The sequence below is a fragment of the Xyrauchen texanus genome, chromosome 5, assembly GCF_025860055.1.
Source record: "Xyrauchen texanus isolate HMW12.3.18 chromosome 5, RBS_HiC_50CHRs, whole genome shotgun sequence".
Taxonomy (NCBI): Eukaryota; Metazoa; Chordata; class Actinopteri; order Cypriniformes; family Catostomidae; genus Xyrauchen; species Xyrauchen texanus.
This window is the reverse complement of record NC_068280.1, coordinates 2091756-2235934: the sequence shown is the minus strand read 5'-3', so window position 1 is coordinate 2235934 and position 144179 is coordinate 2091756. Positions and strand designations below refer to the sequence as shown.

Sequence of the window (144179 nt, the reverse complement as noted above, 5' to 3'; positions counted from 1 at the left end):
GATTCTGATGGCTTGAATGGGGCATTGGGGAAGGGTACGTGCAGTCTGATACAGTTGGTCGTCCTGCATGTAAGAATACCTGCTCGCTCCTGTATCAGCATTTCACGTACACGGCTCAGCGCATGGCACTTTTATAAGTGGACCCCTAGTGTCGCTTCTCTGACACAACGTGGAGAGAGCGACAGAAGGGGAACGTCTAGGTTACGTATGTAACCTCCGTTCCCTGATGGAGGGAACGAGATGTTGTGTCTTCCACGTCGCTGAGCCGAGCCACTGTTGTGGCCGGACCATTTCCGGCTCCTCATAAAAATCCTGAATGAACTCCCGTATTTGCGCTGCTTAAATACCCGTATGTCCGGGGGCGGGATATGCAAATACTGGCTGCCAACTTCTCATTGGCCTTTTTTCATAGATCAGAGGTGAATGTCGGCGCTCAAGAGAGACCCCTAGTGTCGCTTCTCTGACACAACGTCTCGTTCCCTCCATCAGGGAACGGAGGTTACATACGTAACCTAGACGTTTGTGCAGCATGTACAGTATGTACTGCATACTTGCTGATGTCTGGACTCTCTTCCTGTACTTGAGAACAGCGACCAATCCAACTGCAGATATGATCACCATGACGACCACACCACCAATAGTATACAGTGATGTGTTCACAGGCACTGGGGAATAAGAATAAAAAGAGACTTTCAGTGGTGGACTAAATTAATCCTGAGTGATGATATTTATAAAAGAAGCCGATGACGTTGATACCTGTCATATTCAAACTGATGTCATCAGAGTTTGAATATAAAGAGGTTCTGATAGCCGTGGTAGATGGAGATGTTGACTGTGCTGTTGGTGTAGGTGGCGGCAGAGTTGTGTGCACTTTGGTGGATGTTTGTGTGGGGGTGGCGTGAGATAAAAGGTACAAACATTTTTATAATAATGGACAAATATGGAAATAAAAAAAGACTTTCAGTGGTGGACTAAATGAATCATGAGTGATGAGGGGATATTTATAAAAGAAGCCGATGACGTTGTTACCTGTCACTGACGTTGAGAGTGTGATGTTATCAGAGGTTGAATATAAAGAGGTTCTGATAGCCGTGGTAGATGGAGATGTTGACTGTGCTGTTGGTGAAGGTGGCGGCAGAGTTGTGCGTTTGTGTGGTGGTGGTGGCACTTTGGTGGATGTTTGTTTGGGGGTGGCTTGAGATAAAAGGTATAAAAAAAATTAAAACAATGGACAATATGGAAATAAAAAGAGACAATATTTAAATATAGACGATAAAGCATCACTGTACACCATTCTTACCTTTAGATATTTTCAGATTCACTTCATTATATGTGTCTTTAAAAAATCTTTCCACTGCACACCAGTAAAGTCCAGAGTCTGACTCCCGTAGTGCCCAGATGGTCACCTTGAAGTCGCCATTTTCAAAATCCTTCAAACTGAATCTCCCATTTGGTGATTGATTAGATTTAACTACAACATCTTGGTCATTACATGGATCTCTGCAGAAATACTTTACATTGGTTGAAGCCCAGCCATGAGAACAATGAATAGTGACAGATCCGCCTGTATATCCATGTACATTAATCCCATCAGTAGCTGAAGTTCCAAATCCTGTAGGATGAAATAAATTTAAGTTTTCTGTCTTTCACAAATGTCCTTCAAAAGATTGTGTATTCCTTTAAAAGACTTGTTTTACACAGGAGATAGGATCTCCTCGTCGTCTGAGCAGTCTTAGTCTTTGTGTCTCATAAACACAGAGGCTCATAACCACTTCCTCTGTCTTTCACACGTGTTTATGGTATTCGTTACCCTTCTACTGAGAAATGTGAGCAGTTCTATGGTTACTGTTACTATTGTAAAGTTCAAGACTTGTGCTGGAAAACCTGCGCCAAGATCAGTCTTTAATTGCAGCTCAGATGCTGGAACATTTCTGTTGGTATCGGCCTGTCTAGAGTACAGATGAGTGCTGTATTCAAGGTCAAAATCAACATTGCAACTGGAATCCCCACCGAGAGCGAGAACCACATTATAGCGACCACGAGGAGGTTACCCCAACGTGACTGTACCCTCCCTAGCAACCGGGCCAACTGGTTGCTTAGGAAGCCTGACTGAAGTCACTCAGCATGCCCTGGATTCAAACTCAAGACTCCAGGGGTGGTAGTCAGCGTCTTTACTTCAATGCCACTTTTGGTTGATGTGTCGACTCTGGTTCTTTACATCTCATATGCAACGGCCATTTAACACCCTGTCTACACCGGGTGCTCGGAATGGGTCTCGAACCGAAGACTCCGGCGCGGGAGGCGGATGTGCTAACAAGGAGGCTAATAGCTACAGCCTCTGATGTCAGTCTAGAGAACACAACAGAGTAAACTTTGGTTCCCACCAAACATTAGTTCTGAAGACAAAGTGGAGGAGGAACGGATTATTGCCGTGGCGGGTTTTTCTGTAATATTTGATCTGTCCCCGTTTGCTTACAAGGATATAAATAAAATAAAAAAACAATGAGTGGACAAAGGTGTCTGAAATTGTTGGTGTGCCAGGTGAGTTGATGAAGGGGATATTATGGTTTATATAATATTATATAATAATATATTAAAATATTTCATGAGGATATACGCTACTTGTGATATGGCGGCAATAAAGATACCGGTCGACATGTCTGGATGTTTTGTCGCCCCTTTAAATATAGTTCACAAAACCAGCATTCTCAACGAATGTTGCCGCCTATTTCAAATACGTCAGAGCGTCCACGAATTTTCTATAGCGTTGTTGGCAGGGCAGCTAGAGCGAATTTTGACACTCTTGCCGCCTCTGGTCTGAACGCATGGTAAGTCCTCGTGGTGGCGTCATCTCAAATGCAACGGCCATTTAACACCCTGTCTACACCGGGTGCATCCGTTGACGCTATGCAGCGGTTTGAGGCGGTCTCCTCCAGATATGTCGACACGAGTGCTCTAAACCTTTTATTTTTGACCGTAGTAGCGCCAGTGCATCCAGTGAAAAATGTAATGAGACACCATTTTACTGTCGGCACGATGCACCGCAACGGATGCTTCCGGTGTAGACCGCATCATTAATGATAATGTGTTCTGTTGCTTTTGATGCAACGAGCTACTCGCGTCCAGTGTAGACAGGGTGTAAGACTTTCAAGACTTCATTTTGAAAGGGTTAGTTCAACCAAAAATGTTAATTATTCCATAATTTAATCCTTGGTGTATATGTGACTTTCTTCTTTCAGCCAAACACATTCAGAGTTACATTAAAAAATATCCGGCTCTTCCAAGCTTTATAATGAGAGTGAATGGTACCTTAGTTTTTGAAGCCCAAAAAGTGCATCCATCCATCCATCATAAAAGTAATCCGTACGGCTCCAGGGGGTTTATAAAGGCCTTCTGAAGCGATGCATTTTTGTAAGAAAAATATCCATATTTATAACTTTATAAACTATAATCACAGGCTTCCAATAACGGCCGTCCGCGCGTTCACAAGATAGTCGAGATCTGGCCTATGACGTAGGTGTAGCGTAAGCTCTGTGAGAAGTGATGAACGTGGAAGCGCAGAGGATAGAGCAAAACAAAATACTGGTCATGAATTAGAAGACAACAACAAGGATTTTTAAAGAAAAATGTTGGAGGATTTCTATATAAGTGAAGAGGAGATTGAGCCCTTTTTGTTTGAACCGGAGTACACTGTCCAGGAACTCCGGGAGATTGAGGAAGCTGCAGCTGCGGCACAAACAAACGAATCTGGTAGACGGAGAGTTCGGGAGACGTGGTGGTGCTCATGCAGGAAATGCGAGGTAATGCCAACAGATGCTGAGAGTGTTTGCTGCCATGAATGGACGATTGGAATGACTGGATAGATGCACGAACGCACCATTTTAAGAATAATATAAATCTACAGTATAGCTAAAACAAATCACTTCTTTTCACCATTTTCCTTTGCTGTAAACAACGTGTGCTTCTGCGTTCGTCACTTCTCACCGGAGCTTACATTACGCCTACGTCATTCGCTGGAACTCGACTTGACTTTTTGATGGATGGATGCACTTTTTTTTGGCAATCTAAGGTACCATTCACTCCCATTATTAATTTTGGAAGAGCAGGACATTTTTTAATATAACTCCGATTGTGTTTGGCTGAAAGAAGATCATATACACCTAGGATGGCTTGAGGGTGAACTAACGCTTTAAGAAGACAACACTTTCGATTGATGTTTTCATTGCATTGAAATAGCTTTAAGTGTGATTTTTTTCTTTATGTGTCTTTAGCAGCAACAAATGGAATTCCCAAACACTCCTCTTGTCTACTATTGATCAGACAAACACAAAGTCCCACTATCAGTAGTTGACACGTTGGACATGTTAAACAATGCTAGTTAAATACTTGGGCTGTTAAAAAGATTAATGTAATTAACCATGTCTCCAGACTGTAATAAGGAATATTCCTGCCATATAGGCAATTCAAGCATGGAGTACCAGCGTTTTTTTCCTGGAGCAGTGCTCAAATCCACATATAGTCAGAGGAAAAAGCACAAGCTGCATTAGAAAGTAAAGCAACAGTGACAAACACATTGAGAACTGACCTGTCAGAAAGATCGAGATCCACAGGACATGGCGGGTCTTCATGTTCATCACTAACATTTTGAGTCTCCAGTCGGTTTAAATGAGATATTTGTGGATTCGGTAGCTTTTATGCCTCTATTACTGCAAGCTCAAAAATGAATGCCTTGTCAATGCATGATAGTGCCCACAAAATATATATATACTTCACTTCCTCTTTTAACATATGTTACTCATTTCACACAGACCTGAGATCAGTGGTTGAACTCTTTTTCATAATTGGTGTGAATCAGGTTTGCATTGGGAATCTGATCCAAGATCAGTGTGAAATAGAGGCTCCTACCCAGAATCATAGATGCTGGTGTCACGCATGCCTAAAGTGACAGAAGAGTCCACTAAAGGCTTTTCACACCGCACTGAACCCCAGATTATCGTGTTTTAAACCCTGGGTTAAGATATGTTTCCACTTGTCATGTTGAAATCAGAGTCAAGACCAGAATATATCATTTACACTGTATATAACTTGCATTTCGAAACCAATCCAGATCAGACATGATGTTTACTACTTCCACATAACATACAAATACAGAGCAACACAATTTAATCATGTTAAAGGGCCTGTTTGCACCTGTTATTAATATCTGTCTCATGTGATCAGGCGAGACAGATTGCTGTTTACACCAGGTCACAAAACGGTTTGACCCTGTTCACACCCGAAATGGTGTAAATGGAGTCAGAATGTGTCTTTAGAGTACACAGTGTCATATGTCTCTGTATCTTCTGATCTAATAAGTGTGTTTGGTCCACAGACTTCAGTATGCTTAATTGATGCATATGTAACTATAGTTGCTGCATTATTCCAGGAGTTTGGAGTTTGGTTGGTGCACGACTCTGGTTGATCGGAGAGGGTGGAGTATAATGGAGGATCTTGGATCTGATTGCCTCCAGGACTTGTATTAACAGTGGAGTAAATGATGGCCTGTGTGTGTGGTTCAGTCTGCTGTTGAGTGTCTCTGATCTCCTCATAATCACCAGCAGCCTGTAGAGTCAACACAACAACAGCAATACAATGACAAGACTTATTACATGAAACTATCTCAGAATCATATTAGCCAGATAAACACTGTTTAAACACACACGCTCTCAGAGTGTTAATGAAGTTATTATTATCTGTGTCTCTCACCTCTGTGGTACATGTGGTGTGTTTTCTCTTGAGTTTAGCATCAGTGTGAGCTGGGCCTGTTGCAAGAGAAACACTTTAAACACTATAAACACATTATATTTCACTTTTAAATTGTGTGTTTTTATTTACCACTGGAACTATGTGACTTTTTCTTTTGCCAATTCCATACACAGAGAACCACTCCGAATATGATCAGAGTCGCCGTCAGACACACAGCTGTGAACACCAGAGGACCTGAAAACATACAGAGAGAGCGCGTGTCAAGAGCTCAGAGAATTATTCGGGGTTCAATAGAAATTAAGCTCAGCCGACAGATTGTAATGTTCACTTATAATGGAAGTAAATCATCATTTTTAGTCATTTTAGGCTCCTAGGGTTTGCTGGCATTACATCGTCATAGCAACGAAGTTGTAAATTGGCTGTAATTTTACACAGAAGAGAAGAATACGTGATTTTATCACACTAAAATCATGTTAGTATGCATATAATTTTGTTTTATGTCTATACTTTTGTAACAGTGAGTATTTTAACGTTTACAGATTGAACCCCATTGACTTCCATTGTAAGTGTCTCACTGTAATAGGCTTTGTTTTAAAGAAAAGGAGGGATGATGTGGTAATCAATATTTTGCCACCAATGCTGTCGATTGAGCTTAACTTGATCTTTATTGAACACAGAATATTCCTATAACCCTTCTGAGTTGTTCGGTCATTTTTGACCGTTTTAATTTTTCAATATTGACCGACCGTATTAAATGAATGGGAAAGACCCTAACACAGAGCATTTTTTTTACATGTGTTTGTAAAAGGATGAATGGAAAGGAGGAGGCCAGAACCGGCTTGACAATATAAATAATATTTAATTATAAACTAAACCAAAAAGACACACACAGGTGTCGGACAGCTGCCCGTAACGCTCTCTCTCTCTCGTACTGCCGTCTGCATTTAATCAGACTAATTAAGGGTCGGGTGTGCAGAATCACGACCTGGCCCCGCCCTCTGCTCAGATGTACATCCCCCCCTCCTTTCCCTGGGGGGTGGGTGGGTGTGCCTTGCGCATTGTCTGCCGGTAGGTCATCCCCGTCTCGGAGGCAGTCCTCCGGCCCCTGGCGGACAGAACGCCCCGACGCCTTTTTGTTGGACGGTAGGGGTCTCCCCCGATCCTGGCAGCGGTAACCGCTCCAGGTGGTTGGTTGGGAGCCCCTTCTCCCATCATGGTCGGCGGCCGGTCCTCCACTTCCAGATGGCCGCAGCTGCTCCTTTGGGGTGGATGGTAGCGGCGAGGACTCTACTACGGCACATCCCTCCTCCTTCCTGGATTTCGGCACCATTGTAAATGGGTTAATGGAAAGGAGGAGGAATTTAAATAATAGTTTAATTATAAACTAAACCAAAAAGACACAAACACACATACAGGTGCCGGGCAGCTGCCCGTAACTCTCTCTCTGATGCACTGCCATCTTCAGTCGGCCCTTTTCCCTCTCGGGCTAATCAGCCTTATTAGAGACCGGGTGTGCGGAATCACGACCCGCCCCGCCCCGCGGCCCCCGCCTTGCCACAGTGTTGAGTTTTTGCCACAGCAATTTCCCCCCCAATTTATGACACGTTCACATATTTTCTGAATGTTTAAACTTACAGAAGTGGAATGTTTTACTGTAGTGAAGTTACATACATTTGCATATTTGTATGATCAAATTATGGTGAAATTGAGAAATGTATATGTAAATAAGACCTGAATAACATGGTGTCACCCGTTATTGAACAGTCTAGGAGGGTTAAATAATATATCAAATATTAGCCTCTAAAGAGGGTGGAACGCACCAGCTTCAACAAACACTTCTGCTGGACTTGATGTGTCGACAGAATCTTTAAATGTAAAGAGATAATGAGTAACACCACATATACTGTTGAAATGTATAGATAATATATAAGCTCCATGTTACCTGTTAATGAAGGTGAGAGTGTGATGTCATCAAGCTCTGGAGTGGATTTGGAGAATGAACTGGTTGGTGTGGAGGGTTGAGATTTAGAGCTGGCCACTGGTTTAGTTGTGTGTGCTTTCTTTTGTGTGTGTGTGAGCAGGTAATAGTTATTAACATGTGAAATAAAGTATTTTATATTCATGAAATCTACACCAAACACTAGGCATAATTCTTACCTTTAGATATTTTCAGATTCACGAGTTCTTTCCACTGCACACCTGTAAACGCCAGACTTTCAGGACATTTTTGTTTTTAGTTTAGTTAATGCCAACGGTATAAATGTTTGCCAGAGGTGTGTATTTTTTGAGAATTTAGCTATTTCAACCTCAGTTCCTATAATACATCTATAATACACACAATAGTTACACTCAAGACCTTCAGGACACAAATGTCCCCATTGAAACTGCAATATTTGATCCCAGTGCCATTAAAGCATAAAATCATGAATTATATGATATTTCGGCTTCATTCCAGAGCCCTGACTTCAAAATTTACATTTATAACATTTGTGACATTTTTTCCCCTCTAAGGTCCTCTGAGTAACTTTTTTAAATTGACACACAAGGAGTTAATGGCAGTCAATGACCGAAATGTTTTGTCTGCTACTCAGTCAATTTGTATTTATCAGAGTACTTAATCATGTCCACCAGAGGTCACTGTTTAAATTGCACCCCCCCAGAAAATAAAATACATAAGAATTATTATGGAAAATAAACATATTGCATTAGGCTCGTGCATATCATGTGTATGTGTCATATTGCGTGTTATTTCTGTTAACAATGGGCTTTTAGCTTTTACATTAACATTATGCAACATGAAATTAACCATCTTTCTTTCAATAATGAATACATACAGTTATATGCACAAAGCAAAATGCACATGCTTTACATCTGGGCTGTTCAGTGCCATTGAACATCAATCAATACAAGAAAACTTTTAAACAAACACATTATATTCTAAACCTGGTATTGGAAGTACATACCTGTACAATTTCAAAGAGAGCACAAGTTCAGGATTTTATCTTCAATCATAATCAGCCTAACATAAAAAAGGACAACTGAAACATCTGGGCTACATCACAAGAAGATAGAAATGCGAGCGCTAGCATACAGTAAAACAAAACACGAGGTTAGCTATGTTAGCAATTTCTTAAGCTCTCAAAACAGCAAAGTTCTCAACACATCTCGACTAAAAGTATGTGCACTCATCATAAAATACCCATACAAATTACCATGTGCACTAAAACTAAAGTTACAACAGGTATATTTCAAGTTTACATTTAACTGATGTACACCTCTCTCAATCAAGTAGAACGCAGACTGAGAAAAGAGCGCGAAAAATCAGTATATGAACACAACTCTAGCCTCTCTCCAATAGAGGGCGCACTTACACAACAACGAACTCTCTCAATACCTACAAACTACCATGAAATTACTGAACAATACAATATTTTGGTGAAATAAACTCACATACCCACAAAACAGAGAAAGAAAAGTTGAAAAATTATTTGTCATAATTTAACCTGTAACACAAGGACAATCCCCCCATTATTTATACCATGCTCAGTGGAAATATGTATATTCTTCACACTGCAACCGCCCCAATTTTCAAGCCAAATCTACGGCCTTGATTTCAAGAGTATGTCTGCATCCCGCAAGACAAAAAGGAACACCCACTACCCATAATGCCCCCATTGGATCATAAAGCAATTCTATTGGCTACAAGAACTTTTAAAAACCTACACAATTGCTGTTGATTCATATTGTTTTAACTCTTTAAATATTACAAAAATGATATGTCACATTGTATGTCATATTATTAAACATAAGATTTTAATGATAACTGAACTTAATTCATGAAAAATATTGTGGAAGTGCTCTTTACTGGATTCCTTATGGTGTTTGTGCAATTCCTGCTTGTTCAATAATACAAATAGATACAAATGATAAAATATTTTAGTTTTTCAGTTTTTCTCCAGTTAGCACACAAGTTAGCTTTTGAGCTTGGCGTACTGTGGTATGCTAAGCTAATAGGCTAACCGAACCCATTTCTCCTCACTGTCGCCACCTAGTGATACAGCGGAATGATTGCAATCATGTGTAATAATTTTACAAACGTTTAATTTTAATAAGTTTTGTGGTTATGGTTAGGTTTAGAGTTATGGATAGGTGAAGGCGTAAAGTTGCCGCAGGACTAAATAAACACAACAAACAAAGTGTATGAATGTGGCATCCAACTTTTCCAAGACTTCAAGATTTTGCTGGTTCCTTGGAGGGGCATGCCTGTAGTCTTACAGGACGCAGACAATCCCTTCTCATTTTAAGGGGCGGTCACACTAGGCATTGAGCAAGCAGAATTTTTTTGTACAATGCAACGGACCAGGAAATGATGTCACACGGGAGGACCAGAGCTGGATTGGTAATCTGGCATTCCGGGAATTTTCCCGGTGGGCCTACGCATTTTCGGGGCAATCAGGGGCGGACAAGCCACCAGGACAACCGGGCGGGCCAATGGGGGGGGTCTAATAAGCCGGCCGTGAAACGGGTCTGATGGGCCGGCCGCGAAATGTGTCCAATGCGCTGGCCTCAAAACGGGCCTAATGGGCCGGCCTCGAAACGGGTCTAATGGGCCGACCGCGAAACCGGGTCTAATGGGCCAGCCATGAAATGGGTCAAATGGGCGGCCGTGAAACGGGACTAATGGGCGGCCGTGAAACGGGACTAATGGGCGGCCGTGAAACGGAGTGGTGGTGGCGTAGTGGGCTAAAGCACATAACTGGTAATCAGAAGGTTGCTGGTTCTATCCCCACAGCCACCACCATTGTGTCATTGAGTAAGGCACTTAACTCCAGGATGCTCTGGGGGATTGTCCCTGTAATAAGTGCACTGTAAGTCAAATGCATAAATGCATAAATGTAAATGTAAATGGGACGAAACGGGTCTAATGGGCCGTGATAAGCTGAAATGAGCTGGTGTGTTATGCAGAACGGGCCACAAAGCCGTGCCGCAATATTCTGAAGGGGGAAGCGATATGCAGAAAAGGACAGCGAACTCATGCGTTTGAATGGGAGTGAATGGAGTGACCGCCCCTTTTGTCTCCACACTCTTTGACCGATGCTGGCATCAGAGATTTCCATACACTATGTCCGACTGGTCCACGCTGATGTATACATTCTGATAGATTGAATCTGACTGGTGTGCTGGGACTTTCATCTGTGTGTCCGGAAGGTCGCTCTTATAAACACTGTTAGCCTGAATTAAGAAAACAAAAGTGCACTAGTAATATGGCTGCCAGTATGAAGTTGATTATTTATGCAATTTTTCAAAGGAAGGTCAGTCAGCGGTTAATAGAATGACTGGCATCACTCACCACTTCAACTGTACGTTCATTGTGACATTCCTTGGCAGACTCCAATGACACACGGCCTGAGAAAACATCAAAGCGAAAAACAAGGAAAAGACAATAATGACATCATAATTATTTTTCACAATTCAATCATTCAAAGCTGGCATTATTTTACAACAATACTGATGTTTGTGCAGCATGTACAGTATATTGCATACTTGCTGATGTCTGGACTCTCTTCCTGTACTTGACAACAGCGACCAATCCAACTGCAAATATGATCACCATGACGACCACACCACCAATAATATACAGTGATGTGTTCATAGGCACTGGGGAATAAGAATAAAAAGAGACTTTCAGTGGTGGACTAAATGAATCATGAGTGATCAGGGGATATTTATAAAAGAAGCCGATGACGTTGATACCTGTCATATTCAAACTGATGTCATCAGAGGTTGAATATAAAGAGGTTCTGATAGCCGTGGTAGATGGAGATGTTGACTGTGTTGTTGGTGAAGGTGGCGGCAGAGTTGTGTGCACTTCGGTGGATGTTTGTGTGGGGGTGGCGTGAGAAAAAAGGTACAAACATTTTTATAATAATGGACAAATATGGAAATAAAAAGAGACAATATTTAAATATAGACGATAAAGCATCACTGTGCACCATTCTTACCTTTAGATATTTTCAGATTCACTTCATTATATGTGTCTTTAACAGATCTTTCCACTGCACACCAGTAAAGTCCAGAGTCTGACTCCTGTAGTTCACTGATGGTCACAGTGAAGTCGCCATTTCCAAAATCCTTCAGACTGAATCTCCCATTTGGTGATTGATCAGATTTAACTACAATATCTTTGTAATCACATGGATCTCTGCAGAAATACTTTACATTGGTTGAAGCCCAGCCATGAGAACAATGAATAGTGACAGATCCGCCTGTATATCCATGTACATTAATCCCATCAGTAGCTGAAATTCCAAATCCTGAAGGATGAAATAAAATGTAAGTTTTCTGTCTTTCAATAATGTCATTCAAAAGATTGTGTATTCCTATAAAAGACTTGTTTTACACAGGAGATAGGATCTCCTCGTTGTCTGAGCAGTCTTAGTCTTTGTGTCTCATAAACACAGAGGCTCATAACCACTTCCTCTGTCTTTCACACGTGTTTATGGTATTCGTTACCCTTCTACTGAGAAATGTGAGCAGTTCTATGGTTACTGTTACTATTGTAAAGTTCAAGACTTGTGCTGGAAAACCTGCGCCAAGATCAGTCTTTAATTGCAGCTCAGATGCTGGAACATTTCTGTTGGTATCGGCCTGTCTAGAGTACAGATGAGTGCTGTATTCAAGGTCAAAATCAACATTGCAGCTGGAATCATTTATAGTAAAGTGTTTCTATCTCTGTACAATTTGTCCATTCCCTGATACAGATTGTATGGGACAGTTTATCTGCCGTGTAACTGATGCAAAACTACAGTATAAGAGGGAATACATTTGAGTCTTTTTATTATCTAGTGCAACTTGAACTGCAGCATAATGAGATCATCCAAATCTAAAGAAAATTAAGGGGCTGTGGCAACATTTTTGCAAGGATCATGGCAGTTCTGAGGTGAAATGTCTCCTGTGTGATGCTAAAAGTGACTTAAATCCCCACACTAAACTTTAAAGGTGCACTCAGTAATTCTAACCCAATACACGTTTATATTTTTGGGGATTTTCTCCCCAATTTGGCATGCTCAATTCCCAATGTGCCCTAAGTCCTCGTGGTGGCATAGTGCCTCACCTCAATCCGGGTGGTCGAGGACGAATCTCAGTTGCCGCCACATCTGAAACCATTAATCCGCAAATCTTATCTCATGACTTGTTGAGCGTGTTACTGCGGAGACCTAGCGTGTATTGAGGCTTCACTGTCAGTCACATTATTGTACACGGCATCTACACACAACTCACCACACGCCCCACCGAGAGCGAGAACCACATTATAGCAACCACAAGGAGGTTAACCCAATGTGACTGTACCCTCCCTAGCAACCGGGCCAATTTGGTTGCATAGGAGACCTGAAGTCACTCAGCACACCCTGGATTCCAACTCAAGGTGATAGTCAGCGTCTTTTACTTGCTGATCATTTATTTTGTGATTACAAATATCTGACAATGAAAATTAAGTTAATTTGTTACTCACCAGCATGACTGTCATGTTCATGTAGTTGGCATTGTTTCAATTTCACTTTCAATATACAGTTTTTTATTATTATGGCAAAGCCTGAATCAAGAGTTATCAAAAGGATCCTTGGAGAAATGTGCCGAACAAACGTGTAATCCCACATTGACTAACGTTGTTACGAATCAGATGAGGAGTGAGGATCTACATGCAGTTTTAATGGGAAAACAAAAGATGAACTGGGTAACTCAGAATATACAAAAACACAGGGAACAAAATAAGACATCCACGAGGGGAAAACCAAAATATAAACAAGAGAAACATCCACGAAGGGCACATGCAGGGACACATTCAGGAACAGACATTAAAGGGGTCATGACATGAGAAACCAAATTTGCCTTGATCTTTTGGTATATAAGAGGTCTTTGTATCATTAAAACGTCCTGCAAGTTTAATATTTTAAGACGTCCTCCCCATTCTAAACGAATCATTTATTTAATCAAGCTCAAAATACAGCTCGTTCTGGATTCATGGTTAGAAGTGACGTGTCGGTTAGAAGTGACGTACCAGCGTTTGCATATGACCGCCTCCAGCACAAGATAACTACGCTTTAAGCGCAAGACAACTACGCTCATTTCAGTATCGCCGTCGCCTCACAAGTGTTCAGTCGATGGACAGCGAGCTCTGACAGAGACTACTTGTGCACAGGAAAATTACGATGCCACACAGATGTGCTGTTCCTGGCTGTGGTCAAACAAAACCTCTGAATAAGCTGCCGAAAGATCCAGACGCCAGGGAAAAATGGATGCAGTTTATTTTTTGCGGACGTCCCAGTCACGGCAGTGTTAACTTAAGCGCTTGTTCTGTACATTTTAAGGATGACTGTTTTGAGAACAAATCTCAATATGATGCTGGCTTTGCCAGAAAACTGTTGCTCAAAGATAAGTCCGTGCCGACTATTCTGGGAACAACGACGACGCTAAACTGTAAGTAATCTATTTTAAACTTTAAACTACTTTTTAAAGCGCAATTTCATTCATTATGAATAATCACAGTGTTTTTACTTAGTTTACTTGCATATTGTTCTGGCTGGGGCGTCAATAATTGATACATAGGCACTGACGTTAGCCAATCATAACAGTGGGCGTTAACACTGAAGTCTTAAATGGAAAACGCCCCCAAAACAGACTGTTTGAATCAGAGGATGAGAAACAGGGTGGGAAAAGGTCATAAATCACTAGATTTTAAAAGTTTTTCTTAAAAAAAAATATATTAATACTATAATTGCACCTAAGGGAACATAATAATACAATAAAAAAACCATGTCATGACCCCTTTAAATTTAACTACTGACCACGAATGGTGAAACAACAGGGTTTAAATACACAAGGATAATGAATAAACGACACACAGGTGAGAACAATGAATGACTGCTGGCAGTGATGAGGTCAGGGAATTATGGGAAGTGTAGTCCGGGACAGGGGAGAAACACAGAGCAGACAATGGGGAATCGTGCCTAACCCCCCACCCCCCAAGGAGCGGATTCTAGACGCTCCCCAAAAAAAAACCCCACAAAAACAAAATAAAGTATCCAAGGAGTAAAAGGGGGCAGGCAGACCAAGGAGGGCACAAGGGGCAAACAGGCAGTCCAAGGGGGGCACAAGGGGCAAACAGGCAGTCCAGAGAAGGTCAGGCGGACGGTCTGGAGACCAAGGGAATGATGGCGGAGACTGGGTCTGGAGGTCTGGGAGGTGGCCACAGGACGGGGATTGGGTCAGAAGGCCTGAGAGGCGGCCACAGGACGCGGACTGGGTCAGGAGGCCTGAGAGGCGGCCACTGGACAGGGACTGGGTCAGGAGGCCCGGGAGGTGGCCATAGGACCACAGCCATGGTGAACTCAGAGGGCGGAGCCGTGGAAGGCAGAACCATGAAGGGCGGAGCCGTGGAAGACTCAGGTGGCAGAGTCATGGCAGGCTCAGGAGGCGGAGCCGTAGAATGCTCTGGAGACAGTGCCATGGGAGGTTCTGAATGCGGAGCCCTGGAAGGCTCTGAAGGCGGAGCCGCGGAAGGCTCTAAAGGTGGAGCCGCGGAAGGTGGCGCCGTGGAAGGCTCTGGAGGCGGAGCCGTGGAAGGCTCGAGAGGCGGAGCACCGGGAGGCTCGAGAGGCGGAGCCCTGGAAGGCTTGAGAGGCAGAGCCCTGGGAGGCTCGATGATGACCTCAGTGGTCACGAGCACTAGCAGAGACTGGTGAGAAGGTGCCCTCCTCCTTCTCCTTTTCCTTCGGCCAGCAGGGAGCGTGGACATGGGGACAGTCGAGGCTATGGGCACTGGCTCTGTGGACGGTCGAGGCTACAGGCTGGCTCTGGGATCGGTCGAGGCTACAGGCTCTGGCTCTGGGACGGTCGAGGCTACAGGGCTGGCTCTGGGATCGGTCGAGGCTACAGGCGCTGGCTCTGGGATCGGTCGAGGCTACAGGGCTGGCTCTGGGACGGTCGAGGCTACAGGCGCTGGCTCTGGGACGGTCGAGGCTACAGGCGCTGGCTCTGGGACGGTCGAGGCTACAGACATTAAATTTAACTACTGACCACGAATGGTGAAACAACAGGGTTTAAATACACAAGAATAATGAATAAACGACACACAGGTGAGAACAATGAATGACTGCTGGCAGTGAATTATGGGAAGTGTAGTCCGGGACAGGGGAGAAACACAGAGCAGACAACGGGAATCGTGACAAACGTTGGGATGCTTCGAACATTTTGCAAAGATGCATTTTTCTACAACCAGGAACAGAACAACATCTGGAGACCTTACCCGACATCTTAATCTTTTAGTGGTTAAAATCAACAAAAGTCTAACGGTCTGTCTCCCTCGTGTTTCCCCGGACAACGCTTCCCATCATGCACTGCCCTCATCACTGCCATCTTTTCCTCATTGTTCTAACATGTTTTCCATTCCCTCATTAGTATAGTTTGTATAAATACCCTTTAGTTTTTGCATTCCTTAGTCACTTCTTGTTTTGATTTCCGCTTGTTGTTTCACTGTCATCATTTTTATTAAAGCCTGCAAATAGATCTTACGTCTCCTGTCTCATCTCAGCTACCATTCGTTACAAATAGCACCACTTTCAGTGTTTGAGCACCTCAGCGAGCACCACGTTCATCACTTCTCACGGAGCTTACGCTACGCCAACTCAACTTTTTGATGGATGGATGCACTTTTTTTGGCTTCAAAATCTAAGGTACCATTCACTCCCATTATAAAGCCGGATATTTTTAATATAACTGTGATTGTGTTTGGCTGAAAGAAGAAAGTCATATACACCAAGGATGGCTTGAGGGTAAATTACAAGACAATTTTTGGGTGAACTAACCCTTTAAGAAGACAACACCTTCGATTGATGTTTTCATTGCATTGAAATAGCTTTAAGTGTGATTTTTTTTTCTTTATGTGTCTTTAGCAGCAACAAATGGAATTCCCAAACACTCCTCTTGTCTACCATTGATCAGACAAACACAAAGTCCCACTATCAGTAGTTGACACGTTGGACATGTTAAACAATGCTAGTTAAATACTTGGGCTGTTAAAAAGATTAATGTAATTAAACATGTCTCTAGACTGTAATAAGGAATATTCCTGCCATATAGGCAATTCAAGCATGGAGTACCAGCGTTTTTTCCTGGAGCAGTGCTCAAATCCACATATAGTCAGAGGAAAAAGCACAAGCTGCATTAGAAAGTAAAGCAACAGTGACAAACACATTGAGAACTGACCTGTCAGAAAGATCGAGATCCACAGGACATGGCGGGTCTTCATGTTCATCACTAACATTTTGAGTCTCCAGTCGATTTAAATGAGATGTTTGTGGATTCGGTAGCTTTTATAACTCTATTATTGCAATGCATGAGAGCGCCCTCCAAAAATATATATATATACTTCACTTCCTCTTTTAACATATGTAACTCATTTCACACAGACCTGAGATCAGTGGTTGAACTCTTTTTCATAATTGGTGTGAATCAGGTTTGCATTGGGCAATCTGATCCAAGATCAGTGTGAAATAGAGGCTCCTACCCAGAATCATAGATGCTGGTGTCACGTATGCCTAAAGTGACAGAAGAGTCCACTAAAGGCTTTTCACACCGCACTGAACCCCAGATTATCGTGTTTTAAACCCTGGGTTAAGATATGTTTCCACTTGTCATGTTGAAATCAGAGTGAAGACCAGAATATATCATTTACACTGTATATAACTTGCATTTCGAAACCAATCCAGATCAGACATGATGTTTACTACTTCCACATAACATACAAATACAGAGCAACACAATTTAATCATGTTAAAGGGCCTGTTTGCACCTGTTATTAATATCTGTCTCATGTGGTCAGGCGAGACAGATTGCTGTTTACACCAGGTCACAAAACGGTTTGACCCTGTTCACACCCGAAACAGTGTAAATGGAGTCAGAATGTGTCTTTAGAGTACACAGTGTCATATGTCTCTGTATCTTCTGATCTAATAAGTGTGTTTGGTCCACAGACTTCAGTATGCTTAATTGATGCATATGTAACTAAAGGTTCTGCATTATTCCAGGAGTTTGGAGTTTGGTTGGTGCACGACTCTGGTTGATCGGAGAGGGTGGAGTATAATGGAGGATCTTGGATCTGATTGCCTCCAGGACTTGTATTAACAGTGGAGTAAATGATGGCCTGTGTGTGTGGTTCAGTCTGCTGTTGAGTGTCTCTGATCTCCTCATAATCACCAGCAGCCTGTAGAGTCAACACAACAACAGCAAAACAATGACAAGACTTATTACAGGAAACTATCTCAGAATCATATTAGCCAGATAACACTGTTTAAACACACACGCTCTCAGAGTGTTAATGAAGTTATTATCTGTGTCTCTCACCTCTGTGGTACATGTGGTGTGTTTTCTCTTGAGTTTAGCATCAGTGTGAGCTGGGCCTGTTGCAAGAGAAACACTTTAAACACTATAAACACATTATATTTCACTTTTAAATTGTGTGTTTTTATTTACCACTGGAACTATGTGACTTTTTCTTTTGCCAATTCCATACACAGAGAACCACTCCGAATATGATCAGAGTCGCCGTCAGACACACAGCTGTGAACACCAGAGGACCTGAAAACATACAGAGAGAGCGCGTGTCAAGATCTCAGAGAATTATTCGGGGTTCAATAGAAATTAAGCTCAGCCGACAGATTGTAATGTTCACTTATAATGGAAGTAAATCATCATTTTTAGTCATTTTAGGCTCCTAGGGTTTGCTGGCATTACATCGTCATAGCAACGAAGTTGTAAATTGGCTGTAATTTTACACAGAAGAGAAGAATAAGTGATTTTATCACACTAAAATCATGTTAGTATGCATATAATTTTGTTTTATGTCTATACTTTTGTAACAGTGAGTATTTTAACGTTTACAGATTGAACCCCATTGACTTCCATTGTAAGTGTCTCACTGTAATAGGCTTTGTTTTAAAGAAAAGGAGGGATGATGTGGTAATCAATATTTTGCCACCAATGCTGTCGATTGAGCTTAACTTGATCTTTATTGAACACAGAATATTCCTATAACCCTTCTGAGTTGTTCGGTCATTTTTGACCGCTTTAATTTTTCAATATTGACCGACCGTATTAAATGAATGGGAAAGACCCTAACACAGAGCATTTTTTTACATGTGTTTGTAAAAGGATGAATGGAAAGGAGGAGGCCAGAACCGGCTTGACAATATAAATAATATTTAATTATAAACTAAACCAAAAAGACACACACAGGTGTCGGACAGCTGCCCGTAACGCTCTCTCTCTCTCGTACTGCCGTCTGCATTTAATCAGACTAATTAAGGGTCGGGTGTGCGGAATCACGACCCGCCCCGCCCTGCCACAGTGTTGAGTTTTTGCCACAGCAATTTCCCCCCCAATTTATGACACGTTCACATATTTTCTGAATGTTTAAACTTACAGAAGTTGAATGTTTTACTGTAGTGAAGTTACATACATTTGCATATTTGTATGATCAAATTATGGTGAAATTGAGAAATGTATATGTAAATAAGACCTGAATAACATGGTGTCACCCGTTATTGAACAGTCTAGGAGGGTTAAATAATATATCAAATATTAGCCTCTAAAGAGGGTGGAACTCACCAGCTTCAACAAACACTTCTGCTGGACTTGATGTGTTGACAGAATCTTTAAATGTAAAGAGATAATGAGTAACACCACATATACTGTTGAAATATATAGATAGTATATAAGCTCCATGTTACCTGTTAATGAAGGTGAGAGTGTGATGTCATCAAGCTCTGGAGTGGATTTGGAGAATGAACTGGTTGGTGTGGAGGGTTGAGATTTAGAGCTGGCCACTGGTTTAGTTGTGTGTGTGCTTTCTTTTGTGTGTGAGTGAGCAGGTAATAGTTATTAACATGTGAAATAAAGTATTTTATATTCATGAAATCTACACCAAACACTAGGCATAATTCTTACCTTTAGATATTTTCAGATTCACTTCCTTATATGTGTCTTTAACAGATCTTTCCACTGCACACCTGTAAAGTCCAGAGTCTGACTCCTGTAGTTCACTGATGGTCACATTGAAGTCGCCATTTCCAAAATCCTTCAGTCTGAATCTCCCATTTGGTGACCGATTAGATTTAACTAGAACATCTTTCTTATTACATGGATCTCTGCAGAAGTACTTTACATTGGTTGAAGCCCAGCCATGAGAACAACGAATAGTGACAGATCCGCCTGTATATCCATGTACATTAATCCCATCAGTAGCTGAAATTCCAAATCCTGTAGGATGAAATAAAAGTGAGTGCTTGATTATCGCTCCGCACGTGTTAATGTCTCCCGCTATAGACATGAGGCGCCGTATAAAGCCTGAACTGTGAGTAGTTGAATGTGGGGTTATTTTAGCAAGAGTAGCGGAGACACAACTACAGATACTGGCATCTTTCTCTTAAAAAGAAGCAAAGTGAAACTATCTTCATCTGTCTGATGTGTGATTCAGCCGAGTCAGGTTTGTGTCAGGACACGTTCACGTTTAGACTATAACGCTTTTCGGTCTAAATTTACATGTCGTAGTTTGGTAATACATTTCAGCTTACAAACAACTTCCATGTTTGTCAGTATTTCCACCTTATTTTCATTTTGAGAAGACAAACACCTGGACATACTGGCAACGTCATCAGCATCTTTGGACTGGACGACTCCCGTAATGAAGCACTTAAAGTTCTGCTTTATAACGAGCGATCTACGTGCTGGTTTGTTTACAGGCGTTACTCTTTCATAAAATAACAAGTGACCTTAGTTAAGATGATCGTTAAAGCTTGAGGTGCAAAGTTATTAGGAAACCCAACCACAACTTTAAACAATGATGAAGCATTTCGTTAAGATGATCTGACTATCTGTTCTGCGTATGCACATTAAAGCGTGACTTCCTGAACTCAAAGCAAACTCACTTGAGATCAAACACTTCACCACACAACTGACCTGACAGAGAAATCCAGATCCAGACAACACAGAAGAACTTCATTTCTGATGTGTAAACCAGTTATATTCCAGCAATACCAGTGTATATATCTACAGTTGCTCTTAGCAGCCTTGAGGGCTCTAATACTGACAGGAAAAACCACCAGTCAAGAGCTTTTATCATATTGAGGAACTCACAGTTACAAATGCTCGTCTACATTTTTTACTTTTCTTTTTTTTGTATTATTAGCAGAAGCATCAATAAATATATGCTCTCAAGACTTCTACTTCCTCTTTTACTTTTAACACTTGACGTGTGTTGACCATGTGTATATTTGTTTTCACACAGATCTGAGGTCACTGTTTGTACCAGTGTGCTGTTGCTTGTCTAGCTGTGTTTAGTTTCTGCCTCCCACTGGACATTTAAGATACTGCACTATGTTTCTATAGTTTACTTTCAGTTTCCCTCAGTGAACGCAGTCAAGAACAACGTGCACGCAGTTTCTATCGGCTATTGATTCCATTGTTTAAACCTTGGCAATATATGTCTTTTTACAGAAATATTATTGAGAAGCAAATCACCAGTAAAGTCACTAAAGTTATGAAGACTGCTTTCTGGAGTTCTTTTTTCAAGTTGTACGCTATCTGTTAAGCCTTTGCTCAAGCTACACAATTGGTCAGAACAGAATAACCAGTGTTGTATAAAGTATCCATTTGTCATACTTGAGTAAAAGTAATTTGTCATATTTGAGTAAAAGTAAAGTTACCTTCATGGAAACTGTCTCAAGTTAAAGTAGTTCATGAGAAAATTACTGAAGTATAAGTATTAAAGTAACTAATATTAAATTTACTTAAGTATCAAAAGTACATGTAAATTGCATAAATTATGGAATAGATCATTAAACCTATGGCAACTTATTTGATTGGTGGTAATCATCATTTACTCACCCTCATGCCCAAAGTTTTTAGAAGAATATTTCAGCTTTATAGGTCAATTCAATGCAAGTGAATAGTGGCCAGACATTTCAAGCTACAAAAAGCACATTAAGGGAGCCGTGTGTTCATCACCCCCGCCTGCCGCCAAACTTTGAAACCTTGGACAGACCCCTTGCAGCAGGTGTCCCGACGCGTCCTGGTCACCACAGACGCCTCCAAATTGGGTTGTGGCGCCGTGTGCAATGGGCACACAGCCGTCGGCCATTGGAAAGGGGCCCCGCTGCGCTGGCACATCAACTGTCTAGAGTTGTTGGCTGTACTTTTTGCCCTGCGGAGGTTTCTCCCGCTAATTCAGGGCAAACACGTCTTGATCCGATCAGACAGCACCACCATGGTAGCATACATAAATTGCCAAGGCAGCGTACACTCCTGTCACATGTCACAGCTTGCCCATCGTCTCCTCCTTTGGAGGAACTCAAGTCGCTGCTTGCCACTCACATCCTGGGCAATCTCAACGTGGTAGCGGACACACTATCATGAGAACGCTTGCCCAGTGGAGACTGGAGGCTTCACCCCAGTCGGTCCAGCTGATTTGGGAACGGTTCGGCAAGGCCCAGGTAGATCTGATCTGTGTAAACCTCCCACTGCCCACTCGGGGCAGTCGCGCTGGCACACAGCTGGCCCGCAGGGTTGCGCAAGTACGCATTCCCCCCAGTGAGCCTACTTGCACAGGTGCTGTGCAAGGTCAGAATGAGTAATTCTAGCGGCTCCCTATTGGCCCACTCGGACCTCGTACTCCTCGCGACAGCCGCTCCCTGGCAAATCCCCCTGAAGAAGGACCTTCTTTCTCAGGGACGGGACATGCTCTGGCATCCGCACCCAGACCTCTGGAACCTCCACGTCTGGCCCCTGGATGGGATGCGGAAGATCTAGCTGATCTACCACCAGCTGTCGTAGACAAGATCAACCAAGCCAGAGCACATTCTACCAGGCAACTTTACGCCCTGAAGTGGCACTTGTTCGCAAATTGGCTACGGCCCAAGGTTCCCACCACTCCCTTCAGGGACCAGGTAGTGAACCTGCAAGCGCTGAACCTGCAAGCGCTGCAGTCAGTCCTCACAGACCCACGGTCGCCATGTTTGTAGCAACTCCTCCCTCCCAATGAGGTAGGTTCTACCACCGCGCCATTCTCCACATGTGACCTAAAAGCCCATGTGATGTATTTCACCACTCTTTACCTCCCCCAGTCTGGGCAGGTGTGGTCTCCGCAGGGTCTTTCCCCCCTGAAAGAATAGGAAACTGGGAAAGATCGCCTTCCTCGAGTGCGTATGATAGTGTTAAGATGGCCCCAGCCGCTTTAACTCTATGCGAGGAACATAGAGAGAAAAGAGAGAGAGAAAAGGCACGGCCTGCTCCCATGCTTGGCACGTCGCCTTGTTCCCCCCGTCAGGGGTAAAGAACCAGAAGGCTTTGGCGATTTTATGGGCTGTTGGGGAAGGGTACGTGCAGCCTGGCACAGTTGGTTGCTTTGGCATGTAAAATACCTGCCCGCTCCTGTGTCAGCAGTACATGTACACGGCTCAGCGCATGGCGTGATTTAAATTGGACCCCAAGTGTCACTTCTTCGACACAACGTCGAAGTGAGCGACAGATGGGAAACGTCTACGTTATGGATGTAACCTCCATTCCCTGATGGAGAGAACGAGGCCACGTCGATGAACCGAGCCACTGTTGAGGCCGAACCTCATTGTCGGCTCCTCAGAAAAATCCTGAATGAAACAGATGCATTTCCCTCCTTTTATACCCGTATGTCCGGGGGCGGGACATGCAAATTCTGTCTGCCAATTTCTCATTGGCCTTTTCTCATAGATCAGAGATGTAAAAGGCTCTCAAGAGAGACCCCTAGTGTCACTTCTTCGACACAACGTCTCGATCCCTCCATCAGGGAACGGAGTTTACATCCGTAACCTAGATGTTTTGCTTAGCCAAAGACCTTTCACATCTTCATAAAAAATCTAAATAAATATTTATGGACATATTCATGAGGAAATATCAAAATAAATATTGTTGTACATTTTCATGAGCGCTGGTAATTATTCATACACATCATGTCTTGTTTAAATGTACAATGTAAACACATGTGATTGACTTTTATATGAACAGGTCTCCTGGAAAGGCGGGAGACTGATCGCACATAACTTCATTATTTAACAGTTTTCATAATGTTTAAACCTAAACTTATCAAATTACTTAGTCTAAAATTAAAAAATGTAACTTACATGAGCAGTTTCTTGTCTTAATCAGAGGAGACAGAAGACAGAACACGTAATCTGGCGCATGCATCGAATCTGACTTTGATTCAGATTCGTGATTCGCAAAACGAATCATTGAGACCGAACTTTGAATCTTTTTGTTCAGTTAAAAGGAATCTAATTTAAAAGATTCGACTCTTTCAATTCTTTTAACAAATCACACATTTTCACACATACATCTGTTATTTTTTTTGCTGTGGAAAAAAGTATAAATTTTCTCTTCAAAATGTAGTGAAGTGAAAGCAGAGCCGGCCCAAGACTTTATGGGGCCCAAAGCAGAATTTGATTTACTGACATCATACCAATGTCTGCCTGGCATGTTTTTACCCTTGTACAGTTTTTAATTGTAACAGTAGCAAACCCACAAGAGTGTTCAGGTGTTAATTTACACTTTAATATTCAAAGTCTTACAGTACTAAGTGGCAAACTTAATGTGGTGTACTGAAAATAGCTAAATAAAACAGGTGACAATGAATTTACTGTAAACAAGTTAACTACTTAATTGCTTTTGGTAAAAATAAAAAAAATAGCAACGTGCAAAAGTGCAGAATAATCAACTACAAGTAAAATAACTTAAGATAAAGAGTATTACATTAATAATTATAGTTATAAATATTAATCTCAGGATATTCTACAGTAAAGTGAGCAAATACAAAGGCTGCTGTGCTATTATCTTATTAATGTAAGAGCTCCTCGCCTGCAGAGGATGGACCTGATGAAAATAATAATTATAATAATAATAAAAGCTAGTGTAACGGTATGTAAATATGTTAAATTACTGCATAAATGGGCACAGCGCCATCTAATCGTGAATGATGGTATTTGACGAGTGGAAAAGGGAACTAATGAGACATGCTGTGGGTAAGTGGCACATTTTGAGTGTCTGGAGAATTAGCAGTTAAAAGTACTTAAAAACACACAAATAACTGCTCTATTGTGAATTGATCTTGTAATGAACATGTTAGGGATCTGTTGACACGTGTTTGGCGTCGAATGTGTTCTTTTCTATTGAGTTATTCTGACTTTGTTTCACGAGGCTTGATCGTAATTCCTCCGTGTATTTTCTTGTGTTTCATTTAGGACTGATTAATTCTCTGTGCCACGAAACCATGATTTCCATTTTTGTATCTCCATTATGCAGTAAATAGACCACTCTGGCAAGACCGTCACACTAGCCATGTGAGATGTCATATTAGAAGGTAATGCAACTCCATCCATCTTCAACCGCTTATCCGAAGTCGGGTCGCGGGGGCAGCTGCTCCAGCAGGGGGCCCCAAACTTCCCTATCCCGAGCCACATTAACCAGCTCTGACTGGGGGACCCCGAGGCGTTCCCAGGCCAGTGTGGAGATGTAATCTCTCCACCTAATCCTGGGTCTTCCCCGAGGCCTCCTCCCAGCTGGACGTGCCTGAAACACCTCCCTAGGGAGGCTGCCAGGGGGCATCCTTACCAAATGCAACTGTCTGTCAAAAACAAAGGAAGATCTCACAAAGACATGGTTTATCCATATAAACTCTTTGACACTTCCCAGTCCAGCCCTGCATAACGCTACTGGGAAAATGTTTTGTGGACTGATGAAACTAAGGTTGAATTGTTTGGGAAGAACATGCAGCACTATGTATGGCATAAAAAGGGCACCGCATATGAAACCAGCTCTGTTTGCCCCGCTCGGAACGGGACTAGAACCGAAGACTCCTGCGTGGGAGGCGGATGTGCTAACAAGGAGGCTAATAGCTACAGCCTCTGACGTCAGTCTAGAGAACACAACAGAGTAAACTTTGGTTCCCACCAAACATTATTTCCGAAGACAAAGTGGAGGAGGAACGGATTATTGCCGTGGCGGGTTTTTCTGTAATATTTGATCTGTCCCCGTTTGCTTACAAGGATATAAATAAAATAAAAAAACGATGAGTGGACAAAGGTGTCTGAAATTGTTGGTGTGCCAGGTGAGCTGATGAAGTGGATATTATGGTTTATATAATATTATATAATAATATATTAAAATATTTCATGAAGATACACGCTACTTGTGATATGGCGGCAATAAAGATACCGGTTGACATGTCTGGATGTTTTGTTGCCCCTTTAAATAAAGTTCACAAAACCAAGCATTCTCAACGAATGTTGCCGCCTATTTCAAATACATCAGAGCGTCCACGAATTTTCGATAGCGTTGTTGGCAGGGCAGCTAGAGCGAATTTTGACACTCTCGCCGCCTCTGGTCTCCTGGTGGCGTCATCTCAAATGCAACGGCCATTTAACACCCTGTCTACACCGGGTGCATCCGTTGACGCTACGCAGCGGTTTGAGGCCGTCTCCTCCAGATGTGTCAACGCGAGCGCTCTAAACCTTTTATTTGTGACAGCGCCAGTGCGTTCAGGCGGTTGGTTGGGAGCCCCTTCATGGTCGGCGGCCGTTCCTCCACTTCCAGGCGGCGGGGCTCCTGCGTACTCCAGTGAATGGCTGCGGCTGCTCCTTTGGGGTAGAGGACTCTACTACGGCACATCCCTCCTCCTTCCCGGATTTCGGCACCAGTGTAAAGGGATTAATGGAAAGAAGGAGACGAGAACCGGCTTAACAATATAAATAATAGTTTAATATTAAACAAAACCAAAAAACACAAACACACATACAGGTGTCGGACAGCTGCCCGTAACTCTCTCCCAGTCGGCCCTTTTCCCTCTCGAACTAATCAGCCCAATTATGGGCCGGGTGTGCAGAATCACGACCCGCCCCGCCCCGCCACAGTATTGAGTTTTTGCCACAGCAGTTTCCCCCCAATTTATGACACGTTCACATATTTTCTGAATGTTTAAACTTACAGAAGTGGAATGTTTTACTGTAGTGAAGTTACATACATTTGCATATTTGTATGATCAAATTATGGTGAAATTGAGAAATGTATATGTAAATAAGACCTGAATAACATGGTGTCACCCGTTATTGAACAGTCTAGGAGGGTTAAATAATATATCAAATATTAGCCTCTAAAGAGGGTGGAACGCACCAGCTTCAACAAACACTTCTGCTGGACTTGATGTGTCGACAGAATCTTTAAATGTAAAGAGATAATGAGTAACACCACATATACTGTTGAAATATATAGATAGTATATAAGCTCCATGTTACCTGTTAATGAAGGTGAGAGTGTGATGTCATCAAGCTCTGGAGTGGATTTGGAGAATGAACTGGTTGGTGTGGAGGGTTGAGATTTAGAGCTGGCCACTGGTTTAGTTGTGTGTGCTTTCTTTTGTGTGTGAGTGAGCAGGTAATAGTTATTAACATGTGAAATAAAGTATTTTATATTCATGAAATCTACACCAAACACTAGGCATAATTCTTACCTTTAGATATTTTCAGATTCACGAGTTCTTTCCACTGCACACCTGTAAACGCCAGACTTTCAGGACATTTTTGTTTTTAGTTTAGTTAATGCCAACGGTATAAATGTTTGCCAGAGGTGTGTATTTTTTTGAGAATTTAGCTATTTCAACCTCAGTTCCTATAATACATCTATAATACACACAATAGTTACACTCAAGACCTTCAGGACACAAATGTCCCCATTGAAACTGCAATATTTGATCCCAGTGCCATTAAAGCATAAAATCATGAATTATATGATATTTCGGCTTCATTCCAGAGCCCTGACTTCAAAATTTACATTTATAACATTTGTGACATTTTTTCCCTCTAAGGTCCTCTGAGTAACTTTTTAAATTGACACACAAGGAGTTAATGGCAGTCAATGACCGAAATGTTTTGTCTGCTACTCAGTCAATTTGTATTTATCAGAGTACTTAATCATGTCCACCAGAGGTCACTGTTTAAATTGCACCCCCAGAAAATAAAATACATAAGAATTATTATGGAAAATAAACATATTGCATTAGGCTCGTGCATATCATGTGTATGTGTCATATTGCGTGTTATTTCTGTTAACAATGGGCTTTTAGCTTTTACATTAACATTATGCAACATGAAATTAACCATCTTTCTTTCAATAATGAATACATACAGTTATATGCACAAAGCAAAATGCACATGCTTTACATCTGGGCTGTTCAGTGCCATTGAACATCAATCAATACAAGAAAACTTTTAAACAAACACATTATATTCTAAACCTGGTATTGGAAGTACATACCTGTACAATTTCAAAGAGAGCACAAGTTCAGGATTTTATCTTCAATCATAATCAGCCTAACATAAAAAAGGACAACTGAAACATCTGGGCTACATCACAAGAAGATAGAAATGCGAGCGCTAGCATACAGTAAAACAAAACACGAGGTTAGCTATGTTAGCAATTTCTTAAGCTCTCAAAACAGCAAAGTTCTCAACACATCTCGACTAAAAGTATGTGCACTCATCATAAAATACCCATACAAATTACCATGTGCACTAAAACTAAAGTTACAACAGGTATATTTCAAGTTTACATTTAACTGATGTACACCTCTCTCAATCAAGTAGAACGCAGACTGAGAAAAGAGCGCGAAAAATCAGTATATGAACACAACTCTAGCCTCTCTCCAATAGAGGGCGCACTTACACAACAACGAACTCTCTCAATACCTACAAACTACCATGAAATTACTGAACAATACAATATTTTGGTGAAATAAACTCACATACCCACAAAACAGAGAAAGAAAAGTTGAAAAATTATTTGTCATAATTTAACCTGTAACACAAGGACAATCCCCCCATTATTTATACCATGCTCAGTGGAAATATGTATATTCTTCACACTGCAACCGCCCCAATTTTCAAGCCAAATCTACGGCCTTGATTTCAAGAGTATGTCTGCATCCCGCAAGGCAAAAAGGAACACCCACTACCCATAATGCCCCCATTGGATCATAAAGCAATTCTATTGGCTACAAGAACTTTTAAAAACCTATACAATTGCTGTTGATTCATATTGTTTTAACTCTTTAAATATTACAAAAATGATATGTCACATTGTATGTCATATTATTAAACATAAGATTTTAAAGATAACTGAACTTAATTCATGAAAAATATTGTGGAAGTGCTCTTTACTGGATTCCTTATGGTGTTTGTGCAATTCCTGCTTGTTCAATAATACAAATAGATACAAATGGTAAAATATTTTATTTTTTCAGTTTTTCTCCAGTTAGCACACAAGTTAGCTTTTGAGCTTGGCGTACTGTGGTATGCTAAGCTAATAGGCTAACTGAACCCATTTCTCCTCACTGTCGCCACCTAGTGATACAGCGGAATGATTGCAATCATGTGTAATAATTTTACAAACGTTTAATTTTAATAAGTTTTGTGGTTATGGTTAGGTTTAGAGTTATGGATAGGTGAAGGCGTAAAGTTGCCGCAGGACTAAATAAACACAACAAACAAAGTGTATGAATGTGGCATCCAACTTTTCCAAGACTTCAAGATTTTGCTGGTTCCTTGGAGGGCATGCCTGTAGTCTTACAGGACGCAGACAATCCCTTCTCATTTTAAGGGGCGGTCACACTAGGCATTGAGCAAGCAGAATTTTTTGTACAATGCAACGGACCAGGAAATGATGTCACACGGAGGACCAGAGCTGGATTGGTAATCTGGCATTCGGGAATTTTCCCGGTGGGCCTACGCATTTTCGGGGCAATCAGGGGCGGACAAGCCACCAGGACAACCGGGCGGGCCAATGGGGGGGTCTAATAAGCCGGCCGTGAAACGGGTCTGATGGGCCGGCCGCGAAATGTGTCCAATGCGCTGGCCTCAAAACGGGCCTAATGGGCCGGCCTCGAAACGGGTCTAATGGGCCAGCCATGAAATGGGTCAAATGGGCGGCCGTGAAACGGGACTAATGGGCGGCCGTGAAACGGAGTGGTGGTGGCGTAGTGGGCTAAAGCACATAACTGGTAATCAGAAGGTTGCTGGTTCTATCCCCACAGCCACCACCATTGTGTCATTGAGTAAGGCACTTAACTCCAGGATGCTCTGGGGGGATTGTCCCTGTAATAAGTGCACTGTAAGTCAAATGCATAAATGCATAAATGTAAATGTAAATGGGACGAAACGGGTCTAATGGGCCGTGATAAGCTGAAATGAGCTGGTGTGTTATGCAGAACGGGCCACAAAGCCGTGCCGCAATATTCTGAAGGGGGAAGCGATATGCAGAAAAGGACAGCGAACTCATGCGTTTGAATGGGAGTGAATGGAGTGACCGCCCCTTTAATCTCCACACTCTTTGACCGATGCTGGCATCAGAGATTTCCATACACTATGTCCGACTGGTCCACGCTGATGTATACATTCTGATAGATTGAATCTGACTGGTGTGCTGGGACTTTCATCTGTGAGTCAGGAAGGTCGCTCTTATAAACACTGTTAGCCTGAATTAAGAAAACAAAAGTGCACTAGTAATATGGCTGCCAGTATGAAGTTGATTATTTATGCAATTTTTCAAAGGAAGGTCAGTCAGCGGTTAATAGAATGACTGGCATCACTCACCACTTCAACTGTACGTTCATTGTGACATTCCTTGGCAGACTCCAATGACACACGGCCTGAGAAAACATCAAAGCGAAAAACAAGGAAAAGACAATAATGACATCATAATTATTTTTCACAATTCAATCATTCAAAGCTGGCATTATTTTACAACAATACTGATGTTTGTGCAGCATGTACAGTATATTGCATACTTGCTGATGTCTGGACTCTCTTCCTGTACTTGACAACAGCGACCAATCCAACTGCAAATATGATCACCATGACGACCACACCACCAATAATATACAGTGATGTGTTCATAGGCACTGGGGAATAAGAATAAAAAGAGACTTTCAGTGGTGGACTAAATGAATCATGAGTGATCAGGGGATATTTATAAAAGAAGCCGATGACGTTGATACCTGTCATATTCAAACTGATGTCATCAGAGGTTGAATATAAAGAGGTTCTGATAGCCGTGGTAGATGGAGATGTTGACTGTGTTGTTGGTGAAGGTGGCGGCAGAGTTGTGTGCACTTCGGTGGATGTTTGTGTGGGGGTGGCGTGAGAAAAAAGGTACAAACATTTTTATAATAATGGACAAATATGGAAATAAAAAGAGACAATATTTAAATATAGACGATAAAGCATCACTGTGCACCATTCTTACCTTTAGATATTTTCAGATTCACTTCATTATATGTGTCTTTAACAGATCTTTCCACTGCACACCTGTAAAGTCCAGAGTCTGACACCTGTAGTTCACTGATGGTCACAGTGAAGTCGCCATTTCCAAAATCCTTCAGACTGAATCTCCCATTTGGTGATTGATCAGATTTAACTACAATATCTTTGTAATCACATGGATCTCTGCAGAAATACTTTACATTGGTTGAAGCCCAGCCATGAGAACAATGAATAGTGACAGATCCGCCTGTATATCCATGTACATTAATCCCATCAGTAGCTGAAATTCCAAATCCTGAAGGATGAAATAAAATGTAAGTTTTCTGTCTTTCAATAATGTCATTCAAAAGATTGTGTATTCCTATAAAAGACTTGTTTTACACAGGAGATAGGATCTCCTCGTTGTCTGAGCAGTCTTAGTCTTTGTGTCTCATAAACACAGAGGCTCATAACCACTTCCTCTGTCTTTCACACGTGTTTATGGTATTCGTTACCCTTCTACTGAGAAATGTGAGCAGTTCTATGGTTACTGTTACTATTGTAAAGTTCAAGACTTGTGCTGGAAAACCTGCGCCAAGATCAGTCTTTAATTGCAGCTCAGATGCTGCAACATTTCTGTTGGTATCGGCCTGTCTAGAGTACAGATGAGTGCTGTATTCAAGGTCAAAATCAACATTGCAGCTGGAATCATTTATAGTAAAGTGTTTCTATCTCTGTACAATTTGTCCATTCCCTGATACAGATTGTATGGGACAGTTTATCTGCCGTGTAACTGATGCAAAACTACAGTATAAGAGGGAATACATTTGAGTCTTTTTATTATCTAGTGCAACTTGAACTGCAGCATAATGAGATCATCCAAATCTAAAGAAAATTAAGGGGCTGTGGCAACATTTTTGCAAGGATCATGGCAGTTCTGAGGTGAAATGTCTCCTGTGTGATGCTAAAAGTGACTTAAATCCCCACACTAAACTTTAAAGGTGCACTCAGTAATTCTAACCCAATACACGTTTATATTTTTGGGGATTTTCTCCCCAATTTGGCATGCTCAATTCCCAATGCGCCCTAAGTCCTCGTGGTGGCATAGTGCCTCACCTCAATCCGGGTGGTCGAGGACGAATCTCAGTTGCCGCTACATCTGAAACCATTAATCCGCAAATCTTATCTCATGACTTGTTGAGCGTGTTACTGCGGAGACCTAGCGTGTATTGAGGCTTCACTGTCAGTCACATTATTGTACACGGCATCTACACACAACTCACCACACGCCCCACCGAGAGCGAGAACCACATTATAGCAACCACAAGGAGGTTAACCCAATGTGACTGTACCCTCCCTAGCAACCGGGCCAATTTGGTTGCATAGGAGACCTGAAGTCACTCAGCACACCCTGGATTCCAACTCAAGGTGATAGTCAGCGTCTTTTACTTGCTGATCATTTATTTTGTGATTACAAATGTCTGACAATGAAAATTAAGTTAATTTGTTACTCACCAGCATGACTGTCATGTTCATGTAGTTGGCATTGTTTCAATTTCACTTTCAATATACAGTTTTTTATTATTATGGCAAAGCCTGAATCAAGAGTTATCAAAAGGATCCTTGGAGAAATGTGCCGAACAAACGTGTAATCCCACATTGACTAACGTTGTTACGAATCAGATGAGGAGTGAGGATCTACATGCAGTTTTAATGGGAAAACAAAAGATGAACTGGGTAACTCAGAATATACAAAAACACAGGGAACAAAATAAGACATCCACGAGGGGAAAACCAAAATATAAACAAGAGAAACATCCACGAAGGGCACATGCAGGGACACATTCAGGAACAGACATTAAATTTAACTACTGACCACGAATGGTGAAACAACAGGGTTTAAATACACAAGGATAATGAATAAACGACACACAGGTGAGAACAATGAATGACTGCTGGCAGTGATGAGGTCAGGGAATTATGGGAAGTGTAGTCCGGGACAGGGGAGAAACACAGAGCAGACAATGGGGAATCGTGCCTAACCACCCCACCCCCCCCAAAGGAGCGGATTCTAGACGCTCCCCAAAAAAAAAAAAACCCCACAAAAACAAAATAAAGTATCCAAGGAGTAAAGGGGGGCAGGCAGACCAAGGAGGGCACAAGGGGCAAACAGGCAGTCCAAGGGGGGCACAAGGGGCAAACAGGCAGTCCAGAGAAGGTCAGGCGGACGGTCTGGAGACCAAGGGAATGATGGCGGAGACTGGGTCTGGAGGTCTGGGAGGTGGCCACAGGACGGGGATTGGGTCAGAAGGCCTGAGAGGCGGCCACAGGACGCGGACTGGGTCAGGAGGCCTGAGAGGCGGCCACTGGACAGGGACTGGGTCAGGAGGCCCGGGAGGTGGCCATAGGACCACAGCCATGGTGAACTCAGAGGGCGGAGCCGTGGAAGGCAGAGCCATGGAGGGCGGAGCCGTGGAAGACTCAGGTGGCAGAGTCATGGCAGGCTCAGGAGGCGGAGCCGTAGAATGCTCTGGAGACAGTGCCATGGAAGGCAGAGCCATGGGAGGTTCTGAATGCGGAGCCCTGGAAGGCTCTGAAGGCGGAGCCGCGGAAGGCTCTAAAGGTGGAGCCGCGGAAGGTGGCGCCGTGGAAGGCTCTGGAGGCGGAGCCGTGGAAGGCTCGAGAGGCGGAGCACCGGGAGGCTCGAGAGGCGGAGCCCTGGAAGGCTTGAGAGGCAGAGCCCTGGGAGGCTCGATGATGACCTCAGTGGTCACGAGCACTAGCAGAGACTGGTGAGAAGGTGCCCTCCTCCTTCTCCTTTTCCTTCGGCCAGCAGGGAGCGTGGACATGGGGACAGTCGAGGCTATGGGCACTGGCTCTGTGACGGTCGAGGCTACAGGCGCTGGCTCTGGGACGGTCGAGGCTACAGGCGCTGGCTCTGGGACGGTCGAGGCTACAGGCGCTGGCTCTGGGACGGTCGAGGCTACAGGGGCTGGCTCTGGGACGGTCGAGGCTACAGGCGCTGGCTCTGGGACGGTCGAGGCTACAGGGGCTGGCTCTGGGACGGTCGAGGCTACAGGGGCTGACTCTGGGACGGTCGAGGCTACAGGCGCTGGCTCTGGGACGGTCGAGGCTACAGGCACTGGCTCTGGGACGGTCGAGGCTACAGACATTAAATTTAACTACTGACCACGAATGGTGAAACAACAGGGTTTAAATACACAAGAATAATGAATAAACGACACACAGGTGAGAACAATGAATGACTGCTGGCAGTGAATTATGGGAAGTGTAGTCCGGGACAGGGGAGAAACACAGAGCAGACAACGGGGAATCGTGACAAACGTTGGGATGCTTCGGAACATTTTGCAAAGATGCATTTTTCTACAACCAGGAACAGAACAACATCTGGAGACCTTACCCGACATCTTAATCTTTTTAGTGGTTAAAATCAACAATAGTCTAACGGTCTGTCTCCCTCGTGTTTCCCCCGGACAACGTTTCCCATCATGCACTGCCCTCATCACTGCCATCTTTTCCTCATTGTTCTAACATGTTTTCCATTCCCTCATTAGTATAGTTTGTATAAATACCCTTTAGTTTTTGCATTCCTTAGTCACTTCTTGTTTTGATTTCCCGTTTGTTGTTTCACTGTCATCATTTTTATTAAAGCCTGCAAATAGATCTTACGTCTCCTGTCTCATCTCAGCTACCATTCGTTACAAATAGCACCACTTTCAGTGTTTGAGCACCTCAGCGAGCACCACGTTCATCACTTCTCACGGAGCTTACGCTACGCCAACTCAACTTTTTGATGGATGGATGCACTTTTTTTGGCTTCAAAATCTAAGGTACCATTCACTCCCATTATAAAGCTCGGATATTTTTAATATAACTGTGATTGTGTTTGGCTGAAAGAAGAAAGTCATATACACCAAGGATGGCTTGAGGGTAAATTACAAGACAATTTTTGGGTGAACTAACCCTTTAAGAAGACAACACCTTCACAAACGTTTTCATTGCATTGAAATAGCTTTAAGTGTGATTTTTTTTTCTTTATGTGTCTTTAGCAGCAACAAATGGAATTCCCAAACACTCCTTTTGTCTACCATTGATCAGACAAACACAAAGTCCCACTATCAGAAGTTAACACGTTGGACATGTTAAACAATGCTAGTTAAATACTTGGGCTGTTAAAAAGATAAATGTAATTAACCATGTCTCTAGACTGTAATAAGGAATATTCCTGCCATATAGGCAATTCAAGCATGGAGTACCAGCGTTTTTTTCCTGGAGCAGTGCTCAAATCCACATATAGTCAGAGGAAAAAGCACAAGCTGCATTAGAAAGTAAAGCAACAGTGACAAACACATTGAGAACTGACCTGTCAGAAAGATCGAGATCCACAGGACATGGCGGGTCTTCATGTTCATCCCTAACATTTTGAGTCTCCAGTCGGTTTAAATGAGATGTTTGTGGATTCGGTAGCTTTTATAACTCTATTACTGCAAGCTCAAAAATGAATGCCTTGTCAATGCTTGATAGTGCCCACAAAATATATATATACTTCACTTCCTCTTTTAACATATGTTACTCATTTCACACAGACCTGAGATCAGTGGTTGAACTCTTTTTCATAATTGGTGTGAATCAGGTTTGCATTGGGCAATCTGATCCAAGATCAGTGTGAAATAGAGGCTCCTACCCAGAATCATAGATGCTGGTGTCATGCATGCCTAAAGTGACAGAAGAGTCCACTAAAGGCTTTTCACACCGCACTGAACCCCAGATTATCGTGTTTTAAACCCTGGGTTAAGATATGTTTCCACTTGTCATGTTGAAATCAGAGTGAAGACCAGAATATATCATTTACACTGTATATAACTTGCATTTCGAAACCAATCCAGATCAGACATGATGTTTACTACTTCCACATAACATACAAATACAGAGCAACACAATTTAATCATGTTAAAGGGCCTGTTTGCACCTGTTATTAATATCTGTCTCATGTGATCAGGCGAGACAGATTGCTGTTTACACCAGGTCACACAACGGTTTGACCCTGTTCACACCCGAAACAGTGTAAATGGAGTCATAATGTGTCTTTAGAGTACACAGTGTCATATGTCTCTGTATCTTCTGATCTAATAAGTGTGTTTGGTCCACAGACTTCAGTATGCTTAATTGATGCATATGTAACTATAGTTGCTGCATTATTCCAGGAGTTTGGAGTTTGGTTGGTGCACGACTCTGGTTGATCGGAGAGGGTGGAGTATAATGGAGGATCTTGGATCTGATTGCCTCCAGGACTTGTATTAACAGTGGAGTAAATGATGGCCTGTGTGTGTGGTTCAGTCTGCTGTTGAGTGTCTCTGATCTCCTCATAATCACCAGCAGCCTGTAGAGTCAACACAACAACAGCAATACAATGACAAGACTTATTACATGAAACTATCTCAGAATCATATTAGCCAGATAAACACTGTTTAAACACACACGCTCTCAGAGTGTTAATGAAGTTATTATCTGTGTCTCTCACCTCTGTGGTACATGTGGTGTGTTTTCTCTTGAGTTTAGCATCAGTGTGAGCTGGGCCTGTTGCAAGAGAAACACTTTAAACACTATAAACACATTATATTTCACTTTTAAATTATGTGTTTTTATTTACCACTGGAACTATGTGACTTTTTCTTTTGCCAATTCCATACACAGAGAACCACTCCGAATATGATCAGAGTCGCCGTCAGACACACAGCTGTGAACACCAGAGGACCTGAAAACATACAGAGAGAGCGCGTGTCAAGATCTCAGAGAATTATTCGGGGTTCAATAGAAATTAAGCTCAGCCGACAGATTGTGAGGCATAGTATTGATTACCATGAAAAAATTATTTCGACTCGTCCCTCCTTTTCTTAAAAAAAAAGTGTGAGGCATTTATAATGGAAGTAAATGGGGCACATTTTTAAAGAGGGTGGAACTCACCAGCTTCAACAAACACTTCTGCTGGACTTGATGTGTCGACAGAATCTTTAAATGTAAAGAGATAATGAGTAACACCACATATACTGTTGAAATATATAGATAGTATATAAGCTCCATCTTACCTGTCACTGACGGTGAGAGTGTGATGTCATCAGAGTTTGAATATAAAGAGGTTCTGATAGCTGTGGTAGATGGAGATGTTGACTGTGTTGTTGGTGTAGGTGGCGGCAGAGTTGTGTGCACTTCGGTGGATGTTTGTGTGGGGGTGGCGTGAGAAAAAAGGTACAAACATTTTTATAATAATGGACAAATATGGAAATAAAAAGAGACAATATTTAAATATACACGACAAAGCATCACTGTACACCATTCTTACCTTTAGATATTTTCAGATTCACTTCATTATATGTGTCTTTAACAGATCTTTCCACTGCACACCAGTAAAGTCCAGAGTCTGACTCCTGTAGTTCACTGATGGTCACAGTGAAGTCGCCATTTCCAAAATCCTTCAGACTGAATCTCCCATTTGGTGATTGATCAGATTTAACTAGAACATCTTTGTTATTACATGGATCTCTGCAGAAGTACTTTACATTGGTTGAAGCCCAGCCATGAGAACAATGAATAGTGACAGATCTGCCTGTATATCCATGTACATTAATCCCATCAGTAGCTGAAATTCCAAATCCTGTAGGATGAAATAAAAGTGAGTGCTTGATTATCGCTCCGCACGTGTTAATGTCTCCCGCTATAGACATGAGGCGCCGTATAAAGCCTGAACTGTGAGTAGTTGAATGTGTGGTTATTTTAGCAAGAGTAGCGGAGACACAACTACAGATACTGGCATCTTTCTCTTAAAAAGAAGCAAAGTGAAACTATCTTCATCTGTCTGATGTGTGATTCAGCCGAGTCAGGTTTGTGTCAGGACAAGTTCACGTGCCGCCTTTAGACTATAACGCTTTTCGGTCTAAATTTACATGTCGTAGTTTGGTAATACATTTCAGCTTACAAACAACTTCCATGTTTGTCAGTATTTCCACCTTATTTTCATTTTGAGAAGACAAACACCTGGACATACTGGCAACGTCATCAGCATCTTTGGACTGGACGACTCCCGTAATGAAGCACTTAAAGTTCTGCTTTATAACGAGCGATCTACGTGCTGGTTTGTTTACAGGCGTTACTCTTTCATAAAATAACAAACGACATTGATTAAGATGATCGTTAAAGCTTGAGTTGCAAAGTTATTAGGAAACCCAACCACAACTTTAAACAATGATGAAGCATTTCGTTAAGATGATCTGACTATCTGTTCTGCGTATGCACATTAAAGCGTGACGTCCTGAACTCAAAGAAAACTCACTTGAGATCAAACACTTCACCACACAACTGACCTGACAGAGAAATCCAGATCCAGACAACACAGAAGAACTTCATTTCTGATGTGTAAACCAGTTATATTCCAGCAATACCAGTGTATATATCTACAGTTGCTCTTAGCAGCCTTGAGGGCTCTAATACTGACAGGAAAAACCACCAGTCAAGAGCTTTTATCATATTGAGGAACTCACAGTTACAAATGCTCGTCTACATTTTTTACTTTTCTTTTTTTTGTATTATTAGCAGAAGCATCAATAAATATATGCTCTCAAGACTTCTACTTCCTCTTTTACTTTTAACACTTGACGTGTGTTGACCATGTGTATATTTGTTTTCACACAGATCTGAGGTCACTGTTTGTACCAGAGTTGTATAAATATCCATTTGTCATACTTGAGTAAAAGTAAAGTTACCTTCATGGAAACTGACTCAAGTAAAATTAGCTCATGAGAAGTATTAAGTATTAAAGTAACTGATATTAAATTTACTTAAGTATCAAAAGTACATGCAAATTGCATAAATGATTGAATAGATCATTAAACCCATGGCATCTTATTTGATTGGTGGTGCTCATCATTTACTCACCCTCATGCCCAAAGATTTTAGAAGAATATTTCAGCTTTATAGGTCAATTCAATGCAAGTGAATGGTGGCCAGACATTTCAAGCTACAAAAAGCAAATTAAGGGAGCATAAAGTTATCCATTCTACTACAGTGGTTCAATCCATGTTCTCTGAAGCGATTCAGTTGATTTTGGGTGAAAATAAACCAAATTGTAACTCATTTTCACTGAATATCTTGCGTTGCAATCTCATAGCACGATCATTTCAAGCTTGATTTCACTTTCTAGTGCTTGATGCATGCGGAGAGCCCTAGATGGCGCTATAGGAGGTGTAATCAAGCTTGAAATTTACACACTGCACAGCTATCTACCAGCTGGCTCCCGTTACACATACCAACATGAAAACATACTCCCAACGGTGAAGTACGGTGGAGGGAGCATCATGATTTTGGGCTGCTTTGCTGCTTCGGGTCCTGGACCACTTGCCATCATCAAGGGAAAAACTCAGTCCCAAGTTTTTCAAGATGTCCTACAGGATAATGTCGGGGTGGCAGTGCACCAGCTGAAGCTCCAGTTGAGTCCAGACTTCAACCCAATAGAGATGCTGTGGAATGACCTCAAGAGAGCCGTTCACACCAGACATCCGAATAATATGGCTGAGCTGAAGCAGTTCTGTAAGGAAGAATGGTCCAATATTCCGCATTTACCAGAAATGCTTGGTTGAGGTTACTCCTACCAAAGGATTATCAACCAGTTATTAAATCCAAGGGTTCACTTAATAAATCTTTCTAACTCCTTTTGTGAATTTGGTGCTAAAACAACACAGCGTGCAATTAAAAAACATGAATAAAAATACAATTTATTTTTAGTCATCGCAAGTGGTTCAGAAATTACACTTATACTGAACAGGTAAAAGTAATTGCTGCTCCATGTAAGGCATGCCTTTCAGGATATACCAATAAAAATACATTTTTGTGCAGTAATATGTGTTACGTAACACAACGTGGTATCTTTTTCACCATCAATGCAAATTTGAAGCGGTCATTCACTGCTAAGCAGTTACCAAACTTTGTACTGCTGCATTGCAAATTCTGTTTAAAAGTAAAAACCATAAATAGATCTGTAAACAATAATTAAGACTCACTGACACTAAACATGCTCAAGATCTGTGCCAAGTCAGAATAATTCTTACCCGCATTCACCTCAACTCAACTCAACTCAACTCAGGGAATGGGAATGGGAAGTTTTCCTTGAGAAACAATAGGATTCTCTAATAGTATTTTCTGTGTTGTTCCTATGATCCAACAACTTTTATCACCACTTCTAATATAAGTACAACTGAACATGAAGAACCAGCTTCATCTATAATCCCCAATACAATTGCAAGAGAAGAACTAAATATATATATTATAGCTGCTACCAGGTGTGGATTTAGGCATGGGCGACATGGGCAATCGCCCAGGGCGGCATCTTGTGGCGGGGCAGACTCCTATGCTTCCCTACCAGATGCCCAGATCTTTGTGGTTGGAACAGACCTTAGAGAAACTAATTCTGCTCACATGGATGTTGATCTCATCGAGAGAACAACGACATAACTTCGGGTTAATTCATAATGAAACCTAGTCTGTCAGATACTGTGAATAACCTGTTAACAATGCGTGCAAAAGTATGTTGACACCCCTTCTAATGAACACGTTTGCTATTTCAGATACTGTACATTCATGACTGGCAGGGGCATAAAGCCGGCACACAGCCTTGTAGTCAATATACAAAGTAGTTTTTCTGTTCCAGCATGTCAGAATCCTGGAATAATAAGTCTGGTGTGGAAGAACTGGCCAGTACAAAGCCCAGACCTGAACTCAATTGAAAACCTTTGGGATTAAATGGGATTCTGACTGTAAGCTAGACCTCATTGCCCAATATCAGTACCTGGCATTAACCCTGGGGCGGCTGTGGCACAGGTGGTAGGCACTAACCCCCCACTGAAGGCCAGCACCCTATTAATGCCAGTGGTTCAATGTTAATGTTTACCAAAGCACATATGGGTGTGATATTTGGATGTCTACATCATTTTGAGTAATGTAGGTATTGTCCAGTACAATTAATCAAGCTACTCAGATTATTATTATTTTAAGATACTAGGGCCATCACTGGGGTGGTACCCTTAAGGGCACCTTTAAAATTGGTAGCTCAGTGGTTAAGGCTCTGGGTTACTGACTGAAAGGTCGGGGGTTCAAGCCCCAGCACTGTCAAGATACCACTGTTGGGGCCTTGAGCAAGGCCCTTGACCTTATCTGCTCCAGGGGCGCTGTTTCATGGCTGACCCTGCACTCTGACCCCAGCTTAGTTGGGATATGTGAAAACAACTGCATTTCATTGGCTCTGTACCTGTACTCTGCACAATGACAATAAAGTTGAATCTTATCTAAAAGGTATGCACCACTAAAACAAGAGTACTACCCCTTAAACGGTACCACACCAAGCTACTGATCCAGCTACAAACTAATGTACATGTTTATGTACATGTATTGTATGTGTATACAGTATGTACTTATATGCATAAATTAAATCCACAAACTTAAAAACAACATGTGTTATTTATATGGTAAGTTCCAGGGGTGTGACCTAGCTGACAAGAAAATAACTGAAATGAATGTCATCTTGTATTACTTGACTGAACCATTCAAATGATGTTTCTCAGATGTAGTGAGTCAATAATAGTTCACTATTATTTTACTCTATTGTTGTTTCTTTCTGTTAAATGAATGTGAACCCAGAAGCTCCCTTTCTTGTGTGCACTGTAAAATGAGTGAATGGATTATAAAAACAATCAGCCGTGTGTTCATCTCTCAATCTCATTCTCATCATGCAAACCAGCAACTGGTAAGAGATAGGAGGAAGAGATGAGTTCTTGATAAGGTAACAGGGTAACTGTAGTTCTCGAGTATTTACGATCAGGGACGTAGCACCAAACACTGCACCCTTGGGGGCAGAACTATTTTAGGGCCCCATAAACAATTTGAGTGCAGTATAAAATCGAACACATATAAGCAGTATATAAAGATGTTTGAAGATGTGTGAGTGACGCCAAATCTTTCCTTTAACAGCCTGTATGCACATACACATGTATTTTTCATTTTTATTTTATCCCGTTTTCTCCGCTATTTTGCATGCCCAATTCCCAGTGTGCTCAAATTCCTTGTGGTGGCACCGTGACTCGCCTCAGTCCCGGTGGTGGAGGATGAATCTCAGTTGCCTCCGCTTCTGAGACAGTAATCCCACACATCACGTGGCTTGCTGAGCGCGTTACCGTGGAGACTTAGTGCATGTGGAGGCTCACGCTATTCACCGCAGCATCCGCGCTCGTCTCACCAGGCATCCCACTGAGAGCGACTACAAGGAAGGTAAACCACATGACTCTACCCACCCTAGCATCTAGGCCAAATTGTTGCTTTGTAAGCCTGGCTGGAGTCACTTTCGTGCCATAGACATGTATTTAATGTGAATAACGTTGATAATCTCCAGACAAGGTCACATGTCAAGGTCTGGGTAGATAAAATGCAAACGAACAATCAGTTCTCGTAGTCAATGTGTTGAATGCAGGAGAAATGGGCAGGAGTAATTTGACAAGGACTGAATTGTTGTGGCCAGACGACTGGGTCAGAGCAACTCTGAAACGGCAAGGCTTGTGGGGTGCTCCCGGTCAGCGGTGGGCCGTTTACCTGGGGAAGTGATGGTACCAGGATGCACTGTGGGAAGACGCCAATTTTCTACTGAGAAACACTGGGTCCGGCCATTCACGTGGACGTCAATTTGACATGTGCCACCAACCTAAACATTGTGGCAGACAGGTACACCCCTTCATGGCGATGGTATTCTGAAATGGCAGTGGCCTCCTTCAGGAGGATAATGCGCCCTGCTACAGCGCACGCATTGTTCAGGAATGGTTTGTGGAACATGTTGAAGAGTTCAAGTTGTTGCCCTGGCCTCCAAACTCCTCAGATCTCAATCCAACTGAACATCTGTGGGATGTGCTCGACCAACAAGTCCGATCCACAGCGGCTCAATCACGCAACTTACAGGACTTGAAGGATCTGCTGCTAATGTCTTGATGATACCTCAGGACACCTTCAGGGGTCTTGTAGAGTCTATGCCTCAGTGGGTCAGCGCTGTTTTGGGGGCACGTGGAGGACAAACAGCATATTTGGCAGATGATCATAATGTTTTGTTTTATCAGTGTATAATTTGTTGGTAATAACCCTGGAACAATTAAACTACATTTATACATTTACTTTTGTGTATTATACAGAGCACTTATTACAGGGACAATCCCCCGGAGCAACCTGGAGTTAAGTGTCTTACTCAAGGACACAATGGTGGTGGCTGTGGGGATCAAACCAGCGACCTTCTGATTACCAGATTACCAGTTATGTGCTTTAGACCACTACCACCACCACCACAAACTACAATTGCTGGCATTTTTATTGTGCTTCTAAATCATATGACATAAATCTTGACTTTCTGAATCCTTATTATCTGCCAACACCAACATTTCAAATGTCCAGATGAGATCCAACACAAACATTATGATACTACAAAGTAAATGTTATCCTATTAATGTGTATCACTAATCATTTATTGAATGAAATATGATGTCATTGTTTTTCAGTGATCTTGTTGAATAACCTGGTTGTCCCGTTTAAATTGAACTAATGATTTTGAACAACTTTTTAAACAACACACATCTGCCTTCATGTGAAAACTGACTGTTAAGTGTTACAACTTTTTATTGAATGAAAAAGTAAACTAAAAAAATGCTCAGAACCGTCCTGAAATTATGTAAATGGTTGTTGGAAACCAGAAAATAAAAACCCACAGATTTTGTATATGTGAGGTATGCGTGTTTTGTAGAGGAAAGAATGCAAATAACGACCAGTTCCTTGGAAGAGCGTTTACAGAGGTTCAGTTTACGATCCGGCATCACAACTGTTGACATTGGACATCAAGATGATGATTACCATCCTTCCGTTGACAAGTGAGTACACTTTCTTTTAGCTTCTTTTACAGAATATTAAATGTTCATTTATATTACACTTTGTTTAATATGCTGGCAGTTGTAGTTATGATGATCCAAGCTTTAAGTAGCTTGTATTTTACAGTAGCTGAACAACAGTCGAGCTAACCTAGCTTGCTACACAAGTTACTGTACAAACATAGCCAAAAAAGGGACATCTGAGAACACAAGTGATAACTCAAGTGAATTAGTTCATTAAAATGAACTTGAACGAACTGATTAATTTAAGCAGGTTTGGGGCGTAATGAAATACAAGGAATACATATTTAAAATGCAAAATATAAGTAACTGTATTCCACTACAGTTACAATTTAAATCATTGGTAATTAGAATACAGTTACATTCAAAAGTGTTTTGATAACTGAAGACATTACTTTGCATTTTATTGTCATTAGTTTCATTTAATATTTAGTTCTTTAAATGATACTAAGTGCATTTGAACAGCGGTGAAACGCTTTCTTATGATGTGTTACATTCATACGAGCAGACAGAGAAGAAAGTTTGAAGTACGTTTGGAGCAGAAGAAATAAAAATAAATCTTGTGTAAATTGTTAGCTTTATGCTAAGCTAAAATGCTATTTCTAGCCATTTTACACGCACCTGTGACCAGACACCATCATATTTATTATCAAGAAAATTCACTTTGGATCATAATTTTTTTTTTTTCTAGTATGATCTTTGATATTAGGACAAAAATCATATTTTTGATTACTTTTTTAATTGTTTTCCTGTAAAAATATCTAAAAATCCTTAAAGGAGACCTATTATGCCCCTTTTTACAAGATGTAATATAAGTCTCAGGTGTCCCCAGAATGTGTCTGTGAAGTTTCAGCTCATAATACCCCACGGATCATTTATTATATCATGTTATAAATGCCTCTTTTTTGGTGGAATCAAAAACATGCTGATTTTGTGTGTGTCTCTTTAAATGTAAATGATCTGCTGCTTCCCGCCCCCTTTCCGGGAGAGGATATGCCTTTACAGCTCGGTTCGGTTACTACCGCAACAACAAATCAGAACCGATATGACTACCGGAGTTCAGTCATGTATGAATATATATCTGTATATCTGGTCTCTGTGAATACAATCAGAGACAATGCTAACTTTAGCTGCATTAGCCGTGGAAGCAGCTAACAAGTTGGTTGATGGAAGTGCTTAATGCTTTTTTTTAAACTGTTTTAAGGTGCAATTTGAAAGTACTTAAATTTGATTTGATACTACAGTTCAACATGATTAGAAGCATGTAGTAGATATGTAATTATACAAAACTATTCTTAATGCTTCTGTCAACACTGGGGAAAATTATGTTACACACTTTGCATATGGGCACAATTGTAGTAAGGCATTCCAGTAATTTTCCAGTGTATTAAACACCCCTTCGGGAAGTTACTCCAGACTACAGACTAAGTGAATTGTATCTTGGGGAAGATTGGAGACAACACAAGGCAACACCATTTTAGATGTACTTTATTGCATGCAGGGCTGGATTGGAATTAGAATGGGCCACAAAACAGTGCCGTGATATGCCGAAGGGGGCAGGGATATGCAGAAAAGGACCCCCCCCCTCCCCCATCAACAACTTTTGGGCCAGTTTCTATGTAAAATCCCAGTCCGATTCCTCTTCCCAGTCCACCCGATTGCATGTACAATAAATAAAAAATGAACAGATACTCTTGTCTCAGTTTGAGGTTCTTCACATGCCACACCATCCGAACCTTAAAAGGAGCCTCAAATATTTGATCTATGTACTCAAGGAACTTCAAGTACCTTAAAGTCTTTCCCTTATAATGGGAAGACTGAAGGAACCGTTGAGTTTTATTTCGAGTGTTTACAGGAACTAACAGTATGATTCTCAGAGAAATGAAAGGTGTCTAGATGGTGCTGCTGTGGCATCTGAGGAACCTCAAATATTGCCTTAAACATTTTTACATTTTTACAGTGTAGATACATGCAAACTGTTGAGTGATTTATACAGTCAGACTTTACATATGCCCAGGGCATTTGTTAGTATGTATTTCGACATAACTTATTTACATGCAGCACAAAGACTCATATATTGTTGTTTCTTGCGATATAACCAACATACATCACGCGATGCTATTAATGAGCAACAGCCACTTCAGTTATCATCATTAAAGTTCTATTTCAAGCTACCTTGCAGAGGAGTTTGAATATGAAATTTGAATGTACAATTTTGTGCATTTGTCAAAAATACTTGGTTTTCCAGGAAACGACTCTATCCAGGCATTTGACTCTTGTAACTTTATAACATGCCAAGACATACTGTGATATGGCTGTTTGAGATTGCATGAATGCAACATTATAACTGATGGATTTACATCTTTTCAGCGCTGCAGCTTATAATAATTACTAGTTATCTAGTGATCCAAAAATCTCAAGGACAGTACTGGTACTGCCGCCCTCTGGTGAACACAAGCTACTGCACAAATTCTTCCATGCACGTGGACTGTTACAAACGCAACACATCTTGCAAGGCCTTTTCCTGCCAAGACCAGAGTGATGGATGCACCTGCAGCGTTGGGTCCTACAACATTAGCAACAGCTACTATGAATATCCTCCAGATTTTTGTACCTGCAAGAGCACTGGCCGCATTTGCAACTGCTTGAATGGTGTGTTCTGCATTGTCTTCACGAGTTACTTCAGTTTCATGTTGGTTATATGCTGTTTAAGACGCATGAGAACTATATAAATAATTGTACAAATTAGATAAATATTATATAAATAATGCAAACTATGAGAACATTTTTAATGCTTATAAATGATTCTTTCATCCTAGATGTAAAAATGAATGGATCAGGGGTATGTTGAAATCTTGTCACTCTATATAGATACTTAACATATTAAGAACAAAATAAATCTTAAAAATTTCTCTTTTTTTCCTCCTGGAGACCAACAATTTAGAGGAAATTGTTGGTTTTCTTGACCTGATTGCAAATAACACAGCTCAATTGACTCCCACCGTGAGTAAAGTTTCTAGCCCTGGATAAGAAACAATAAGTGATGTGTTTAACACCTTAGAAGTCATTGGCATTGTACAGTAACATATCTTTGGTATTTGATTAGATGGCGGGAAGCTTTTTGCAGAAGGTTGATTCTGTTCAGGTGTCGCTTGCTCAGCTTTCCAATGGAAGCAATAAAGAAACATTGGTGTCTTCTGGAAACACTTTACTGAAAACCTATGAGAACTTGGTGTCTGCACTGGTGGTGCCAACAGATAATGTCACCTATGAAAATATTAGTCTCAGCAATACAGGTAACGGACCTTTTTATTACACTATGTGTGTGTTTGTATTTGCTTATTTTTGTATGTCCACTGTCATACTGATCATCGTAAATCATAGTCACTCATTTGTTGTTAGTACTCTTGTATCTGTGTCACTATTTGGTTCCTTGGGGAAATCAGGCAGTTATGTCACACTGTCTCACCATATTAAGCTTGGGACAAGTGCCACCCCATTACTGACATGATAGCTCAACAGCAATGGATAGCAGATGTGTAACGCAGACTGTCTCCTTATCAAAACTCCAAGACACATCTAGTCAGGAAGACATTTTCATTTCAGAGTCTGGTTGAGTTAAGGGGGAAAACATTAAATAGATATTAGCAACAGACCACAACTTACTGAAACATGTCAGCAATATACAGTAACCACCACAGACTATTTTTGGTGTTTGCAATGTTTCTCCCAAAAGCTGCTGAAACTACGACTTACCACAAAACAAAACAGGCGAAATATCCGATTATGAAAGCTGAAATGGTTAAGTCCGATTGCAGATTACTGTGTGTGTATCTCTGCTGCTGAACACTCTGTGCTTGACCATAGAGCTTTTACATTACATATGCTTTCAATCACATACATTACTTTTTCACTAGAGCTTAACCAATCATATAATGATGCTTTTGTTCCAGAGGGGGGCTTTTTTAACAATGAAAACATGACAAAAAGCATTGTATAGTTTTAGCACTTTATACAAAATTTAAATGGTAAATGGTCTGCACTTATGTAGTGCCTTATTAAACTTAACAGTATTGAAAGCGCTTTACACTGTAACTCATTCACCCATTCACACACAAACTCATACACCAATGGCGGCAGAGCTGCATGTAAGGTGCTAGCCTGCCATTGGGAGCAACTTGGGGTTCAGTGTCTTGCCCAAGGACACTTCGGCATGTGGAGTCGTGTGGGCCGGGAATCAAACCACCAACCCTGCGATTAGCAGCCGACCCGCTCTACCACCTGAACCACAGCCGCCCCGAAAAATTTTGTCGTCATGTTCTTCGTTGTTAAAGTAGCCAAATGTGCTTCCAGTGTAATCATAAAACAATCACCACTGCTACAGACAAATAGATTATATCTGTTTTTCTCTCTCTCTCTCTCGTAGAAGTCAGAGTTCTTGTGGTTGGAAAAAAAGTGAGTGTGGCACAAATCCCTATGATTATTACAAAAAATGCTACTATGGAAATTGATCTTTTTGAGATTGCAAAAGATGTCAAAAATAACGGTATGTGAGAAGCATCACTGTGTTACTGTAAAAAGTATTAACATAGTTTGTTTGTCTGAACATATGCATTACCACAACACTACAATGTTCATGTATCTTGCTAATTTATTTGACATTTAAAATGCCAGACGACTACATTTTCTCTCAGACTTCAAATGAATGTTAATCTGTGATATAGGCTCCGCTGCTGTGGCTTTCATGAGCTACACCACAATGGAGAGCCTTTTTAGACCTGACTTCTTCAACACATCAGGTGACACAGTTAAAACCATGATGTCCACTGTGATCTCAGCAACTCTTCCCAAAACTGACAACACAAATTTCACCAAACCAGTCAACTTCACCCTGAAACACATCAGAGTGAGTTACTTTCATTGACTGCTTCTTCATAATGTCCTTCAGCCACTGTTCTGATGTAGCAACCGAGAAAAAAATTGGGTTAATACACATTTCAAAGTCATTGTGACAAACAAAACAATACTGAAATGTGATGTACAGTAGCATTATGGTGGAATCCCCCACGGTCCGTTCACTGACTGTGTGATGCAAACAAATGAAACTTGCGGAAATCTGCAGTTGCAATCTGATTTGCTGACGTGACGCAACTTCATTCAAGTCTGCCTTAAACTAAATTGGAGAAGAATGAAGAAGTTGTGAGTGTATTAGATGCTTACTTCTCTGCAACTCTGCAACTCAGTGTGTTCACGTTGTCTGAACTGAACATTTATTTGCCATTAAAGTAGGTGGAGCACCTGGCCACACCTACTGATTACTTTGACCAATGGCAGTAAGAAGGTGCTTAACAGCCGGTACGAACCTTTCCTGAAGTTTCCAACCAAACAACCTCAAAAACACCTATATGTTAGCAAGATTTTATTGGAAAGGACATCACATTTGTATTCGTATTTTGATGAATTTGGATCAACTTCTGCAGAACTGTATTCGCTTTGCATTATAAGTTATGTTTTTACAAAGTTTCCTGTTCAGCCACTCACAGACTGAGACTGCTGTGTGGTTAAATTCATTCGTTCTTTTTTCATGCTGGTACGTGTAGTGTTATCGAATATTTCAGATGAATTCGCCCCTAAATCACACATCACATAACAGTTTGAGGTAGGTCGCTTCACGAGACAATTGGGCGGTCTCATCGTGTCTATGTTGGCTGTTCTTGGCAATGTGTACATGACTTTGTCGTTAGTTAAAACTCTGACTAAGCATAATTAGGAGAATTCAAACATCTCAAATTCCTCTGGATTTAGCAGTCACTTTCGGTGGGGTTACGAAATTACCGGAGTGCGCATTTACAGTAGACTGCTAACTAAGATCCCTGATATGCATCCATTTTCTTCCTTGTAAAGGAGTCTGACCCCAACGGTTCTCTATTCTGTGTGTACTGGAATATCAGAGAGTGGATTGTAGATGGTTGTTCTGTTGTAAAGACCAACAGCAGCCACACTGTGTGTTCCTGTGTTCATCTGTCAACATTCGCTCTCATCATGCAAACCAGCAGACCATCAGACATAAGAGAACAGGTCAGACAGGGGAGGTTTTGGTAAAGTAAACCTCACTCAAATGTTACAAGCATTCCATGCACTAGTATAACTCAAATACAATCTGAAATAGGATAGTGAACTTTTACGGTAAACATTCAAGAACAAGGACCATATATACTGTGACTTGCTTCCTCAGGAAAGTCGACTGATGGAAATACTGAATTTGGTGGCGGTGATCGTGGGGCTGGTGTTCCTCAGTTTGGCCCTGTTGACTTTCTCTTTTTGTTGGTGGAGTCCTGGAGTGAACAATGTGGCTCGAATCAACATCTGCTTGAGTCTGCTGTTGGCTCATCTTCTGTTCTTACTCACACAACAGTTCCTGAAATATATACAACCTAACCAGGTGAGAGTCAAACAAGCCACTTAGGCTCCCTTGAGATTAAAATGATCACATGCATATTCACCAGGTAAAAAACCATTACAATGTCAATGACATTATAGAAAACAATAGCATTATTAAGTCTTGTCAGTATGAGAAATGCATCAACCAAATGAACCGAACTTTGAGTGATTTGTACCCGGTGTGCACCAGAAGTGCTAGTGGTGACAGATTAGGGAAGTAGATGTTATGTTTTACAAGAAATGATGAGAAGTTAGCACAGCAAGTAGCCTAAACATCTTCCTCAAAATGCATATGTTAAATATATTACCCATCTTTGGTTAGAATAGAGGTTTTTCTCTTGTTGTTTTAAATGTAAGTGTATTTCTTATCGCCATCACGTCTGCAATTGTTGCTTAAAGTCCATTATACCTGTGCTTTGGCTAGATATTAAGGAATCCCCCCAGGTGTTGTGTGCAGTGATATCAGGCGTTCTGCACTTCCTCTTTCTCTCCTCCTTTGTGTGGATGTTCATTGAAGGTGTGCTACTTTTCATCTGTGTGAAGAACCTATCACAGATCAGCTCCAAACAGAGGGAGGTGCTTAGCAGCGGATTCATGATTGTGATTGGATATGTGATTGCTCTGCTTGTGGTGGGCGTGTCTGTCGGACTGGTTCCTGAGGGTTATGGCAGTGAAAAGTGAGTTATTTTTTATTTAGTTGTTTTTGCTGTTCTTCTTATTTTTCTTCTGGAAAAGCCCAGTTGTATTAGAAGAAACATGGAATTCAGTGTCTGATCACACAAGTTGTACTTATTTTAAATTTTAATATTTAAAATGTAATTATAATATTCACTCTTGGGAGCCCAGACATCTCTGATCTTTGAGTAAAGGCTAATTGGCATGTGGAATTTGCATCCCACTCCTCCAGATATACGGGTATAAAAGGAGTGCTGCTTGCAAACACACACTCAAGTTTCGCACTGAGCAGCCGAGCCAAAGACCCGGCCATTTCAGCGGTTGGTTCAGTGTTATGTCAAGAGGGACACAATGTCTCATTACCCTCCATCAGGGAATGAAGGTTACATCAGTAACCATGAAGTTACGTTGTGTCGATGAGTTGACACTAGGGGTCCCAATGGAAAATGCCACAAGAGCTGAAGTTTAACCCCCTCGTGCCTCTCAGGAACCCGATGATCAAGTCATGCTTCCCCAAATACTTACCTTCTACTGCATCGTGATGTGCTGAAATAGTGGCTACACACACATTGAAGGTGGAAGGGACAGCCGTCCCTCCAACCTCTCCTGCAGAAAGGAAAGCACTGATCTGACTGCGTATCTCTGGGGGCCTTCACATCGGGAAGAACACCACTTATGGCGCTTTTCCACTACACAGTACCAGTTCGCCTCGGCTCAACTCGACTCGACATTGTTTGGTTTTCCACTGTGTAAAAGTTGTACCTGTACCTGCTTTCGGGTACTTTTTTTCGTACCACCTCCAGCGAGGTTCTGAGCAGGCTGAGGCGATACTAAAATGTGACGTAAAAACAATGACGGAGTAATCAGAATAACTCCGCCATTTTTAAATAGTTTGCACAGATATAGTTTACAAAACTATTATTATGGCACAGCGGGAGCGCCATTTACAGATGGCACTCGATGATGCAGCACATGCCCGAGAACTCGAAGCGGCTTTAAGGAGAGAGGAGATTGCTGCAATGTCGTCCTTCAACCAGGCCTTTCTGGGAACCCTGAGCCAGCTTGTCCAGGCACTGAACCGGCGGGATGCTGTTCCACCGCCCCTGGACTGAAACCCCTTTGTTTATTTTAATTAAATGTTTGCACTACATGTAACATATGTATATAGTTGGATGTGTGAATTTATATTAATATTATATTTTTTCTATTTGTATGCGTGTTTAAATAAAACCTTTTTGAAACTTATTACAAACAGTGTCTTTTTTGATGGTTTGCTTTTTACAAGGGTTTGAACAAGTATTTTCAGATTGTATACTGTGATAACCTTTAATGAAAAACAGCAGAGACAACATATTTAATGATAATGTATTTATTTAGCAATTAAAATAACGCATCAGACCCTCTCGTACATCTCTGCCCTCCTCCTCAACACCCTGTGCCACTGCCACCACAGGCTCTGCTGCTGCAGGTGCATCCCAGTCATTGTCATAGTCCTCTCCGTGACTCTCACAAAGGTTATGCAAAGCACAGCAAGTAAGAATCATAGATTTCACAATTGTAACATCACAGTCATTTCTTTTCATGAGGCAACGCCACCTTCCCTTCAGTCTACCAAAAGCGTTTTCAACCACTACCCGTGCTCGACATATTTTCTTGTTGTAGATCTGCTGTTCTACTGTCAGCCGTCCAGTGTCAGTGAATCGGTAGCTCGGTTGAAAGCCCAAACAGACGGTCTGCGCGGCGACTTTGCAAAGCTAAACAGATATGAAACACATAAACCATGCACATTTTAGTACGTAATACTGGTAGCTATAAAGTTGATTAAATACTTTGCAGATAGTATAGTATTTACACATATGCAAACGTTAGCTATGTTAGCATAACTTAACCTCTTGCGTCGGCTGTGAACAACCGGATTCGTCTCAGTAGTCTGAACTCTGTAGTAATTCCCAAACTCTCCTGTTTTTTTCAGCAGTGTTTCGTTTTGCTGCCCTCAGCCTCTCATGAAACAACGTTTGTCTTCTTGCTGTGAGAAACAGCCACATCCCGAGGATCAAAAACAGCATACACTCGATTTCCTCCATTGTCCTGTGTGTGTGGGTAGCGGATGTGTGTCGCGTATAAGATTACGTCACAGCAGTTTCCTGCGGTGTCGCTATGACGACCGGGTATTATTTGTGGCGGTACTGTCTGCAATGGAAAACGGAGCGAAAAGCGAGCCGAGTCGAGGCAAGCCGAGGCGAGGCAAGCCGAGGCGAGCTGGTACTGGTAATGGAAAAGCGCCATTAGCGAACAGACGCCACTTCATTTCAACAGGCACCTCGTTAAGGGGGCCCTGGCCTGAGTGACCATGTCTCCACCTCGGGTGGTAGGCTACTAAAGTCTTCCATGTCCCATCCAAGGGCCAGACACGGAGATTCCAGAGGTCCAGTTGCGGGTGCCAGATGGTGCCCCATCCCTGAGAAATCTGAGTGTGTGCTGGTAAGCGGCACTCCTTTTATACCCGTATTTCTGGGGGAGTGGCATGCAAATTCCACACGCCAATTCTTATTGGCCTTTTCTCAAAGATCAGAGATGTCTGGGCTACCAAGTGTGACCACTAGAGTCAACTCATCGACACAATGTCGAGTGAGTGACAGATAGGGAATTATGACTCAATGTTCAACATCTCCATGTTTGTGAAAAATTTATAACTTGACAATCTTCCTCCAAACAGCTGCTGGATTAAAATAGATGAGAGAGGTTTAATCTGGAGTTTTCTGGGACCTGTTTGTACCATACTAGCAGTAAGAATACATATTTTCTCATGCGTGTTTATATCAAAAGGAAAAGAAGGTGATTAATTATTGTTTGTTCACTTTGCAGTTAAATATGATTCTCTTCATCAGCATCATCGTCAGTCTGAACTCAACTCTCACAAAACTGAACGCTGGAGTTTCACAGATGAAACAAACCAAGTTACAAACATTCTGATTCAAACACATTATAGAAAAGAACAAATGGGCAGTAAAGTCTCATTCAGTCTCTTTCCTTATCTGCAGGATTATGGTATTTAAAACACTGGCCCAGATTGTGGTTCTCGGTTGCCCCTGGATTCTGGGTTTCTTCATTAAGGGCAATACGATTGTGGAGATTCTCTTCCTGATCTTGAACTCTCAGCAAGGAACCTTCATCTTCCTGATCCACTGTGTCCTCAATAATGAGGTCAGCTGCAGTTCCTCCTCTACAGAATCATTTTTACCTGTCTTACTTTCATAACAGCTTTGTCTTACCTGACTCACACATCATCCTCTGAGATGAAAAATGATACCTGTTAAACACTTCTAACACCTCATCTTACCTGTGGCTGTTATGTAACATACTATGTAATATACAACTATGTAATATACAAATTGACATGTTAGGTAGCTGAACAGTTTTTAAACGTCTTCAGTTCAATTTAGCCCATAAACTCAATCTTCTCATCTTGTTCTTGTCCAGGTCATACAGCAGTACAGGATGTGGTTCAGAGCTCTTTCTCCCGGTGTCAAACCCAGCACCAACAAAAGTGTGCCCAAAAAACACTGAGGACTACAGCATCCATGTTCAGAAAATATGAAGCACTACTGAAGTGACGTTATTATACAAGTGATTTTATGCTGACAGTAAAACACACAATAGAATCATAGTCTCAGCTGACCATACTTTTAATGAAAAGCTAATTAACTCTCTCATTTTTTAAGCACACACGATTTCCTGTTTAGCATGTTGGTGTTGATGTTGTTGTTTTTACTTAGAGAAATCTCACTTGAATACTTTTTATTGCTTCAGTTAATGCTATAAATACAATATAAAGTTCCTTGTACATATTTCAAGAGGAAAGAGTAACTGGTTTAAAAAGTGTCTGAAATCATAGTTGCAAACAAAACACAAATAAAATATACAAATATATTAACCTGAAATATATTTAGAAAGCTCCCACTTAATAACAATTTCCTTTGTAATGACTGTGTATTAATTAAAATATTTATATTTTTTGTGTGCATCTTTTGTGATGAATTATTCATAGATTTCAACTAATTTTATTTGGTGTGTTTTTGTGTCTCAGGAAGAGGCATTTTTCCATAAAAAGGATGTCACTGTATGCTGAGTGAATGATGCCCTAAATCTTGTTACACTATTTATGTTGGGCTGAATTTATATTGGACTGATGGACATTTGTATTACTGATAGATGCCTTTTAATTATTGGCACTTTATTTTTTTATGTTGGGAATCTTTTATTTGTAAAGTATTTTTAGCAGAAAATGTTTGAATAAAACATTGCAATATTAATGGCAGAAGTTACAGTTAATATTTATTAGTAAGATAACCAAAGGATTAATTAAATAATCAGAAAATAATCAATAGATTTATAAAAAAAAAAAAAAATCTTTAGATTAATCGACAAATCGGAAAAATAATCGATAGAAAAATAATCGTTAGTTGCAGCTTTAGTTTCATATGTGGTGCACTTGGTCCGCATGAGGATTCAGTGCCAGCGGACTGGCTGGCACCATACCAACCCATTGTTGTGTTGTTTGATTCTTAAAGTGTAGTGACAAGCTGGCCATATTCTCTAATCCAGTGGTTCTCAACCAGGGGGCCAGGACCCATTAGGGGGCCACAGCACATTTCCAAGGGGGCCTCAATTTGACTTAAAATGAATTTAATATAAGAAATATAAAAATAATTCAAATAATACATCTTATTTAAAATGCTAAAAAATACAAATTATAAACAGACTCTTTCTGAAACTTATAGATTAAAAAATGATCCATGATTAATTATTTTAATCAGATGCATCCTGTTTCGGATGAGATACATTTACATCAAATACATTTATATAGTTCAACTATATTTAGTTGTATACTGACAATGTATTCTGACTTTTATAATATTAGTTTGCAAATAAATCTGTGATTTTCAAAATGATTATAGATAATCAAATGTCACCTTAATTTTTACACATACTAAAAATATTGAAAACATATTTGTCAAGTTGCCAGACATGATTAACTGTCACATTGTTTTAGGGATATGTTTACATATGTCTGGAATTGTATTATGTGTTTATTTTTCCATTATCCCCATTTCTGTATTGCATCATTTCTATATGTGTCCAAAAACTGTAAAATGCTGCCTTAAAACCAGCCCAAAAGTGCCCCATAGGCATACTATGGCAAGGCTCTTGCCCAAGAAAACAATTATTTCCTACTATGACAAGACTATTAATTTTGTGGGATCATATCTCCCCATCAGAATGTTGCATACTCATTTCACTCGGTCAACAAATCAGTCTTTAAGTATCATCTTGGAAATGGCATGGCCATGCCCTAGCAACCATTTACGACACCCTAGCAACCACCCCTTAGACTTCAATTAAAAATGGCTCAAAAAGGTATCTTCAGAACTGAATTTTGTAGACACTTGGCAATTGGCTCTTTTGAGTCAGGTTAGTAATCAGCCCAAAATAATCTCTGGTCACTGGCTAGCCATGCCCTAGCAAAAATTTAGAGGACCGTAGCAACCAACCCTATTGACTTCCATTAAAAATGGCTGAGAGGGATATCTCTGGAACAGAATGGACTACAGATATGACGGTTGGCTATTTCACTTGGGTGAGCAATCAGTCTTCAGGTATCCACTTGAAAAACTACTTAGCCATGCCCTAGCAACCATTTAGAGTACCCTAGCAACCAGTCCCATTGACTTCCATTCAAAATGTCTGAGTGTGATATCTTTGGATCAGAATGTCCTAGAGAAATTTCAGTTTGCTTGTTTTACTTGGGTGAGCAATCAGACTTCATGTATCATCATAGACAAAACATAGCCATGCCTTGGCAACCATTTAGAGCAACCTAGCAACCAAACACCATTGGCTTTCATTCAAAATGCCTGAGAGTGATATCTTTGGATCAGAATATCCAAGAGAAATGACAGTTGGCTTATTTTACTTGGGTGAGCATTCAGACTTCAGGTATCATCATTGAAACTACTTATCCACACCCTAGCAACAATTTAGAGCTCCCTAGCAACAAAACCCCATTGACTTCCATTCAAAATGGCTGAGAGTGATATCTTTGGATCAGAATGTCCTAGAGAAATGACAGTTGGCTTGATTTACTTGAGTGAGCAATCCTTCTTCAAGTATCATCATGGAAACTACTTAGCCACACCCTAGCTTCCATTTAGAGCACCCTGGTAACCAAACCCCATTGACTTCCATTAAAAATGCATAGATGGGGATCTCAGGAACAGCATGTTGTAGAGACTTCTGGTTTCATTCATTGGACTCAGGGTAGCAATTAGCCTTTTGAGTATCACCTTGTTAACTGGCAAGCAACCAGATGGGGTTACCCTAGCAACCAAGTAACAAATTACATCTGCACCAGAACATTGTAGCCACATCTGGTTTCATTCATTTGTCTCAGGTTAGCAAGGAGCCTATTGAGCATTACCTTGGTAACTACCAAACAATCAGATGGGGTTACGCTAGCAACCATGTAACAAATCACATATTTCTGCACCAGAACAATGTAGAGTCTTCAGGTTTTGTTTATTTGTCTCAGGAAAGCAAGGAGCATTTTGAGTATCACATTGGTAAATGCATAGCAACCAGATGGGATTACCCTAGCAACCAAGTAACAAATCACATATCTATACCAGAACAATGTAGAGACTTCTGTTTTCATTCATTGGACTCAGGGTAGCAAGCCTTTTTGAGTATCATCTTATTAACATCCTAGCAACCAAATGGGGTTACCCTAGCAACCACGTAATAAATAAAATATCTCCGCATCAGAACTCCGCATTTCCTTCATTTGTCTCTGGGTATCGAACCGTAGGTAGGGCCCATGTCGAGGCAAGATTGAGATGTGGAAGAACACGTCCTTCAGGTCTACCGCTATAAACCAATCCTGATGAAGGACGCATGTTAGAATGTGTTTCTGTGTGAGCATCTTGAACGGGAGTTTGTGCAAGTCCCGGTTGAAAACTCGCAAGTCCAGGATCGGTCGCAAGCCACCGCCTTTTTTTGGGTACAATGAATTAAGGGCCGCAGAAACCCTTCTCCATCTTGGCTGGATGGAAATGCTCTATTGCGTTTTTGAGTAAAAGGGTCACGATCTCCGCACATAGGTATGGTCCTGGCCAACCAACACGACAAGTTGGGAAGTGAAAGCCACGCATCCAAGCTCCACGCAAGGGACACTAAGGGGATGATCGTTTTTGACGTACCGGGCAGGGTTCGCAGCGGGGCGGAGCAGGCAGTGTTGTGTCGGGAGGCAAAAGCGCGTCCCGAGGCTTTGGTGCTGAGAAAAGACTCAAAGCACTATACCTCGCTCCGCTCACCCGGCAGGGTTTGTGACTGAGGAGGAGGTCCTGTGTAGGCGTCTTCTGGACTCGTCAGAACCGGCCGGCCGGGGGACAGCAGTCATGGGTCCGGAGGCGAGGGGTCCACATCCGGGGTGCCGGGACAGCCGATGTTTGGTGCTGGGTTGCAGTGAGAGCGGTCTGGCAGAAGATAGGAAAATATCTGATAATTGCTATCAGCACCTTTTAGAACTAAAATCCACTTCAAAGTTGTGTTTTTGTCCAATTTGATTGATTAATGATCACAAAAATCTATTTTCTGGATGTTCATTCTTCATGTGTGTTCCTGTGTTTATCTGTCAACATTCGCTCTCATCATGCAAACCAGCAGCCCACCATAGGTAAGTGAACAGGTCAGACAGCTGACATTTATGCAAATGGAGTGGAGTAGTGGCTACGTGCTCAAGATTGATAACTAAAATTAGTGAACCATTAACCATCAACATTGAGCAATTTTATCATCGTCAGTCTGAACTCAACTCTCACAAAACTGAACGCTGGAGTTTCACAGATGAAACAAACCAAGTAACAAACATTCTGATTCAAACACTTTATAAAATGAACAAATGGGCAGTATAGACTCATTCAGTCTCTTTCTTTCTCTGCAGGATTATGCCCCTGGATTCTGGGTATCTTCATTAAGGGCAATACGGTTGTGAAGATTTTCTTTCTGATCTTGAACTCTCAGCAAGGAACCTTCATCTTCCTGATCCATTGTTTCCTCAATAATGAGGTCAGCTGCAGTTACTTATCCTTATCTGTCTCACCTCCATAACAACTTCATCTCACCTGTCTCACACATTCATCCTCTGAGATAAAAACGTCTAGGTTACGGATGTAACTTCCGTTCCCTGATAGAGGGAACGAGACGTTGTGTCGAAGAAGCGATACTAGGGGTTTCTCTTAAGCACCGAATATGCCTCTGATCTAGAAAAAAGGACAATGGGAATTAGGCAGACAGTATTTGCATACCCCGCCCCCGGACATACGGGTATAAAAGCGGGGAAATATGTTGAGTTCATTCAGGATTTTTCTGAGGAGCCGGAAATGGTCCGGCCACTACAGTGGCTCGGCTCAGCGATGTGGCAGGGAGGACACAACGTCTCGTTCCCTCCATCATGCCGTGCGCTGAGCCATGTATGTGTACTGTTGACACAAGAGCGGGCAAGTATTTCACATGCAAAGGGCCTGGCAAACTGAATTGCAAAACCGAATCGAATGGTCCGGGCCAGCCAGCGTGATGGGTTGGGAAGTGAAAGCCACGCATCCAAGCTCCATGCTAGGGGCACCAAAGGGGCGATTATTTTTGACATACCCGGCGGGGCTTCGCAGCAGGGCGGAGCAGGTAGTATGGCATCAGGAGGCGCGGATGCGTCCCGAGGCTCTGGTGCTGAGAAAAGACTCAAAGCACTTACCTTGCTCCGCACACCCGGCAGGGGGCGGTTTAGTGACTGAGGAGGAGGTCCTGTAGCGGCTTCCTCTGGACTCGTCAGAACCGGCCGGCTGGTGAAGGGGCGAGGGCGAGGGTCCGTGTCCAGTATGCCGGGACTGTTTAGGTGTGGCGGCAGAGTGCCGTGAGAACGGCATTTGCGGGCCAGGTGACCCAGAAAGAGGAAATTTCTCTATTATTGAAAAATTTGCAAACAATACCTTTAACTGAAGGTTCTCTTCCCGGCCCTCCACCAGGGGACGGAGTGGTCTGTTTACCAACTCCGGAGCAAACGTCTCGATCTCTGGGTCATCCGTCTCAGGAGTGCTTGGGAGCCTTCCGGGTCCTCGAAGGGGTGCGTGAGACGGGGGGCGTGCGCTTCCTGCAGGGTGCTCGACGCTGGGGTGGAGAGCTGGGCCCACTCTTGGTTGAGGTGGAGCAGCACGTTTTTTTTAAGCCGCAGGAGGACGCCCTCAGCGAGCAGATGGGGCATGGCAGCAGGTTTGCGGCGGGGCAGGATGTGTGAAATGGCCTCCATCTGCTTCTTCACCGCTGAGGACTGCTGGGCGGAGTCGTCAACGGTGCCGCCGAATGGACGGAGCTGGGAGACAGGGGCGTTCGAGAAAGTGTGCTTTGTCTACCTCCCATATTTCGACCAGGTCCAGTCCATAGATTAAGTTTCTGGAGCACAAGGGTGGCCATCGCCCGTTTGAGTGCCGGCGCTTCTGACCTTCGTGGCCCGGGGGGCGCGATCGATTATTGAGCGCAGTTCCTGCAGCACATCAAGAACAGGACAACCCAAGTGCAAGTTTTAAAGTGCCTTGGCCTGGTATTGATTGCAGGAGGGGCCATGGCATGCAGGGCGGAAGCGGTCTGGGACCGCTCCACCGTCGAGGGTAGTGAGAGCGGAGGAGCGAGGAAGCCAGCGGCTTACTCGTCATGCACGTCCGGGAAGAAAGGAACCAGGGGGGCATGGCTGTGAGCGGCGCACATGCCCACAGAACCAATCAAGTAGCCGTGAGGGGGGGGGCAGGGTTTTACGGTCCAGCCTCATGCTCACGGTTCCCGGGAAAGCATAGCGGACCTCTGTGCGGCAGGTTCAGACTGGGCGAACAGACCTGAAGGTGGCGGCCCAGACGAGTTATCAGTATCAGATGCTGCTGTAACGCTCTCCGATGCAGCAGCGATGTCGTCATCCAATTCCGGGAGCTCAAGGGACCTGGCCACACTCATCCCGAGCTCGGATGGAAGCAAGCAAGCGTGTCAGGGAGGCGGGTGGTTCGAGGGGATTTACCCGGCGAACGGAGCCCATTATTATCCCCAAATCGCCTTCATCGCCCGCGGCACCTGCCTCAATCCCGTAGGAAGGAGGCGAGGCGCGAGGGGCGGCTGAAGTGGTTTTCTCTCATGACAAAAGAAAGCCGCGACCGCAATACTGCCACGGCTATGTTCTCGAACTGAGAACATAAACCATTCATAAAACGCTGCCTGCATGTAATCGCAGCCCAAGCTCACTTCGACACAACGTCGAAGTGAGCGACAGACGGGGATTAAAAATACCTTCTCTGAAATACCTTCAAATTCAACTCATCAGTCCCCAAAAACAGTCCTGTTAACCTAATCAATCATACCCGTCTCTTCAAACTAAAATTTAGCACGAATTCAGCACGTACTACATACTTTGAACTCAATCTTCTCATCTTGTTCTTGTCCAGGTCAGACAGCAGTACAGGATGTGTTTCAGAACTCTTTCCCCGGTGTCAAACCCAGCACCAACAAAAGTGTGCCCAAAAAACTCTGAGGACTTCAGCATCCATGTTCAGAAAATTTGAACCACTACTTAAGATTATTATACAGATTGTTATGCTAAATTCTATTATTATAATAGTAATTGTATTCTTTTTAACAGTAAAATACTACTTTTGGAAGTTAAATGTCATAGCCTTCGCTCTATTTCAAGTCTTATTTTATAGCTATAACTACTTCTAATTTGTTTTATTAGCACATCCAAATAGAATGTTGCTCATTTAAAGTAGTTCATATCGGCACTTGGTAAGAGGAAAAAGTATGTGTAATGTAAGCTGCAAATAAAAAAATTTATAATAATAATAATAATAAATAAATAAAAATAAATAAAAAAAACACATGAATGAAATACATTGGCAAAACCAAGTATTTAAATATTTTCAAATGCACCTTATAGAAAATGCATGTACCTGCATTAATACAAAATTACAAATAACAGTAGCAAGAGTTTTGAAGTGAGGTTTTTAAGTGTGTAATTCATTCATTCAATCTTTTCTTTTTATTCCTTTTTTTTAGAACACTCACAAACAGCTACTTTGCTAATAAGCCTTTTTTTATTTGTATGATTTTCCATTTGGTATGCTGTTCCTAAACTGCTCAGGTAACTTTATGTCACGCTCCAATGACACTTACAAAGTTTTGTTGCAGAGATACAGATTCACTCCCTGTTTGCCATTCTTGCTGTCATTTGTTTGTTCAATGCATATCATGCAAATGTTTTGGTATGTCATAGGCTTCTTATCAGTGGAAAATCTGGTTGGGTGGAAATCTAAACTATTAAACCCTTTGTTGGAATTAACTCATGTGAAGATTTCAGAGGAAACGCTTTGTGCTTTTGGTTATGCTAGAGGGTTTGAAAAGAGACACAAAATTTGCTGTGTAAGAAGTTGAAACTCTCCAGTGAGTGTGCTTCAGGTCAGTCAATGTGAACACTTATCACACACTGCATATTCATAGTATTCATTTGTTGTCTTGTTATTTTGAAATTCAAACTTTTTTCTTTTGAAAACAGTCTCTGCTCCATTCACAAACTACTTCATTTAAAATACTTAAATAGATGAATGAATAAATAAATAAGATACTTTGAACCAGGAGCATGTTAATACATTCAAAAATATGGCCTGAATGAGACGTTGTGTCGATGTAGTGACACTAGGGGTTAGATCTTGAGAGCCCCAATAACCTTTGCTTAAAATAGAAAAGGCCAATGAGAATTGGTGAGTGGAATGTGCATGCCACTCTCCGCCCTGGACATATGGGTATAAAAGGAGATGGTGTGCACCACTCATTCAAATTTATACTGAGGAGCTGAAAGAGAGTCCCGGCCATGTCAGTGGCCGGTTCAGCGCCACGGCAGGAGGGACACAACGTCTCATTCCCTCCATCAGGGAACAGAGGTTGCATCAGTAACCAAAATGTTCCCTGTCTGTCACTCACTCAACGTTGTGTCGATGGAGTGACACTAGGGGTTCCTACAGGAAATGCTGTAGGTGCTGAACCGTGTCACGAGGTATGGAAGAGTGGACACAAGCAAGCTGCTGCGTGCCTTGCAGCGAGCACTCAATCACGTTGTGACCTTCCAGCGAGTTAGGTAAGGCATCTCCATAGTCCCGTTAAGGGGGGAGAAGGCACTTAACCAATGAGGCTTCTGGCAGAGCCTTTTCTGATTTTTCTCTCCAGGAAGGAGGGCACTATGGAGACCACATCCTACCGGAGGGAGGTTAACATGTGGAGAATACCTTATGTGGACTTACCAATGCTGAAATTGACATGTAGAGAAAGCTCTGGCGAGGGGAAACACAGGGTTCACCTGAGGGGAAACCGAACAGTGTAAACGCATCATACAGGATTACCGAGGGGGGAATCACCACCTATGGAGCTCTGACCCCAAGTTTGTGGGCTAACCTGAAAAGGGGCATACCACGAGTACTGACCTGGTGGCATTACTCCTCCACGGAGTCACCGAACAATGCTTAAGAAATTAAAGAGGCGTCCAGTGTTCACCAGTTGCAGGAAACTGTTGTGGACAAGATTGCGCACATTATCACCTTGAAAGGGGAAAGGTACAAATGCAAGCAATAAACCCAACCGGCTGACCGGCCTTCCTGTTGTTACCCCGTAACACTCGGGTTGAAACCGGTTCTATGCGCAGGTTGTAGAACCTCGCAAATGTATTGGATGTAGCCTAACCCGCTGCTCTGCATATGTCTGTTATAGAGGCGGCCCTTGCCAGTGCCCAGGAGGCGACAGGGACAGACCGAAAGAGAAGACCTTGTACTGGTATACTCATCCCTCAAAGGCAAACCGAAGAAAGGGTCTGTGTCGAGGAAGGATTGATATGTGAATGTACGCTTCCTTCAGGTCGATGGTCGTGAACCAATCCTGATGTCATACTGATTCCAAGATGCGCTTCTGCGTCAACATTTTGAATGGAAGCCTGTGTAAGGCTTTGTTCAAGGCACGCAGTTCCAGAATTTAGTGCAACCCCCCCCCTTGGGTACGATAAAATAGGGGCTGTAAAGCCCTTGTGTGACTCGGCTGATATTAGGCCTAATATTTTGCTTAGATTGAAAAACGATGCAGAGTAGATTAAACAGATGAATCTTTTATATATATATATATATTTTTTTTAATTAATTTTTTTCATTGCAATGAACATGACAGGTCTAGCAATAGGCTACTTTGGACATAGTTTAAATCAAAAAGGAACTTGAATAATTTTTTCATAGGTTTGTGAAACCCTATCCATTAAAATGTGTGTGTGCTACAGAGAGAGAGGAGAGACACTTACTTGCCAGTTCTCCGATACGCCGTAGCATGGTCCACGGCCACTCCTCCGCCCTCTAATGGACGACAGCCGTGCCTCCCCGGATGGATCGAAGGTAGACCTCCAGCCCCTGGCGGAAGGAACGCCCCGCCACATTTTTGGTGGACGGTAGGGGTCTCCCCTGCCCCTGGCAGCGGTAACCGCTCCAGGCAGTTTGTTGGGAGCCCCTCCTCCCCTCGCTCCTCCGTCCTCCGGCGGATGGCCTCAGCTGCTCCATTGGGGTGGATGGTAGTGGTGAGGACTCTATTCGTAAATCTACATAGGGTGTCTTATTCAATGTGAAACTGGGTTTTCCTAATGGCATAAATCACACTGAAGGCCTAGACTTAAAATGCACGGCCCGCCACTGTTAAAATGTCATAAGAGACCTGAAGTTTGCCTCTTTTCCACTTGCGCTCAGCTTTTCTACACTCCTGTCTGACAGCGTGGGTGACGTCATTTAACCAAGGCTGTGAAACACCCTTAACTCTCCTTGGCTTGAGCAGAGCGACATTATCAAGAGTGAAAGTACAAGATTTATTAAACGCTTCAGAACGACATATAGACCATAAGATAACACAAGATCTAATGTATGGCCCATATTGTGAGTAGGACCAGTGACATGTCATTCAAACTGAACCGAGTGAAGACCAGATGGCCGGTATGTGGTGGCTGTCAGAGGAATCCGTCGGTAATCTGCAGTGACATCTCGATGGACATACTGGGGGCGACGCACAATTCCAAGAGCAGCACAATAATTATAAACTCCATCTGACAGGCGGGATGAGGAATTCAAATGCCATAAATCCAGAGATGAGTAGAATAAAACCATGTCGAAAGAAAAATACAAGTAGGGAGCTCTCCGCTGAAACTGGCGAGGGCCAACAGAAAAACTCCCAACAGGCCAAGATGGGCAACAGAAAGCAGAACATCCTCAATTAATCCACCAACACGACCCGAATTCAAAGTCCACGTGCTCCAGCACCACTGGACATGGACGATGGACAGGGAATCAAGCAGCCTATTTAATATTGTACATAGCAGTCCTGTCGAAGGCCATCGATGAGTACAGCGGTGTTTGTTTACTTTGAGGTAATCCAGTCAAACGTGTAGCATAGATTTCAAACAAACTAAAAATTCAATAGACGGGACAGATGTTCCAGACATTATATTAGAAATTGCATAAATTATTCAGATTCAAACTAACGGCCAGCATCATCCAATCACTGCCAACCATGTTAAAATAAAATGATCCATTATAAATGGTGAATCTATGTACTGATGATCATTGTCCCATGTGTGTCAAACATGTTGAGTGATCCAAACATCATCTGCAGCCTGAAACTGAACTTTAAATAGGATGTTTGGGCTGAATGCACTTACCTGCATAAAGAGTTGTAGAATGCTCCCTTGCTCCCTATTAAGTGAATGATTAACCTCCAGTGTGATGTCTGGTCTCTGGTCTCAAAGCAGTTTGAAATGCACCTTGTGTTCATCCTAACTCCATATAAAGCCTCTGAAAGCAACATATTACAGTTTTTGGATGCATCCATTGACTCTCAATGTGAAAATACACAGTAAATATAAGATATGTTAACTGAAACCGAGCATACAGTCTATGAATGTGGTCATTGTATTTAAAAGCGTGCCGTTTCGTGATAAATCGCTCAAATGTAAAAAATGGCATATCAGATGAAACTAGAGACTAATATTTGGACTCAAACTGGTTTTAATGTAAAAATGTCATGTTGTTTTGTCACATGACTACATGCGTCGAAAGTCGAAATTAAGACTTGAATGAACTAAGAAGGCAAATTTTTGAAACGATGAGCCCAATTTTTAATGGGATGCTGTTTCGTTGAGCTTTTAATCAGAAAAGGCTAAAGCTTAAGTATGGGAAAGAAAACATTTGTCAGAAAAATATAGTATTTCTCCACTGATTGCAGCTTTGTTCTTTTAGCAAAAAGGATTATTTTTTAAAAGTGAAAAAAGATAAGAATGTGGTTGTTGTATTAAAGCATATGTGTTAGCACCTAACATGCTTTCTGGCATCAATCCATGCTGTTTTTCAATCGTTTCACCCTAAAATCAAGCTCTATGTGGACCTCTTTAACAGTTGCCAAGCATCTCGCGCAAGAGCCCCGCTGAGAAAAAAAAAAGTCCCATATTTAGACCTGGAATGTCAACAGTTGTTTTCGTCGTTAACCTTCATGCACAGAGATTTGACCGAATTCCTCAAGTCTTTTTTCATTATTTTGCGCACTGTAGAGGTGAAAATCCCCCAAATCCTTCCGACTTTGGGTTCCATTTCCTTAAAGCACTGGATTATTTGCTGACACATACACTGGCAAATTCTCGACTTATCCTTGCGCTTAAAGGACAAGGCTTTGTTTGGAGGCTCCTTATATTCATTAACTGCCTCATCTGTTTAATATTCCTTGTTTTAAATCACTTTTTATTTCAACTTGTCAGATTGTTATTAGTCCTAATTTGCCCCTTTCTCAACTTTTTCCCCATGAAGATAGAAATACAAGTGTGGTTGTGTTTGTAACCTGGGCATATTTTGGAGTCAAAATTACTTTTTGTAATAAAACAGATTTGGGTTTTTAAAGTATCCATTTATTCATAATGTTAAAATGCCATCTCTTAGATTTATATATAAAACAATAATGCTAAACGTCCCACAATGCAGGGATACTTAAAAAATGCTAACAATGTTTATTATATATATGTATATATATATATATATATATATATATATATATATATATATATATATATATATATATATATATATATATATATAAATATATATTCTACAATGCCATATTAATTAATTATGAATGACTTAAAATATGTTATAAGGACCTTCATTCAGAATATAAGACAACTACTGAAGAGTCTGAATACTTCAACAAGGCACTGGATATGTTTGTGTTTGTGGATGATACATTTGCATATGAATTTGAATTTGAGCAGGGCGGAAATAAATGATGTTGTGTATTTTCCTCAGGTGGCTGATGAACAGATAACGGCTCTATAAACACTCTTGACACACACAAACATGAATTGTTCTCAGTTTTACCAGGTGTAGATTACTACATGTAAAAACAGGTAAGATTCTATTGATACATACATGAAATGAGACATTTCTGAGAAAATAAATTGATTTAGTGTTGCTGTCAATGAACCAGTCAAGGTTTACTGTTGCTTTTATCCTTTTTGTGTGTGTGTGATATCTTTCTAAAGATATCATAGTTCATATATATTTATATATATTACCTTTTTATATGTATTCTGATACTATTACACTTTGACAATAACTGATTAAAAACAATCTCTCCTCATTTATAGTATATATTTTGTAATTCATAAGCACAATTGAAATGTCCAATTGTTTGACAGAAGAGTTTACATTATTTATAATTATTGCATCTTTTCCAATGTTTACATGTTCTGTCTCAAAGTTCTATAGAAACTCAGTGGACTTTAAAATTTGACAATGATTCCCACCATCCTTAAAAGTAAGTATATTGCTTGTCATGATTTATCAAACAGGACTCATTTGATGTGTATTTTAAAGGCCAGATTACAATCAAAAGTCTTGTATTACAGCACTTCCAGGCACTGATTTCAGATAATAACCTGCTATTATAATCTTATTCTTATTTTATAATATTTGTTTATTTAATTTGAATCATTCAAATGAATTTGTTTTTAATGTTTCATGTATATGAAATGAATTTATATTAATTGTGTCTTCGTTTTTTATGACAGGGTTTTTAATGGGAATCTTGACTACCATCTCTGCTTTACTGTGTAAGTGTGAGCGAGCCAGTGGTGCTTATTGTTGTAAATGAATATAACACATTCGTCTATTGACCGTTTTAAACACAGTTTTTGAAGTAGGTGAAGTATCAGGTTGCATCTGGATTGCCATTTGACCACACAGTATTATTATTAGTATTATAGTAGTTGAAGAAGCATACACTGGCGGCAAAAGATTTGTAATGTAGAGATTTTGCTCTTATGGAAAGAAATTGGTACTTTTATTCACCAAAGTGGCATCCAGCTGATCCAAATGTATAGTCAGGACATTAATAACGTGAAAAATCACTATTACAATTTGAACAAAATGTTCAGAACATCTTAAACTACTTCAAAGAGTTCTCATCAAAAAATCCTCCCCGTGCAGCAATGACAAATATTTTTAAATATCTAAAAATCTTTAAAAAAAAAGATGCATTCACCTGAGAAGCAGCATATCGGATTTTTTGACTTTTAGAGAATAAATCTTGAATATAAGAATATTTTGTCTTTACTGCACTCGCAGAAGTATGAACAAGTGATACACAAATAATACACTTATGTTTAAGATGCATTCTCTTAAAGCAAGTCTAAATATCTTATATGTTGCTTCTCAAGTAAATGTATTTTTAGACAATTTTAAATGGAAAACAAGACAAAAACACTTGATAACAAGAGGATTGTTTACATTAAATTTCTTTACTGACTTAAACTTAATAAAAAGTATTTTTCTCCCTTTACTTCAGTGAATGTCATTTAGAGGTATTTTTAAAAGCACGTTTAATACAACTTTTAAAGTTGGGGCACAAGCTGAATAATTGGTTAAGAGCTAATGATTAATCTATTATCAAATTAATAGTTACTGTAGTTGCAGCCTTACTCATAATGTGAACAATCAGATAATATATACATACATATATATATATATATCACACAAAAATTGCCCTATTTTCTTGAATGAACAATAAATGTAATTTAAAATGTCTTTTAAATGAATGACCTGTGGTGTTTAACATATTGGCCAGGAGGCTGCTTTCTGTCTATGTAGGTGGTTACTGGTCAATCTAAACAGTTTGTAGCTTGACTTTGGGGTTTATGTTCTGTTCCGTGTGATTTGCATGCTATTTGCATGTACTTGTGATCCTCCTCAAATGATGATCAAGTTTGTAATAATTCTCAGTTGCCCACTTCCCATAACCATTTTATAGTTTATTCCTGTTTTTAAAGGTAATACTCAATGTGGTAACCCAGTAACCACTTTATTTTTTGTGTAAAGCTGCTGCTCAGCTCAGTGCAGCAGAAATGCTGTCAGTGTTAACGTGAGTCTGCTGTTGCAGTTACGTTGCAGCTGTGTTTACACATGCAAAGTGAAACTGGCCTAAGTAGCGAACACCCTAAAGTTGAATTCCAAATTCCAACTAAAGTCCATTAAGGAGCTAAAATGCTTCCTTGGCTTTGCCAACTTCTACAGGCATTTCATCCAAGGTTTCAGCTTGGTAGCTGCCCCACTCACCTCTCTGCTCTTTGGTAAAGCCAAAAAACTAAACTAGACTAAAATGTCATCTTTAAAGATCTCAAGCAGCTTTACCACTGCCCCTATTCTTCATCATCCAGATTCCTCTTTCCATTCGTGCTAGAAGTTGATGCTTCTGACTCTGGAGTAGGCACAGTACTCTCTCAGTGACTAGGATCTCCCACTAAACTCATTCTACTCAAGCAAACTCTCTTCGGCCATGAGAAACTACAATGTCACCAATTGAGAACTCTTGGCCATGAAAACAGAATTTGAGGAGTGGAGACACTAGTTAGAGGGGGAGCATCATCATTTCTGGTGATTACGGACCATCGTAACCTAGAGTACATTCAATCAGCCAAACGTCTAAATCCTCGTCAAGCCCGATGGTCTCTCTTCTTCTCCAGATTTGACTTTACAATCACCTTTCGACCTGGGTCTAAGAATACCAAGGCAGAGGCTCCATCCTACATTTATGATTTCTCCAGTGACAACAACCCTGTGACTTCCACCATTCCATCAAACCTCATAGTTGCTCCTGTACAGTGAGATTTCATGGCCGATATCACTCAGGCTCAGAACCAGGAACCCACTCCCGATGGCTGCCCTCCTGATAAGGTCTTCGTTCCCTGTTCCTTAAGGAATAGAGTTCTCCAGTGGGTTCATGACTCGGTCTGCTCGGGACATCCAGGCACTCAAGCCACATTCAGGTTAGTGCAAAACCTAACTTCTGAAGTAGCTGACTATGTTAAAAACTGCAAAGTATGTGCTACCACTAAATCTCCTCGTCAGCTCCCGTCTGGTCTCCTTCAGCCTCTTCCTGCCCCTCGACGTCCTTGGTCCCATATGGCTGTAGACTTTGTCACAGATCTACCCAATTCTAAGGGTTTCACCACCATCCTAAATGTGGTGGATTGATTCCCTAAGGCATGCAGATTCATCCCTCTACCCAAACTCCCTTCATCCATGGAATGTGCAGAGAGTCTGTTCCATTACGTCTTCCGCCTTTATGGCCTTCCTGAGCACATTGTCTCAGACCATCGTCCTCAACTCACCTCCTGAGTCTGGTCGGCTTTCTTCAAACTACTCAACGTTAATGTGAGTCTGACTTCTGGGTACCACCCTCATTCTAATGGTCAGGTCGAACGGCTAAACCAGGACCTGGGTAAATTCCTCCGAGCCCACTGTCAAGTCAACCAACATGACTGGAACTGTTTCCTACCCTGGGCTCAGAACACTTTGTTCAAACCTGCCACCATAACCACACCATTCAAATTTCAATTACCACTCTTTCCCTGGTCCGGAGAACCTTCCGACGTTCCCGCAGTCGACGACTGGATCCAATGCATCGAGGATGGATCCAACGCAGCTGAGATCAGGCTCATGTCCACCTACTATATGACATTCGTCAACAAAGTGATCAAGCCAAACTCCATCGCCGTCCTGGTCCTAAATATGCATATCGAATCTTTTGGAATACCATACAAAGTTTGTTCTGCCCTTTCGTTTCACCACTATTTTGGATTGAAAAAATTGAAATAAACAAACTTGTCCTTGGCTGTTCCCCCGATCAGAATAAAACAAGTGCAGAAAAAGTCCCAATATGAAAAATTATCAAAAGAATTTTGAACTTTCGATTCATCGTCAAACGGAAAGCTAAAGCATACATAGTAAACAGGGCAACTTTTACTAAAACGGTTATAACTCATGAACGGAATGAGATATGATCACCAAATATAATATATATATATGGGGTCATTCTGAGGACACTAAACAATTGTGCGCCTCTGGAACCCTTGGTCCGATCAACTTGGAATTTGGAATTTTGCATGCAGTGTCTTTGTCCAAGGTGCAATCAAAGTCTATGAGGACAGTCTCATATCTTGAAAAACATGTCTGCCATAGACCAATCAACTTTTAGCAGCTATTAGATAGAGTTTGAAAAGGCTGATTTGAACAAAATGTGTTAGGCCTATTTGTCTCTTGGCACAAGAGGTCTGTGCAAAATTTGAAAACAACTGGCCACCGGGAGGCGCTATCGTGTTTTCATGCTTGTAAATCCTTGTATGTAATGCTGTGATTCACTCGGACACATATTGTTCATACCATATGGTAGATTAACTCATTCTGAAAAACTTTGCCTCAAGATACATTGGTGTGAATCAAATTGTTTGTTAAATATATAAGATTATTTAAAAAAAAAACTTTTAAATTAACTAACTAGTCCTAGGCTGTTTGTCTGATTGGAACCACACCTGTGAAGAGAGATACTCTGGAGTCCCAATATCAATAATTGTCAAAAAAGCTCTAAATTTCGATACCGTCGCAATGTTATACCAAAACATTAAAACTGGGTGTGGCCACATTTACTTAAATATCTCTTGAACAGAATGAGATATTATCACAAAATGTTGGACATTTATGCAGGATGTCAATCTTCGGCTAAAGTTTTGTTGTAGCAGATTTGTAGAATTAATCATAAAATTATGTTTACTTTTTTTTCCAGATGTTTCTACCATTAATGTTCCCTCTACAACAGCCATAACAGAATTAACTATATCTGGTAATGTAGAATTAATCATAAAATTATTTTAACTTTTTTTCCCCAGATGTATCTACCATTAATGTTCCCTATACAACAACCACACCAGAAACAGCTTCTGCTGGTAATGTAGAGTACTGTGTTCTTTTTCGGATAAAGTTTCGTTTTAGCAGATCTGTAGAATTAATCATAAAATTATTTTAACTTTTTTTCCAGATGTTTCTACCATTAATGTTCCCTATACAACAGCCATAACAGAATTAACTATATCTGGTAATGTAAGAGTACTGTGTTCTTTTTCGGATAAAGTTTTGTTTTAGCAGATTTGTAGAATTAATATTAAAATATGTTTTTTTTTTTTTTCCAGATGTTTCTACCATTAATGTTCCCTCTACAACAACCACACCAGAAACAGCTTCTGCTGGTAATGTAGAGTACTGTGTTCTTTTTTGGCTAAAGTTTCGTTTTAGCAGATTTGTAGAATTAATCATAAAATTATTTTAACTTTTTTTCCAGATGTTTCTACCATTAATGTTCCCTATACAACAGCCATAACAGAATTAACTATATCTGGTAATGTAGAGTACTGTGTTCTTTTTCGGATAAAGTTTCGTTTTAGCAGATTTGTAGAATTAATCATAAAATTATTTTAACTTTTTTTCCAGATGTTTCTACCATTAATGTTCCCTATACAACAGCCATAACAGAATTAACTATATCTGGTAATGTAGAGTACTGTGTTCTTTTTCGGATAAAGTTTTGTTTTAACAGATTTGTAGAATTAATCATAAAATTATTTTAACTTTTTTTCCAGATGTTTCTATCATTAATGTTCCCTATACAACAACCACACCAGAAACAGCTTCTGCTGGTAATGTAGAGTACTGCGTTCTTTTTCGGATAAAGTTTCGTTTTAGCAGATTTGTAGAATTAATATAAATTAATTATTTTTTTTTTCCAGATGTTTCTACCATTAATGTTCCCTATACAACAGCCATAACAGAATTAACTATATCTGGTAATGAAGAGTACTGTGTTCTTTTTCGGCTAAAGTTTTTTTAAGCAGATTTGTAGAATTAATCATAAAATTATTTTAACTTTTTTTCCAGATGTTTCTACCATTAATGTTCCCTATACAACAACCACACCAGAAACAGCTTCTGCTGGTAATGTAGAGTACTGTGTTCTTTTTCGGATAAAGTTTTGTTTAAGCAGATTTGTAGAATTAATATTAAAATATGTTTTTTTTTTCCAGATGTTTCTACCATTAATGTTCCCTCTACAACAACCACACCAGAAACAGCTTCTGCTGGTAATGTAGAGTACTGTGTTCTTTTTCGGCTAAAGTTTCGTTTAAGCAGATTTGTAGAATTAATCATAAAATTATTTTAAATTTTTTTTCCAGATGTTTCTACCATTAATGTTCCCTATACAACAGCCATAACAGAATTAACTATATCTGGTAATGTAGAGTACTGTGTTCTTTTTCGGCTAAAGTTTCGTTTTAGCAGATTTGTAGAATTAATATAAATTAATTTTTTATTTTTTTATCAGATGTTTCTACCATTAAAACAACCTTTACAACAACCACACCAGTAACAGCTTCTACTGGTAATGTAGAGTACTGTGTTCTTTTTCGGCTAAAGTTTTTTTAAGCAGATTTGTAGAATTAATCATAAAATTATTTTAACTTTTTTTCCAGATGTTTCTACCATTAATGTTCCCTATACAACAGCCATAACAGAATTAACTATATCTGGTAATGTAGAGTACTGTGTTCTTTTTCGGATAAAGTTTCGTTTTAGCAGATTTGTAGAATTAATATTAAAATATGTTTTTTTTTTTTTTGCAGATATTTCTACCATTAATGTTCCCTATACAACAACCACACCAGAAACAGCTTCTGCTGGTAATGTAGAGTACTGTGTTCTTTTTTGGCTAAAGTTTCGTTTAAGCAGATTTGTAGAATTAATCATAAAATTATTGTAACTTTTTTGCAGATGTTTCTACCATTAATGTTCCCTTTACAACAGCCATAACAGAATTAACTTATATCTGGTAATGTAGAGTACTGCGTTCTTTTTCGGCTAAAGTTTCGTTTTAGCAGATTTGTAGAATTAATCATAAAATTATTTTACCTTTTTTTCCAGATGTTTCTACCATTAATGTTCCCTATACAACAACCACACCAGAAACAACTTCTGCTGGTAATGTAGAGTACGGCGTTCTTTTTCGGATAAAGTTTCGTTTTAGCAGATTTGTAGAATTAATATAAATTAATTTTTATTTTTTTATCAGATGTTTCTACCATTAAAGCAACCTTTACAACAACCACACCAGTAACAACTTCTGCTGGTAATGTAGAGTACTGCGTTCTTTTTCGGATAAAGTTTTGTTTTAGCAGATTTGTAGAATTAATCATAAAATTATTTTAACTTTTTTTCCAGATGTTTCTACCATTAATGTTCCCTATACAACAGCCATAACAGAATTAACTATATCTGGTAATGTAGAGTACTGTGTTCTTTTTCGGATAAAGTTTCGTTTTAGCAGATTTGTAGAATTAATATTAAAATATGTTTTTTTTTTTTTTGCAGATATTTCTACCATTAATGTTCCCTATACAACAACCACACCAGAAACAGCTTCTGCTGGTAATGTAGAGTACTGTGTTCTTTTTTGGCTAAAGTTTCGTTTAAGCAGATTTGTAGAATTAATCATAAAATTATTGTAACTTTTTTTGCAGATGTTTCTACCATTAATGTTCCCTATACAACAGCCATAACAGAATTAACTATATCTGGTAATGTAGAGTACTGCGTTCTTTTTCGGCTAAAGTTTCGTTTTAGCAGATTTGTAGAATTAATCATAAAATTATTTTACCTTTTTTTCCAGATGTTTCTACCATTAATGTTCCCTATACAACAGCCATAACAGAATTAACTATATCTGGTAATGTAGAGTACTGCGTTCTTTTTCGGCTAAAGTTTCGTTTTAGCAGATTTGTAGAATTAATCATAAAATTATTTTAACTTTTTTTCCAGATGTTTCTACCATTAATGTTCCCTATACAACAACCACACCAGAAACAACTTCTGCTGGTAATGTAGAGTACGGCGTTCTTTTTCGGATAAAGTTTCGTTTTAGCAGATTTGTAGAATTAATATAAATTAATTTTTTATTTTTTTATCAGATGTTTCTACCATTAAAACAACCTTTACAACAACCACACCAGTAACAACTTCTGCTGGTAATGTAGAGTATGGCGTTCTTTTTCGGATAAAGTTTTGTTTTAGCAGATTTGTAGAATTAATCATAAAATTATTTTAACTTTTTTTCCAGATGTTTCTACCATTAATGTTCCCTATACAACAGCCATAACAGAATTAACTATATCTGGTAATGTAGAGTACTGTGTTCTTTTTCGGCTAAAGTTTCGTTTTAGCAGATTTGTAGAATTAATATTAAAATATGTTTTTTTTTCCAGATGTTTCTACCATTAATGTTCCCTATACAACAACCACACCAGAAACAGCTTCTGCTGGTAATGTAGAGTACTGTGTTCTTTTTCGGATAAAGTTTCGTTTTAGCAGATTTGTAGAATTAATATAATTTTATTTTATTTTTTTCCAGATGTTTCTACCATTAATGTTCCCTATACAACAACCACACCAGAAACAACTTCTGCTGGTAATGTAGAGTACTGCGTTCTTTTTCGGATAAAGTTTCGTTTTAGCAGATTTGTAGAATTAATCATAAAATTATTTTAATTTTTTTCCAGATGTTTCTACCATTAATGTTCCCTCTACAACAACCACACCAGTAACAGCTTCTACTGGTAATGAAGAGTACTGTGTTCTTTTTCGGCTAAAGTTTCGTTTTAGCAGATTTGTAGAATTAATATTAAAATATATTGTTTTTTTTTCCAGATGTTTCTACCATTAATGTTCCCTATACAACAACCACACCAGAAACAACTTCTACTGGTAATGTAGAGTACTGTGTTCTTTTTCGGATAAAGTTTTGTTTAAGCAGATTTGTAGAATTAATATTAAAATATGTTTTTTTTTTTTTTGCAGATATTTCTACCATTAATGTTCCCTATACAACAACCACACCAGAAACAGCTTCTGCTGGTAATGTAGAGTACTGTGTTCTTTTTTGGCTAAAGTTTCGTTTAAGCAGATTTGTAGAATTAATATTAAAATATGTTTTTTTTTTTTTTGCAGATATTTCTACCATTAATGTTCCCTCTACAACAACCACACCAGAAACAACTTCTGCTGGTAATGTAGAGTACTGCGTTCTTTTTCGGCTAAAGTTTCGTTTTAGCAGATTTGTAGAATTAATCATAAAATTATTTTACATTTTTTTTCCAGATGTTTCTACCATTAATGTTCCCTATACAACAGTCACACCAGAAACAACTTCTACTGGTAATGTAGAGTACTGTGTTCTTTTTCGGCTAAAGTTTCGTTTTAGCAGATTTGTAGAATTAATCATAAAATTATTTTAACTTTTTTTGCAGATGTTTCTACCATTAATGTTCCCTCTACAACAGCCATAACAGCTTCGCTGGTAATGTAGTACTATATTCTTTTGGCTAAGTTTGTAGAATTAATCATAAAATTATTTAAACTTTTTTTCCAGATGTTTCTACCATTAATGTTCCCTATACAACAGCCATAACAGAATTAACTATATCTGGTAATGTAGAGTACTGTGTTCTTTTTCTGATAAAGTTTTGTTTTAGCAGATTTGTAGAATTAATATAAAAAAAAAATTTTTTTTCTAGATGTTTCTACCATTACAACAACATTTACAACAACCACACCAGAAACAACTTCTACTGGTAATGTAGAGTACTGCGTTCTTTTTCGGCTAAAGTTTCGTTTTAGCAGATTTGTAGAATTAATCATAAAATTATTTTAACTTTTTTTGCAGATGTTTCTACCATTAATGTTCCCTATACAACAGCCATAACAGAATTAACTATATCTGGTAATGAAGAGTACTGTGTTCTTTTTCTGATAAAGTTTTGTTTTAGCAGATTTGTAGAATTAATCATAAAATTATTTTAAATTTTTTTTCCAGATGTTTCTACCATTAATGTTCCCTCTACAACAACCACACCAGAAACAACTTCTGCTGGTAATGTAGAGTACTGTGTTCTTTTTCGGATAAAGTTTCGTTTTAGCAGATTTGTAGAATTAATCATAAAATTATTTTAACTTTTTTTCCAGATGTTTCTACCATTAACGTTCCCTCTACAACAGCCATACCAGAATTAACTATATCTGGTAATGTAGAGTACTGTGTTCTTTTTCGGATAAAGTTTTGTTTTAGCAGATATGTAGAATTAATCATAAAATTATTTTTTAATTTTTATTCCAGATGTTTCTACCATTAATGTTCCCTCTACAAAAGTCACATCAAAAACAACTTCTGCTGGTAATGTAGAGTACTGCGTTCTTTTTCAGCTAAAGTTTTGTTTTAGCAGATCAGTAGAATTAATCATAAAATTATTTAATTTTTTTTTCCAGATGTTTCTACCATTAATGTTCCCTATACAACAGTCACACCAGAAACAACTTCTGGTAATGTAGAATTCTGTTTTGTCTATCAGTTTTTGTTTTGTAGTTTTTACCAGTATTGAAATGTATTGATACAGCTATCTAAATATGATAGTTTATTCTTGATCCTTGACCTAATGGAAATTATGCCTACGAACCCACTAGTGGGAGCCAAATTAATAAATTGAAATTGGTATTGTCCTATTTCCAATTTATTTAATGAGGCTGAAATAGCAGGTTGTGGAAATTTTATTTAGATTTCTTATTTTAATAAAAACAAATTGTACAGCACTTAGCAATCCCCTTCACTTTATCCCATACATGACCTATTTACAAGTCATAAAACCAGTAAACTTGTGAAAAAGTTACTGTACATTAACCATTTATTGGAGGATTGGACTCAGTAAAACTACAGGAATTGCCCACCTACAATTTGTTTAATGGGTCCTAAATAGTAGTTAATTTTTACATGCATTTTTTTTTATAGTAAACCACCTGATCAGTCCTTAGCACACTCAGCTGAATTTTTTTTTTTTGCAGAAATCTCTCACACAGACATCTTACTCTCATTGCTAGAGAGAGCCTCTTGAATGATCAAAGTCAGTTAGGGTTGGTATGAGGTCCACCTTTTGACCTCTCTTTCCTGACATCCCACTTGCCCATTAAAAAATACCAATTTCCATAGTCGGTTTGTGGACAATGACTCTAAATGGGCATATTAAGTATTTAAAATTTTATAAGGCAGCAGAACTCTGCGCACTGTATAAGGACACCCCTATGAGATATATTTGTGAACGTTGAGTCATTTGGACCTTTCTTAGTGGTAATCACTATACAAATAAATAGAATTGTATCTGGGATTCACCTTGGTATCGTACCCGGAGGTCCTACAGACCTTGACAACATACTTACAGCCTAGGATTCAAAACAGTATTTTTCACTATATCTCTCTGTCTGACATAGGAACTTATGAAATAGTCTGCATTGTATGCCTGTGTGCAGAAGTAAATTCATCAGAAACTATAAGACATAGGATCATCTAGAGTATTTTAGCATTTTCTTTCCGTGATGGTCGAGGCTCTCGAATTTCAAGGTCCTACGAACTTCAGATCGCTCTTTTCTAGAGATCCCACTTGCCCATTAAACCAATGCAATGCCACGGTGGGTTCATGGACAGCTTCATTGTTGGGCCGTCAGAAACAATATATTAAAAAGCTGTGGCCCTCAGAGTAGGGATACACCTAAATTTGGGCTGCCGAAAATGTTTTTCCCGAAAATACCATTTCCGTTTTTTGTCCGAATGAGAAAAAAAGGAAATCTTGGCCAAAATATGAACAGAAACTGTTACCAAGTAACAGAAACACTGACATGAAGAAAATGCAGTGATGTCTGGTAAAGATGTCTGGTAACATGTGCATGTAAAATGGCTAGAAATAAAGCATTTTTGCAGATTGTCTAAACATTTTCATTTCAGTGCATCATTACCTCAGAGTTTGGGAAGCACTTAAAAAAATCAAGAAGTATATTCTGGAAATATTACAGTCATTTTACATTCACAATGTAAATAAATAAGTGACAGGACTGATTGGAAATGTACTTATAGTGGGCCTGTGGGATGCCTGGGCACTGCCTGGCATGAATTATGGTGACGTATGACATAATGGCGCACATTGGGGGCAAAGCCATACAAAAGTGGCACTATAGCCCTGGGTATACTTCCATTTACTTCCATTTTTATGTGAATGCTTAGCATCTCTGTACAGTTGAATGCAAGCCTGTCAAAGTTTACTCCATATGACTGAGTCTGCACATTCACAACAGTTTGTGGCATGTGCACTACAATTGCTATGAGGCACCACACTTTCTCTTTAGGACTTTAGACCCATAAAGATGTCTTTATATTCCTTCAGACTCGAGTTTTACAAATGCAAGTATCTCCAGACCTCCAAACACATGCTCTTGACTTGCACATCCACTGCTGTTGTTTTTACCTTCATCTCCTGATGTTTAGGGGCAATTATATATTCTTATTCGAGCATCTTCGGGACATCAATGGGTAAAATGTGAGTGTTACCACATTGTGGACCCACTAATTACTGCAAATAACTCCAGACGTGCCATTAGAAAAATTGGGCTGCACGTGTTTAGTGCTCGCACACTCTGCTAATGACGAAATTTGCGTCACATGTCGTGAACTTTGGGCTTTAGAGGATAAGTGGGTAGTAGTGTGTCTATGGACAGGGGAAGACTACTGAGGAACAATGGTAGGTAAGTTAACAAAATAATGGTTCTATGGACCAATGGGCCATTCATAATGGGCCAAATGATCTGGTGGATTATAGGTGGTACATGGACTAGCTCCGAGGGTCCATTGATATCCCCAGGGGACCCCTACAGGCATCCATACTATCGAGTTAGGCTGAAACCACACCTTACCCCTGGGTAATTTGTAAATATATATATTTACATTTATGCATTTGGCAGACGGGTTACAGTGCACTTATTACAGGGACAATCACCCCAGAGCAACCTGGAGTTAAGTGCCTTGCTCAAGGACACAATGGTGGTGGCTGTGGGGATCGAACCAGCGATCTTCTGATTAACAGTTATGCGCTTTAGCCCACTACACCACCACCACTCCATATATATGGCCATTAGGTTACCTGGCAAGTAGGCATCCACAAAATGTGCTCAGTCTCGCCACAATTATTCATCCAATGGCAGTTTACTTAAATGTGCCATGAACCCTCTAACTTCCCTTACCAGGTGATATGAGGATCTGCTCTGCTAGTGTCACTCAGTTGCCCTCTGTAAATTCCTTCAGAAATCAGCCCATGGCAAAGATAGATGTGTTCAGATTTATATGACTAAAAAAATCATAATTTGAATTACAAATAAAAACTGAGACAGAAAAGTGGACAGATAATTTTATAGATATATATATAATTTTATATTCCCTTCTTAGCTCAAGAAGGGAATTATGATTAATTCGGGGAATACTGAAAGAATTAAAGTGTATGTCTGATCACTCGGCTATGCTGTATTTACACAACACAATTTACATAACAAATGTACACATACTTATACAACACAATATACAATGTACAGTAAACAATACACACAATATAGAATACACATACAATAAAAATAAAAAATAAGGGTAAGGGTATATCAAATATATATACAGTAGTTGAATTGGGGAGAATATATTTGACAGTCCAGTGTGTGATACAAGATGATAATTAATAAAGTGCAGTGCTGATTGTTGATCGTGAGAGATCAAGTGTTCAAAAGTCTGATTGCTTGGGGGAAGAAGCAATCATGTAGTCGGCTGGTGCGGGTCCTGATGCTGCGATACCGTCTGCCTGATGGTAGCAGTGAGAACAGACCATGACTCGAGTGGCTGGAGTCTTTGATGATTCTCCGAGCTTTTTTCACACACCGCCTGTTATAGATGTCCTGGAGGGAGGGAAGCTCACCTCAGATGATGTTTCTGGCAGTTTGCACGATCCTTTGCAGGCCTTTGCGGTTGTGGGCGGTGCTATTGCCGTACCAGGTGGTGATGCAGCCAGTCAGGATGCTCTCTACAGTGCTGGTGTAGAACCGTGTGAGGATGTGGTGGTTCATTCCAAACTTCCTCAGCCATCTCAGGAAGAAGAGGTGCTGGTGAGCCTTCTTCACAACAGCCTCAGTGTGGATGGACCATGTGAGTTCCTCAGTAATGTGGACACTGAGGAACTTGAAACTGCTGACTCTCTCCACCGGTGCTCCATTAATGGTGATGGGGCTGTGTTCTCCGTCTTTCTTCCTGAAGTCCACTACAAGCTCCTTGGTCTTACTGAGGGAGAGGTTGTGCTCCTGACACCAGTGTGTCAGAGTGTGCACCTCCTCTCTGTAGGCTGTTTCATCATTGTCAGTGATCAGACCTACCACCGTCGTATCGTCAGCAAACTTAATGATGGCATTGGAGCTATGTGTTGCCACACAGTCATGTGTGTATAGGGAATACAGGAGTGGGCTGAGAACACAGCCCTGCAGGGCTCCAGTGTTGAGGGTCAGTGATGAGGAGATGTTGCTGCCCATTCTAACCACCTGACGTCTGCCTGACAGGAAATCCAGGATCCAGCTGCACAGCGAGCTGTTTAAGCCCAGAGCCCGGAGTTTCTCATCAAGCTTGGAGGGCACTATGGTGTTGAATGCTGAGCTACATATGTGAGAATACAAACAGCATTCTCACATATGTGTTCCTTTTTTCCAGGTGGGAGAGAGCAGTGTGTATTGTAGATGCAATGGCATCATCAGTGGAGTGGTTGTTGTGGTAGGCAAACTGCAATGGGTCCAAAGAGGTGGGCAGAACAGAGCAGATGTAATCTCTGATTAACCTCTCAAAGCATTTGCTGATGATGGGGGTCAGAGCAACTGGACGCCAGTCATTTAAGCAAGTGATTTTGGCTTGCTTCGGTACAGGCACAATGGTTGATGTTTTAAAGCATGTGGGGACTACAGACAGGGAGAGGGACGGGTTGAAAATGTATATAAAAACACCAGCCAGTTGGTTTCGCGCACATTCTGATGACGCGGCCTGGAATGCCGTCTGGACCCGCGGCTTTATGGATGTTCACCCATCGGAAGGAACGGGTTACATCCACAACAGAGACGGAGAGTGAACCATCCTCTGTAGCATCGGCTGCGAATACTCTCTCCGCGAGGGCAGTGTTATTGTCCTCAAAACGAGAATAAAATGTATTAAGCTCATCCGGGAGAGAGGCAGCGGTGTTCATGGTGGAGTATTTATTCAATTTATAGTCCGTGATGATGTTAATTCCCTGCCACATATTCTAGAGTCGGTGGTGTTGAACTGTCCTTCAATTTTGTGCCTGTACTGTCATTTGGCTGCACTGATAGAGTTACGGAGGGCATAACTGGCTTGTTTACGCTGCTCCGCGTTCCCGGAATTAAAAGCGGAGGTCCGCGCACTAAGTGCCGCGCGAACATCGCCGTTAACCCATGGTTTCTGGTTGGGGTAAATCCGTATTGTTTTGGTTGGCACAACGTCCTCTACGTACTTCCTGATGAAACACGTTACGCTATCAGCGTAAACCTCAATGTCGTCTTGTAGCGCAGAGTCTGATTGGTCCGACCAGCACTGGATCGTTCTGAGGGTGGGTGCTTACCGTTTCAGTTTTTTGCCTGTAAGCGGGCAGAAGCAGAATGGAAGAGTGGTCCGATTTGCCAAATGGTTGGCGGGGGAGGGATTTATAGCCATCCCGGAAAGGAGAATAGCAGTGGTCCAAGACCCGGCCTCCTCGTGTGTTGAAGCTGATATGTTGGTGATATTTTGGTGCTATTGTTTTAAAATTGGCTTTGTTGAAGTCCCCGGCAACAATGAACACTCCTGCTCGCTTATACTCCCATACAGTTCCCTGAGTGCCCGGTCTGTGTCGGCTTGTGGGGGGATGTACACAGCTGTGATAATGGCCGCTGTGAATTCCCTCGGTTGCCAGAATGGTCGACACAGAAGCATGAGATATTCCAGATCAGGAGAGCAGAAAGACTTGATAAAATGTACGTTCCTCTGATCACACCATGATTTGTTGATCATAAAACATACACCACCACCTCTGCTTTTACCTGAGAGGTCATTCGCTCTGTTCGCTCGGTGCACGGAGAACCCCGCGGGTTCGACGGCCGAGTCTGGAATCTCCGCAGCCAGCCAGGTTTCTGTAAGGCATATAATGCAGCAATCCCTCGTCTCTGGTTGGAAAGAGATCCATGCTCTCAGCTCACAGAGCTTGTTGTCCAGAGACTGAACATTTGCAAGTAGAATTCTGGTTAACGGGGGTCGATTTGCACGATGTCTTACTCTGATGAGAACGCCGGCTCTTTTTCCCCTTTTTCCCCACCAAAATAAAATTGTGACTTGTGCCACAGAAGACCTTCTGTTGGTTCGGACCAGATGGGATAGCCTTCGCTGCCCTTGCGCATCGATGAACATTGGGTGCCCAACACCCTGTTGCTGGTTTGTGGTTTGTCCCTACTCGGACCACTGTCGGTAGGTACTCACCAATGCTGACAAGGAGCACTCCACAACCTTCCTGTTTCAGAGATGCTCTGACCCAGTCGTCTGGCCAAAACAATTTGGCCCTTGTCAAAGTCACTCAGGTCTCTACTCCTGCCCATTTCTCCTGCATTCAAGTCAAGTCATTTTTATTTGTATTGCACTTTCCACAACACACACCGTTTCAAAGCAGCTTTACAGAAAATCATGCATTGACAAAAAAATCGAACTGTAATATCTATAAAGACTTAGAATGATCATTATGTAGTTTTATTAAATATGATTGAAAATTGTGTATAAAAATTGAAATTTTTTAATAATAATTGTATTAATAACCCCAGTGAGCAGCTGAAGGTGACTGTGGCAAGGAACATAATACTCCATAAGATGTTGGTTAATGGAGAAAAATAACCTTGGGAGAAACCAGACTCACTGTGGGGGCCAGTTCCCCTCTGGCTAAACAACATCAATATAATGCCAATATCACTTATTATGTGCAGTGCAGGTCATGGTATAAGATTAGTAAACTAAGTAAGTGTTAAGGTCCGGTGTTTGAAAAAAATTAAGATTAATGACTAATATCTTTGATGCCCATCATGGATTAACTGCAGAAGTTCACATAGATGCAATTGTCCTTTGTTAGTTGGCTGAGGAAAGCATTTGTTGGCAATTAATTAATAGTCTATGTATTCCATTTCAACAGTTTAGTCCATCAATAGACCGAGGTGATGCAGGCAGAGATCATTGAGGTGCATCACAGCACAACCTGCAGGTCATTTCAGTGAGGTTGTTGTGGTCCATCCGAAATCCAAGATTCAGACAGTGGCATATGTGGGTATCCGATGTCTTACAGTTGGAGTTGGCATCAGTTCATCCTCTGAAGTCCATCGTAAAAGAATGAAGTGATGTTTGGCTAGCACCAGCTGTATTTAGTCATCATCACTCAGAGACAAATAGCAGTGGAGTCTGACACCAATCAGGGATATGAATCCTGAGGTTGAGACATGGAAACAAATTGAATAATATTAGCGTATATATCAATACATTTTATGCAGTGTTATAGATCATGTTAGATGTTTCTGGTTCCGGTAGACCTAAATAAAGCAGCCTAATTGTGAGTGGATAGATAAATTAGGTGTATGCTTGGCTAAATAGATGAATCTTTAGTCTAGACTTAAACTGAGTTAGTGTGTCTGCATCCTGAACAGTGTTAGGGAGACTATTCCATAGTTTAGGAGCCAAATACGAAAAGGATTGTGGCATGGGGGGTGTTGTCATGTGTCGGTCTGCGGGAGAGAGAGAGAGAGAGAGAGAGAGAGAGAGAGAGAGAGAGAGCGGGAAGGCTCATCACCTGGGTTGTAATTATCTCTAACACCTGTCTCTAATTATATTGATGGCGTAAGGAGACATGAAAAGGCCCACCAGAGCGTTAGATTGGGAGGGAGAGACCAGAGCCCGTTCCTGAAGTTATATGTTATACTATTGACCTGCTTGTGTGTTTGGCCACCAAGAGCCCTTTTCATTTAAGCTTTGTAAGACATTAAGAGAGAGTAATAAAATACTCACCTTTGACTGTTCGCTGTCTCCTTACTCCTCCATTGCCCACAAACTTTGAAACCTGCTACAAGGATCTACCTCCTTTTGTGGATTTTGATATTCTAGGAACTATTAACAAGCCATAATTTTGTGATCATAATGAACGTGATGGAATATGGTGTAACAGAAGGTCACTTAAGTACTGTGGAGACCATTCAAAACTTTGCATGTAGTTAACAGAATTTTTACATTAATACGAAATTTAACAGGTAGCCAATGAGACGGCGATAAAATGGGGCTAATATGATCATATTTCTTGGTTCTTGTCAGCACTCTGGCTGCTGCATTTTGAACCAATTGAAGTTTATTTATTGAACTTGCTGGACATCCTCCCAGTAATGCATTACAATAATCTAGTCTTGAGGTCATGAACGCTTGAAATCAAAAAGCCCCACCTTCATAACAGTTTAACTGAAGAAGTTGAAGTTTGGCATATTTATTTTATAGTTTTTTATTCTAAAATACCTTTTGGAGAAATCCACAAAAATGTCCTGCAACAGTCGACCCAATTTTAGCAGCCAGTAATTTCAGTAATTAGATAATCATTAGAAAATCTGAATTATACAGAACTGGCATTCACACATTTGGCAATGGTGGCCATTTTCCTACTTTTATCATGCAAATGGACCCTGATGATTTGTCATATGTGGCTGTATTTTATAATTTTCTTCATGTTGAATTCTATTATTTCAGTTATAAATACTACAGTGCTGGAACAATGCAAGGTAAACTGACACGCTTCTGGATTTCGACTCACAAGCAGCTCCTATCAATTATAACTCAATGCAAGTTTTATTTCTGAATCTCAAATCTGATTTCAGACACAGACATCAGACAAATGTTTGCAGAATCTTCTCGACCAGATCGATAACATTACAGCTGAAGTGCTTTCTTTGAACGTAAGTCTGAAAGATAGAGTTGCTTACATAGATGATAGGTGATTTACATAACAATAATCTCTTTGTGTAGCTCTTGACATTTAAATGTGATTCTGTTTATCTAATTCAAAAATTAGGAAGTGACCAACATTTTGGCTTGGACACTTAATACTTCAGAGATCTTAGGGTCATCTAGCAACCCAAGTGATCTAGTCTCTTATGGAAACCGTGTTTTAAAAGCCAATGAGAAAGTCATCTCTATGCTAGTGAATACAACAGACACAAGTGACACGGTCAATTTCACTCTTAATACTGTAGGTAAGTTGAGACACAACTTTGACCAACATTATATATGATGTTTTTTTTTACCATGGCACTGTTGAATGCTTGAATCTGATTGGTTGACAGACATTTTAAGGTGTGCAATTTTTTTCAACACGCACGGCTATAAAGTAGTTTAAGGTAATGACCGTGTAATGGTTCCATATCTCTTCGCAATATTACTTCAGGTATTTCAAAGAGCCATATAGGCTTCCACAAAAAAATAAATGAAACAAACATATTGGCTAAGTAATAACAATTCTGACAAAAGAATGACAATTCAATAATATACTAAATGTATTTAAATATCTGTGGAAAGCACCCTTGTGGTCTCACTCTCACCCACACTTTCAAACATACATACGCACACACATAGACACTCGCAAGCATAAAACAGAAACTTGAAAAGTGCAAAAGTGTAGTGTGACCACCCCTTGTAGACTTGGGTATGTATGAACTAACCTTTGACCTCCTGGGTGACTTATATATATATATATATATATATATATATATATATATATATAATAAATGCTTGAATTCAAAATGATTTAATAAGCTGATTATTTTATCCAAAGTGACGTAGAAGTGAGAATCTGAATAAGACAAGTGATTTTATCATTGGGTCAATAACAAGTAAATTGCTGCCAAACAATGTAGACCTGAAGTATGTAAGTTAGTACAGAGATGAACTGCAGTGTATAAGGCAGTAGTATTTATTTCACTAGTTGGAGGAATGGTTTGTCAGGTTCGGGATAGGGAGAGGGAAGGTCTCAAATGCAGAGTAGAGGTAAATGGCCTTTATTAACACAAAAACAAACCCAAAAGAGGAAAAACAACTAAGTCCCTGGACAGAAGGTTAGTCATACTAGCTGGGCAGGAGAGGGAAGCCTCAATGACAGGAACCGGCAGGGAAAAAGGAATGAGGCTTCCAACAAGTATAGACGGATGGACAGACTAACTTGAAACACAGACAACACAGAAAACACCAAACCAACACCTAAACAGTGAGAACATCCACTACAAACTAGCACAGCACAGAGAAACAAGAAGTTTAAATAGGGAAGGAACTGAGGAGGATAATGAGGAGAGGCAAGTGGAACTGTTAACAAGAATACTAGGCAAACGAGGGGGTGGGGTGTCACTTAAGACAGTGCAGACACGAGTGCACATGGCAATGAAGAAACCAACAAGGCAAAGTGCACTCATACCAAAGTATAGGCGGAACAATAATGTTTTTTTTTTTTCAAATCTGTGGGAATTTTCAAACTGGGATGGGCATTACTAATCTATCCAATAAAAGTAGGGAATCTCAATGTAGTAATCAATTGGCTATCCCAAACCAAGAGGGGCCTTTCTAAACTATCCAATAAAAGTAGAGAATCTCAATGGTTTGAAAATGTCCATTGATTGGTAAAAGCCAATCTTTGTTGTGCAGACACATGAGTGTCAGCATCCAGCCACAAAAACCTAGACACAAAACCAAATAAGTGGCAGGATCCAATCACTAGAGACACAGCATGAGAGTCAGAATCTAGCCACTAAAAACAAAACAGACAGAAGTGGCAGGATCCTGAAATTTTTATAGAAAGTACATTAGGCTTTTTGTAAATTATGTCAACTTCGATGAAAAAAATAAAATAAAAAGCGAATTACATCTTGTAGAACAAGTAAGTAAACAATCACAAATAAAATATTATATAACAATGTCTTTTTTTCTTTCTTTTTTTCTAAATTAGAGGTAGAAGTCTTCATGGTTGGACCAAATGTCACTTTAGATAAAATCCCTCAGCTGGACACAACAAATGCTTCTGTGGACATTGATCTCATTGCAATTGCAAGAAACAACCCTAAAACAAGTATGTGAAGAAAAAAAAACAAGAACATGTTTTTTAATGCTTTTCTTTACATTTACTACATGTCTTTCAATAACCCAGAAACAGCTGCTGTGGCTTTCATGAGCTACACCACAATGGAGAACCTACTGAGTCCTGACTTCTTCAACACATCAGGTGACACAGTTAAAACCATGATGTCCACTGTGATCTCAGCTACTCTTCCCAAAACTGACAACAAAGAGCTCACCAAACCAGTCAACTTCACCCTGAAACACATCAGAGTGAGTTACCTTCATCTTTAATGTTCCAGCATATCACAGTGTACAAGCCTAGAGACAAAACATGTAAAGAATCACCATTGTGCTTTACAAGACTTTGAAGTTTGAGTGGATTGTGATTGTGATTGCGACCGAACACCGAGCGTGCGCACCCAGGGCCTCACGAACGTGGCTCTCCGCCTTCACGTGCCACGCTGCACCACATAAACCACACCCCCTATCGGCCGTTGGTAACGAGTCTCGAGGATGGCCAAGAGGCCCTCCTCCTCAGTCGCTGGCCTGCCTTATGCCGGGCGCACAGAGCAATGTAAGTGCTTTGAGGGCTCCCTCAGCAAGGCCGACACTGGTTGGAGCATCGCTCCCTGACACGGCATTCCCTGCTCCCCCCTGCCGCGAGGTCCCACCCTCAGGTACATCGGATGTGATCCTTCCGTTAGTGCCCCTTGCGCGGAGTTTGGACTTGTGGCTATCGCTTTCCAACCCATCATGCTGGTTGGCCAGAACCATCCAACACGGCAATGTGATTCAATTCGCCAGGCGACTGCCCCGGTTCTGCGGCATTCACTTCACGTTGGTGAAGGGCAAGAACGCCGCCGTCCTACGTTCGGAGATCGCGGTCCTTCTGCAGAAGGGCTTGATAGAGCCTGTCCCTCCAGCCGAGATGAGGCAAGGGTTTTACAGCCCTTAATTCATCATTCCGAAGAAGGGCGGTGGATTGCGGACAATCCTGGACCTGCTAATTCGGGCTATCATGCCCGCCTGCTGCCACCTCTTCAGCCCTTGGACATTCCTTGCATTCCTGCGGGCTGGAGTCCCCCTACAGCAAGTGTCCAGCCATGTTGTGGTTACGAAAAACGCCTCTAAGTCAGGCTGAGGTGCCGTGTGCGTGTCCTGGCAGAACCATGCCTGTGTTTGCACATCAACTGCCTCGAGTTGCTGGCAGTACAGCTTGCCCTGCAGAGGCTATTGCCGTTGATCCAGGGCAAGCACGTGTTGGTCCAGGCAGACAACACGGCAACAGTGGCTTATATAAACCACCAAGGTGCATTGCATTTTGCAACTCGTCCATCACCTCCTCCTCTGGAGTCAGCGGCGACTCATGTTGCTGCAGCCACTCACTTCCCTGGCAACCTCAACGTCACAGCGGACATGTCGTGGCAGGTGATGCTCAGGGGAGAGTGGATCCACCCCCAGGTGGTCCAGATGATTTGGAGTTGATTCGGCAAACTGTTTGCTTCCCGAGAATCCTTCCACTGCCTGTGCTGGTATGCCCTGATGGGAACTCTCTCAGGAACAAGTCACCCTTGTGATGCCGTATTGGCCCATCCAGACTTGGTTCACGGACCTCATGCTCCTTGCGACAGTACCTCCCTGGCAAATTTTCCTGAGGAAGGATCTTCTTTCTCAGGAATGGGGCGCCATCTGGTACCCACGCCCAGACCTCTGGAATTTCCATGTCTGGTCCCTGGGTGGGAGGCAGAAGACTTAAGAGGTCTTAACTCGATTGCTCAGGCCGGGGCTCCTTCTACAAGGCAGCTGTATATCCTGAAGTGGCGTGTGTTCACTAAGTGGTCTTCTTCTTGACGCTAAGACCCCCAGAGTTGCGCATTCGGATCAGTGCTTTCCTTCTTGCAGGAGAGGCTGCCCCCCACACACACACACACACACTTTGAAGGTGTTTGTAGCTGCTATATCAGCGCACCACAATGCAGTAGGCGATAAGCTTTTAGGGAAGCACGACTTGATTATCAGGTTCCTGAGAAGCACGAGGAGGTTGAATCCTCCCAGGCCGCGCCTCTTCCCTCATGGGACATCTCCGTGGTCCTCTGGGCATTTGGAGAGCCCTGTTCGAGCCCTAGAGTCAGTTGAGTTAAAGGCCGTCTCAATAAAGATGGCCCTCCTGACCGCGCTCACTTCCATCAAGATGGTCAGGGACTTTAACGAAGAGTTCCTGGATTTCTGTCTGGAAGACACTCCTGTAATCCTAAGACCCCGACTGAGCTTTCTGCCCAAAGTTCCCAAGTCTTCCTTAGTGGGAACATGGTGAGCCTGCAAGCGAAGCTGCCCTGGAAGGAGGCAGACCCAGCCTTATTGTTGCTGTGTCCGGTGCGTGCTTTGCGCATCTATTTAGATTGCACGCATAGCTCTAGATGCTCTGAGCAGCTCATTGCCTGCTTTGGTGGACAGCGGAAAGTGAACGCTGTAGCCAAACAGAGGCTTGCCCACTGGGTCATGAACGCCATCTTGTTGGTTTACCAGGCCCAGGCTGTGCCCACCCCTTCGGGAAATTCGAGCACACTCTACAAGGAGTCTGGCATCCTCATGGGCACTGGCCAATGGCAACTCTCTAGCAGATCTGCAGAGCAGCGGGCTGGGCAACACCCAGTACCTTTGAGATATTACAATCTCTGGGTTGAGCCAGTTTCATCCAGTTTCGTAATGTGGGGCAGCTGGCCGGGTGTACCGCTTGCGTATATCGCCTTTCTGTTCCACGAGGTGAAGCTCTGCACTCTTTTCTCACATGCGTGATCTCAATCCGTGAACCCTGGATGTCCTTCCTCCTAGCCCTCTGGCTCACGATTTCAGTGGAAGATTTCATAGTTGGACCCAGTACGTGTGCTAACATGCCCTGAACTGGGGTAAGTGCTCCACAGTCAAGTCAGGTCAAGTAAATTTTATTTGTATAGCGCCTTTCACAACACAAAGCAAAGCAGCTTTACAGAAGATCAGGCATTAACAGACGATAAAACTGTAATGTCTATAATGTCGATGAATCATCATTGTGTAATTAGATAAAATACGATTGTTAATCGTGTTTAAAAATAAGTCATTAAATAATAATTGTATTAATAACCCCAGTGAGCAAGCTGAAGGCGACTGTGGCAAGGAACACAAACCTCCATAAGATGTTGATTATTGGAGAAAAATAACCTTGGGAGAAACCAGACTCACTGTGGGGGCCAGTTACCCTTTGGGAATATAATGTAAATATTACTTATGTGTAGTTAAAGTCATAGTTTAAAATTATTAAACTAAATAAGTGTTAAGGATTAATGACCAATGTCTTTGAAGTCCAGTCTGGATTAACTGCAGAAGTTCACATAGATGCAATTGTCCTTATTAATTGTCTGATGAAGGCTTTTGGGAAGGGTGTGGTCTCTGCTGGGTCTTTTCCCCCTGAAAGAATATGAAAGGAAAAGAATGCCTTCTCCAGTGCATTTTTTTGAGCATTTAAAGGCCCCCCCCCCACTACACTACATTTTTTGGGGCATCTCGTGCAGTCCAAATGCTTCTGTTCCCACGCTCGCAGTAGCTTGCTTACATCTGCATCGTCAGATCATGTAACAGTTCAGCCATTGTGCAGTTTTGTATAGGGACCCCTAGTGTCACTACATCCCCGATGGAGGGAACGAGAGGTTGTGTCCCTCTTGCCACTGGCTGTACTACACCGCTGTATTGTCCGGGACCTTGTCTCGGCTCCTCGGCACAAAAAAAATTAACTCTGCATTCCAACTCCCTTTTATACCATATGTCCGAGGGAGTGGTGTGCAAATTCTACTCGCCAATTCTCATTGGCCTTTTCTCAGTAAACATTTCCCTTCTTTCAAGTTTTGCACTCTTTGTGCATTTGATTGAAGGAATTGCAGTGACTTAATTCAGTGGTGAAGTCTGACAGAATTTAGCAAAATATCTGAATTTGCTAACAGCACCTTGATTACTAAAATGCACACTGACAATTAATACTCTTGATGTTTGTTTGAAGGAATTTATCTCTGGAGGTAATCTGTCCTGTGTGTACTGGAATATCAGTGAGTGGATTGTAGATGGTTGTTCTGTTGTAAAGACCAACAGCAGCCACACTGTGTGTTCCTGTGTTCATCTGTCAACATTCGCTCTCATCATGCAAACCAGCAGACCACCAGAGGTAAGAGAACAGGTGTGAATAAGAAATTAGTATCACAGAGTGGTGTAGTTATCACATGCTCAAAATTGGTAATTTCAAATAAGTGAACAATTAACCACCACCTCGGACTGGGCAGTCCATAAGGCGACATAGGTTCATTGCTGTGTCGGCTATGTAGAACTAGAACTAGCAGTGCCAAATGTGTGAATAAATCACCCATTTGAGGTTGTTCTCAGTGGGTGGATGGAGGGTTGCCTATGCTGCCAAATGGGGCAGGACTCTTGAGCAAGGCAGGTAACATCAGGTTGTATCAGGGGATTGTTCCTCTACAAATCATACAGTGAGTTGCTTTGGATAAAAGCCTCATTCTAGAACACAAACTAAGGTATTCAAAAGTACCATATTGGATTGCATCAAAAGAGATTTTGGACTCTCCAGCTGTTGGATATGTTTAAACATGTTTGTTCCTAATATTGTTCCAGCATTCCTAACAGCATTTGCCAAAGTTACAAACATAGACATGATGGGGCAAATTTTCCCATTTTGACATATTTTCTCAGGATGATCCACTGATGGAAATACTGAATTTGGTGGTGGTGATCGTGGGGCTGGTGTTCCTCAGTTTGGCCCTGTTGACTTTCGCTTTTTGTCGGTGGAGTCCTGGAGTGAACAATGTGGCTCGAATCAACATCTGCTTGAGTCTGCTGTTGGCTCATCTTCTGTTCTTACTCACACAACAGTTCCTGAAATACATACAACCTAACCAGGTGAGAATTAGTGACACAACTCCAGATGAAAGATATTGATCATTATAGAATTATAATAACTGCAATCTCTTTCTGTCTTTCATTGTCTCCAGGTGTTGTGTGCTGTGATATCAGGCGTTCTGCAATTCTTCTTTCTCTCCTCCTTTGTGTGGATGTTCATTGAAGGTGTGCTGCTTTTCATCTGTGTGAAGAACCTATCACAGATCAGCTCCAAACAGAGGGAGGTGCTTAGCAGTGGATTCATGATTGTGATTGGATATGTGATTGCTCTGGTTGTGGTGGGCGTGTCTGCTTGGCTGCGTCCTGACAGCTATGGCAGTGAAAAGTGAGTTTAGTTTAGTATTTTTGGAGGGGAAAAAGGTGTTTATTCCTTTTGTTAGATCAATCAAGTGTTAGTGTATTACATTTTCTATTTAGATTCCATTTTGAATATTTTATTAAAATATTTTATTGAAATTATTGAATAGTTTATTCATTTAAGAAATATTTTATTGAAAATATCCAGAGGTTGCTATAAATCAAATTGATCACACACTGAAAACTGAGATTCAATTCAAAAAAGTACTGATTACTTAATTGTATCCAAACAGATGCTGGATTAAAATAGATGACAAAGGAGCATCCTTGAGTTTTCTGGTACCAGTTTACACCATATTAGCAGTAAGAATCATCTCAGTTACACCCAGTTCCCTGAAAGGAAGGAACAAGACGCTGCATCAGGACCAGATGCTATGGGAGCACCCTGCATGGGCATTGACTTTGAAACACAATACCAGTCGTTCCCAAACTTTTTAAAACTCTGGAACCCCTTTATAGTGTTATTTCCCACATGGCTCCCCAACCACTGAAAAATAAATAAATAAATAAATAAATAAATAAATAAAATTGAGTCAGTACTTGATACTGCCAGTACTTTTAACATTGGTGGGTATTCAAATATTGAACTGAACAGAGATTCTGCGGCACCCCACACCACTGCCCTATACCATCATGGCAATTTGATTGGTTGGTGAAGCTTGGCACTCTGCCTATAAGCCGGACCTCAGCGTCACGCTATCAGGATTTTCCCGAAAGAAGACAGCTATCTCAGATTCTGACGCAGCGTCGAAGTTACATTCTTGAAAGGGAAACATACTTCTCCCACAAGTCTTTAATCCTTATGGAAATGAAGGTGATTAATTATTGTTTGTTCACTTTGCAGTTAAATATGATTCTCTTCATCAGCATCATCGTCAGTCTGAACTCAACTCTCACAAAACTGAACGCTGGAGTTTCACAGATGAAACAAACCAAGTTACAAACATTCTGATTCAAACACATTATAGAAAAGAACAAATGGGCAGTAAAGTCTCATTCAGTCTCTTTCCTTATCTGCAGGATTATGGTATTTAAAACACTGGCCCAGTTTGTAGTTCTTGGTTGCCCCTGGATTCTGGGTGTCTTCACTAATAGCAGTAAAGTGTTGGAGATTCTCTTCCTGATCTTGAACTCTCAGCAAGGAACCTTTATCTTCCTGATCCACTGTGTCCTTAATAATCAGGTTAGTTGTCAGTTACTCTACCTGAAAATCTTAAAGGAATAGTTCACCCATAAATTATAATTCTGCCCTCATTTTGTCGCCCTCATGCCATCTCAAACTCATATGACTTTCTTTCTTCTGCGGAACACAAACTGTCACGTTCAGGTGCAGATGAACCCAGTCAGAGACCAAAATGTAAACAAATAGCTGGACACATGAAACAACGAATGCCCAGACTACATCCAACATTGCTAGAAAAACAAAAGACGCATGGTAGGGGAAAACGAATACAACAAAGGAAAAGAAAACCAAACAGAAAGCACTGGAGCCGAATCTAGAAAACAGTACTTTAACTTACTGGACAATACACAGGAGAAATGACAACAAACCAACACAGAGAAGTAAACATAAGGGAAATATAAAATGAAGTAAATGAGGAGGGTAATGAGGAGAACAGGTGAGGACAATCAACTAATAATCAGATAGATAACCAGGCAAACGAGGGGGTGGGGTAATCACAAAAGACAGATATGAGTGCAGTTTACCATGATAAAACACAAAGCCAAATGCACTCACACAACACTAGTTTCTGGCCACAAAAACTATAACAAGACCAACTGAAGAGGCCAGACCCTCACACTTGATATCAAAGATGTGTACAAACATAGAAACAGGTGACCGGATCCCGACAAAACAAAAACTCAACTAGAGAGTCAGGATACTAACACAAACAAATGTATCTTACTAATTTTTGTTCCACATTTATAGTGTGAAAGGATTTACATTTTGGTCTATTCTCACCCAAAACCAATCGATTCGATCAGTAGACATGGGTTAAACCACTCAAGTCATTTGGATTACCTTTATGTGGCTATGCGCTTTTTGGAGCTTGGATGTTTTGGACCCCATTGATTTGCATAACCAGGCAAACGAGGGGGTACATTTATATATCTTAGTGTTCTGCAGAAGAAAGCGTTTTAGATGACATCAGGGTGAGTAAAGTAGCTGAATTATTATTTTTGGGGTGAACTTAAAAGGGGTCATGTCATGAGTAATCACATTTTCCTTGATGTTTCGACATATAAGAGGGCATTTCTAAACTATTTAAAAGCCTACAGGATGTTTTACTATTCAAAAACATCCTGTAGGGTTTAGAACATTGTGACATCACAATGCTGCCAATTTCAAAGTGGGTGTTTTTTGCAGACTGTAAATAATAAGTGTTTTTATTGACTGGAGACTAGTTTAAGTCTCCAGTCAATAAAAACACGTATCATTTGCAGTCTGCAAAAAAACCCCACTTTGAAATTGTCAGCATTGTGATGTCACAGTGGAGTGGTGCCATTGAAAGTGGTACTATTATACTGTTTTATATTGTTAATGATACATGCTTTATACTTGAAAACCATTAACAAAACTATGCAAGATGAAAGAAAATGCGACTCAAGATACAGTAAATACAGGTTACGTTTTGTTACGTCTGGTTACCGTGTTTGGTAGCCACATGAGGTCCAATGAAAAATCTGTGTCCCGAAGCAAAACCAGTTGAGAACCTCTGATTTAGAAATGAATAATGATACTGAGAAACTTTAATAGTCACTCAAATTAAAATAAAGACACAGTATAATGTTAAAGTGTTCTATATCGTAAAACTGCTCAAATGTTGGTCTGGAGATTTCTCACATTCCACCATCCCCAATTACCTTATGGTTATGTATGCCTACACCCTTGGTGTAATATTATTTTGTTCTCCTTTTAATGGCAATAATGTTGGGATTATAATTTAAGTCCTCTTGAAAGACAGTAAGTACACAATACTATTGTACAGAAAATAATTGTTTGCAATGTTTTGATTCACATCTGCTCTGTTGGTTTGGTTCATTTACATTTATGCATTTGGCAGATGCTTTTATCCAAAGAGATTTAAAGAGCACTTATTACAGGGACAATCCCCCTGGAGCAACCTGGAGTTAAGTGTCTTACTCAAGGACACAATGGTGGTGGCTGTGGGGATCAAACCAGCAACCTTCTGATTACATGTTATGTGCTTTAGCCCACTACACCACCACCACTCATTCATGGTTTAGAACCTTTTTATGAAGACTTTTATGAAATTCCTATTGAACAAACATATGTTGCTAAATACTTCCTGAAACAAGACGGCTGAACAAAAGTCAGAGAACTGTTGCGTTCTAGTAATACAGCAAGTTCTTATGTTGCCTAGCAATCACAAACAGTCTACAGTTAGGAAAATGAACTGTACAAAATGTTTATTCAGATTATTATTATTGATAGATAATACTTCTTTATAGTTCATGTTTTTCTAACATCATATTGCTGTTCCCACCATTTAAAAAAAGCTGTAAACCATTTGATCTCTCTCTCCATAGCCTTGTGGTCAGTGCTCTGACATACAGTAACGTCACAGATGACTCAAGTTTGAGTCAAGCGAGTTCTTTTGCCAGCTCCCATTTCACCCTGTAGCTCAAGATCAGTTGCCTACTGAAGCTAAGCAGGGCTGAGCCTGGATGAGTACCTGGATGGGAGACCTCCTGGGCAAACTAAGGTTGTTTCTGGAAGAAACTGGTGTTAGGGAGTCCAGCAGGGGGTGCTCACCCTGCTGACTGTGTAGATCCTAATGCCCAAGTAGAGTATATTGATGGTGACACTATACTGTAAAAAGACACTGTCCTTCAGATGAGATGTTCAACCGTGGTCCTGACTCTCTGTAGTCATTACAAATCCTAGAGCACTTCTTGTAAAGAGTAGGGGTGTAACACTGGTGTCCTGACCAAATTCCCCTCATTTGCCCTTATCAATCATGGCCTCCTCCTTATAATGCAATCCATGTATTGGCTCTATCACTCTACTCCCTCCCTCCTCTCCACCAATAGCTGGTGAGCGCACTATGGCTGCTGTCGCATCATCCAGGTGGATGCTGCATTCTGGTGGTGTTTGAGGAGAGTCCTCTGTTCACTGTGTAAAGAGCTATATAAATGTAACGTTCATTCATTCACTCCACCTCTACTCCTGTCTCCATCCACTTTCTATCAAAATTGTATTTACATATACGAGTCTTATGTCTCTCATAAATGATTTATAGGAGGAGCAATTTTAGAGGTTAAATCGAACACAAAAATTCACTCATCTCTTCTCATGTCATTGTCTTTCAGATCAGACAACAGTACGTAAAAAAGTTCAAGCACTATTCCGCTGTACTCAAACTCAACACCTTCAAAAGATCCCTAAAAATCACGGAGGCTACATTATCCAAACCCAGAAAATGAGAATCACTGCTGAAGTGACACTATTATAACAGCGACTCTATTCTTCTGCATGTTGTCACTGTTCATAGATGTGTTAAACAAGATTTATTGTCATTAATTGTCAATACTTTTGATGTAAAAATAATCACTAATAGTACAGGACACTTCCTGTATAGTACAAAGATGTAGATCTACTTATTAGCAAACTGGATTCAACAACAAAAAAGTGTCAAACGATTGTTTATCTGCATTAATGTTGGAGTTCAGCGAACTCTTTGGCAAATATACTTCATATAAATTTTGTATTTTTTTTATAGTTTTAAATCGAAATGAATTGAACCTGAATTCATTGTAAAACAGAAAACTTTTTTGAGAGTATTCATTGATGATGAAGTAGTGAAATGAGTGATCTGCTTGAGGCTCCAAATACTTTAATGCATTTCTGGATACTTGCATGTGTGTGATTAGCGACTGTGTAGAAATTTGAATATAAATAAGGGGAAAAAGACGTTTTGTGGTTAAATCAGACTGATCAACAGATAACTGCTCTAGATACACTCTTGACAGGTAAGGATCTTATATGTAACCATCTACTAGGTAAGGTCTTCACATGTATCATACATGAAATTAAATGAGATTCGAGGTTTGAGAGAATAAAATCTCATATCTACTACTGGACAGTTGAAGTATGATTGCAATGGCAGTCAGAGTTCTCCTTATCTCCACAGGGGATTGAAGTAGACATGTGAAGACTTGATAAACTTGCTGTGGAACCTTTGCTGTATTTACTTTCCATTTGTCAAAAATGCAAACTTGAGCTATTTACACATAAAATGCTTACAAATAAATAAACACAACTGATCAAAAGATTGTGTGGATGCATGTCCTTCTTTTGGATATTCAAACCAGACATGCAACATTATACTTGGGGTAAAATTTTCACCAAAGGAGAAGTCAGGAGTCCTGTTTTCTCTCTTACAATCAGGGACAGATTATGACTTGCAAAGGCCCTGGGGCCAATTATCTCCAAGGGCCCCCCTCTACCCAAAAGTTGTTGAGTAGGGGGGGTCACCAAATCCCAGGGCACCCCCTGGTAGTCAAGGGCCCCTGGGCACTGGCCCCATTGGCCCGGTCGGTAATCCCTCCTTGCTAACAATGTTTATTCTCAGTCATTTTGAGCCAATCACTTTTCAGATACAGACAGTTAACTCGCACATGTGCATAGCTGGACCAGCCTAAAAAACAAAAAACAGTGTTAGTTAAAGAAGCACAACGATACCTTTGGTGTCAGATTTGACTGCTTATCTGAAATATGTTGATAACCAAATGCTTTGGAGATTTCAGTTGTTCCTCATTCAAATAGATATGAGCTGTACTTTTATGCCGTCCGCATTCAAAGAAAATGGCTATTTATTTTCAGTAAATAACGAAGCTAAAATGATTTTAATCTAGGTTAAAAGAGGTTCTCAAGCAGATTGTATCAGAGTAAAATGCATTTATTTGGCTAACAAATGTAACAGTAAAAGTTGCAACAAATTAAAATACTTAAAGTGTCATGAAACCCCCCTAGTTGGGCACCAATCTTACACAACTCAGACTGAAAATAGTCTCACTGAGTAGTGAACATATGTAAAAATGTGGGCATTACAGGGGAGCAAAGGGGGTGTGACAGTCCAGAGATTCATCTAAACACACAGACGATTAAACAGTTTGCCAATCTTTAAAAAGATTTGATTGATTTATTCAGACTTTTGAAAATGAAAAAGAAAAGTTAGAACAGCACTCAGAGCAGACTTTGCCTTAAAACTAGCACTGCTTTGAGACTTTATATTAAGGAGTGTTTCGGGTTTAATACAAGTTCTATTGTCAGTATTCGTAGCATAATGTTAATTACCACAGAACATCATTCGGACTCATCCCTTCAAAAGAAAAATACTGTGTGCAGTATGGCACTTACAATGAAAGTGAGATGCACAAAACATTAAATAAACACTTAAATATACTTTCAAAAGTATAGCCACAATACTTAAACATAATACATGATCACATGACTTGTTTATGTAATGTTATCCAGTATTTCAACTCCACTGTCATGATGTTGTAAAATCCAGTTTTTTGGTTTTCATCGTCCTCTGTTATTGATTAAGCAGTCGTGTAAATAACATTCTCCCTAATACACAGCTTTATCGCAGGCATGAAACGCTTTCGCCGGGCCAGTTATGTACTGCAGCCCGTTATGATGCGTGCTTCGATCTCGCCTCGTTGTTTAGTGCAAAAATCAGAAAGGCCTTGAACCTCTGCCACGTCCATGTGTGATTTTGAAATCTCCGCTCTCACCACGAAGCCCCTCTCATATCTGAGTGTGATTGGATGTTAGTGTTCCTTATAATGTGGTATAAGTAACGAATAATGTGGAGAAACACTACTGACGGATCTACTGACGTATATGTGAACTGTCCTACCAATCATAACTCAGAGTATATGTGTATAACTCATTTTTGTGACATTGTTTCAACTTTTGTTTTTAAACCAGAAGAACGAAATGACTCTTAAAAAAGAAAAGAATAACCACTTTCCCCTTATTTATACATATAATGAGTGCTATCACTGTTCTTGAAGATGTGCAATCTCAAAACTTACTTATACAGTTATGCGGGGGTCTGGGTAGCGCAGCAAGTAAAGACGCTGACTATCACATCTGGAGTCGCGAGTTTGAATCTAGGGCGTGCTGAATGACTCCCGTCAGGTCTCCTTAGCAACCAATTGGCCCGGTTGCTAGGGTGGGTAGGGTCACATGTGGTAACCTCCTCATGGTCGCTATAATGTGGTTCTCAGTTGTGAGACGTGGCGCGTGGAGGCTTCACGCTATTCTCCGCGGCATCCACGCACAACTTACCACGCGCCCCACGTGCTTTAGCACACAAGATTGCTTTTTATTTTACTTCTTATAAAACTTAACTTTTTTCTAATCAGAGTAATCTTGCTTTAATATTTTTAGGTTCATATACTTTTTTGTTTGTCAAGCACAGAAAGCTCCCAGTTGATGTTTTGGGACAGTTTTAGGTAAATTGAAAAAATGTACATACACACTTCATATAAAAAGCACTACATTTATCCAAAAAAGCAAATACAGTAATAAAACATTGGTGGAGTGTAATAAAGGTGTAGTTCGTTGTCAACAAAATCAACAGCTAAGGTCTCAAATTCAATAAAAAAAAAAGCCACTTTGATTTTCCACTTGATATAGTATCCCAAAAACACTCAAGAAACCCGAGGACATGTTCCAGGAACTCTTACAATGTTTTGTTGCCATGATACAGCCTTACTTACGTTAGGTGTCCCAGCAGTCAAATTCGTTTGTACAGTATGAGAAATGCAAATGGTTTGGTATGTAAAAAAGCTTCCTTCGAATAAACTCATCAGACGATTCCCCACAAGGAAATAAACATACTAAATAATGTCTTATAAATCTGTAAACCCAAAAATGGGGGCGGCAGGATAGAATTGATCACTACAAACAATAGAAGTCAATGGAAAGTCCCCAAAAATGGTTGTGTGTGTGTGTGTGTGTGTGTGGTTGTTTCTAATTTAGCCATATTTGGGGGACAAAGTTACTGAAAAAATATCCATAGAAATGATACATCCATCCATCTTCAACCGCTTATCCGAAGTCGGGTCGCGCGGGCAGCCGCTCCAGCAGGGGGCCTCAAACTTCCCTATCACGAGCCACATTAACCAGCTCTGACTGGGGGACCCGAGGCGTTCCTAGGCCAGTGTGGAGATGTAATCTCTCCAGCTAATCCTGGGTCTTCCCCGAGGCCTCCCAGCTGGACGTGCCTGAAACACCTCCCTAGGGAGGCAGCCAGGGGGCATCCTTACCAGATGCCCAAACACCTCAACTGACTCCTTTCGACGCAAAGGAGCAGCGGCTCTACTCCGAGCTCCTCACGGATGACTGAGCTCCTCACCCTATCACTAAGGGAGAAGCCCGCCACCCTTCTGAGGAAACCCATTTCGGCAGCTTGTACTCGTGACCTAGTTGTTTCGGTCATGACCCAGCCTTCATGACCATAGGTGAGGGTAGGAACAAAAATTGACCGGTAGATCGAGAGCTTTGCCTTCCGGCTCAGCTCTCTTTTCGTGACAATGGTGCGATAGAGCGAGGGCAATACCGCCCCTGCTGCCCCGATTCTCCGGCCAACCTCCCGCTCCATTGTCCCCTCACTCGTAAACAAGACCCCGAGGTACTTGAACTCCTTCACTTGGGGCAATACCTCCTTCCCTACCCGGAGTACACACTCCATCAGAACCATGGCCTCAGATCCACAGGAATGAATACAACAAAACTTCAGTGGATAAGACCAGAAAGGAAAATGTATTCATATATATCCGTGGTGTCACAACATTACAAACTTCCATTTGAAGTGTGATGAAACGATGTGAAGAATCTGATATAAAACAAAGGTTATCACATGAAAATGTAGAAAAAATATAAAACTATTGATTTAAAGTTGTTGATTATAAACAGATGAGCCAAAACATTATGACCACCTCCCTAATATGCTGTAGGTCCTCCACATGCCACCATAACAGCTCTGACCCTCCGAGATATGGACTCCTGTTGTATCTGGCATCAAGACATATTATATATATATATTAAATGCAATCAATATTTAAATGAATAAAAATCATTGCATATTTGTAGTATTTCTACTATTGCTATTCAGGACAGCAGCAACAATTTAACAGTCTGTTTGGATGTTTACCAGTTTACTGTTTGACGAAGTTATTTACTTGCTATACTGCTTGGATATGTTTATATTGGTTGTCATGCTTTAATGAATTGATCACTACTCATGTGTTTACTGATCGTGATGTATGAACGTGTTCTGGTGAAGTTACAGTAACATGTTTACTGATATCATTGACTTCTGAGTTTTATCTTGCATTGCTGTAGTTTTGAGGTTTCCATAAGTGTGTGTTAAACTATTTATTATATTAATATTGTTTATTTATTTGTAATTTATTTATTTGTATAGGGTCTATACAAGAACATCATTTCAGGACAAAAATAAATCAAATCAAATAAAAAAGCTACATTGTACACAGAGATTATTGCACATGCTAATTTTGCATCTCAGGTTCCCAGTGCAATTAAATAAATAAATAACCAAATTAATTAAATTATACAAAAGTAAAACAAGCATTTGAAAATTGAAAAGTTTAACTATTAAAGTTAATATTTATTGTATCCAATATTTCCTATATGAGACTCAATTATATGACTTTAAAAATAACAACATGAATGATTTTATAAAATGAACGGATTTGAATTTGTTGTAATTTTACTAACCAGTTACCTTTTATTTAAGTAGTTTTTTAATGTTAGTTTTTTTGATGGAAATACTGAATTTGGTGGTGGTGATCGTGGGGCTGGTGTTCCTCAGTTTGGCCCTGTTGACTTTCACTTTTTGTTGGTGGAGTCCTGGAGTGAACAATGTGGCTCGAATCAACATCTGCTTGAGTCTGCTGTTGGCTCATCTTCTGTTCTTACTCACACAACAGTTCCTGAAATATATACAACCTATCCAGGTGAGAATTATTGACACAACTCCAGATGAAAGATATTGATCATTATAGAATTATAATAACTGCAATCTCTTTCTGTCTTTCATTGTCTCCAGGTGTTGTGTACTGTGATATCAGGCGTTCTGCAATTCTTCTTTCTCTCCTCCTTTGTGTGGATGTTCATTGAAGGTGTGCTGCTTTTCATCTGTGTGAAGAACCTATCACAGATCAGCTCCAAACAGAGGGAGGTGCTTAGCAGCGGATTCATGATTGTGATTGGATATGTGATTGTCTGTCGGACTGATTGCTGAGGGTTATGGCAGTGAAAAGTTAGTTATTTTTAATAAAATATTTAATTTAGTTAATTTTATTAAATTATGAATTTTATTCATGCAATATTTTATCCAGGTAGTTCAGAGATAGGTATATATCAAATTGATCACTTGCTTAGATTGATAACTTGACAATCTTCCTCCAAACAGCTGCTGGATTAAAATAGATGAGAGAGGTTTAATCTGGAGTTTTCTGGGACCTGTTTGTACCATACTAGCAGTAAGAATACATATTTTTACATATCGAATGCAATTTTTTCATCGTCAGTCTGAACTCATCTCTCACAAACTGAACGCTGGAGTTTCAAATCAAGTAACAAATATTCTGATTTAAAGACTATTTATATATATATATATAAAAAATAATGAGTTAGTCATTCTCTCTCTCTCTCTCTCACCTCCATAACATTTACATTTATATTTACACTTACTCATTTGTCAGACACTTTTATGCAAAGCGACTTACAGAGCACTTATTACAGGGACAATCCCCCTGGAGCAACCTGGAGATAAGTGCCTTGCTCAAGGGCCCAACATTGGCATCTTGGTGGTGCTGGGGCTTGAACCCCCATCCTCTGAGATAAAAAAAAAAATACCTTCTCTTAAATACCTTCAAATTCATCTCATCAGTCTTCTAAACAGTCCCGTTAACCTGCTCAATCATACCCTTCTCTTCAAACACAATTTTAGCACAAATTCAGCACATACTACTTACTGTGAACTCAACCTTCTCGTCCAGGTCAGACAGCAGTACAGGATGTGGTTCAGAGCTCTTTCTCCCGGTGTCAAACCCAGCACCAACAAAAGTGTGCCCAAAAAACACTGAGGACTACAGCATCCATGTTCAGAAAATATGAAGCACTACTGAAGTGACGTTATTATCCTTATAGTATTTAGTTCTATATTTTTAGAAGTTAAATGCCAATCTCAGCCCCATTGAATACATTTAAAGCTAATTGAGTCACTTACTCTGTAAGTTTTCAGTTAAAACACACAAGACTTTCTTTGTAGCAAGTTTTCTTTATTATTTATTTCTTTATGTTTTGCCTTAAATATGTAGAGTGAATATTTTAAGATTACTTAATATAATTCATTTTCCTTTCAAATATTGAATGCCTGCTAGTGATAGAGGAAATAACAAAATGCCAGTGCTGTAATACTCAAGAATGGACTCGGTCGAACAAGTGTGGAACTGACTTTTCCCAGAGACCAGTCAAGCCCCTCCCACTTATCTGAAAAACAAGGTTTTGAAAAACCCTTTAGAATAAACAAACAACAAACAAACAAAAATATAATGATTTAAGTATTAAAAGTGTATAGAGACCCTAGGTATGTAATACTTCTATAAATTATATTTTTCTGATCAATTCATACCTAAATACGTTTATTAAAGTATTCATATACTGTTTTGTTTATTAAAAGAGAAATTAGTACTATATTTATTCATACAAATAAATACTATATCATGTTGATTTTCTGTGTGATCATTGTGAATTATCAGTATTTCTTGCTCAAGGTGGTTTTGTTTTTGCATTGATTGATTTACATTTGACATTGCTGTTTGATGAAGAAACAACATGGAAGTAATGTCATGATGCGGGGAAGACAGGACCCAAGAGAAGAGGAATACAGTCAATTGGATTTATAAACAAACAACCAAAATGTCTCTTTCAAACAAAGCAAGCCCAGGCCACGGTTCCCCCCGACACGCAGCCAGAAATGAGAAATCCTCCTCCAATGAATGGCCGCTGATCACGGGCGAAGCAGAAGGTAACCACACTTCTGAAAACAGCAGGAAAACATTCACATGGACAATCACAGTGGCAAACACGACAGTACAACAATGATCAGACATCGGACATGACACACACAAGGGTTTAAATAAGTGAAACAAATGGGGCAGGTGTCGCTCGCAGCTGAAGTTCAGTGATCAGAGTTCCCATGGTTCAGCATGCCAGTGACACCTGAAATGCATAAGGGCAAAACATAAACGTGCTTTGACAGAAACAGACGAGTGAACGATGATGCCACAGTCCTCATCAGGTGAACACGCAACATGGCAAGATGCCATGAACGTGACATCACCGGAGAGCGCACGGCAGCAAATTGCACCCAGTGATAACCCACTACCAGACCCATACGCCCACACAAAACATAAGACAGAAAGGGGACGATGATGCCATGGTCCTCGTCAGACAAAACCCAACCTGACCTGTTAACAAGGCCATGTCATCACCAGAGAGCGCACGGCAGTGACAAGTGCACGCTCACACAAAGGGGAACACAAAACACAGAGGCAGGCCGATACTGCCATGGTCCCATCAGGTAGAACATCAACCTGACAAGGTGACTGGACCGTGACAAGTACACTATAGCAAGTACAACACATGAACAGTATGATATGACTATTGTCATTTGGGTGTACTATTGAAACTATGTAAGTTGTGCAACTATTTCTAGATAGTGCCTGAGATTATGTGTAGCTCAATATGTGTCTGACAGCCAATTTTAGTGTGAAAATAATTAATCCTGTTCTAGATTTGTCCTGATTTGTTGCATAATCTCTTTGATAAATGAAAAATAAAACATCAACATTTATTTGATTTTGTTATTTTATAATTGTCTTGAAAATATTGTAAACATTTTACACTATTTGTAAAATGAGATCTAACAGCCCTGGATCAAGAACATTGTTACCTACAATCATTTGAGACAAAAAGCGGAGACGGTGAGAGAAGGTGCAAAATGCAGTATGCAACTCTGAATATAAGATTGTAAATACAGACACGTCATAGTATTTTACGCTTCGTTAATATATTTGTTTTAAAATTTGAATTTAAGCAGGAAGATGAGATGAAAAGGAAGTGGTGTATGTACGTATTTATAGCTCAGTGTGAAAACAATAGAAGTTCATGGAAAGTCACATGAACAATTCTGCTATTTTTGTCATTTAAGTATTTCAGAAACTCAACTGCTGATCTGGTTTGTTGGATTAAATAATCTACACGGTCGACTCAAATTTCATAATGGTTTCAATCCTTTTTACAAGTGAGTAATTTTTTGTGCTCACGATGCTGTACCCTGCGGGCTTCCGTCATGCCGCGCACAACGCGTTTTAATTTATGAACAGATTAAGCGCGTATAAGTTACTTCCTCCCAAAAATTCAGAAATATATATATATTTTGTTTTTACTTCGTACTAATAAGTTGAATACTCAATTTTTTATCAATTCCAGTAAAAGTACTATTATTTATTCTTAAAAAAGTACAATAATGTGAACAAATTTTCTCAAGTATTGTAATAAGAGTAGTCGAAATTCATTACTTTCCACCTCTGGCATCTTGATAAGTGTCATGCTCAGTGTCATCTGGGAGAGGCTGGATGTTAAATGCATATATGTATATATGCATTCATATACGTATATACTGTACATGTATAAGACCATTTGTCGTATTCCCACTCTAAAGCCCCCCCCCTTCTCCGGGTGTCACTACATCGACACAACATTGAGTGAGTGACAGAAGGGGAACATCTTGGTTACTGAAGTAATCTACGTTGCCCGATGGGGGGAACGAGATGTTGTGTCCCTCCTGCCACAGCACTGAACTACCCGCTGAAATGGCCGGGACCTTGTCTTGGCTCCTCAATGCGAAACCTGAATGTGGCTTACATTGCCAGCTACTTATATACCCATATGTCTGGGGGAGTGGCATGCAAATTCCACTCGCCAATTTTCATTGGCCTTTTCTCAAAGATCAGAGATGTCTGGGGCTCCCAGGAGCAACCCCTAGTGTCACTACATCGACGCAACATCTCCATCAGGGAAAGGAGGTTACGACAGTAACAAGACGTTGTAATGACCACCAAAAGTTTTACTTATTTTAGTCTATGTTTGTTTATGTCAAGATTTTGTTACATTTATATTGACATTGATTTTCTTAGTTGTTAGGCCTCATCACAGTATGGAGACTGCACTCATCAGAGTTACTAATGACATGCTCTTATCATCTGATCACGGCTGCATTTCTCTTCTAGTGCTTTTAGATCTTAGTGCTGCATTCGACACGATAGATCACGACATTCTCTTGAATAGGCTGGAGAATTATGTTGGCATTTGTGAAGTTGCATTAGTATGGTTTAGGTCATATTTAGCAGACCACTACCACTTTGTCTGTGTAAATGAGGAATTGTCAAATCAAACAAAAGTAAAATATGGAGTGCCACAGGGATCAGTTTTAGGGCCTCTGCTTTTCTCCATGTATATGCTTCCCCTGGGAGATATTATCAGGAATCGTGGAATAAGTTTCCACTGCTATGCTGACGATACACAACTTTATATTTCTTCAAAACCTGATGAGATTTCACAAATCTCCAAATTAGCAGAGTGTATCAATGAAATAAAAGATTGGATGGCCAGACATTTCCTTATACTCAATTCTGTCAAAACAGAGGTACTAATTATTGGATCAAAAAACTCTAAAAATAAGCCACTGCAATATAATTTGACTCTCGATGGATGTACTGTTACATCATCTTCAGCATTTGATCGAAGGGGCTACGCTGCGATTCGAATGGGAGACCTTCACTAAGCATAGAAGTGGATGGGCTCACAGCATTGGAATGGGGAAAGTGAGAGAGTTGGTTCATGCTGCGTTCGAACGGGAGGGCTCACACTGCGATTCAAATGGGAGGCAGGTCTATTTTGGCTGGCGGTATTCAAATGGGTAAGCCCAGCATGCATCCTACGTGGGTCCACTCTGAATCCCAACGGAAAAGCCCACTCAGTGCTTCAAAAGGGAGAGCCCGCTATACGTGTGAACATGGGTGGGCTCACGCAGCATTCGAACGGGAGGGCTCTTACTACGATTCGAAAAGGAGGACTCTGGTTTAAATATATATGCATACATATACGCACACACGTACAGAAATGTACGCACACCCACACGCATACATACGTGCACACATATGCGTGCGTGCTTATAGGATGTTTTGAGATGACAGCGGGTGGTGATATGAGTGATAGAGACAGGTGATACTGAGAGGGGGATTAGCTGATTAGTCATTTATGAGCTTTCCTGATGTGGAAACGATTGGATCTGGTGTAGCTGTGATATGCATCTGAGGACCAGCGACTGAGAGATTGAATTTGTTGTTTGGCCGGGATGCCAAATTGGAGGAGGACTGATTTGAGGAGCTTTTGGAGCCAGCAGTTCCAAAAGCGGCGTGGGTAAGATATCGACGGTTAGAAGCATTCCGGTAACCGAGCGTTTAATGAGCAAAACAAAATGGGATGGGGTGTTGGTGTTGTACCATAGGTATATGTTCAGATCAGATGGCTTGAAGAGGTAGCCTCACTCAATAGAATACCCATAGATGGGGAAATATGGTGCTTTGAGAGGCACAGGAGGAGATGGTGACCTCCATCTCATGTAATGTCTGCCACAGCTGCTGAGAAGCAAAGACAAAGGGCTTCGGCGGAAGCATGGTAAAACGCTGCTGCGGCTGTAGAGTAAGTGGGCCTACTGCAGGAGCGGAGTTCAGATTACTGTTGCCGCAGTGGATTGAGTATTGGGGGCATGGTAAAGGGGCTCCTGTGGGAGCGCTGCAGTTCTTAGAATTACGATTGCCACAATATACGTCTTGCATTGGAAATGCATCGCATAAAAATAGGTGTGAACAGCATAATCTGGGGAAAAAATTGAGTTGCAGCTCTGCACTGCATATGGAAAGCCAGGATATTGATTTTACTTGTGTGAAGCATTTGTCCTGACAGGAGGAGGGAAAGTCATGTTATACTGTAAAGATGAGTGGAAGTTTGTAGCAGTGCTTGCTTCGTGTTTTCAGGGCTATGCGGCAGGGCGAGCTTGAATGCTGAGAGGAGGCGAGACATGTTGCAGGATGATTATAAATGATTATCATGTGCCGCATCCCAACTCAGTCACTATAAACTGCTTCAGTGAATGGAGCATAGAAAGAAAGACAAGTAAATATATAACACTTAACGTGGTAGCCGTTAATAATGCAAAAAACAAATGAGCTGCTGTTGATGCCATGTGTGTAACTTCATTTACTATTATTTTGAATGGCCATGGAAAATGAAGCAATGTGATAACAATTTTACCTGGTCGCAAAAAGTAGTCTGTTAATTTACCTGATGAACTTTGACCTTTTGCTGACCTTTTATGCTTCACAGAGCTCATGTGTGCTTCTAAATCTCTTGCACCTTTATAAGCAACTGACACATAAGTGCAGCTTTACATGTCATACATTCTGCTTCCGACGGATCTCCACCTGGATGAAAGCATGGGGATTATTTGTGCAAATTTGACGTAAATTTGCACTTTTGTTTTGGGCATTGTTTCCACTCAGCTGTCATTTGCTTCTACTGTCAAGCAACTGTTTAATGCCAAACAGAACAGAGCTTCGCACATTCACGAGGAGATTGACAGGCAGTACTGTAATTTGGCCAATAGTTGCTGCAAGCCTCTTATAATCGACCAATTGGCGTGCGAGAAGGCGGGACTTACTAAGAGGGGTTAAAGCAATGCAAATATACGCACACACACAATAAAGTATTAGACCAGATGCACATCATAATGCAACTAAAGCCGAATCCCGGACATTTTCACAAATTTAGAAATCCCGGCAAGAAAAAGAGGACGTAAGGTCACCCTAGCTTTAGACCATCGATACTCAAATTGAATCTAGATTTGAGTATCCCAGTCATAAAACATACGGCAGCATCTTTTATGCATAATAATATGTAGGTCTACTGAAATGTAGTTGAAATAATTTTTTTTGTTTATTTGTTTGTTTTTTAGGTAATTAGATTCCACCAATATCAAAACAACTGTTAAATGTTGAAAGAAACATTCAAACTTAACCTTAAATCTTCCTTGCACTCTTTAAGTCACCCTTCTTTTCCTCTTGCTGTAACTGCATTTAAATCCTAAAAATGTCTAGGTTTTCAAATGCAACAAGTAATATCAAATCTACTGTGCCATATTTCATAAAAACTCTATATAGGTTTTACGCTCATTTACTCTTAAATGAGAGTACTGGCCAAGGGTTTAGTCATTTGAATAAGAATTTGAATAGAGGGGAACAGTTGAGGTTTTACATTTCTTCAACAAGCAAATGAACAGATAACTGCGCTATACACACAAATACTTGTTTGTCCTTCCTATCAGGTGAGGATCGTGATATGAGACTCGTATAAGGTAAGGTCCTCTTTACATACAGAATATGATACATTTCAGAGAATTAAAATCGCTTAAGTTTTACAATGCAATCGATCAACTTCTGTAACTTTGCTGTTCTCACCATTTGCTTGTGAAAGATGTCTCAATTTTAAAACATGTGCTGGAGAAATCTCCACAGGTTATTTAGTCTAATACACTTTAGTCAAGTCAGAGTCAAGTTACAAAGGCAAAAAGAGCTAACATACCTGCATCCAACAAAGGGCAAAACCTGATAAAGAACAAGGGAAACAAGAGAGCTAATTATACACTGAAGGCCAAACAACTTAATGAGACTTATTAACAGATGAAACCAATTAACAAGCGACACTGAATCAATAACTGTAGTTATGACAATGTTTCAAAATTAAATACTTTAAAGATCAAAAGAAAAAAACCAATTCTGCTATTTATGTCATTTATTTAAGTATTTCAGAACCTCAACTGCTGATCTGGTTTGTTGGATTAAATAATCGACACGGTGGACTGAAATTTCATAATGGTTTCAATCCTTTTTACAAGTGAGTCATTTTTTCTTCTCATCATTTAATCCCAGATGTGTATGACTTTCTTTCTTCTGCTGAACAGAAACTGAGATATTTAGAAGAATATTTCAGCTCTGTAGGTCCATACAATTGAATGCAAGAGAATTGTGACCAAAACTTTGAACCTCCAAAAAGACCATACAGGCAGCATAAAAGAAATCCATTAGACTCTGTTAGTTAAATCTATATCTCCAAAAGCGACCCCATCAGTTTTGGGTGAGAACAGACCAAAATAGAAGTAATTTTTTCCTTCACATCCTGCTACTGCAGTCTCTATGCACAATCATGATTTCAAGCTGGATAGAGCACGCCCTAAACGAGCTGTGCGGAGAGGTAATGAGGCTACATAAAAAATGCTGGGGGTTGAAATGGTGGTTGGATTGAATAGTTCATCTTTGTTTCTCTCGCTTTCGAATAAAAACTCTAATGGCATGAAGCCGGAATAGTGCCCGATTGCGGAGGCAGCTCGCACTACTTTCTGGGTGGAAAGTTTAGATAAGAGAACATATGAGCAGTTGTAGAAAGCTGTTTCACATCTGGAAGAGGCGGATCATGTGCCGCATCCCAACTCAGTTTGCGGAAGTAACATCACGCTGTAAACTGCTTCAGTGAATGGAGCATACAAAGAAAGACAAGTAAATATATAACACTTAACGTGGTAGCCGTTAATAATGCAAAAAACAAATGAGCTGCTGTTGATGCCATGTGTGTACCTTCATTTACTATTACTATTATTTTGAAGTCTTGATTATACTCCTAGTTGTTGATGCATGCGTAGATGGCACTAGGAAGTGCAATCGAGTTTGAAATGAAGATAGACGAAACTGCTAATGTCAACATTTATTGTGAAAAAGGACGTCTATTGGTCTGTTCTCATCAAAAATCTATTCAACGGCTTTAAAGACATGGATTTAACTACTGGAGTTGTATGTATTACTTGTATGCTGCCTTTATGTGCTTTTTGGAGCTTCAAAGTTCTGGTCACCATTCACTTGCATTGTATGGACCGACAGAGCTGAAATATTCTTCAGGTCAGGTGGGCAGAGATTTATTTTTGTGTCAAATCAAGTAATAAGTCAATAATATCAATGTATTCATGTAACATGCAAGACTTGCTTTACTCTTTACTTTCTCACATACATTTGAAATTCAGAGATCTTCATTCAGAATATTGACTTTAGAAATCAAATTAAGCTGTTATTTTTATTTGTTTCCTGACAGGTCTTTTAAGAGCACTGTCGACTATCATCTTTGTTATGCTGAGTAAGTGTAAGCCAGTGAATGGACTGAATCTACATCATCCTATTCAGCCCAACGTTGCCCACCTTTGTACATTCACATGTAGCCTTCCAATCTCTCCCATTCATTTTATTACCAGTGGCCCATCTCTGCTAAAATGGAAACTGAAAACATATTTACATTCTGAAATGTTATTTCCCAAATGTGTTTGTTCATTGTGTCAGTTTGACTTTGATCATGTTTTTCCTATTCTCAGGTTTAAACTCCGTCACTGAGTCAACCGAGGAGTAAGTCCAGTCTATGAATGTGGGCTTTATGGTGACACTTACATCTGCACTGGTGCTCAGTACAATCTGTACTGCAATGAAAGTGTTCATGATTTCCATTTCTGGAGAAATCACCATCACTGCTGGAATAATAACTGTGACTGTCTTGGTGACATGAACACCTGTAGATGCTATGATTATAATTCCTCTTCCTGTTTCTGCACAAATTATGGCATTAACATCACTATGCCTGCTGCTATTAACCCTGTCTATGAATTTGGCCTTTATAATGACACCTACATCTGCACCAGCACTCACTACCGCATGTATTGTCACATAAATGCGCTTCAGTTTAATTATTCCATATTTGAGCAACATTGCCGTTATAATGGATGTTCCTGCATTGGTAATAAAGAGAACTGTACATGTACTGGTAAAACATCCTCCTCCTGTTTCTGTGTAAATATCACATCCAGTCCATCTACTACAGGTGAGCATATCACTATAGAGTGCTAGAAAATACAGACTTTTGACACTATAAACATTGTAGACTTTTAAAATTATGATGTTCAATTCCTGTATATAATGTCTCAATAATTAATTTCCTCATTTCAGGAATAAATATAACACTGCTGGATAATTGCATGGTAAGTTAAGAAAAGTTTCTGAAATTGAGGTTTGAGAGATGGACCTACAGTATTCTCAAACCTGTAACAATGGTATTTAAAATATATTTATAGTTTTACTCTGTATACTGTATGTTGTTTGTTGTAATTTTGTGAATATGACATGAGTTCTATTTATTGTTGCCTGTCTTGTGTTAAGGACCTTCTGTGCATTGTCTAGACCAGCGGTTTTCAAAGCTATACATATACATTATATAATTAAAAATTGTACCACTCTCCGTGCTGCCACTGACATGCTTTAGCGCCCCCCCCCCGGGGAGGAAAAAAACCCTAAACCTAACCTAACCCTAACCTAACGTAACCCTAACAACCTAAACCTACCCTAACTCTCGAGAGTCAACCCTAACCCTAACCCTAAAAACCTAACCTAACCCTCAAGAGATTCAACCCAACCCTAACCCTAAAAACCTAACCTAACCCTCAAGAGAGTCAACCCTAACCCTAAAAACCTAACCTAAACCTACCCTAAACCTAACTCTCAAGAGTGTCAACCCTAAACCTAATGTAACCCTAACTCTTGAGTCAACACTAACCCTAAAAACCTAACCGTAACTCTCGAGAGAGTCAACCCTAAAAACCTAACCCTAACAACCTAATCCTAACTCTCGAGAGTCAACCCTAACCCTACCCTAACCCTCGAGAGACAAACCTAACCTTAACCTAACTAACCCTAACAACCTAACCCTTAAAACCTAACCATAACCCTACCCTACCCTAACAACCAAACCCTAACCATACTCTAACCTAACCTTAACAACTTATCCCTACCTTAACAACCTAACCCTAACCTAACAACCAAACCCTAACCATACCCTAACCTAACCTTAAAAACCTATCCCTACCTTTACAACCTAACCCTAACAACCTAACCCTAACAACCTAAACCTACCCTAACCCTAACAATGTAAACCTACCTGTAACGCTGATAGAACAAAGACGACAGGAAGCAAGACTTCAAGGCAAGGTGCGTCTTTTAATTCCCCTTTTTTAGTGCCCTCAATATTCACACAATCTTTTTAGTATCCACAATTTCCATCTAGTCGAACGCTGAGTTCGTTGTCAGTTTCTCTCCCCTCCTCTGTGGCTGCTGGCATTTTTAACCGCTCTCCTCACTCTACTGCAATTAGAGACAGGTGTTAGACATAATTTGGCCCAGGTGTGAGCTCTTACCGCTTCTCTCCCGGACGGGCGCTTGACCACGCTCGCTGCCACATACCCCCACCGCCGACTCAGGCCGGGCGCCATCCGCCTGCCTACCACTCCCCATTTCTGGAGAGGAAGTCGGCGCAGCCATCTGCACCCCCGGTCTGTGGACCACCTTGAACTTAAAAGGCTGGAGAGCCAGATACCAACGGGTGATCCGGGCGCTAGTATCCTTCATGCGGTGGAGCCACTGGAGTGGGGCATGATCCTAACAGAGGGTGAAGGCCCGCCCCAGCAGGTAGTATCGGAGGGTGAGGACCGCCCACTTGATGGCCAGACACTCCTTTTCCACGGTGCTGTACTTAGTCTCCCTTAAGGAGAGCTTCCGCTAATGTACAGCACCGGCGCCTCCCTCCACCACCTGCGTAGAGTACGCCCCCAGCCCTCTGTCTGAAGCGCCCGCCTGCAATAGAAAAGGGAGAGAAAAGTCAGGTGCATGCAAAAGCTGCCCCCACAAAGTGCAGCTTTAATCTGCGTGAACGCTTGTTGGCACTGCTCCACCATTGGACCGGATCTGGAGCCCCTTTTAGTGAGGTCAGTCAGCGGGCTGGTGACGTCCCAATAATTAGGCACAAATCTTCTGTAATAGCCAGCCAGCCCCAGGAACTGCCTCACCCCTTTTTGGTCTTAGGTCTAGGGCAAGTCGCAATCGCCATGTCTTATCAATTTGGGGACGACCTGGCCATGACCCAAGTGGAACCCCAGATACCGCATCTCCACACGCTCAATCACAAGATTCTTAGGGTTTGCTGTGAGCCCTCGCCACGCGAGCGCATCTCAGGATCGCCCTCAGATGTTGCATGTGCCGCTGCCAATCATTGCTATAGATGATAATGTCATCTAAATAGGCAGCGGCGCACGCTGTATGCGGTCTGAGGATCCGATCCATGAGTCGCTGGAACGCGGCTGGTGCCCCAAACAAACCGAAAGGAAGCGCCACAAATTGGTGTAATCCAAACGGCGCGGTGAAGGCTGTTTTCTCGGGACATTGGTGTCAAGGGATCTGCCAATAACCCTTTGTTAAATCCAGGGTCGAGTAAAATCGAGCAGTACCTAACCGATCGAGCAGTTCATCAACACGGGCATTGGGTACGCCACAAATTTAGACACCGCGTTGACTTTTCTGTAATCCACACAGAACCTAACCGACCCATCACTCTTGGGAACAAGAACAACCGGCTGGACCAATCACTGTGGGATTCCTCTATTACGCCCATATCAAGCATTGCATCTAATTCTTCCCTAACCATTTTCTTTCTATGTTCGGGTAAGCTTATAGGCGGTAACGCACCACCGCCTCCGCCTCGGTCTCGATGTGGTGCTGTATGAGGTTTGTACTGCCCGAGAGGGGAAAACACGCCCCAAGAACTCTTTTTGTAACTCAGAAACCTCTGCGAAGCTGTCATGTGAGAGTTGGTCTCCACAAGTGACCGGAGTGTTGAGATTGTAGTCTTTGTTTATCTCCCGTCCGAGCTCCGCCTCTGTCCGAACTACCGCGGGCTAACGCCACAGAGGCCGCCTCCCTCCATAATTTCAGGAGGTTGAGGTGATAAATTTGACGCCGCCTCTATCGGCACGTGATAACCTCATAATCGAGATCCCCACTGGCCGTGGTGACCTCAAAGGGTCCTTGCCACTTAGCTTAGTAATTTAGAGCTCGATGTTGGGAGTAATACGAGTACTTTGTCTCCCGTGCAAATTCCTCAGAGTCGAAGCACCCCTGTCATACAGTCGGCAAGCATGCTCTTGAGCTTGGAGCAAATTCTCCTGTGTTAGTCGCCCCAGTGTGTGGAGTTTTGCTCTAAGATCAAGAACTAATTGAATTTCATTTTTACTGTTAGAAGGTCCTCCTCCCATGCTTCATGGATGACATCGAGGACACCGCTGGGCGCCGCCTGCACAGCAGCTCAAACGGGAGAACTCCGTGGAGGCTTGCGGACCTCTCGCATCAAGCAAACAACAGGGGTCTAGCCACTTATCCCAATTTCTAGCGCCATCGCAGCACTAATTTACTTAATCATGTTTTTGAGCTGCTTTATTAAACCGCTCCACTAGGCCATCTGTCTGAGGATGGTAAACGCTAGTGCGTAATCGATTTAATGCCCAAGAGCTCGTGAAGTTCGCGGGCGTCCGTGGACATGAAAGTTGTGCCTTGATCGGTGAGGATTTCTTTCGAATCCCCACCCGGAGATTATCTTGAAGAGTGCCCCTGCAACACTACGCGCGGAGATGTTGCTCAGAGGCACTGCTTCCGGATATCGCCGCCGCAATCCACTAGGACTAACACGGCTTACGTCCGCTGCTGACCGCTCTATCGGTCCCGACGAGGTCCATCCCAATTCTTTCAAGGCGACCTCGACACGGTAGAGGGCGCAAGGCGCTTTTGGGGTGGCCGTGGGTTTACCAGCTGACATTCGCGCACGCCGCGACACCACCTGCGGACGCCACCGCCAATGCCCGCCAATAGAAGCGGGCTATTAGACGGAGAAGTGTTTTTCGCTCTCCTAGGTGACCGCCATAGATATAGTGAGCCGCCTGAAAACCATTTCCGACGGCCCGCGGAATCAATAATTGTGTTACTTCTCTTTGTTTGGGCGCCCCAGCGCCACCCTGTATGTTTATCCTTGATCAGCTTAAAAATACGGATATGAGACGGCGACACCCGCCGGAGTTGTTGACCATCGACTACCTCACTTGGTCAAAGGCGTGCTTAAGGGTATCATCCCGCCGACTGCTCCAAGGGGAAGTCCTCTCCGGAATTCCTCGAGAGGAGGAGCGCCCACCTCGCCTCTTCCCACGCCACTGGAGCAGTCGAGGACGGCCCTGGCTCCGCCTCCGCCAAAGCATCGCGACATCACACACCCCTTCACTCCAAGCAGGACCCATCCGCACAAACTCCCTCCAATAACTTTCTAAAATTCGCCAATCTGCACTCCAAAATTAGCGGATGGGTGAGGCGGGACTAACCGCTGCCTCTACACTATGTTTTTCTCCCCTGAATTTGATCGCCAGAGTCACCACGGGATATTTGTGAATATCCCCTGTACACACCTTACCCTCACCAGTTTAGCTGAGCCCAAAGCCTCGGTTGAACCAAGCGCTGGTGGATGGTGGTCTGGTTACAGCCGGTATCCAACAAAGCTTGGTATGTACCCCCTGGATTCTTACCGAACTGCACGCCCAGCCCGGATCGGGGCAGCCTGTGGAACATCGGAGACCGCACTCACCGCCTCTATTTCCATCAGCTGGCACTGATCCCGAAGTGGTCCGGTCTCCGCGACCTCCAGCAGACCGCCCAGGCGCTGCGGCCGCACCTGCAGCTGGCGGGTGCCCCCACCTGAGGAGGAGAGCGGCTGAAGGATGGGGAAGGGCTTGGCGGTGTTCCCAAGGCCGGGAGCTGGCGCAGAACGCCCGCGCCTGCGGGGGCAGGAACGGACCCTGGGGAGAGAGCAGAGCGAGAGGGAAGAGGGGAGGGAAAAAACAGGGAAGACACAGGGAAGGGGAGACAGACAGAGAGGGCTCATCCGCCTCTAGGGATCGCCGCCATGTGGTCCTCCTCACGAAGTCGGATCGGCTTCCTCCAGCGACGCCGGGCGGTGGCACTGGACCCACTCGCCGCCTTCCGGGCAAACGCTGAACAAACTGCTCCAGTACCACCTGGTCGATTAGTTCCTCGACGCCATGTCCTCGAGAGCAGCCACCTCCGACAAGCATCACGGAGCCGCTGGGCTAATGCAAACGGGCGGTCGGACTTATCAGCTTCAAGGCCCGGAAGAGCTGGCTGACTTTCTTCCGGCTCCACCAACCCGCTGCAGGATGGCTTTCCTCAGGTCGGGTAAGCCAGGAGGCTTGATGCCGGCAGTTGTTGTGCCGCTGAAGGCGCTTCCTCGACAGGAGAGGGACTAGGCGGGCTGCCCACTGGTCTTGGGGCCACCCCCAAATCTCCGCCGTTTTTTCAAACAGGTCGATAAACGCCTCTGTATCATCTGCCGCCCCATCTTCTGTAACGCTGGTGGGGGCAAGGTGGCGCTGGTGTCCGTGGTCGCGGCTGCGGCTGGAGCTGCCTCCTGGCTGAGGAGGCTCCGGATGGCGTGCCGGTCCTCTGCTTGAGCCCGCGATGATCTCGAAGAAGCTCGATCCTGGTCTTGCCGGAGCTCAAGCAGGGATTGTTGGTGGCTTTGATGGAGTGTCACGAGGGACTGGAGGACTTCCGCCAGCTGGGAGGACTCTACGGGCTTATTCTGTTCCATCCTTTGGAAGGCAGGTGTTCCAAATAATATCCCGGTTTCGCACCAGTGTAACGCTGATAGAACAAAGACTACAGGAAGCAAGACTTCAAGGCAAGGTGCGCCTTTTAATTCCCTTTTTTAGTGCCCACAATATTCACACAATCTTTTAGTATCCACAATTTCCATCTAGTCAACGCTGAGTTCGCTTGTCGCTTCTCTCCTCCTCTGTGGCTGCTGGCATTTTTAACCGCCTCCTCACTCTACTGCAATTAGAGACAGGTGTTAGACATAATTTGGCCCAGGTGTGAGCGCCCTTACCGCTTCTCTCTCCCGGACGGGCGCTTGACCACGCCCCCGCTGCCACACTACCCTAACCCTAACAACCTAAACCTACCCTAACCCTAACAACCTAACCCTGACAACCTAACCCTACCCTAACCCTAACAACCTAACCCTAACAACCTAAACCTACCCTAACCCTAACAACCTAACCCTAACAACCTAACCCTACCCTAACCCTAACAACAAAAATCTTTGACTTTAAAATAATAATTACAAAACATTAATAACAAATTATATTTTCACAGTGCACACAGTGTCTGTTTTGGTTTTGTTTAATTTGTAAAACTCAATTGTGATTTCAGAGTCAGTCCACAGGAGGATGTGTAGAGAATCTTCTTAACCAGATAGAGAACATTACAGCTCAAGTGCTTCCTTTGAAAGTGAGATTATAAAATATAAAATCCTGTTCATAAGGCACACATAGATGATAGATGATGTAAGTAACAATACGCTTATTTCGTAGCTCTTGACATTTACAGCAGATGTATCTGGTTCATAAATTAGGATGTGACCAAAATTTTGGACGTGGCCCTGAACACTTCAGAGAAGATTGTAGGTTCATCCCCAGATGAACTAGTCTCTTATGGAAACCGTGTGTTAAAAGCCAGTGATAAACTCATCTCTACACTAGTGAAGCCAACAGAAACAAGTGACTCGGTCAATTTCACTCTTGAGACTGTCGGTGAGTGCAGACACAACTATGACCAAGATGCTAGAACTTTATATAGTCTGGAGAATGTATGAACTAACCTTTGACCTCCTGGGTTTCCTAATAGTTAATAGATGCTTGTATTTGCAACTGTTCATGTATCAGATCATTTTTTAAGTTTATTTAGCAGATGGTGTAAAATGACAATTGGTATAGCACAGGAGATTTAATCGAGGAGCCAATGATGTTTGTAGTATGTGAAGTGCTGCAAAAATGAAGGATATACTGTAAGATGAAATGCTGAACAGAACAGAAAAGAGCAGACAGTCAATTAGTTAATTAGTTGGTTACTGTAGTTAGTTAGTTGTGGGAATGAGTAGGCACAGAAGAGTGAAAAGAAAAACGACTCTATGAAATATTTAAATACAATTGTAAATATAAACCACTGTTTTCATTCAAATTCATAACTTTTCACCAGTTGAGTAGCACAGACAGTTATTCGTTAATTCGCTTTGGCGCCACCCTCAGATATGAGCACTTTATGTTATGCTTCCTCTGATTCGAAGCATTGTTTACCGCCCTTTCATTCAACATGCACGTGCCTGCTATAGATAGAACAGTTGTGCAGATAGTGTCTTCACGTATTACTGGCTAGGCTTGTCAATGATAAGTGAATCAACTTCTATAAAAAAGAAAACATCCTAAATATTGTACATCATAAAATATATAACAGTGCATACACTTTAAGTGTTTTTTTTTTTTTTCTAAATTAGAGGTTCAAGTCTTCATGGTTGGACCAAATGTCATCTTAAATCAAATCCCTCAGCTGGACACAACAAATTCTTCTGTGGACATTGATCTCATTGGAATCGCCAAGAACAACCATGAAACACGTACGTCAGCTTTCTGACTTACACCACCAATACTTCCTGACATTGCGAGAGTGTTGGTGTCAGCAATTATTATTATGATAGAGATGGTTTCATAGCCAAAACTTGAAGAAAGAGAAATCATACTATTTATTTATATATATATATATATATATATTTATACTACAGGGCTGTTGAATGCTTGATTCTGATTGGTTGAGAACGCTCTAAGGTGTGCAATTATTTTCAGGAAACGCACGGCTAAAGTAGTTCCAGGTAGGTCTTGACCGCATTACAGTTCCATATCACTTCATGTAGTCAACTGTAATAACGGAAAATAGGATACAATTCATAACAAGAAGTGACAGCTACAAATCCACTTCAACTTCAAGAGGAAAAAAATGACAGACTATTTTGATTTTCCGAAGTAAATTTTAATATTTATGGTGAACATAAACATTTTAACAACTGGGCTTAATCGCAGTATTGGATAGCTCAGATGAAAAACAAATAAACGGAAGAGGACATCAAAGGCAGCCGCAACAACAAAAAGACATAAAACAATCAGCTGAAGAACAGCTAGACCGACTCGAGGGCTTAAAAACATGAAGAAAACACTAAAAAAAACAACAGCTTGGGCTGTCAATGTGTTTAATCGTGGCAGTTTAATTTTAATAAATAAATTCGCTCAATTAACGTAATGAATTATAACGCATGAATTAATAAATAAATTAAATAATATGACGCATTACGATTTTCTGTCTCATTATTGCAACCTCTGTCTCTAATAACTACACTAATAACTGCATTAGTCTGCTGTCAGGAGTTCAAACCTCCGCTACTAACTCTAAAATGACGCTTTGGAATTAGCAACGGAGGCATGGGATTAGATGCGTAAGAAATTAGTCCTACATACAAGAGCCGCTTTAATGACAAAAACTTGACAAACGCCTAGAATCACATCATCTGAACAATGTTTCGAGGTGTGGTAACTGTAGTAGAGCGAATATTGATTCGGTCGTTGAATTATTAGAAATAATGCACACCAGGTAACGCCACTCGCTGCGCCGCGATCGCGATTACCACCCCGGTGTGCATTATTTTTCTAATAATTCAACGGCCCGGAGTCAATTATTCCTATATGTTTTCTTTACACTTTTTTACATGTCGTTTTTCTCTGTAACAGAATCAGCTGCTGTGGCTTTCATGAGCTACACCATAATGGAGAAACTACTGAGTCCTGACTTCTTCAACACATCAGATGACACAGTTAAAACCATGATGTCCACTGTGATCTCAGCTACTCTTCCCAAAACTGACAACAAAGAGCTCACCAAACCAGTCAACTTCACCCTGAAACACATCAGAGTGAGTTACCTTCATCTTTAATGTTCCAGCACACCACAGTGTACACACTAATCACATTTTGCACAAAAAGTGCAAACTGGGAATTTTTGAACAAGTTTTTACTGATTACATGCAGCAATCCAGTAAATCTTCAAAGTCTCTTCACAAATCTAACGATTCAGATTTATTGTTTCTAGGTACAGAGGCTAAGTGTGACCAACAAGTCTTTGAGAAGTGATGAATGACTGTGAACACTGATACTGAAAGTTCTGAATGTTTTTTGTTAATTTGAAGGAGTTTGTCTCTGGAGGTAATCTGTCCTGTGTGTACTGGAATATCAGTGAGTGGATTGTAGATGGTTGTTCTGTTGTAAAGACCAACAGCAGCCACACTGTGTGTTCCTGTGATCATCTGTCAACATTCGCTCTCATCATGCAAACCAGCAGCCCACCAGAGGTAAGAGAACAGGTCAGACAGGTGACATTTATACCGAGTGGTTGCTTTGGGTAAAAGCATTATTCTTGCATACAAAGTAAATTATTCCTGTGTATCATCTTGTCCTTTTTTGTTGGTTGCATTGATTAGGATTTGTGTTTCCTAAGCATTGATGATATTCAGTATTTACTCATTCCTAATAGTATTTACAAGATTTAGAAACACTGAAATTTGTTTTTATCTGGAGCAGAACATTTTGCTGAGTTTCCCGTTTGATTTTACATATTTTCTCAGGATGATCCACTGATGGAAATACTGAATTTGGTGGTGGTGATCGTGGGGCTGGTGTTCCTCAGTTTGGCCCTGTTGACTTTTGCTTTTTGTTGGTGGAGTCCTGGAGTGAACAATGTGGCTCGAATCAACATCTGCTTGAGTCTGCTGTTGGCTCATCTTCTGTTCTTACTCACACAACAGTTCCTGAAATATATACAACCTAACCAGGTGAGAATTAGTGACACAACTCCAGATGAAAGATATTGATCATTATAGAATTATAATAACTGCAATCTCTTTCTGTCTTTCATTGTCTCCAGGTGTTGTGTGCTGTGATATCAGGCGTTCTGCAATTCTTCTTTCTCTCCTCCTTTGTGTGGATGTTCATTGAAGGTGTGCTGCTTTTCATCTGTGTGAAGAACCTATCACAGATCAGCTCCAAACAGAGGGAGGTGCTTAGCAGCGGATTCATGATTGTGATTGGATATGTGATTGCATTTGTTGTTGTGGGCGTGTCTGTTGGACTGGTTTCTGAAGGCTATGGCAGTGAAAAGTGAGTTTCAATTATAAATTTTTTTTTATATTGATTTAATAAAGGAGCAATATATAAAAAAGATCAATTGTTCTTGATTATTTGAAATTAAAGAGCTTAACATACAAAGAATATATAATACAACTTTCAAAACTGATGAATTCCTCCCAAAGCATTCATTGAAATTAGGTTGCAAAATGACTCGTTCATCAAATTTAGCAAACGTTCAAATGCTTCTCAAGAGACCTGCATACTGTTCTATTCATTGCACAGCTTCTAGCTTCTTTTAGCACAAGAACATTTTCAGACTGAATGGCCCCTAGCAGCTTCTTTTGTGTTCCAGTGTAGTAAGAAAATCATACTGGTTTGGAACAGACTGAACTGTCCCTTTAACTGTTTAAGCTGCTGTACATTGCAGTGTGGATTTTTCTGATCCTGCCATCATGAACACATCTATGCCAAACAAAAACCCCTTGGACTCAAAAGCAACTGAAGTCACTGTGTGAGCAAAGACAGACATTTTCCGTGAGCTGGAGAGCAAGACCATCAACTTCGGAGTCTTAGCCAAGGTCGTGAAGTTTGTTTTATGCCTGCCTGGGACCTCTGCATCTCCAGAGCGTGTGTTCTCTTTAATGAACACAGCATGGACACCGGATTAATCTCAATAAATGCTTTTCTTTACGATTAACATTTTTATTGATTTTCCAGAACATTTAAACACACACACATTTCCATCCGAAGAATAAAGCAATACTCATACAACAAAATAGAATGAAAGGAGGACATAGCACGACCATAGACAAAAACTAAATACATTTAGAAAATAATAGAGAGAAAAAAATAAATAAATAATAAAAAATAATAATAAAAAAATAATAATAATAATAAAATAAAACAGTGATGCACCTAGCCCTTTAGTTACAGCCTTGCCTAAATGTAGGTACCGTATTCTATCAAAATGTATCCATCAATCATGTTTCCTAGTTAAATGCTATGTTTTTGAGCCGGAATGCCGTTAAACCGTCAAGGTGTACGAATGAAACTTTTCCCATTTCAAGTTGTACTCCTCCACTTTATCAAGCAACCTATAGGACAGATGTTCAAGGGCAGCCAGCTGACCCAGAGCGGCGTACCACAAATCCAATGCTGGTGCAGAGGGGGCTTTCCATTCTTTGACCAAAAGTTTCCAGCCTAGCATGAGGACAGTCTGGATCCAGTTAGAGAGTGGAGGGGCCAGGTCACTTAATGCAGAGGGGTCCCCCAAAATAAACAGACTAGGGGTGAGTGGGATATTCTATTCGATAATTTTCTCTACGATTGTATGTAGGGAAAACCAAAATGCCTGAATTTTTGGGCAACTCCATAGCATGTGTACAAGGGTACCATTTTTGTCCCGACACCTCCAGCATTCTGAGCTATCAACCAAACCAACCTTATGCAGCCTGGATGGTGTCCAATAGATTCTATTCAGTATTTTGAATTGGATAAGTCACGTTCGCAGTTCCCTTGACATTTTTTTCCCATTGCTAAGAATTCTGCCCCATTCTGCATCTGTAAATGACACCTTTAAATCAGTTTCCCATGTCATTTTAAGGGAAAAAATATTAGAATCCGAGGCCGTAAGGATCATAGCGTAGTAGGCAGAGGCTTCATGGCCACACCCATAGATTGTTAGAACCTTCTCCAACATGTCACCGCTCGGTGGGACTACTGAAGGGGAGCCGAAGACCTGCACCAGTAGGTGTCTTAACTGAAAATACTTCCACTGTTGATTACATGGTAAATCAAATTCCTGACTAAGTGCCTCAAAAGACTTTAATGTCCCATCCTGGTACAAGTCACCAAGCACCCTAATCCCTTTTTGCAACCAAAGCTTCCAAAGGAAGGGAGATTTATTTATACAGAGCTTGGGATTTAGCTAGATCCCGGCAGTCTGGTGCAGATACGGATCAAATTTAAGAATCTTAGCTACTCTCTTCCAGACCCACTGAATATGAGACAAAATGGGATGTGACTGATACTGTTGGGCTAATTTAGCTGTGATGTATGCAATGGGTGTGAGAGGGGAGGACACCGCGCTTTCGAGGTGGAACCACGGAGGGCTCTCTCCGGGGGTAAAGACCACTGTGCCATATGCCTAATGGTAAACGCATAATGGTAAAAAAGCAAGTTGGGCACACCTAATCCTCCTTTGTCCACTGGCCTCTGCAGCTTTCACAGGTTCATCCTGGGGCATTTATTATTCCATAAAAATTTATTACAAAGTTAATCAAATTGTTTGAAATAGCGCAAAGGAATTCGGACTGGCATAGCCTGTAGCAAGTAATTGAATTTCGGAGCACAAATCATTTTAATGACGTTTGCCTTCCCCCACATAGAGAGATACAATGGAGACCACCGCTCTAAGTCAGCCCTCAGTTTGTCCAGTAGGGGGTCAAAGTTTGTTTTAATCAGATCCGTCAATATGGGAGGGAATGTTAAACCAAGATATTTAATGCCTTTCTTAGGCCAGGCAAAAGTGCCTGACTGGAGCCTCAGATTTTGTCCAGTTGACTTTATAGCCCAAAATGGATGAGAACTTGTCAATAATTTTGAATAGTGATGCAAGAGATTGTTCAGGATCTGTGACAAACAAAAGGATATCGTCTGCATACATCATCAATTTATGACATTTTTCACCGATTTGTATGCCTGGAAATGCAGATTCTTTACGTATAGCAACCGCTAGCGGTTCAAGTGCAACTGCAAAAAGTAGAGGAGAGAGAGGGTCTCCTGCCTCGTGCCTCTTTCCAGTTCAAATGGAAGGGAGATGATACCGTTAGTAAGCACTGATGCTGAGGGATGAGTATATATTAGCCTAATCCAAGCTATGAACTTTTTGCCGAAGCCAAAACATTCAAGGGTGGAGAGCAGATAATGCCACTCCACCCTGTCAAACGCCTTTTCGGCGTCCAGCGAGATAGCAGCCATGGGAGAGGCATTATCCTGAGTGGCCCACATAATATCAAGAAGTCTTCTGATGTTGTCAGCCGAGGAGCGCGAACGCATAAAGCCGACCTGGTCAGGATGGATCAAGGAGGTTATTACCTTGTCCAGACGGTTAGCTACAATTTTAGATAGTATTTTACTGTCACAGGAGGTCAAACTAATAGGTCTAAAATTCTTACAGTCTAGAGGGTCTTTTCCTTCCTTCAAGATAAGGGTGATAATGGCCTCGGATAATGAGGGAGGGAGTTTACCCTTCTCGAAAGCTTCATTATAGGTGTCTAAGAGTAATGGTGCAAGTTCCTCAGCATAAGCTTTATAAAACTTCGGCCGTAAAGCCATCTAAACCTGGTGCTTTACTTGAAGGGAGGTGTTTAATAACATCCCTTATCTCCTCAATAGTAACAGGTGATTCAAGACGTTCGAGCTGGTCCCCGACAACACCGGCAGATCAAGAGTTGACAGAAAAGATGTAATGTCATCCCTGTCCCCCCTGCCTCTGAAGTATAGAGTTTTACATAAAAGTCTCTAAAAACTGTATTAATCTCCTTGGGATCAGTCAGGACTGACCCATTGTCCCTCCTAATAGCAGGAATAGTACTCATTGCTTCTTTTTGTTTAATGTACCTGGCAAGTAGTCTACCAGCCTTGTCACCCTCCTCAAAGTATTTCTGCCTTGCCCGAAGAGAGAGAATTCTGCCCTCTGGGTCATAATTGAATTAAAATCATATTTTAGTCTAGTCAACCTGGTAAGATTTTCAGAGGACATATTTTTTTTAAAGTTAGATTCTGCCGTTATGATCTGTTTTTCAAGCTCCTGGAGCTTAGTATTGTTTTCCTTCTTCCTGAATGACCAGTATTGAATTATGTGGCCTCTCAAAAGGCTTTCAAAGCCTCCCATGCTACCTCTGCTGACGGAGCCGTTGGGAGATTGGTCTCTATATAGAGGTTGATTTGTGATCTAAGTGATTCCTTAAAGGTCTCATCTAATAGAAGGCTAGAGTTTAGTCTCCATCTAGTTGACCTAGCCGGCTTATTACAGGACAGAATATGGAGAAATATTGGACTATGATCTGAAATAATTATATTACCAATGTCACTCGCCCCCATAGCTGATACCAGCGAATGAGACACCAAAAAAAATCTATTCTGGAAAACGAGCTATGTGGTGAAGAGAAGAATGTAAAATCTCTCGAAGATGGGTTTTGTAGCCGCCAAATGTCTACTAGACCGGATGCTTTGGACATATCTTTGAGCACTGCGTGTGCCCTAGTGGTGCGGACAGATGGAGAGCTACGATCTAATATAGGGTCCATTACCTCATTAAAATCCCCCCCATGATAATTGGATAGTCTCCCATATCATTTAGTTTCTTCTCAAGTAGCCCAAAAAATGCTGGATCGTCTCTATTTGGGGCGTACACATTCGCAAGTATAATACTATTTCCCTGGATCTCACAAAGCATCAACAGTATTCTCCCTTCCTCATCTGCACTCTCTTTTAAGCATTTAAATTGTAGCCGCTTGTTAACTAGAGTAGCCACTCCTCTGCTCTTGCTACTGCCACAGGCAGCCGCCACAAAGCCCACCCAATCACCCCGGAGCTTTTGAGATTCTTGTGGTAATAAGTGGGTCTCCTGCATAAATACCACATCACATTTTTTAGATCTAATGAAAGTTAATACCTTCCTCTTCTTCACTATGTTGTGGAGGCCTCTGACGTTCCAGCTCATAAGTTTCAACCCTTTTGTACTACTAGCTGAAATATTGTACAATGAGTGTTAAACAAGTTTTGCTGTACTATCCAAACTGCCTTATTTATGAATAACATCACTAAATAATAAGAGACAAACACATTAAATTTAAACATACAGATAACAAAAGCAACGATAATGAATCTGTACAGCCAGACGCAAACACTAATCTCAGTTTGGTCCGTGACTCTCTAACTTAAAGCCGCTATGACCGTGCCCCACCCACCCTGCACCTGTTGTCCTGCCCAGAATCAGGCAGTAACGACCACCCAACCTCCTACCTGCCCGACACAAGCGTAACCATTAACCTTATAATAACAAAGAGGAAGATATTTCAAACTTAGACAACGAGTTACACATTAAACAGAAGTCTGCATAAAGAAAATAACCGATTGTGTGACCCATGACGCCCCTATGCATAAACCAGAAAATGGGCGAACATTGAAAGAACAAGGCTTGGGCTGCCTCACCAATAAAGCCTCACTTTACACCATGAAATTAAGCAGCGGTGTTGCCTTGCACAATAAAGTGATTTTACTAACCTCCAGGTGAGTCCTCTCTTGATTGAAAAAAAAAAACAAAAAAAATAAAAATAATAATTATATATATATATATATATATATATATATATATATTCAAAATAAATAAATAATAATAAATAAAAAATAAAATAAAAAAGAGTGCGAGTGCACCTGTGTTCAAGCGCGTCCGAGCTAGTGATAGACCCACTGAAAGGCTCGGCCCTCTCATGAGGGAAAACAAACCAAACCTCCCCGTGAATCAAGTCCTTTAAGGAGTTTTTTATTCCTTCTCTTTTCCCTCTCCCCTCCCTTTTGTTAAATTACAATTCAGCGCCAATAACTAAACCTCCTGACATAATGAGTGAGAGAAAATAATAATAAACAAAAAATAAACAAAGGATCAGAGGACCCGCCATTAGTCCATATAGCCAGAAAACCTCCAGAAATATTATCCACTTATGCTCAGACAAAAAAGAAGGCGACGAAATGTCTGTTTGACAGTCAAAAATGGAACATTTAGTGGATTCATCTTTACCCTCATACACTCTGGGACCAAAGGAAGACCAACAGAAAAAGAATCCGCAAAGGGCTCAGCCCCCTCACGATTTAAGGCCATGATACTGTGGCACGAAATACCATTACACCAAAACACAGTAACGGCAAGTTAACCAAGGGAATGAATGTAAGCCAGGGCTTTTTTATGGTCATCAAATCGGCGGGGGCCCTGCGCTGATCTCACGGTGAGCACCGCCGGGTAATCGAGAGAAAATCTCGTGCGTTTTTCATGGAGCATCTTCTTACACTCGTTGAACTTTATGCGCTTCTCATTAACCAACTTGGAATAGTCCGCGAAGACCATTATACGATGCTCCTTCCAGGTAACTTTACCCATCTTGCGTGCAGCCTCCGCGATGCGGTTTCGGTCCCGGAATCTGAGAAATCTGACGATGATGGGTCTTGCTGGCGAGGGATGTTCCGGACCTGAGCTCTTGCGCAATCCTCCAATCCTGTGCGCTCTGTCAATTTCCAGTCCTCCGGGGAAATCGAGGTTCAGGATCTCCGGTAAAACTTTTATGAGGAATGACAAGGTGTCTCCGTCCTCGCTGCCCTCAGGAAACCCGATGAACCGTAAATTATTCCTTCGCTCCCGATTCTCAATGTCGTCCAGTTTTTGGCGGAGGGCTTCCACCTCTGTAACTGTGGCTGGAGGGTTCGCCTGCTGTCTCTCATTAGCCTCCTCGAGGAAGCCCAAACGGCTCTCGACTTGAGAAATGCGATTTGTAATTTCAGCAAGTTTGCTATCTGTAGCACTTGTTGTCACCCATATAGCCTCCAGCTTCTTGACGTGGGCATATGACTTTTCCAGGATTAATGCGGTAAGTTTAGCAAACTCTTTGGCTACATTACCGGGGATGGTGCTAGCATCCGGTTCATCAGCGCCGGGCTCGTCATGAGGCTGCGGTTTCTTTTGGTTAGCTTGACTAGCGTTAGCCACTTCGTTAGCCTTCGTTCCACCCGAGCCAGTTCTCGGAGGATTAGTGGTACTTCTGGTATTGTTTGGCATTATTGTCATATAACTTCAACTTTTCATATGGTAACTCACATAAAGTTGGACTCTTTGTCAAGTTTTAAAGTTAATATCATGCTGGGATGGGCGCAGCTCTTCCTCACGCAGCCATTCTCGTCAACCACGTCACGTGACTCCTCGATAAATGCTTTTCATACATGTTCATTTTAGACTGGACTGCTCACCATTTTATGATAAACTCTTAAAAGACAAGCGAACACTGAGAAACATTTCAGCCAGTGAAAAGTACAGGGCCTCAACAGGTACAGATGAGGATGCACCCTATACTTTGCATTGATCTGCACCTAGTTAAGGAGACGTCAATGTAATTTTTGCTGGGAGAGGGCTGTCCCGTTTTCCTCAAGAAGGAATCTGGTCACCCTAGTTATAGCGCCCCTTAGTGGTTTAGAGCTGCTAATGACCCAATTGGGAACACGTCAGTGGTTAAGTGGTCTGAAGCCCCGATCTAAACAGGAGCTACCTTATTGGCTCCTAATAAGTACCCGCTACAGCGCAATTTCCTCAGATTTTATTTACTTCAGTAAATATTTACTTCCCTTTTTGAGTGGTAATGTAAGGATGTCTTTTAAAAAGTGCTTACCTCCATGTACGTGGTTCATCGTCGTCAAAGATACTCATGATGTGCGTGAGCTGTCTGGGTTTCCACCACATGAAGAAATGGTATTACCTGCAGTTCGACTTGATGAATGTCCACATGCTTCGCAAAGGCTTGCTTCCTTTGGAGAGTTAGTCAAGACATGCGGGAAGCTATTTTCTTTGTCTCTCTTACCGGATGCTGTAATATGTTCTCCTGTGGAATTCACACGCATGCATTTGTGACTCATTCATGAGGCCTGCACTGCAGTTTCCATTGGTGCTCTGGAGGACACCACGTCAATGGTGGCTTCGGATTCCGAGGACTTCACCAGTGGCCAGGCAGAGGCCTTGCCTCCCAGCAGATTCATTTCCAGGTCCTCAGTAACCTACAAGGAATATTCAAAGTTATTACATGTGCAGTGGAAAGACTGCACCTGGATTGGCCTGATGAGACTCAGTCAGAGGAGTGTAAACCCATCCTGGATGACTGCTTTCTAGAGGACCAACGTGAATTGATGCATTGTAGGCAACTCCTGTTTTCTCTGTACCCCCATCAAGAGATTTCAAGGTTTTTACAAACCAGTTGTGTCATGCGGCTGAACACAGTTACACGAAGGTCCCCACGATGGAAGAGACGCTGGAAGCCCATCTCTCTCCTTCATCAGCGGCAACAGAAAAATTGAGGCCTACTCTTCCCTCGAAGCCTTAAAGGATAACTTTGATGCTGTTGAACAAGGCCTGTCTGGCATTGTGCCATGCAGATTTGGCTTTGCACATGCTACCAGTTTTGCAAGACTACCAAGCTCATTTGGATGAGGGAGATGCACTGGATGCAGAGGCCGTCATGGAATTGCATTGGGCTTCTGATTTGGTTCTGAGGTCTACCAAACATATTGATCGGGCTGTTGGACGGAACATGGTGGCTTACACTCATGGACATCTGTGACAAGGACAAGGCCTTCTTATTGAACACCCTGTGTCGGTGAGGCCATCCAGTCTGTTATGAAAAGTTCTGTGCTGTTAAACAGTAGGCTACCATATTCCAGCAAATACTTCCTCAGCGGGATAAGGAAAAGCCTGCCGCACCACTTGTGCACTCACGTTCAATGTCTTCGCAATGTCCCATCAGAGAGATGCATAAGGCAATGGACACAAGTTTTGTGCCTCCTCCGAAGGATTGAATCCACTGTCTGCCCATCTAATCGCTTGGCAGCAGTTACAGACTGCATCAAATTGGGTAATTCGAACAATAAAACATGGTTGTTTCATTCAATTCAGGCAGGCTGTGCCATTGTTCAGGAAACCCCATTCTTGATACAGAAAATTATATCAGGGCAATAGAAGAGATTCTCCCATCTCCGAGAGAATGTGGTTTCTACAGCTGTTATTTCCTAGTCCAAAGAAGGAAAGTGGCTCACATCCCATTCTGGATTTAAGGCACTTATGTTGATTCAGAATGCTGATGCAAAAACAAATAATGTCACAAGTGCCCAGGTGGACTGGTTTGTGACAATAGTTTGAAGGACGCTTGCTTTCACATCCATATTGTGCCGAAATACAGGTGCTTTCTCATATATACTTTTGGGGACAAAGTGTACCAGTTTTGCATCCTTCCATTCGGACTTGCTTTGGCACCATGTGCCATGATGTGGCATCCTCAGATTGTGGAACAGATCTGGAGAAGTTTGAGAGCGGAAGTGGACCTGTTTTCCTCGTGCGAGTCATTGCACTCTCCCCTGTGGTTCTCACTCTCGCCCCCAGCACTGCTGCAAATCGATTTGCTGGCACATCAGTGGCCAACAGCGCATCTTTACACATTTCCACCGATCAGCCTGCTGCACACAGTTCTGCAGAGTTTTTGTGTTCAGCTCCTATTAGTGCCGCCGTATTGGCCATGTCACATATGATTTTCGACTCTGGTCTCTCTCCTAGACCAGATGCCATGGGGATTCTATTCAGAATGTATTTGGCACACGCTGCTGAGCTTATGTAAGTTATGGGTTATAGGCTCGTGCCTTTTGCAGAAAATCTAAGGAAATGGCACAGAAGCGGGCACATATAAAGAGCCCATAACATAGCTTCTTATGGGTGTCAAATAAGCGCCATCAGCCAGTGAATTGCCATGATTGTACAGGGCTTCAGAACAAGTGACCACTGACATGTTCCCAATTGTGTCATTATTCAGTGTCTAGTTCCCTCTCAGGGAGCCAAGGTTAGGTACATAACCGAGACATTTCAGAGAAAATACTCTCGGAGTGGCAATTTAAACATTAGACACAGAGAGAAAACTTAATATGTTTGGCTAGAATTATACATGTCAAAAGACCTATAAATATGTTGAGGACCTGTATCAAAGTGTATCACCAATCAGCTTGCACCATGTAGTGTTTCGTGGCTGAACTGAAAGAAAAAAAACAACTGTTCTAAGTAGACCCTCGGAGAAAGAAATTAAATATAAACATGTGTATTAAGACCCCTTTGAAAAAATCTTTATGAAGAAAAATGACTTATTATAGGACTGTTATCACAGCGTTACCATCTGATAAATACATTATTGCCTTTTAGATGTAAAGTAATAGTCAAAATCAGCCATGAATTTAAATATTGGTTAAGTTTTAATCACACATTTTATAGTATTCTATTAATTATTTATATTTTGAGTATTTGCTCATTAACAGATGTTGGATTAAAAGAGAAAAAGGATTCATCTGGAGTTTTCTGGGACCTGTTTGCGTCATTCTAATAGTAAGTTATAAATATATTCACGTGAACTCTTGTACCAAAGGGAAATTAAAGTGATATTGATTTGCCTGTTTTTTCTGCAGTTAAACATGATTCTCTTCATCAACATCAATGTCTGTCTGAACTCAACTCTCAAAAACCTGAACACTGAAGTTTCACAGATGAAACAAATCAAGTAACATAGACTGACATTAATCAATCTTAAAAGATCCTCAAGAGACATCAGTTGAATGTTTTATTCTCTTTCTTATAATCTCTCTCCACTCAGGATTATGGTATTTAAAACACTGGCCCAGTTTGTGGTTCTCGGTTGCCCCTGGATTCTGGGTTTCTTCACTAACAGCAGTAAAGTGCTGGAGATTCTCTTCCTGATCTTGAACTCCCAGCAAGGAACCTTCATCTTCCTGATCCACTGTGTCCTCAATAATGAGGTCAGCCTTATCTTTACTTTATTAGTAGTGTAACAGTACTTATGAGGGATGTATTACACATGTTTCTTAGAAATATTGTAAATGTGATAAAGGCCCAAAATTTGAAAAGTCTTTGTTTTAAAAGCTAAATGTTCTTTGAATTTCAGTACAAGACAACCGCTGTGTCTGCATCACAAGCAATTTGTCTGTTTAGTCAGCTTACCTTTCTTTTTTGTGCTGTCTCAAAGAAAATATTAATATCATTTGAATTTCTTTTCATCCAGTAAAATGACATGAAATACATCAAATTATTTACTCACCACCAAGTAGTTTACCCTCATTGTTTGTTTGTTTTTTCCCAGTGGAATATTATCACAATATTTTCTTCATGAACCTTAATGCTGCTCTTTTCCATACATAAACAGTTCATATTGACCTCTGCTGTCAAGGTCCAAAGAGAAATAAAATCACTAAAATACCATAGCCCTAGGAGTCGTCTCTAGGGGAGCGAGCAGAGCTGTGGAAGACTCTGAGGGTGGAGCTGTGGGAGGCTTGAGGGGATAGGCCATGGAAGTCAGAGCCTTAGGAGGCTCGAGGGGAGAGGCCATGGAAGGCGGAGTCGTGGGCGGCTCGAGGGGTGAAGCCATGGAAAGCGGAGCCGTGGGAGGCTCGAGGGGCGAAGCCATGGAAGGCGGTGCCATGGTAGGTTTGAGGGGTGAAGCCATGGAAGGGGCAAAGCCATGGAAGGTGGTGCCGTGAGAGGCTTGACGGGCAAATCTATGGAAGGCGGAGCCGTGGGGGGCTCAATGAGAGCTGGTAGTGACTGGGGAATGACCTCCGTGGTTGTGAGCACTGGCAGTGACTGGGAACAACCTCCGTGTTCGTGAGCACTGGCAGTGACAGGGGAACGACCTCCGTCTTCGTGAGCACTGGGAGTGACTGGGGTCTTGGGACTCTCTAACATGGCCTTGGTCCTCCCAGATCTTAGCTCAGCATTTGACCTGGTTGACCACAATATCCTTATTTCTCGCCTTGAGTATTGTGTTGGTATTCGAGGAATGGCTCTGGACTGGTACCAGTCATATCTATCAGATAGAAGCTTCTCTGTTGCAGTGGGTCAGCACACCTCCTCTGTGGCACAGCTTACCTGTGGTGTTTTGCAGGGCTTGATCCTCGCTCCTACCCTATTTTCTTTATATATGCTTCCTATGGGCACTATTTGAAAGAAATATGGGGTGTTATTTCATTGTTATACTAACGACACACAGATCTATGTACCTATAAAACATCATGACAAACAAGCTCTTGACCCTCTCTTAGCTTGTCTGCAGGAACTCAAAATCTGGTTGACAGATAATTTCCTACACCTAAATGAGAATAAAACAGAAATTATCCTTTTTGGACCTAATGTGCTTAAAACAGTGAACAACATTGACTTAGGTATTCTCACTCCTTATCTCACTTCTCATGCTATGAACCTAGGCTTTTTCTTTGATAGTAGCCTTAAGTTCGAGAAACAAATTAATGAAGTGGTTAGAATTGTGATCCATGCTTTTATTTCTTAACGCGTGGATTACTGTAATCCTTTGTACCCTGGACTGCACCAATCAGCTCTATTCCACCTGCAGATGATCCAAAATGCTGTGGCACGACTTTTAATGGGCAGTCGTAAACATGAACACATCACTCCCATCCTGAAATCAAATTTAGAATTGATTTTAAGATTTAACATTTGCCTATAAATCCTTAAACAATCTGGCACCCCATTATCTCTGTGATTTGGTTTGTCCACATATCCCTGCCAGATCACTCAGATCCGGGGCACGCGGACTTCTGTCTATTCCTAGATCGTGGATGAAGCATAGAGGTGATCGTGCTTTTTGTATCATTGGCCCCAAACTGTGGAACAGCTTACCGAATTACCTCAGGACTGTCTGCTCTGTTTTTAAATCGTTGCTTAAAACTTTCTTATTTTCATTAGCTTTTAATTTACTTGAAAATAAGGGTTATGCTGCTTATGCTTTACTTTTATTATACTGTCTTGTCTGTGATACCAGTGTACAACACTTTTGGTCAACCATGGTTGTTTTTAAATGTGCTATAAAAATAAATGTGATTTCATTTCATTTAACATTAGTGTGGTAGTTCATTATATAGCATTAGCCATTCTACTGGGGCATTTTATTATGGTTTGTGGTACTGCAGTGCTTGATTTCATTTTTGAGGAAAGGATCGAGGAAGGTTTTGATGTCATTAGAGACATTTGCTCTAATAAGAGGATCACCTGTAACCATGCGTATATCGTTACTCCTCAAACTCATAAGAGCCGAAGCCCAATGCATGTACTTACCAAAACAATATTCCTCTGCAGCAACTTGCAGTTCTATGCTTCAACCACTAGAGGGCCAAAAGTGACATAGTGTAGCTTTAACATTTCCAAGCAAAGCCTTCCACAGTATAAAGATAGAAATGCACTAAAATAAAGCTGCACTTAGATTCACATCTAGCTTCTCAATAACGTTATTACAGGTGAAGTTTAAGACTTGACGTGCTTCTGTGGTAATTAAATTGAGCCTGACTGATGCCACACAGTACTTGATTTCTGTCACAAGTCCCATCTGGGCTTTTTTGTACCAAAAATAACATAAGAGGTCCTTTCCCCATCACTTGATCACTGACACAGAATCGCTATTGTGTGTGCTCTAATATTGTATTGCTGACCGATGTCCAACATGTTTTCATTGTCTCCTACTTGCCTGTCTTGGTAAGGAAGGTGGCAGTTCCATAACAGTTAAATTGAACATAAACTCACTCATCTCCTCTCCTCTCATTGTGTTTCAGATCAGGCAGCAGTATGTGGAGTGGTTGAGCACTATTTTCCCTGGAATTAAACCCAAAACCATCAAAAGTGACCGAAATCCAATGAATACTTCAGTGTCCATGTTTAGAGAATGAGAATGCCGTTATTATCAAAGTGATTCAATCATTATTGGCATATTACAGTACATTTCAGTCACATTAAAGTTAGCAATTAACATGTAATACAAGTCTTATTTTTCAATATCTTTTGATGTCAATCTACTTTCTTTCTTTTTTCAATTTTATTGTTAAATACTTTTTATTATTTCATTGTTTTAGTTTTTTCTTGGTGGAGGGCCATGATGTTTAAGATAATAAAATATTTATCATTATTGATTTTTTAAACACATTCAACTACTGCATATGAAACATGAAGAACATCTGCTCAAATTTTCTCATTAGCAAAGACAAAAATGATTGTAACTGTCATTTTCACTGTTGTCTTTTGTTTTTGTGCTTTTATGTTGAAGTTTAGTTTAGTTCCTGTTTCCTGTTTGTTTTTGTAGTCCTTTGTAGTTTGGTTTTCCCCTGATTCTTTCCCCAGGTGTTCCTAATTCCCTTGTTTGTTCCTTTTTGGATTTAAGCCCTTAGTTTTCTTGTTTGCTTCGTTGGTTCTTGCATGTTTTTGTATGCTCTGTGTAAAGTTTTCTTTATGTTTATTAAATAAACTGCTGCACATAGATCCTCATTCTCTGCCTGCTTCGTCACAGTAACAATCAACGATGTTTTCCCCAAAACTATAAACACAATCTTAAAACTACACACCAGATTAAACTTCAAACTTACGTCAAACCCAAACGTTTCACTTCACAAACATATTCTCTTCAATCAAAACAGAGTGCACGCCACCTTGGCGGTTGCATGACCATTGCACATGGCGCCCCAACCCTGTTTGGAGGCATCTGTGGTGACCACGATGCATCTGGACACCTGCTGTAGGGGGAATCCTGTCTGCAGAAAACAGAGGTCTGTCCAAGGGTTGAATAATTGACAGCAGAGGGGAGTGAAGACCACACGATATGTGCCGTGGAGCCATGCCAATCTCGCGACTCGAGTCTGAAGCCAGTGCTGAAGTGGTCTCATATGCCCCAGGAGCCTCTGGAACTGTTTTAGAGGGACCGCGGTGCCTATTTTGAATGACGAAAGGTAATACAGCACTGACTATGCATGCTCATTTGAGAGGCGCGCTATCATTGAGACTTAGTTTTACTCCATGAGAGATTGCTCTTTTCCTAGTTGACCTGAAGCCCTAAATGGCTGAGGTGCCTGAGCACCTGGTGCCTGTGAGCGTATAGTGCCTCTCGAGAGTGAGCTAAGATCAGCCAGTCATCGAGGTAGTTGAGTATGCAGATGCCCACTTCCGTTAGTGGGCAAGGGCGGCCTCTGTGACCTTACGTAAGCATAGATACGTACCCCATTCTCTATTGTACATGTTTGTCTCAGTTATGACATGTTATCATCATAGATAACATGTTAGGTTAAACTTCTCTATTCTAATGTAAAACAGTTCAAAGCTGCTTCAAAATGTTCTCTCTTTTTTTTTTTAATATCTGTCTAAGATTACACAAACAGCTGCATGTTTAAAGCCAGACACAACAGGCTAAAAGACATTGATGCCATCTGCTGGTCATTCAAATGTACTATATTATAAATATCTCAAAAAGGGAAAAAACATCAGACTTAAGAGCATAAATGGTCAAATACAATAAACAAGGTAACATATGATGAACTTGTAAGGTTACATACAAGGAAAATAAGGAAAATAAACAATAATTCATGGTAAAAACAAAACATACTTGTAAAAGCAAATAAAAACATCTCATTTTGAAAATCTCAACATAATGACCACTCACAGGTAAAGTGAATAATGTTGATCATCTCCTAACAAGGCCACATGTCAAGGTCAGGGTAGATTAGATGGTTCAAGTTTATTTATAAAGCACACTTAAAAACAACAAATGTTGTAACCAAAGTGCTGTACAATTTTTTACAAACATGAATAACAGAATTAAATAGAACTTCTAAAATGATAAAAAGAGCTAAATTAATAAAACATTGTAAAACCTACACATAAAACTCCTATAATTCTCAAACAACATTATAGGCTAAAGAGAAAAAATGTGTCTTCAATCTAGATTTAAATATGGGCAGTGAGGTAGGAAGACCTAACAGCAAATGGGAGTGCATTCCACAACCTGGGGGCCGCAACCATAAACGCCCGATCAACTTTGGTTTTCAAACGGGATCGAGGAACAGAGAGGAGTAACTGATTTGATGATCGAAGAGACCTAGGTGCAGTATGTTGTTGAAGTAAATCAGCAATGAACTGAGGAGCTAGTCCATGCAAGGCCTTATAAACATACAGCAGAATCTTGAATTTAACTCTGTAACTAACTGGAAGCCAATGTAGGGAAGCGAGAACTGGGGTAATAAGCTCTCTTTTCTTGGTACCCGTTAGAAGTCTAGCTGCTGCATTTTGGACTACTTGCAGACGTGAAAAAGAAGATTGAGACAGACCCACAAATAAGGCACTGCAGTAGTCCAGCCGGGATGTAATAAGAACATGGATCACTATTTCCAAGTCCTTCTGTGAGAGAAACTGTTTTAATTTAGCAATGGAACTTAGATAAAAAAGCTTCCTTTAACAACAGCATTTATCTGTTATATATTTGTGTGTCATCAGCATAACAATGATAGGCTACACTGTACTTCTGTAAGATAGAGCCTAAAGGAAGCATATAAAGAGAAAAAAGCAGAAGACCCAACATGGAGCCATGTGTAACACCACATGTGAGCAGGTTTGGGGAAGAGAAGTGATTACCAATACTGATAGAAAAAGTTCTTTCCTTAAGATATGAGGAAAACCAGTTTAATGCAACTCCCTGGATGCCAACCACCTTCTCAAAACGATGTAAAAGAATGGAGTGATCGATCGTGTCAAATGCTGCACTGAGGTCTAGAAGGATTCAAATTAATCCAGGGAGACTAAAATGTCATTGGTCACCTTTAATAGTGCAATCTCAGTACTATGCAGTGACCTAAAGCCTGATTGAAATTTGTCAAATACGTTGAAGGTGGTTAGATAAGAATAGAGCTGCGAATAAACCACCTTTTCCAAGATTTTGGACAGAAAAGGCAATTTTGCAATAGGCCTATAATTCTTAAAAACTGTAGGGTCAAGATGAGTTTTTTTCAGCAGAGGCTGAACCACAGCATGCTTAAAGCTGGCAGGGACCACTCCATTTCTCAAAGAACTGTTGATTATGGCCAGCATAATGGGGCAACAGAAATAAAACATCTTTGAAAAGCCGTGATGTATGACATCAATGGGTAGGTTTCATTAACTAAATTATATCCGACAGTTGGGCAAATGAGACAGGGTCAAACTAACTAAAAGAACTGGAAGGCAGAGTGGGTTCAGAGCCCAGCCCACAGGGGAAGTGTTCGAAACGGAATTGTAAAAGGATTTAGAAGGGCAAGGAGGAGGCGAGAACCGGCTTGAAGATATAAATAATAGTTTTTAATCTTCCACAGTCGGCCTTTATCCCTCTCGGTGTCTGATAAGGGAGCGGGTGTGTAGAATCACCACCCGGCCCCACCCTCCACCCTGCCACACTCCTCCCTTGTTCTCTCAGGCTGGGGAGCCCCCGGCATGACGTACATCCCCCCGCCCCCCTTTCCCTTGGGAGGGGCGTGCCTTCCGCCCATCTGCCGGCAGGTCATCCCCGTCTACCTGGATGAGGGAGGGAAACAGATAATTAAAATGGTTTGTACCCCCAAAAAACACTGTAAAATTTAAAAGAGAGGGAAAAGGCCAATGCGGAGCAGCAGTGAGAGAGAGAGAGAGAGAGAGAGAGAGAGAGAGAGAGAGAGAGAGAGAAAAAAAGAAAGAAACGTATTCTGCGGTTCTCTCATACACCGTCGCATGGTCCTTGATCACTCCTCCACCCTCTCAGGCAGATGACAGCCGCTCCTCTTCAGGCGGACTGGAGTCAGACCCCCGAACCCCGGTGGACAGAACACCCCTCCGCGTTCCTAGCGACTCGTGGGGACATTCCTCCGCCCCTGGCAGCGGCCCTACCGCTCCAGGCGGTCGGGGAGTCACTTCCCTCCTCCCCTCGTGGATGGCAGTCTTCTTTCGACCACTCCATGTTTTTGGGGGATGGCAGGGCTCTCCTCTGCCCCTGGCAGCGGCTCCATCGCTCCAAGGAGTCGGGATGTCCAGTTCCCACTCGCCTCGCAGACGGCGGCCGTTCACCGCATCCGGGCGGTCGGACTACTCCATCCCCCGTCAGATGGCAGCAGTGCTCCCCCGGGTGGACGGCAGTGTAGAGGACTCCACAACAGGCATCCCTTCTCCTTTCCGGGTTTTGGCACCAGTGTAAAGGGATTTAGAAGGGCAAGAAGGAGGCGAGAACCAGCTTGACGATATAAATAATAAACTTAAACAATAGACACAAACACACACATGATGGACATGCCCGTAAACGATCTCTCTCTCCCACACTATCTTCCGCAGTCGGCCTTTATCCCTCTCGGAGGTTTGATTAGCCTGATAAGGGACCGGGTGTGTAGAATCACCACCCTGACCCGCCTCTCCGCCCTCCGCCCTGCCACAGGAATCAATTGTATTAAAAATTATCTTAGGCCTATGGGCATTTTTAGCAGTTATTTCAGAGAAGTAATTCGATTTTGCAGTCTTGACAGAGACTTGATACTGCTTTAAGGAATCACAAAACATTTCAAATGAAACCTTAAGTTTATCCTTCTTCCACTTATGCTCTGCCTTCCTACATTCCTGCCTAACAGAGCAAGTATGCTCATTAAGCCAAGGATGGATGCCTGACCTATTTTTACATCTCTGTGACTTTAAAGGAGCAACCTGATCTAAAATGGCAGTGCAAGTTGTGTTAAAGACTTCAACCAACTGTGAGGTGTCTGAAGTACAAATAATAACATCAGTGATATGAGACAGATAAGCAGAAGCATACACCTCTGAAAACTGCATAACCGTGGAAGAATGAATCGCACGAGTGAGGTGCCGGCACACAGTGGGTAGAGGTACAGAATGTGGCTGCACAGACTCAAATAAATCTATGGTCAGAGATTCCAGAATCTACTACTTCAAGATTGGTTACATGAAGACCAGATGTGGTGGTGGCGTAGTGGACTAAAGCACATAACTGGTAATCAGAAGGTAGCTGGTTCGATCCCCACAGCCACCACCATTGTGTCCTTGACCAAGACACTTAATCCAGGTTGCTCCGGGGGGATTGTTCCTGTAATAAGTGCTCTGTAAGTTGCTTTGGATAAAAGCGTCTGCCAAATGCATAAATGTAAATGTTAATACCAGATCAAGAGTATGACCCCTTACATGAGTAGCTGCTGAAACTAACAGTGTGAGATTAAAAGAATTCACCATACATAAAAAATCCCTGACTAGAGGTTGTGTTTTGCAGCACACGTGAATATTAAAATCTTTCAGAATTAACAGCTTGTCAAAACGAGGTACCAGAGATGATAAGAGTTCTGAGAATTCACAAATAAAATCCTTATTATATTTAGGAGGTCTATACACTAAAGTACAGAAAACAGGACATATTACATTAATTTTCATTAGCTGCACTTTGAAACTTGAAAATCCATTTACCGGCAAAAGTCTGCAGTGATGATGATTCCTGAACACAGTAGCTAGACCATCACCACGGCCAACAGACCTTGGAGAATTATAACAGGTACAGTTAGCAGGAGTCAGTTCCCCAAAGGGATGACATCGCCATTGTTTAGCCAAGTTTCTGTCATGATTATAAAGTCATTCAAAACAAAGGATTTGTTAGAAAGAGACCTGGCATTAATTAATGCAATTTTAACAGTATAGGAGGCTGTAGTTGGAGGTTCCATTATGGTTGACAGTTTTCAAAGGAGAGTATTCCAGTAAGCGAATATGATCAAAGTTGATATCATCGCTCGCAGAAACCGGTGTACTGGCGAGATGACGGGTAGTTGACCATAATGAAGGAATACAGCTGTTAGAGGTAAGGCAGGTATGGTAAGTGAACGATCAGTTCTCGTAGTCAACGTGCTGAATGCAGGAAAAAAGGACAGGAGAAAAGACCTGAGCAGACCTGGGCGGCTGTGGGCAACAAGGCTCATCGATGTGCAAGAGCAATGAAGGCTATCCCATCTGGTAAGGCAGGTGGTCATAAGTGGTTGGCTCATCTGGGTAAATATACAGTAGAGTATATATATATATATATATATATATATATATATATATATATATATATATACATATATATATACACAGTCAGGTCCATAAATATTGGGACATCGACACAATTCTAATCTTTTGGCTCTATACACCACCACAATGGATTTGAAATGAAACCAACAAGATGTGCTTTAACTGCAGACTTTCAGCTTTAATTTGCTTTACATCCAAATCAGGTGAACGGTGTAGGAATTACAACAGTTTGTATATGTGCCTCCCA

At 41.2% G+C, this 144179-nt stretch overlaps 5 protein-coding genes and 1 long non-coding RNA gene across 10 annotated transcripts; 3 read left to right on the top strand and 3 right to left on the bottom strand.

Annotated features, from left to right (window-relative positions):
* Positions 1-5295: 5295 nt before the first annotated feature.
* On the bottom strand, positions 5296-20803 carry LOC127644081 (trem-like transcript 1 protein). Its single transcript, XM_052127100.1, has 7 exons — positions 20761-20803; positions 19750-20061; positions 19533-19652; positions 19411-19455; positions 5875-5979; positions 5746-5801; positions 5296-5601 (listed from the first exon to the last, which is right to left on the bottom strand). The coding sequence occupies exons 1-7, from the start codon at positions 20801-20803 to the stop codon at positions 5296-5298; spliced, it is 987 nt and encodes a 328-aa protein (XP_051983060.1).
* On the bottom strand, positions 17943-18355 carry LOC127643785 (uncharacterized). The gene is made up of 3 exons (XR_007970573.1): positions 18277-18355; positions 18148-18203; positions 17943-18007 (listed from the first exon to the last, which is right to left on the bottom strand). It is a non-coding gene; the product is annotated as an uncharacterized LOC127643785 (long non-coding RNA).
* A 15407-nt stretch (positions 20804-36210) lies between the features above and the next one.
* On the bottom strand, positions 36211-38537 carry LOC127644080 (CMRF35-like molecule 1). Its single transcript, XM_052127099.1, has 7 exons — positions 38464-38537; positions 37477-37613; positions 37223-37342; positions 37101-37145; positions 36787-36891; positions 36658-36713; positions 36211-36516 (listed from the first exon to the last, which is right to left on the bottom strand). The coding sequence occupies exons 1-7, from the start codon at positions 38535-38537 to the stop codon at positions 36211-36213; spliced, it is 843 nt and encodes a 280-aa protein (XP_051983059.1).
* An 8030-nt stretch (positions 38538-46567) lies between these two features.
* LOC127643783 (adhesion G protein-coupled receptor E3-like) lies at positions 46568-55192 on the top strand. The gene is made up of 13 exons (XM_052126664.1): positions 46568-46747; positions 46915-46937; positions 47027-47098; positions 47202-47391; positions 48522-48641; positions 48820-49001; positions 50000-50173; positions 50331-50537; positions 50981-51213; positions 53928-53997; positions 54077-54168; positions 54253-54415; positions 54692-55192. Exons 1-13 carry the CDS (start codon positions 46573-46575, stop codon positions 54776-54778), a joined length of 1788 nt encoding a protein of 595 aa, XP_051982624.1. The 5' UTR covers positions 46568-46572; the 3' UTR covers positions 54779-55192.
* A 12541-nt stretch (positions 55193-67733) lies between these two features.
* Positions 67734-99355, top strand: LOC127643782 (adhesion G protein-coupled receptor E3-like). 5 transcript variants are annotated; one of them, XM_052126658.1, is made up of 22 exons: positions 67734-67757; positions 68111-68167; positions 68421-68462; positions 72573-72629; positions 72722-72778; positions 72873-72929; positions 73761-73817; positions 77749-77805; positions 77900-77956; positions 78049-78102; positions 86426-86457; positions 86554-86631; positions 86748-86928; positions 88668-88787; positions 88866-89047; positions 92808-92969; positions 93509-93715; positions 93808-94040; positions 94306-94375; positions 94917-95008; positions 95093-95255; positions 98408-99355. In XM_052126658.1, exons 2-22 carry the CDS (start codon positions 68146-68148, stop codon positions 98519-98521), a joined length of 2094 nt encoding a protein of 697 aa, XP_051982618.1. In that variant the 5' UTR covers positions 67734-67757; positions 68111-68145; the 3' UTR covers positions 98522-99355. The 5 variants fall into 5 exon arrangements, with proteins under 5 accessions (XP_051982618.1, XP_051982620.1, XP_051982621.1 ...); XM_052126660.1 differs by lacking the exons at positions 72722-72778; positions 72873-72929 and adding an exon at positions 73467-73523; XM_052126661.1 differs by lacking the exons at positions 72722-72778; positions 72873-72929 and adding an exon at positions 73171-73227.
* A 14401-nt stretch (positions 99356-113756) lies between these two features.
* On the top strand, positions 113757-137903 carry LOC127643784 (putative adhesion G protein-coupled receptor E4P). Its single transcript, XM_052126665.1, has 13 exons — positions 113757-114179; positions 114305-114336; positions 120452-120529; positions 120654-120831; positions 121572-121691; positions 122854-123035; positions 123309-123470; positions 123744-123950; positions 124043-124275; positions 134356-134422; positions 134503-134594; positions 134688-134850; positions 137671-137903. The coding sequence occupies exons 1-13, from the start codon at positions 113864-113866 to the stop codon at positions 137782-137784; spliced, it is 1944 nt and encodes a 647-aa protein (XP_051982625.1). The 5' UTR covers positions 113757-113863; the 3' UTR covers positions 137785-137903.
* Positions 137904-144179: the final 6276 nt, after the last annotated feature.

Bases quoted from the DNA above. Each gene is read 5' to 3' on its own strand.
- LOC127644081 (XM_052127100.1), bottom strand. From the start codon at position 20,803: ATGAAGTTCTTCTGTGTTGTCTGGATCTGGATTTCTCTGTCAG. The intron at 5,802-5,874 runs GTAAATAAAAAC...CTCTTGCAACAG, and splicing joins AAAGTCACATAGTTCCAGTG to GCCCAGCTCACACTGATGCT. The intron at 5,602-5,745 runs GTGAGAGACACA...TTGACTCTACAG, and splicing joins ACACCACATGTACCACAGAG to GCTGCTGGTGATTATGAGGA.
- LOC127643782 (XM_052126658.1), top strand. From the start codon at position 68,146: ATGATTCCCACCATCCTTAAAA. The intron at 78,103-86,425 runs GTAATGTAGAAT...CTATTATTTCAG, and splicing joins CACACCAGAAACAACTTCTG to TTATAAATACTACAGTGCTG. The intron at 86,458-86,553 runs GTAAACTGACAC...ATCTGATTTCAG, and splicing joins CAGTGCTGGAACAATGCAAG to ACACAGACATCAGACAAATG.
- LOC127643784 (XM_052126665.1), top strand. From the start codon at position 113,864: ATGAACACCTGTAGATGCTATGATTATAATTCCTCTTCCTGTTTCTGC. The intron at 120,530-120,653 runs GTGAGATTATAA...TTCATAAATTAG, and splicing joins CTCAAGTGCTTCCTTTGAAA to GATGTGACCAAAATTTTGGA. The intron at 123,951-124,042 runs GTGAGAATTAGT...CATTGTCTCCAG, and splicing joins AATATATACAACCTAACCAG to GTGTTGTGTGCTGTGATATC.
- LOC127643783 (XM_052126664.1), top strand. From the start codon at position 46,573: ATGCACGTGGACTGTTACAAACGCAACACATCTTGCAAGGCCTTTTCC. The intron at 46,938-47,026 runs GTATGTTGAAAT...TTCCTCCTGGAG, and splicing joins TAAAAATGAATGGATCAGGG to ACCAACAATTTAGAGGAAAT. The intron at 48,642-48,819 runs GTATGTGAGAAG...TCTGTGATATAG, and splicing joins AAAAGATGTCAAAAATAACG to GCTCCGCTGCTGTGGCTTTC.
- LOC127644080 (XM_052127099.1), bottom strand. From the start codon at position 38,537: ATGAAGTTCTTCTGTGTTGTCTGGATCTGGATTTCTCTGTCAGGTCAG. The intron at 37,614-38,463 runs GTGAGTTTTCTT...TGGGAGATTCAG, and splicing joins GGTGAAGTGTTTGATCTCAA to TCTGAAGGATTTTGGAAATG. The intron at 37,146-37,222 runs GTAAGATGGAGC...TTACATTTAAAG, and splicing joins ACTCTCACCGTCAGTGACAG to ATTCTGTCGACACATCAAGT.